This window comes from Ictalurus furcatus, chromosome 4 (genome assembly GCF_023375685.1).
Source record: "Ictalurus furcatus strain D&B chromosome 4, Billie_1.0, whole genome shotgun sequence".
NCBI classification, from domain to species: Eukaryota; Metazoa; Chordata; class Actinopteri; order Siluriformes; family Ictaluridae; genus Ictalurus; species Ictalurus furcatus.
The window spans coordinates 27,146,680-27,290,858 of NC_071258.1; the positions used below are offsets into that span (position 1 = coordinate 27,146,680).

General features: G+C 39.8%; 8 protein-coding genes across 15 annotated transcripts in view; 6 read left to right on the forward strand and 2 right to left on the reverse strand.

Moving 5' to 3' along the window:
* Nucleotides 1–8,781, forward strand: part of LOC128606920 (uncharacterized) — a 10,734-nt gene extending 1,953 nt beyond the window's left edge. For 2 of the 6 annotated variants that reach the window (XM_053623478.1, XM_053623481.1), the window contains 5 exons: nucleotides 1,355–1,578; nucleotides 1,722–1,820; nucleotides 4,968–5,069; nucleotides 5,417–5,530; nucleotides 5,951–8,781. In XM_053623478.1, coding sequence (XP_053479453.1) covers nucleotides 1,355–1,578; nucleotides 1,722–1,820; nucleotides 4,968–5,069; nucleotides 5,417–5,530; nucleotides 5,951–7,429 — 2,018 coding nt within the window. In that variant the 3' untranslated portion in view covers nucleotides 7,430–8,781. Of the gene's footprint in view, nucleotides 1–368; nucleotides 547–1,354; nucleotides 1,579–1,721; nucleotides 1,821–4,967; nucleotides 5,070–5,416; nucleotides 5,531–5,950 lie in introns of all 6 variants that reach the window. The other 4 variants (XR_008385774.1, XM_053623479.1, XM_053623480.1 and 1 more) reach the window with 4 other exon arrangements.
* A 5,454-nt stretch (nucleotides 8,782–14,235) lies between these two features.
* tat (tyrosine aminotransferase) lies at nucleotides 14,236–24,548 on the forward strand. The gene is made up of 12 exons (XM_053623484.1): nucleotides 14,236–14,316; nucleotides 15,175–15,449; nucleotides 16,291–16,395; nucleotides 16,741–16,808; nucleotides 18,390–18,548; nucleotides 19,085–19,223; nucleotides 19,384–19,436; nucleotides 21,925–22,077; nucleotides 22,171–22,299; nucleotides 22,480–22,563; nucleotides 22,676–22,774; nucleotides 22,991–24,548. The coding sequence occupies exons 2-12, from the start codon at nucleotides 15,179–15,181 to the stop codon at nucleotides 23,129–23,131; spliced, it is 1,401 nt and encodes a 466-aa protein (XP_053479459.1). The 5' UTR covers nucleotides 14,236–14,316; nucleotides 15,175–15,178; the 3' UTR covers nucleotides 23,132–24,548.
* Nucleotides 24,549–26,939: 2,391 nt separating this feature from the next.
* On the forward strand, nucleotides 26,940–33,998 carry zgc:56622 (uncharacterized protein LOC326033 homolog). Of its 2 annotated transcripts, none has more exons than XM_053623485.1 (10): nucleotides 26,940–27,197; nucleotides 30,123–30,323; nucleotides 30,575–30,691; nucleotides 31,458–31,535; nucleotides 31,627–31,743; nucleotides 32,025–32,137; nucleotides 32,270–32,357; nucleotides 32,443–32,526; nucleotides 33,567–33,649; nucleotides 33,757–33,998. In XM_053623485.1, the coding sequence occupies exons 1-10, from the start codon at nucleotides 27,108–27,110 to the stop codon at nucleotides 33,788–33,790; spliced, it is 1,005 nt and encodes a 334-aa protein (XP_053479460.1). In that variant the 5' UTR covers nucleotides 26,940–27,107; the 3' UTR covers nucleotides 33,791–33,998. The 2 variants fall into 2 exon arrangements, with proteins under 2 accessions (XP_053479460.1, XP_053479461.1); XM_053623486.1 differs by having other exon boundaries at nucleotides 30,153–30,323.
* On the reverse strand, nucleotides 33,980–38,558 carry klhl36 (kelch-like family member 36). The gene is made up of 5 exons (XM_053623483.1): nucleotides 37,357–38,558; nucleotides 36,886–36,971; nucleotides 35,724–36,797; nucleotides 35,064–35,221; nucleotides 33,980–34,947 (listed from the first exon to the last, which is right to left on the reverse strand). Exons 1-5 carry the CDS (start codon nucleotides 37,376–37,378, stop codon nucleotides 34,365–34,367), a joined length of 1,923 nt encoding a protein of 640 aa, XP_053479458.1. The 5' UTR covers nucleotides 37,379–38,558; the 3' UTR covers nucleotides 33,980–34,364.
* Nucleotides 38,559–40,911: 2,353 nt separating this feature from the next.
* On the forward strand, nucleotides 40,912–46,386 carry cotl1 (coactosin-like F-actin binding protein 1). The gene is made up of 4 exons (XM_053623487.1): nucleotides 40,912–41,307; nucleotides 41,982–42,064; nucleotides 45,157–45,314; nucleotides 45,441–46,386. The coding sequence occupies exons 1-4, from the start codon at nucleotides 41,231–41,233 to the stop codon at nucleotides 45,549–45,551; spliced, it is 429 nt and encodes a 142-aa protein (XP_053479462.1). The 5' UTR covers nucleotides 40,912–41,230; the 3' UTR covers nucleotides 45,552–46,386.
* Nucleotides 46,387–53,727: 7,341 nt separating this feature from the next.
* Nucleotides 53,728–58,413, forward strand: meak7 (MTOR associated protein, eak-7 homolog). 2 transcript variants are annotated; one of them, XM_053623493.1, is made up of 8 exons: nucleotides 53,728–53,943; nucleotides 54,036–54,198; nucleotides 54,421–54,648; nucleotides 55,452–55,596; nucleotides 55,882–56,280; nucleotides 56,396–56,514; nucleotides 56,845–57,027; nucleotides 58,224–58,413. In XM_053623493.1, exons 2-8 carry the CDS (start codon nucleotides 54,040–54,042, stop codon nucleotides 58,338–58,340), a joined length of 1,350 nt encoding a protein of 449 aa, XP_053479468.1. In that variant the 5' UTR covers nucleotides 53,728–53,943; nucleotides 54,036–54,039; the 3' UTR covers nucleotides 58,341–58,413. The 2 variants fall into 2 exon arrangements, with proteins under 2 accessions (XP_053479468.1, XP_053479469.1); XM_053623494.1 differs by lacking the exon at nucleotides 53,728–53,943 and having other exon boundaries at nucleotides 54,068–54,297.
* Nucleotides 58,414–60,420: 2,007 nt separating this feature from the next.
* On the forward strand, nucleotides 60,421–94,652 carry plcg2 (phospholipase C, gamma 2). Its single transcript, XM_053623488.1, has 33 exons — nucleotides 60,421–61,134; nucleotides 64,230–64,427; nucleotides 65,128–65,277; nucleotides 65,520–65,613; nucleotides 67,549–67,596; nucleotides 67,682–67,766; nucleotides 67,893–67,976; nucleotides 68,072–68,115; nucleotides 68,238–68,310; nucleotides 72,298–72,399; nucleotides 72,486–72,604; nucleotides 72,730–72,815; nucleotides 75,038–75,155; nucleotides 75,725–75,893; nucleotides 76,990–77,085; nucleotides 77,892–77,975; nucleotides 78,115–78,293; nucleotides 78,771–78,971; nucleotides 79,467–79,586; nucleotides 79,755–79,935; nucleotides 80,635–80,703; nucleotides 81,064–81,173; nucleotides 86,551–86,647; nucleotides 86,757–86,823; nucleotides 87,264–87,430; nucleotides 87,556–87,658; nucleotides 87,771–87,974; nucleotides 88,426–88,565; nucleotides 89,651–89,765; nucleotides 89,955–90,134; nucleotides 92,041–92,129; nucleotides 92,331–92,527; nucleotides 94,227–94,652. The coding sequence occupies exons 2-33, from the start codon at nucleotides 64,250–64,252 to the stop codon at nucleotides 94,267–94,269; spliced, it is 3,792 nt and encodes a 1,263-aa protein (XP_053479463.1). The 5' UTR covers nucleotides 60,421–61,134; nucleotides 64,230–64,249; the 3' UTR covers nucleotides 94,270–94,652.
* A 2,762-nt stretch (nucleotides 94,653–97,414) lies between these two features.
* On the reverse strand, nucleotides 97,415–142,272 carry cmip (c-Maf inducing protein). The gene is made up of 21 exons (XM_053623491.1): nucleotides 141,359–142,272; nucleotides 119,622–119,747; nucleotides 119,234–119,284; nucleotides 118,503–118,664; nucleotides 115,875–115,916; nucleotides 115,605–115,667; nucleotides 115,290–115,370; nucleotides 115,098–115,201; nucleotides 114,643–114,747; nucleotides 113,656–113,997; nucleotides 113,151–113,216; nucleotides 112,587–112,613; nucleotides 110,102–110,150; nucleotides 109,883–109,990; nucleotides 109,672–109,788; nucleotides 109,434–109,574; nucleotides 109,042–109,089; nucleotides 107,481–107,627; nucleotides 104,814–104,919; nucleotides 100,184–100,254; nucleotides 97,415–100,098 (listed from the first exon to the last, which is right to left on the reverse strand). Exons 1-21 carry the CDS (start codon nucleotides 141,698–141,700, stop codon nucleotides 100,045–100,047), a joined length of 2,352 nt encoding a protein of 783 aa, XP_053479466.1. The 5' UTR covers nucleotides 141,701–142,272; the 3' UTR covers nucleotides 97,415–100,044.
* Nucleotides 142,273–144,179: the final 1,907 nt, after the last annotated feature.

A 144,179-nucleotide genomic window follows, 5' to 3' on the forward strand; every position in this document is an offset into this window, starting at 1 on the left:
AGGGAGGACGAACTTTAAACGTCAATACCGCAGTCAATTGTGTTCATGTCATCATGGGCAGTCAAAATCGTAATCGAGATCGATATTCGATTAATTGTGCAGCCCTACTTTTTTACACACACATACACACACCCCGTATAGTGTGTTTACAGTGGTGCTTGAAAGTTTGTGAACACTTTAGAATTTTCTATCTGCATAAATGTGACCTAAACATCATTAGATTTTCACACAAGTCCTAAAAAGTAGACAAAGAGAACCCGATTAAACAAATGAGATAAAATATTTTACTTGGTCATTTATTTATTGAGGAAAATGATCTAATATTACATATATGTGAGTAGAAAACGTATGTGAATCTTTGCTTTCAGTATCTGGTGTGACCCCCTTGTGCAGTTTCCAATAACTGTTGATCAGTCCTGCACATCGGACTGGAGGAATTTTAGCCCGTCCCTCAGTACAGAACAGCTTCAACTCTGGGGTGTTGGTGGGTTTCCTCACATGAACTGCTTGCTTCAAGTCCTTCCACAACATTGCTACATGAGTAAGGTCAGGACTTTGACTTGGCCGTTCCAGAACATAAAATTTAATAATCTTTAACCATTCTTTGGTAGAACGATTTGTGAGTTTAGGGTCGTTGTCTTGCTGCATGACCCACTTTCTCTTGAGATTCAGTTCATGGTTAGATGTCTGGACATTTTCCTTTAGAAATCGGTGGTATAATTCAGAAGTCATTGTTCCATCAATGATGGCAAGTCACCCTGATGTAACAAAACAGGCCCTAACCATGATTCTACCACCACCATGTCTCACCGATGGGATAAGGCTCTTGGGCTAGAATGCAGTGTTTTCCTTTCTCCAAACATAACGCTTCTCATTTAAACCAAAAATTTTATTTTGGTTTCATCAATCCACAAAATATTGTTCCAATAACCTTCTGGCTTGTCCACGTGATCTTTAGCAAACTGCAGATGGGCAGCAATGTTCTTTTTTTTTGGAGGGCAGTGGCTTTCTCCATGCAACCCTGCCATGCACACCATTGTTGTTCAGTGTTCTCCTGATGGTGGACTCATTAGTTAACTGCTAATCCTAAATTTTAGGTCATTTATGCTGATATATAGAACATTTTAAAGGGTTCACAAACTTTCAAGCACCACTGTAATTAGAATACTATTTAATATCCTCATTAATTTTATGGCATTGTTATCAATGAGTATTATAATAATGTTAAAGTCACATTGTTATACAGTCATCAAGGTAAATGAGTCATAGCTTCAGAAGCATCCAGGATGACACAGACCTGTTTAGATGAGGTAATCCACTGAATGCTGAATCCTGATGTGGTCTTGTGTAAAAGTTTTAGGCCCTCCACTGTGGCTGGAAGGTGACCGGAGCAGCCTGACTCTTAAGGATCCATGCAGCATACGTGTGACGGCGGCCGAGTCCTGGATAGTCATCCGGGCCAGAGACATCAAACACTTTGAGCACGTCATGGAGTTCCTGGATGTTACTCACACTTTACTACCTCAGCTAGTGACCCCCATCAAGCACATGAAGATAATGTTTGGCCTGAAAACTTTGGTAAATGTGGTTTAACGATGTTACGGTGATGTGCAGAGCTTGCTTGGTATTTATAGTCTAGCACAATGAGGCAACGAATACCATGAGGTCAAGGTATTAACCAATGTGGTGCTGACATTTATATGGCTTTGTGTATGTTTCAGGTTATTATGTGGATGTTGTGGGATGACCAGAGCGCAGAAAGCATCACAGACAAGATTGTAAAGTTCTTTCCTGACAGCCTCCCACAGTATCATAGAAGTGTAAGTAGATGTTGGATTTTTCTCCTCTAGAGGACACTAAAACCACAAAGAATAGCACAAATAAGACACTATACTTCCTTCAAACCCTTCACATGCTGACGTTTTAAACTTTTCATCAGTAAGAAATTCTGAAAAATGAAGGTTTTTCTGGATTCAGATGATTTTAAAGATATCGGTCCACTTCCACAAACAATGAAAACATGCATTTAAATATGCCAATAATTTAATTTCATTTCATATCATCGTGGTATACTGTCACAGTCCATTTTTTTAGGAATACCCATGTCCCTGCACATTCATGCGATTATCCAAGCAGCCAATTGGTCTATTTCCAGTGTGTATTGAGATGCTCACCACAGCTGTAAAGTGTGTTTATTTGAGTTACTGCAGGCTTTCTGTTCGCTAGGCCCAGTCTGACCGTTCACCTCTGACCTCTCTCATCAACGAGGTGTTTCTGCCTGCAGAACTGCTGCTCACTGGATGCAGCACCAGACTGATTAGATTCTAGAGACTGCTGTGTGTGAAAATCCCAGTAATATGCAAATATAATATTCAAACAGTTTCAAGTAACATTCTGAAATATTCAAACCATCCCAGTGTTTCCCATGGGCTGAGAATTTACTTGTGGTGGTGATTGGCATGGCATGTGGCGGTGATAAACTAGGCAAACAAAGGTTTATGAATAAACTATTTTCCATTTTCAAAATATATAAAAGAAAAAAAACAAACTGATTTTTGACAAACATATCATAATAAATAACTATTTACATTAGGGCTGCATGATTATGGCCAAAATGATAATCCTGATTATTTTGATCAATATTGACATCACGATTATTTATCATGATTATTATTTGATTTTAGGGACAACATTTTTATTGCACTTTCACATTTAAATAAACAGACCACTGCTTTCACCTCTATGTTGTGCTACATTCCTGTTAATGTACAAATCTTTGCTTCAAATTAGACTGGTCCTTAAAGTGCATCATCTCGTAGAAACAAAATATAAATAAATTGTACCCAAAATATAGAATGAGTAAAAATAAAAATGCCATCAACCAAATGAAAATATGCATCAAATATAACAATATGCAACCAAATGAAAACAGTTCAGGCGTATGCAGAAAAGGCAATAACTGTGTTTACAGGAGGAGAGACGCAGCCAAATCACCCAATAGAGCGGTGACGCAGGGACGATGTCATTTTGTACCGAAACCCGGAAGTTAGCATCACACCAGTTCCCTCGACAAAAACCCAATAGGATTTTCACATAGACTTTTGGATTATTTCAAAAAGGGCATGAGAAAACTTGAGCTTGTCAATTATGACAGAATTTAGGAACATAGTGTGAGCCATGACACATTAATTTAACCTTCTGATAAACTAAATGTAATATTTTCAGTTAATTTTACAGGCTGTATGCAAAAAAACAACCGTTAACCTGTTCCACCTTGTAAACAAATACAATAAAGATCAATGTTCAGTGTTTGAAGTCTGTCTATGTGGTCTGCTCCTCTTAAATATATTTAAAGCTACACTATTATTTCCACTGTCATGGTTCTGGGCCGGAGCCAGTTCTCGAATTGCTCTGTATATATTGTGTATATATCTGAATAATCTCATATAGGATGTGATTGGGTGAGTTCATTTACCCGTCAGATGCATAGCGCTTTTGGGGGATTAAATCAAAACATAGAAACTGGAGTTTACTTTTCTAGTGATATCTGGCAACCGTGAGTTTAAATGATGTAAATGCACTGTGAGTTGGTGTAGAAGGAGAGCAGCAGTGTACTGTATGTTTACAGACTGAACAGGTCTTACTCTTGATTATGATTGGTGAGGAATTATTTAATAAAGAAGTTTGAATTAAACCCACCTTTTTGCATTATTATTAATTTACTCCGCCCGATGCCGCTGTGTCTACACGAGCAGGTCACAGTAGCAGGTTCAGTTCATTTTGCGGGATCAATAACAGATGCCGGTTTGTGAGATCGGAAACTTGAGAGAAGCAGATGATGTACAGAGTTACTCTTCATCATAATGGCTTCTCTGCAGTATTTCCACACTTGTTCGGTTGACTGAGGAGATGAAAAGCAATGTGAAAGTAACTGTTGCACGGTGTAGATGCATTTTGGACTTCCTGTAGTCTTTATTCCAATTGCATTGTACAACTCCGAACAGGTCACTTGCACCGGTGCAAATAAATATTTATTCACGGTCACACAAAATACTTTTCAGTCGCAAATGCGAGTGAAATGGTCGCACTGTAAAGCCCTGAGTTTATCTGCAAAGTGTTTTCCTGTTCGGCGTGATGACATTTAATGTAGTGCCATTTAGCAACATGTTAGTGTCATGATTTCCCCTCGCGCAAAGCACTGGAGCTCGCAGCGAAACTATCAGATCGAGCAGTAAAATGCTAACTTTGTTTCCTGGTTTTAACATACAAAATGATGTCATCCCTGCGCCGCTCTATGATGATTGGCTGTAAGTTTAGAAAGCACTATTCGCGGAGGACGAACTTTAAATGTCAGTATCGCAGTCAATCATTTTCATGTAATCATGGGCAGTCAAAATCATAATCGCGAGCGATATTCGATTAATTGTGCAGCACTAATTTACATTATGTAATACATTTTCAATTGTGCCTGTTTGCACAGTCGGCATTGCTTGCTGGAGGAACGTTTAACTTTTCCACTACCATAGGGGTATGCTTCAGGGGTAGGTACATTGATAGAGATTCTGAGGCATGCAGCCAGGTGTTCGGGCATCTCCCACGTTTATTAAATAAAAAAACCCTCTAATTTGTAAAATACTAAGCGTGTTCCCAAGACTTAGTTGGCCGATGGACGCTACAATTATAAACAAGTGTCTGGACATCTCTCTTCATTTGATAACGTTCCAAGCAGGGGTGTTAGCTGGACTGTTAATCATTATTAAATTAAAAGGCTTGCAAAAATGTATTCTCTTATGGTCATTTAATGTTGCTCAAGCGTAAATCTGAATGCATGTAATTTTTACTCTTTCTATCATTTTGGAGTATTTGTTCAAACGTAAGAAGAGCCGACCTACTACAGATGTAGTTTCTCAGACCACTACACATGTACTGCATTTAATGATGGTTGAATTTTTCTTTTGTAATTACAGAGTCACAGGCATATGAAGCTGATGCAGAAGACCCAGCGGGACTTTAGGAATTTTGTTCAGTTACTGGCAAGAAAACCAGAAATGCGCAAAAACTATATTAGAGTGAGTGAAAATGTGTTTTGATATCATTGCAGTGTTTAATTCTACCCAATCAGCTCCAGAATTATTGGCATCCTTCATGAAAATGGGCAAATATTATTTCAATCTTCTATCCCCCTTAAAAACAAGTGTAGTGAAAATTATGGCACCTACAAAGAGGATTTAAAATAAATACAGATTGAAACCAACTGCTTTTAGGGATGCTAATAATTTTGAAATCATGGTAATGCAGGAAAATTGCCCCAAAATAAGAATACATTTTTGTAAAAAAAAAAAATAAAAATAAGTAGAAAGGTTAAAGTTCTCAATTTCCTCAATATCTTTAGCATATTTATTATCATGCTTTGTAGAATCTGATGGAAGAGCAGTATGGAGAACGCTACATCATGAAGTTGGAAGAGAGGTTGTTACATTATTTAGAAGAGCTGAACAAAGCCCTTCCACAACCCACCTATATTGACCAGGTAAGGCCATGTGCATGTGTGTGTCACAGGTGTGAACATCTCATTTGTGTACTTGTCTATTTTCTTATGTAGAACATCCTACATGGATGCTGTAAAGATTTTCACTTCTCAGAAACTCTTAATGCCTGGGATTTGTATCTAAAAACTGTGATTATTATTATAAAGGCCATGATGCTCACATTGAACATCCTTTCAACGGTTTTGACACTTTAGTATGCAATTGTGAGTAATGATTTATCACCCAGAAGAGGATGGGTCGTCTCAGAGAGGTTTTCTTTACCATTATCGCATCTGGCTTGCTCATTAGGAATCTAAATATAAATCTGTCTCTGGATTTCTGTAAAGCTGCTTCATAACAATGTCTGTTAAAATTGCTATACGAATACAACTGAATTAAATTGAATATTTGAACACATTTAGGTTCTAAAACAATCAGGGCAGTTGAAGGGAAGAGAGGAGTTACTGCAGCAATTATTTACCTGTAATAGTGCGTGTACAGCCGCAGCTCTAAAGAAACTGCTGAGATGTGGTAAGTCTCACCCAAGTACGTCTCAGTGTAAATTTTTGACCTTGCATTCAAAACACTGCATTAGATATTCTTCCTTTCCTCCAGCTATAGCAAGCCATATAGATCATAAAAGTACAGAGATGTGTAAGCAACAAAAAGGAGCTCCGGTTGATGGACCAGTGTTTGGGCCTCTTTGTGTAGCTCTTACTCCATCTCTGGAAGAGGCAGAAGAAGATTGGCTGTCCCAGGCATCCGGTCAGAGTTCCTGGCTGAATAGAGATAAGAGTTTGGAAAAACAGAGGACAAGGTTGAAGAAGAAGCACGTTTTAGATCAGACTGACAACCATCCATGTGTGCTTGAAGAACAGTGTCCTCAGATGACTGAGACCGGATTTGTTGCTGCAGAGAAGAAAACTGGAGATGAATTAACAGCGCATCTGTGCTCCAGACATGGCAAGAGAATGGCGAGTATCCTCCAAGAATGCTCTGAGGAGCTGAGGAGTCAGGACGGCAAAACTTCACTGATGCAGGTGGAATGCACTCCTCTGTCACCTCACCCTCCACTTCTCCACTCCTCGCCTCACAGACCAACCTCAGGATCTCCTCTCCATGACTCTTCGTCTACAAATATTTCTCTTTCTTCACAGCCAGAGACTTTCTCCTATCTTTCAGCAGATGAAGAGCGACATGTCGTTCCTTCACAACCGATGGCTTCTTTGCCGATATCTCCAGGACAAGAAAATAATTCTGGTCACTTCTTGGGCCAGAAAAGCAACATCGCATTGTCAATACAAGTATCACCTTCTCCAGGATGTTCAGCACAGCTAGTCACTCCTTCACCATCATGTTCAGTTCAGCCATCCTTATCTCAAACATCTCCATCTTCAACCAATTTTTCACCATTTCCAGAAAACAATCTCACACAGAGATCATCCTTGACTGGGCAGGAATGCTCACTGATGCTGTCCTTTAAGGAAATGTGTCCAGAATCTTCATACCATCATCTTGGTTCATCATCATCATCATCCTTCGCAACCCCAGCGGTGATTCAAGCTCCAAGCCAAAATGATGCACAGGTCTCTTTGGATTCGTATGTAATTTTAGAGTCAAGCAGTGCCTTAGCAGGCAAACTGAGGCTGTCTTCAGAGACTCAGGCTTTCCTCTTGGCCTGTAAGTGGCTGCAGCCTCAAGTGAAGCTCTACAGACTGAGCCGTCATGAGTGCCACCAAGCCACACTGCCAAATCGTGCTCCAGAGCAGTCATCTGAAGAGGAAGACGTAGATGAAGATGTGCTGTTTGATGTCAATTCACTGTATTCGGACTCTGAATCAGACACCCAAGACTCTGATGATTCTGATTACGTTCCATCAAAGAAATGCAGGTACAGGTGAAATGCAAAACAAGTGAATGTTACTGATCCTGTGCAATTATGTAATCTACCTGATATCAGGTGGATTTTGATCATTAACCAGACTTTTATGGTGCTTTGTTTTTATAATGCTGCTCCTCAAACTGCAGATTTGGGTCACAAGTTACATTTGATTTTATTTTTAGCTGTAAAGATCTATTGTATATATTGTATACAAGCAATTGTGTACAATTTAATATGAAGACAACTTGATGTGTGTTTTTCAAATGCCTCAGCTCACAGAAATATTTATTTATTTAATTCTTAGACCATTTTAACATTTTATTGTGTGTTTTGACTGCAAGATAAACGGTGAAACACATTTGTAAGTCTTTGTGAATTCTACTTTTCACTTTCCACTTGCCCAGTCACATCTCCAGTGTGTGTCTGCCCTGAAGGCAGCCTGACATAACTTTGAAACAGCTGCACGTAGCCCGTGAGTGATCACATTTACTGCTGATTCATGAACGTTTGTACTTGTCTGTGGAGTCTAAGGGTTATCACTTGTATTAAACAAAGTTTGTTGACACACTGTTCTTGACAGGTAGTTACCATTATGCAGTGGTGAGTACCTTGAGTCACAGGAAAGTTTTGTATATCCTTGCAAAATGAAGAAAACAAAGACATTTAAAAAAAATTTTAAATTATTTATAACGACAAGACATTTATTGTGTTTGGTTTCACCAAGGTTCTTTTATCACAAATGAGAAATGATGATATTTGATATAAAAAGTCTACACACCCCTGTTAAAACAAAAAGTTTTATAGATAATAGATAGTTTTATTTGTGATAAATATCAATCATTTGTCCAATCTTTTTCCACCTTTAATGTGATATAGCAACCAACAAAATTCAAGTGAAAAACGAGGTGGAAAAAAAAGAAAGAATTTATAATAATAACCTGTTTGTGTAAGTGTGTTAGCAACTCTTAACTAATACTTTGTTAAAGCACCTACAGCTCCTTTAATGTTGCTGTAGGTCTCCCTGGTAAGTTTTTGTCTTGTCCTTTCATCACTTTTGACAGGGTGATCTGTTCTTGATAATGTCGCTGTGATGTCCCATTTTCTCCACTTTTTGCTGATGGTCTTCAGTGTTCCATGGTGCCTTTTTAATGTTTTGGAAATTCTTTTGTACTCCTTTCCTGTTCAGGCCAGAAAATCAGGCCTAGACACTGAAAGGGTAAATTTCTCACTCGTCAAACCTTTTCTGTTGATTTTTCTTTCTGCCTTGGATTGATTGCCTTGTTTTAGTCTAAACCTACATGTCATTTTAGCGCTGTGTAATTCTTTTCTTTTATTTTATTTTATACATTAATAATAAATACCGGGACAATTCCCAGTTTTCTTTTTCCTAGAAACCACAGGGAAGGGAATGCAAACTTTTGCACACAGCTCTATGTGAGGAAAAATAAACTATGGATCCGAACAAATGAGATTCTGTGACGCACTGAAACCTGGCATAAGTTAAATTTAGCATTTCTGACCGTCTTACAGCATAGACCATCTTACAATTTAAGCCAAAACCGATGTCCGATTTTCGCCCCACCTCTTTTTACATAATCATGACGTAAAAGGTGACGTGCTGATATGGTAAAAGCAAAACTGGTGGAGGATAGGTGTGTGTGTGTGTTGGCAGGCGTTCAAAGATGAAAGTTCAAGGATAGTTTGATGTTTGGGTTGGCTGTCTAAAGCAGTGCTCATTTTGATGTTTACTGATTTTTTTTAAATTTATTTTCAAGAACATTATGCTCCTTATTTTTCATTAAGCTAAACCGAACTTTTACACACAGTGACCTTGATGAGAAAATAGTTCTACGACCATTCACTGTTTCTCATTATCCTTCGTGGAACTAATCGTCCCTGGATATGCCATGCAAGATTCCACAACATGCTCTCAGACTAATGATAAGTCTAAAACTTGCTCTCAAGGTTTCTTCCTCATTTCATTTCAGGGAGTTTTTCCTTGCCACTGTCGCCACCGGCTTGCTCAATTGGGATTGATCCACACCCTTAAAATCTGTATCCTGTGTTTATATATTTCTGTATGTATTTCTGTTTTGAGACAATGACCGTTGTAAAAAGTGTTATACAAATAAAATTTAATTGAATAAGGAAGGTAAAAGAGAAGCCAGCAGTCAGTCCAAAAAAAAAAAAAGTTGCAGGAGGACCTGAAAGCAGCTGGAACAACAGTTACACAGAGAACTAGTAATGAACTGGACCACAATCATCTACAATAATCAACAGAAAATAGACCAATAAGAGCTCATTTGGAACAGTTGAAATAAAAACAGAACTCTTTGGAAATAATTCGGCTTGTTTGGAGAAAAAAAGACTCTCAATAACACCATATCCATAGTCAAGTATCATCATGGGATCATCACAATATAGCGCTGCTTCTCTGGAAACGGTACTGGGGCATTAAACAGGGCAGTGGCAGCTCAGTGGTTAAAACATTAGATGGAAAGGTAATGAGTTCAACTCCCAATGCTGCCAAGCTGCCACTGCTGGGTCCTTGAGCAAGGTCCTTAACTGCTCAGTTATGTAAAAAAACAAAAAGAGAGATCAATGTAAGTCGATCTGAATAAGAGTGTCTGCCAAATACTGTAAATGTAAACCCAAAAGAAAACATGAATGGAGCGAAGTGAAGGATATAATCTCATTGGCCAAGAAACTGAATCTGGGGAGAATCTAGGCATTTCAACAAGACAATGACCCCAAACATACAGCCAAAATAACTCAAGAATGCCTTGCATGGTCTAGCTAATCTTCTGATTTGAATCCTATTGATGGAGGGTTTTTTGAATTTGCGAGTGGACTCTTTCAGTCCATCCTTGGGGATTTGAAGACAGTTTGCCAAGTAGAATGCGCCAAAATTGAAGCACAATGCTGCAAAAAGCTGATTACTTTACAACAAAGTATTAAAATTGTGAATTTGGTTTTCAAGTACTTTTCCACTAACAATTTTATTTAAACATGTCGTTGTTTATGTTTAGACATACATACTTTTTTTGTTCACATTTATGAAAATAAACCAAAGATACTGTACTCACAAGCAAAGTCAAAATACACCCCCAATTCCAAAAAAGTTGGGACACTGTAAAATGTAAATACAGAATTCAATGATTTACAAATCTCATAAACCCATATGTTCTTCACAATAGAACATAGAAAACGTATCAAATGTTTAAACTGAGGAAATGTACCAAGTTAAGGAAAAAATAAGGTCATTTTGAATTTGATGGCCGCAACACGTCTCAAAAAAATTGGGACAGGGCAACAAAAGGCTGGAAAAGTAAGTGTTACTAAAAAGAATACTCCAGTTTCTCTGAATCTTTTGATGATTTTTGTAAAGTAGATGATGAGATTTATGTTGAGGAACATTATTCTGAAATTGTTCCACAAATTTTAGACGCAGTTTTTTGCAGAATGGTGAAACTCTGCCCATCTTTACTTCTGAAAGACTCTGCCTCTCTAAGATACTCTTTTTATACCCAATCATGTTTCTGACCTGTTGCCAATTAACCTCCAGCTGTTTCTTTTTAGTAACACTTAGTTTTCCAGCCATTGGTTGCCCCGTCCCAACTTTTTTGAAACGTGTTGTGGCCATTAAATTCAAAATTTTTTCCTTAAAATGGTACATTTCCTCAGCTTAAACATTTGATATGTTTTCTATGTTCTATTGTGTATAACATATGGGTTTGAGATTTGCAAATCATTGCATTTTGTATTTATTTACATTTTACAGTGTCCCAACTTTTTTGGAATTGGGCTTGTACATTGTGAATAAATTTGAGGTGTATATATTCACTGGAAGTATATTAAATAATAAAAGTTGAAGTGGGTGTGATAGAGCAGGGGCAAGGGACCAGGGCTGGGTGATTTTAATATCCATCTTGCAACCATGGTTCCCCTTTAAAAGAGGTGTTCCTCTCAGTCATTATTAATATGCTGCAGCTCTACTTCATTTGGTGCTTCTGTTATTTTGTCCAGCCACTCTAACTGTAGACATGGTCATAATGTCTGGTGTGTTTGACCTTATGTGTTTTGGCTTAGGCCATTGTTATTGCATTTCCTAAAAGTACTGTACGTCTGTTTACATAGGTTGTGCAACTTGCTACCTCTATATGTTTGCCAAACAGCACTGACTGACGTAACCATAGCATGTGCAGGACAGATGTTCCACTGTGTCTTGTTATGTAAAAGCAATGAAGAACTAAAATTTAGCTGAAATAAGTATCAAGTAATGGTTAAGGCATTTGCTAAATCCTCCACAGAGGGGCAAGACTCTGAGATCCCCATTTTGATCCTGTGTGGATCCTGTGTGTTGAATTTTCCATGTTCTCCTGTGTCCATTTCAGTTTCCTCCAGGTTCTCGTTTTCTCCACCTGCCAAAAATATAGCACCTGTAGGTGAATTGTCTAATCTAAATGTGTAACTCTAGGTGTGAATATGTTTGTGAATGTGTGTGTGTATATGTGACGATGTCCATCCAGGGTGTATTCTCGCCTCGTTCCCAGTAATCCTGGGATAGGCTCTGGATCCATCTCGACCTCGACCAGGATAAAATGGTTACTGAAGATGAATGTATAATCCCTCCATGATTACATGCGTATCCATATCTGCATACGCAACGACAAAGATTAGTGTAGAAAAAATCACGAAGAAAGCACAAAAAAACAAGGGAAATATACTAAACAGCTGAAAAAGATCATAGCTGATGCAACAGGCTGGCACTCGCGTGGCGCCTACGCGTATAATGCACCCTCGGTGCAAGAAAGAGCACGTCCGCACGTCCTTCATCCCTACAGCAGTCAGACTCTTTAATGCAAATGACAACATAATGTAGCACTGCTAGCTGACATTCACAATAACTCTTCAATATGAACATTTATTCATTTATTATTATATGTTGCTCACCCTCTATTGTTAACTGTGCAATAATCCATTTATCACTTTACATATATAAACGAGGTTTTACTCATCTGTATATATTCATATTTGTATTCATCTGTATATACAGTATCTCACAAAAGTGAGTACACCCCTCACATTTTTGTAAATATTTGATTATAACGTTTCAAAGTGATGGACTGGCCAAGCATGTCTCCAGACCTAAACCCTATTGAGCATCTGTGGGGCATCCTCAAACGGAAGGTGGAGGAGCACAAGGTCTCTAACATCCACCAGCTCCATGATGTCGTCATGGAGGAGTGGAAGAGGACTCCAGTGGCAGCCTGTGAAGCTCTGGTGAACTCCATGCCCAAGAGGGTTAAGGCAGTGTTGGAAAATAATGGTGGCCACACAAAATATTGACACTTTGGGCCCAATTTGGACATTTTCACTTAGGGGTGTATTCACATTTGTTGCCAGTGGTTTAGACATTAATGGCTGTGTGTTGAGTTATTTTGAGGGGACAGCAATTTTATACTGTTACACAAGCTGTACACTCACAACTTTACATTGTTGCAAAGTGTCATTTCTTCAGTGTTGTCACATTAAAAGTTATAATCAAATATTTACAAAAATGTGAGGGGTGTACTCACTTTTGTGAGATACTATACATTGAGGTGTTCATAGTGTACATATTATTATTATTTTTTAGACATTTTTTTCAATTCTATTCCTATTTAATGTGTACTCTTTCCTATCTGTTTTTTTGTGTAATTGAGCTGCTGTTACGAAGGAATTTACCCAGTATGGAATCAATAAAGTTTCTTATCTTATGAATGTATAATCAGTTCTTTCTCGGTGTTCATTTCAGTCAACAGCATATCATTTGCGACGAATAAAAGCATCCTGCAGCATCTCTTGATTTTTCCACGTTTAAGCACCACATTTGGGACTGACTTTTAATGCACAAGATCTATTCAGCTTATAAACTATGCAGTAGCATATGAATATTGGGAATTAATAATCAGGATTTGGTTCAGACCAGGTATCAAATTCCAGTTCCTGGAAAGAGGTTATGGTCCTGAAAAAAAGAAGGAGAAAAACCATCTGTTTTACATTGTTGGTTTTGATTAATTTTATATAACAGCAGCTCTGACAATAGTTTGGGCTGTAATTCAGACACCTATCGTATTTATATTAATGCACTCATTCCAATAGTTATTGTTTCTATAGTAACAACATACACAGTAACTTCTTTGGAGGACAGTCTACATAATAATAATAAATGGGTTATCATGTGTTGCTATTTAACAAAGAAAAGGGTGTGATCATTAACGGGGACTTTCTGTAAGAAGCTTATTTAACATTAATGGAAGGAGTCTCCAGTGTCAGTGTTTTGCAACAGTCGTTACGTTTTAGTAACATGACAAGCTGCATCATTTATAGGCTACGGTTCATCAAAAGGCTACTAATGCTGTTCATGAATAAATTAGAAAGAGTAATCACTGAGAAATAAATCATTTCGAGATGATCTGTTATAGGAAAATAATCAACTTTGGGAGGTAAGGTAAGGTCACATTTTCCTGGTTTTTCGCCACATTTGGGGCCGACGTTTGCACAAAATCCACTCAGCCTACAAACTATGCAGTAGCATACTGTCTAAGAGGCATATAAATATTGGGAATTAATAATCAGGATTTGGTTCAGACCAGGTATCAAATTCCAGTTCCTGGAAAGAGGTCAACTTACCTAATTCTTACAGTCCTGTAAAAAAGAAAAAGCATCTGTTTTACATTGTTGGCTAAGTGGGGTGTGTGGGACAGCCCTCAGTTTCCACCAATGAAAAAATGGGTAGTATAGTCAGGCACTGATTTCTGTGGCGGCTATAAAACCGGCCACAACACTCCACTACAGTGCATAATTGAATCATATTCCTGTAGGGAAATTTTTAAAAGGATTCTTTTGAGACGCTTCTGAAAGGTATTTATCTCATTATTATTAACCACTTACAAGCACTTTTAATACACTTCGAATAAACATATTACTGAAATTTAATACAATAATGTTGTGAATTATGCCATGCAGAAAGATGCAAAATATGCCACATTGTTTGGTAATGCAGCAGATTAGATGCTTTCTACAGTTATAGAAAATTGTGCATTTTGTTTTGTTTAATAGTTTTAAATGCTTGTTTTGCATTAATGGCATCTATTAATTCTTAATTCATCATATCTTTTGAATCAGAGTTACCAGTTGTATTACTAACCTACCCCCGTAGCCTAAAATGTATATAGCTATTTCAAAACCTGATTCTGAATGATGAATTCAGTATTGTTTGTTTATCTGGAGCTTCGTCTCTTTTTTTTTATGCTTGTCTTTGTATTTCAACCCGATCAAAAATCAGTCTTTAATCAGTCTTCTTTAATAATGGCCCGTGAATGCTGGAAATGATCAGTCCAACGCTGTGTATGTTTCTGTAATATGTTTGTATGGGGATACTTAAGGAGAATGTTCTCCTAACGTTAAGGAAAGGTTCCTGAGAATAATGAAAAGGTTATGGGGATGTTAGAGGAAACATAATGCACAACAAAACACGAACTTTATATTTTCATAAAGAAAACTTTCCTGAAGAAAAAACAACAACAACTAATATGCATTTCTGGAAAGCAATAATTGTTAGCTGGGTGTGTAGGCTACACAACGTGCTTAATCAAGCATCTTTATTATTATTGTTATTATTATTATTATTATTATTATTATTATTATTATTATTATTATTATTACCAATGTATTTATTTATTCGTTGTTGGGGTTTTTTTTTGTTTGTTCTTTTTTAGAAAAAATGTCACGTGTCGGGAAAATGAACGGAGTCTCAATGAACGGTTTTCACGGAGGAGATGGAAAGTTCAAAGGTCAGGGAACAAACGGAACGAATGGAGTCACTGTGCTGAACGGGAGCGCGCCGGCGCGCGTTAAACAGAGAGCGCGCGGGCAGCGCTGGAGCGTGCGAGCGTCCGAGATGGCGAAGAACACACTCAATCCTATCCGCGCTATAGTCGACGGCATGAAGCTCACCCCGGACCCTGACAAGCCCATGATCGCCTTGTCCATCGGTAATATCACAGAATAGGCTACACCTAACCGGTAATCCAGCTGACTTCTAACCGGCTGTTACAAAGTGAAGTTTTATTTATTCATTAAAACGAAATGTTTTTTCAGACGCATGGTGAGAAAAATCATAGACAGTGGCACAATACACAGCACTACATTAGAATAAAACGGTCCATAGTATGTACATGACGGTGTCCTTACCTCTCCAACGTTGATTATTTTCCTGTAACAGATCACCGCGAAGTGTCGCATTCCTCTTACATTTATTTGGCAATGATTAACATTTTTAATTTATATTAATGAACAGCATTGGTAGCCTATTAATGAACAGTTCGTAGCCTGTACTATCACTTACGCAGCTTGCGCCTATTATTGAAGAAACTGGAAAAAAAAAAACCAAAAAACTTAATGACTGTTGCAAAACACTGACACAGGAGACTCCTTCCATTAACGTTAAAGCTTCTTATTCTTTACTAGAAGCAATAACTATTGGAGTGAGTGCATTGATATAAATATTAATGCATAGGTGTTGAATTACAGCCCACACTACTGTCAGAGCTGCTGTTATATACTGTAAAATGAATCAAAACCTTCTAATCAAGCAGAATAATACATAATACATACTGAATAATACATAAAAATACCTTAGAACAATATTCAAAGAATAAAATGTGCATCTCATCTTAAAAGCATCAAAATGTTTTGCCACTGATTTCCACTTAACATGAGAGTCTGCTGTAAAATATTTGTTTAGCCATTTCTGTTGCCGTGTTGTGGTGTTCACTCCCATGTTCGGCTCCAGTGTCTGATCGCTTTGCTTCTGTCTTTCTTTGTTTTCCTCAGGTGATCCTACAGTATTCGGAAACTTGCCTACAGATAAAAGTGTGCTACAGGCTGTCAAGAAAGCTGTAGACTCACACAAATTCAATGGCTATGCCCCCTCAGTAGGTGAGGAAAAAGGAAAAAGAATGGCAGGATAACTCAGGAATCCCAAATAGCACTTATGCTGGCCGTAATTTTAAGCTTAACCTTGCTAGTTTTTCATGTGAATCATGGAAAATGTTAATGATAGTAATGTTTAACTTCCATTAGTAATCAAATAATCTTTAAAGATTTACCATTGTGTATTTAATGTAGTTTTGGCTTATTTACATAGATATAAAATACAAATGTACATTTTTTCCCTATTCCTGTTGTATTTTTTTAAATTGTTTTTTCACATTTTGTTTCATATATGTGCACAATGTGTAATACTAAAATGTTTGTAATTTCTTCAATCTTTATCATTATCAGGTTATAATAAGAGCAGAGAGGCTGTGGCAAACTTCTACAGCCAATCTAGTGCACCACTGGAAGCTAACGTGAGTGAGCCATTTTCCCAATTTATATATATAAATATATATATAAATATAAATATATATATATATATATATATATATATATATATATATATATATATATATATATATATATATATATACAGTTGCAAGCAAAATGATTCAACCCCCATTGCAAATCAGGTTTATTGTCAAAATTTACAGACTTTCAGCTGTTTGCAATGAACAAATTAAACTTGAAATGCAATTTATAATGATTTCTCCAGTTTCAAAATTATTCAACCCCCTGAACAGAATCCCTCACAACAACACAAATATGCAAAACAGATGTTGTCTCAAGTACACCTGATGCAGGTAATCAAGGGCTTCATTAGTTCACCAGGTGTGCTTGAGTTGGAACACATGAAATACCTGAGCTGGCTAGGGGTAGAAAATTTTGAAATACCTGGACAGGGCAGAAAACGGAAGCTATCAGCGGTAACAAGCAGATTTCTGAGAAGTCAGGTTGTGAAAAACCCTCGAGTGACTGCAAAAGACCTGCAGCAAGACTTGGTGGCAACAGGCACTGAGGTTTCAATGAACACAGTAAGGCGCATACTAAACGCAGAAGATTTCCATGCCAGAACTCTAAGACATACACCACTACTGACCCAAAAGCACAAGTAAAGTCGGCTCAAAATCGTATAAATAATCCACAGAAGATTTGGGATTCTGTTCTGTGGAGCGATGAAACAAAACTGGAACTTTTCAGCACAATGGATCAGTGGTATGTTTGGAGAAAGAAGAATGAAGAAAGAACACTCTGTCCACAGTCAAGCATGGTGGTGGCTCGGTGATGCTCTGGGGCTGCTTCGCATCCTCTGGCACTGGAAACCTGCAGTGTGTGGAAGCCAAGATGGATTTATTGAAGTATCAGGAAATCCTAGGAGAAAACTTCATGCCGTCTGTGAGGAAGCTGAAGCTGGGGCATCATTGGACCTTTGATCAACAGGACAATGATCCCAAGCACACCTCAAATTCCACCAAGGCTTGGTTTCAGAAGAAATCCTGGAAGATTCTACAGGGCCATCACAGTCACCTGACTTGAACCCCATAGAAAATCTCTGGTGGGATTTGAAGAAGGCGGTTGCAGGACGCAAACCCAAGAATATTACTGAACTGGAGGCCATTGCTCATGAGGAATGGGCTAAGATTCCTCAGGAACGCTGCCAGAAGCTATGCATTTCATTTGCAGCAGGTCATAACAGCAAAAGGGTGCTCTACTAAGTACTAAAGACGCTTGCCATGAAGGGGTTGAATAATTTTGAGACTGGAGAAGTCATCATATGTTGCATTGAAGCATTTGTTGTGTTGAGCTATTTCAGTTGCTTTTGCTTGATTTGTTCATTGCAAACAGCTGAAAGTCTGTACATTTTGACAATAAACCTGATTTGCAATGGGGGTTGAATCATTTTGAGTGCAGCTGTGTATATATATATATATATATATATATATATATATATATATATATATATATATATATATATATATATATCTCATAACAGATTACTATCATCAAAACAGTGTGAAATGTAAAACTATTTCCTAAATCTGTCTTGTCCTTAGGATGTGATCCTGACCAGTGGATGTAGCCAGGCTATAGAGTTGGCCATCAGTGTGCTGTGTAATCCAGGAGACAACATCCTGATTCCTTGCCCTGGATTCTCTCTCTACAAAACCTTGGCTGTGTCGATGGGCATCCAGGTCAAACTGTACAACCTACTGGTACGTAACTGTAACAAAAGTTGTAGTAGTTTTTTTTTGGAGGAATCAGGAAAGTGGGTGATATCTGTGGTGTTCATATATTCATACAGGCGTCACATATGGCACTGATACATCATGGGGAATGATTTCTGCTGTAATCCTGCATGTACATTCACATGATTACTGCCACTAATACTATGACACATAATCAGTGTGCAACCATTCCAGCTAGAGTCAGTTTTAGACTTTTTGTTATCTCTGTTTGAATAAAGTGACGACAACACAGCCCGCCAGGAAACAAGTAAGAAGTCACGTGTGCAATTCATTTTTAGTACACTTGACCTCAAACATCACAGATCTCAAAGTTTCTCTCTTCCAGTACAATCCAAATCTGATCAGAGTACATAAATGTACTGCATGTAAGAGAAAATCAGCTCAACTCAAGTAAAAGATTTCTGGCAGCCATTAACTAAGATGATAAATACCATTCACTGATTAATTTACTTAGATAAAGCATTTATCCTTGTGTGTAAATTAATATGGTTCTTTGTCTTTAGCCAGAGAAATCCTGGGAGATTGATCTCAACCACTTGGAGAGTCTGATTGATGAGAGGACAACCTGTCTGATCGTCAACAACCCATCCAACCCCTGTGGCTCTGTATTTCCCAAAGAGCACCTGCAGAACATCCTCTCAGGTGTGTACAGAATGATTCGGTTCAATGCAATGCACGGTTATTTCAGCTCAAGATTGCTTCAACTTAGTCTTTTTGATTATGTTGTGTTTTTACAGTACTTCACTTTAGATGGATCTGTTTATCCTTGAATATTAACCTATTCATTTGTGCTGTGCTGTAGTTGCCTCAAGACACTGTGTCCCTGTCCTAGCAGATGAGATCTATGGAGACATGGTGAGTGACAGTAACACAGAAATCACACTATGCAATCTGTTCTTTTTTCATAGTACTGTCACCATATGATGGCATATGGGGCATGTTAAGGTGGTGGTGTGGTTATTTGTTACTTCCCCAACGATGAGTATATTTCTATAAAAACACACCCCATTGTCATGGTTAGTCCCCTTATACCACAGCGATTTGGTAATCTGTTTATCGACTTTTATGTGGAGGATAACTTACAGTTTTATCTCTGACTGTTTCAAAGCACTGGAGACGTCTTCCAAGAATGTTACCGAAAGCTGGACCATATAAATGATTATACAGTATGCATACTGTATATATTAGAGCAAATGCATTAATATAAACCTGCGATTTGATTTACAGCCAGCACTAAAATAAGAACTGCTGTTATAGAAAATGAATCAACATCTTCTGACCAATCAGATAATAGAATTTAACAATAATGTGGCATAGTTAGGTTTACTTGTGTTGCCGTTGACTCAGAGCCATCAGAACCCTCCCAGAATAGAATTTTACAGTAAGATTCCTCTCTTTAACATCTGCAGTTAAAGGTACAATATGCCAGACTCAAGAGATGAGTTTTACCGTAGCTACATATTGTTTTTAGTTTGGAAGAGGATTCTGGCATTACACGTATTGTAACACAGAGAGTGACAGGGAATGCTTTTCCATGGCTCAGCTCCGCAGAGGAAACCACATCAGCACAAAAGGGATTACAGAAGCATGTGTATCAAATGAAGGTTGGCAACATATCAGGCTGCAGCAATCCACAGTTCATCAAGGGCAAGTGTGCAGAGTGCAAAGAGTACAGATCAATATATCCCATATGGGTGGCTGTGGCTCAGGGGGTAGTGTGTGCTGTCCAATAATCATAGGGTTGGTGGTTCGATTCCTGGCACATGAGACTCCACATGGCGAAGTGTCCTTGGGCAAGACATTGAACCCCAAGTTGCTCCCAATGGCAAGCTAGCGCCTTACATGGCAGCTGTGTTACAATTGGTGTGTGAATGGGTAAATGAGAAACAGCATGAGTAAAGTGCTTTGTAGAACTGCTACGGTTAAAAAAGTGCTATATAAGTGCAGACCAGATGAGATGCAATTCCATTAATTTGTCAAATAATAATAAAACACACATTCAGGATAGGGACACGTCCTTTCACCATAATTTTTCTGTTTCAGAAAAGTAAAAGAAGTGTATTGGTAAAGGGTTAAAAAGAGCAGATGTCTTTTTCAAGTGATATAGCAAGGATATAGCTGAGAAAGATTAAACCATATCATGTATTAGCCTTAAATCACATTTAGATTTATCAGCATAAATCATATGAGAGCATATAACATGGACTGAAGGCTTGGAAAAACGATAGCAAATTATTATAAATGAGACCATATTATTTCATATTATTACAGCAGGATGCCATTTATTATGTCTGTAAAACCTGTAGTTTCCGCCCACAATGACTGTGCACTTTTCACATCTGTTTGTCATAAATAGGCGTATAGGACTGAGTTCAGAGCGAAGGCAGAGAGAGAGCGAGAGAGAGAGAAAGAGAGAGAGACTGAGAGAGAGAGAGAGAGAGAGAGAAATTGAGAGAGAGCGACAGAGACCAGTTCAGTGTAGTACTTCAGGTATAAGCTATAATTGCAGGAAGGTATACATTCTTGCAGTTCGGACCTTGGGGATGAAATCATGGGTGTTCTGCTGGTGTGTGCAAATGTTTCCCCAAAAATGCCAGTTTTACAGTCTCAGTCAACAGCCAATGGGAAGCGGGGTGGATCCATCCGCCCTACTTTAAGGCTCCATGCTAATGAGAGCCAGACAGCCAAACTCATGTATATGAGTAGACCTCTCTCTCCCTCCTTTCTTTATTGTTTTGGTCTGCCTTCATTTTCTAACTACATATAAGATTTTAGAGTACAGAGTACCAGATACTGTTATCAAGATACTGTTCTCTAACACTGTCACGTCAGTTTAAAAAGTGATTTAAAAAAACAAACAAACATTTTATTAGATTTGATATTTCTGATATTTTATACTGTTAAGTTATACTAAAATGAAACATTTATTCAATTCAAAATAGCTCTATTGGCATGACTTATCAGATACAATATTACAAAAATCAGTTCAACAACGACATCAACGATAATAACAATGAAAGAATAAAAATATTAATGAGAGTAATAATAATGATGAAAGTAGTACCCATAGGTGTGGGGGGTTTTTATTTATTTGTACACTTTCAGATATTTTATAATTATTTCAGATTTCAGAAAGTGCTAAGTTGTACGGCCCAATAATACTCTAGTCTACAATTTCTTTAGGTTTCACAAGAGGAAAGGTGTTTAATCATTATTGGATGAGTTGCTGATATTTATATTTTGCCACTATTTTTTAAAAATAACTTAAAATGTAACATTAACTTGTGCATTATGCATTATGCATTGCATCACACATCTCTGATGTAGTTCTAAACTTTCTTAGGTCTTTCCCAACTGTGAGTTTCATTCCCTGGCTCCTCTTAGCAGTGATGTACCCATTCTGTCCTGTGGTGGTCTGGCTAAACGCTGGCTTGTTCCTGGATGGAGACTGGGCTGGATCCTCATCCATGATCGTAATAACATCTTTGGAAAAGAGGTGTGCTAAACTGTAATAATTGGCATCTCGTAGCAAGTAAATCAACAACATTTTACTTTCACCTTACATATTTCTCACTGATTTTGTTTCAAGATTCGAGAAGGTCTCGTGAAGCTCAGTCAGCGCATTTTAGGAGCCTGTACAGTTATCCAGGGGGCGCTAGAAAGCATCTTTAAAAACACCCCCTCAGAGTTCTACCAAAGTACAATCAACTTCATAAAGGTAAGAAAACAAGCGTGAATGATTCTGAAAAATTGAAAACATGAAAAACTGAGTTGCGAACATAACTTTCTAAAAGTCGACCTCTAACATTTAACAGATTTATTCTGTAGGGAGGCATAAATTTTTTGATTGCTTTGACCTCCTTTATATTTGATTGTATCTTTTCATCATCTCTTACAGTCAAATGCAGATATATGCTTCTCAGAGCTGTCCACTATTCCTGGGCTCAACCCAGTAATGCCATCTGGAGCCATGTACATCATGGTAATATTTTACTGGGGACCAAACCAAGTTATAGTCATACTGGTGTCAGTTTTACAGCAGCTTCTAATTGCCATCGTATAGGAAGCTAACATGTATCTGTTTTTAATGTCAGGTTGGAATTGAAATGGAGCACTTTCCAGATTTCCAGGATGATGTGGAGTTCACAGAGCGACTGGTTACCGAACAGTCCGTGTTCTGCTTACCTGCCACGGTACATCACTCAGCTCTCCTCAATCTATTATCTGTTCTACATCTGTACATCTGTTGGAATATATATATATATATATATATATATATATATATATATATATATATATAAAAGAGTAGTATTTCACAAAATTATTTTTGAAAGTGTCCTTTTCAACCATATGTTGAAGCTGTAGAAAATGATCACCACACTATTTAACAGTCATACTTCCATCTTCAGGCATTCGAATACCCAAACTTCTTCCGGATTGTGGTGACGGTTCCGGAGGAAATGATGGTAGAGGCATGCGAACGGATCAGGGAATTCTGTGCACGCCACTACAGACCTCGCAGCCAAGACAGCAACGACCTGGACCAGTAAAGCGATGTTTAGTGAATAAACTAGAGAGAAAGAGCAAACAATAATGGGACACGCCAAAAAAAAAAAAAGTGTACATGTAGTAGACAGTGAGATGCATGTCTAATGGTTTGAATGAGGATGAATGTTTCTTCTTCAAAGGAAGCTAAATATTCTACACTATAGTGATGACAGGTCATAATATATGATATGGTTATGATAGGGAAGGCTAAAATCTAATATCTATCAATAGCTCAATAACTATTAGGGCTGAGAAATGCATTATTTCACAAGGTCTTACATAATGTATTACACACACACACACACACACACACACACACACACACTTAAAGGCATTCCTATCATTCCTGATTACTCATTTTGAACTGTCCATAACACCCTACTTTGAATACCAAACATAATGGTAAACAGACAGTATTGTTTTGTCATGTATTCCTTGGTGTAATTTGTACTTTTGTTTGGACAACATGCTTAGTCTATTTGCTTCTCCTGTGAACGGCATATCATCAGAACAGTCAGACAAAATAATCCACCTCATCACTGCTCAGGACATGTCAGTAGTGCAGGCTGGAAAATATCAGGCCACAGTCGCACAAATTTACACTACAGTGACACTTTACTGTTACTGATAGGCTGCAGTACATGAATCTACAGTCTGGGCTGGAAATAAATCAGCCCCAGAGTCACATTTTTATGTCGTTCTGTACTAATCGTTGGTACTGTTGAGCTTGGTTTCAAAATAATGTATGATGATGATGATGATGATGATGATGATGATGATGATGATGATGATAATTATTATTATTATTATTATTATTATGTCCAAAATAATCTGCCTTAAAACATTCTTTAGCAGAAAACAATCTGATGAGGATGCCAAAACAAAATCATTTTATTAATGTCTTTTTATTGACAAAAAAACAAACAGGGATGAGCTTAGCCCTGCTATATCCCATTTATATTCTATAAGCTAATCCCCGTTTCTTTGCTTTTTTATATGGACCAGTAAACTGTCTTATGTAAATCTTGCACTTATCATTTGTAAACTGTAGCATTTCCTTTTGAGTATGTATATGATTGTTCTATCCATCTTGGTTTGGTTTGGAAGCCAAAGAGAGGCCACATGTCTCACCACCGCTTTACAAACTGACTGGCAGCTATGAGTGCTGCTGTTGGATGTTGACTTCCATACCATGTGCTCTGTATCCTGCATAACATGCAATACATGAACAGACTGTTGAGTATTATTGCTTGTTTTTTAACTCAATTATCTCACAGACACTCAGGTATTCGTAACCCCACCATTTTATAAACCAGGTTTTTTGTTGTTTTGCTTTTTTTTCAATCTTCATTGTATTTCCTATATATGATTTTTCAGTATTATATATAAACAGTTATTTAAATAAAATCTTACAATAAATGTTGGAGCACTGTGGTGTGAAAACACATACATCCACATTTACACATAAAACTACTAGACACTACTTAATGCTAGCTGAATCGAGTCTAAATAACTATGGACACAAAATTATAAATTGCTTTTTTATTATTTATGTTCTTTCATTTTTGTTCTTTCATTGTTATTTCACTCCAAATCCAGCCTCATGAGCTTCTCTCAGTACAGTAAATATACACCTGTCTATGTGGTTAGTGATTTAGGGATAGTAAAAAAAGGCCATTACTCCAACAGGCATTATGGAACAGAAGGCTGTGGATATAAATATATAAAGAAGTCTCGCATTTACGTAAAGCAGTACAGTAAACTACAGAAGATTTGGCAACCCTTATGAAAAAGAGCAAAATAAATATAAAAATGAAGAAAACTGATAATGTTTTAAGTGAATGAGAATATTGCATAGCATTAACACAATATTTCTCAAACAGAATGTGTATTTATTCCTATTTAGAACTAGTTTCTAAATGATTAGCACCCCTCATAGTTAATAAGTGATTGTTCCTTGTATGTAGTCCCAAAGAGAGACAAATATTTATTTACTAGAATAACTTTTGCCCTCACTGGGCAGCACAGTGACTCAGCAGGCACAGTAGTGTGAGCACCTCTCACTGCTTCAGGGTCTAGGGTTCAATCCTGAGCTCTGGTTATTGTCCGTATGGGGTTTTACTGTATATGTTCTCGCTGTTTCCTCCTGCTACTCTAGTTTCCTCCCACTGCCCAAAAATATGTCGACAAGTGGACTGGCTCTGGTCAATTGCCCCTAGATGTAAATATGTGTGATGCTCTGCTATGAACTGGCATAAACTCCACATACACTTGACCAGGATCAAGTGGTTTTGAATGAATGGCATCTTGCCTGTTCTCCTTAAGGGTGCCAGTATTTATGAGAAAACAGAATAGTAAAATAGTAAAGTGGGCCTGAATCAGAATCTACATAAGCTGGAAGCATTTGGCTTCTAGACTTGGGTTCTTGGTAACGTTTGCATCTTGGACTTGGATTGTTAGATTTGCTACACACATGTCTTAGGAAAAATATTATTTAGCAGTCATGTATTTGTTTTTGGCACTAGTTACTGCAGGAGGGTTCGACTTTATTCCTTAAGGCATTGGAATTAGGAAAACTTTATAACATTATATAACTATGATGCTCCCTGCTGTCTGGTCTATGAATTACACAAAGAAAGAAGGGTTCTGTATAAAGAGGGATAGATTGTTATTGTCTTTTAATAAATTAATGTACATAAATGTTCATTTAATATAATTATAAGTACTATATATATATATATATATATATATATATATATATATATATATATATATATATATATATATATATTTCACATGATTTTATATGGAGACCCCACTTTGCACCTTACAGGACTTAAAGGATCTGCTGCTAATGTCTTGGTGCAGGATACCACAGCACACCTTCAGAGGTCTTGTGGAGTCCAGGCTTCGACAGGTCAGAGCTGATTTGGGAGCACAATGGGGACCTACACAATATTAGGCAGGTGGTTTTAATTTTATGGCTCATCAGTGTATATATACATTGTACATTATATAATATTCTATATTCCTGCATGATTATTGTATATAACACTTATCTAAATTTCTTTATAATATAATTGTATTATATATTATAGAATATAAAGGTGCATGTTGGCTTAGTGGTTAGCCCGTTCGCCTCACATCGCCGGGGTTTGATTCCCGCCGCTGCCCTGTGTGTGTGTGCGGAGTTTGCATGTTCTCCCCATGCTGTGGGGGTTTCCTCCCGGTACTGTTTCCTCCCCCAGTCCAAAAACATGCATGGTAGGCTGACTGGCATGTCCAACGTGTCCATAGTGTATGAATGGGTGTGTGAACGTGTGTGTGTTTGTGCCCTGCGATGGATTGGCACCCTGTCCAGGGTGTACCCCGCCTTGTGCCCCATGCTCCCTGGGATAGGCTCCAGGTTCCCCGTGACTCTGAAGGTTAAGCGGTATATGTGGTATACATGGATGGATGGATGGATTATAGAATATAAAACAAGGTTTAACATTTCCATATAATTCATTTTATTTAGAATAATATTATTTTATATAATTATATGCTATGTAGTTATATAACTATGTAGAATTATGTCCTCAGAGAGAGACAGAAAGAGAGAGATCAAGACAGCAAGATTACTTCCTGATTTTCACACTGTTCCTGAGGAAATGGGAGAGTGTCACATGGGCACAGCTGTTAAGGTCACTTTCCTCAATTTTGCCAACAGACTCTGGACTATACATGCACAATAGTGGTAAAGAGCACGCGCGCACACATACACACACACACACACACAGAGTGAGAGAGAGAGAGAGAGAGAGAGAGAGAGTAAAGTTGAATGATTAACTGTCTAGATAAAGTAAGCGACTAACAGCAGTGGAGAAGGAAGTGTGAAAGTGCAGTAAAGCAAGGAAGAGTGGAAGACAGAAAATAAAAGGACTCTAAGGAACAGCAGGATAAACCAGCTTATTCATTCGTTATTAAAATTGTTCCCATATGGAAGAGCCTGGTGAACAACCCAGGAAGGCTGAGCTAAATGATGGCAACTTGATGCCACTACTGGGCCTGGGGACATGGAAAGCAAAGGTAACATTACACATTACACATTACATTATCTAATGTACATGCTTAAAGGAGGCCTTATACATAGTCATAGTTATTACATCAAACTATATAGATAATCCTATCAACAGTTATACAGGTTTTTATTCAAATCCTGATTCATGCTCTGTTTCCCAAAAATAGTGGACCACAATAAATGTGGTTTAAACAAGTGTATACAGAATTCATACAGCAATACACAGATGGACCAAATGAGGCAGGTAACTTGTAAATGGGATTGCTTGGTTAAAACTCTGCAAAAGATTCAGAAATCAGTTATTATACTCATACTCGTAACATGGTTTCGAAAGTGAATTTTTTTCATATATTCATACTCGTAACGTGGTTTAGAAAGTGATTTTTTTTTATATACTCATACTCGTAACATGGTTTCGAAAGTGAATTTTCTTTCATTTAGATTATTGGCAGTGTTTTTTTTCCCACTCACTCTCTCAACTCAACACTACTTTTCCAGGTGGTCTTTTTAATTCCAAATCTGAGATATACAGTAACCTATGTGTTGCATAGCAAACTACACCTTCTGCAAATAAATAACCACCCTCCAGCCTGGTTAATGAAAGTGTATGAACAAGCTTTGCTAAATAAAAACCATGTATATGTCTTCTCTCATTGTACAACAACAGAACTAAGTTTGTTTCAATTAGACAGCTAGCTATATCGTCTTTATATTAGGTGTTACACAGCTTACATACTGGATGAGATGAAGATGTCTGACCTTAATCTGTATGTTTAAGGTATTTGAGAACTGTGAGACTATGTAAACATAATTGAATTATTGATAAGTCAGAATTTCAGCAGTTAGCAGTGCACAAATAAACACAGTCAATTGACCATAATAATATTAGAAATTATTGATTTCCAGTGGGTGATGATACTTTAATGGAATGTGTTGTCCCTAATGGATTTGTTTTTCTAAGGGTCTGTGATGGTAGTTTAATGAAATATATTGGCCCTAATGGGATTTAGTGTTTCTGAAAGTCTGCGATGGTAGTGTAATGGAACGTTTTGGTCCTAATGAGTTTTAACATGTTTCTGGCAGTCTGTAATGGATAGTTCTTAATAGTTGTTAACACGTTTCTGCAGTTCTGTGATGGTAGTTTAATGGAACATGTTGCCTGTGTTCTGTGACAGTAGTTTAAGGGAACATGTTGTCTGTGGTCTGTGACGGTAGTGTAATGGAACATGTTGCCTGTGGATGGTAACAGTAGTTTAATGGAACATGTTGCCTGTGGTTGGTGACGGTAGTTTAATGGAACATGTTGCCTGTGGTTGGTGACGGTAGTTTAATGGAACATGTTGCCTGTGGTCTGTGATGGTAGTGTAATGGAACATATTGCCTGTGGTTGGTGACAGTAGTTTAATGGAACATGTTGCCTGTGGTCTGTGACGGTAATGTAATGGAACATGTTGCCTGTGGTTGGTGATGGTAGTTTAATGGAACATGTTGCCTGTGGTCTGTGACGGTAGTGTAATGGAACATGTTGTCTGTGGTCTGTGATGGTAATTTAATGGAACATGTTGCCTGTGGTCGGTGATGGTAGTTTAATGGAACATGTTGCCTGTGGTCGGTGATGGTAGTTTAATGGAACATGTTGCCTGTGGTCGGTGATGGTAGTTTAATGGAGCATGTTGTCCGTGGTCTGTGACGGTAGTTTAATGGACCATGTTGCTTGTGGTCTGTGACAATAGTTTAATGGAACATGTTGTCTGTGGTCTGTGATGGTAGTTTAATGGAACATGTTGTCTGTGGTCTGTGACAATAGTTTAATGGAACATGTTGTCTGTGGTCTGTGACGGTAGTTTAATGGAACATATGCCTGTGGTCTGTGATGGTAGTTTAATATAATATATTGTTCTTAATGTTTTTTTTAGGTTTAATAGAACATGTTGCCTGTGGTCTGTGACGGTAGTTTAATGGAACATGTTGCCTGTGGTCTGAGATGGTAGTTCAGAAATATGCTCTGGTCTGTGATGGTTTAAAGGAATGTGTTGCTCCTGATCAGCGTTAATGTTTTCCTGAGGCTCTGTGATGGTACGTTAATTGAATATGTTGTTCCTAATGGTTTATGATGACTTATCAAATTGTATTTAAATAGCATCTGCATAGCAACTGATTTTTACACTGTCTATTTTATAGCATACTCTAGTTTAATATTGATTCTCAATTACCATTTTCAGGTGTTTACAAAAAACAGTTGTGTACTTATAGTACAAAAGAATTAGGATCTCGTAAGTAAGTAGCTCATAATAAATAATTCATTGTTTATTACAAGAAATCATTCAAAGGATATTAAAATGCAATTCTTCAAGTGTAATCTTTAAAAAAAAATCAGAGCAGAAGGTTGGACTGTAGCTTGGTGGAAACACTCTACGTCTCTAGCCTAACTGTAAATGAGAACAGGGGAAAGGAAAGTGAGAAGGGAAGGGATTTTTTAAACCCCTAAAACCCTAAAGTTATTTTATCCCTCTGAAGGAACCCATAAAGGTTCTATATAGAACCATATAACTGAGATTTTCCCTGTCAGAGAGAGTTTCAAGTAGAATTTTTAAAAATAAGATTAAAAGCCCTAAACATCTACAGAACCTTTGATGAACTCTGTTTTCTAATAGTGTGCTACTGTTATACATGAATTTGTCTAATGTGTTTGTCTAATACCATGTTAGATAAAAAAAAGTCAGCATTCACAAGGCATCCTGTAAAAAACAAACAAACAAACAAACAAAAAACATACACCATATTTAGATTTATGAGCAGTAAGAATACAATGGGACTCCTGTGAAATCAACCTTTGGCCCTAAATTAAAATTTTAAGAAAACTCTTGATAGAAGCATGGAATATAAGATGTATTTAGTCATGTCCTTATCAGTGTGTATAGTGAAACTGGCAGTATATTATTGTTTTATCACATGGCTGTCAGGACACAAGCTCAGAATTGTGTCAAGGTGCAGCTGAGACAGCTATAGCTGCTGGTTACCGTCACTTGGACACGGCCTACAGTTATCAGAATGAGGTGGAGCTGGGGAAGGCGATCCAATCCAAAATGCAGCAGGGCATCATTAGGCGCCAGGACATGTTCATCGTGAGTAAGGTGAGTTTGTGTAACATAAATCATATGTAGCTGCTGTAAACGAATAATCCAGAGTGAATAAAACAGCCTAATGTTTGAGGAATCAACACATAGCACAAACACCCTTTGTACAGGTCCTTGCATGCTGCTGTGTCCATAAAGAGTTGCTTATACTTGGTGTCTTCTTAAGCCATTCTTGTGTTATAAATTGCACATAATTGCCTAGTCTCAGGAGACAAACTAATGAAGTATCTCCGTTTTGATTTGTGCAGTTGTGGTGCACTCATCATGCCCCCAAGGACATCCCTCTGTGTCTGAATAAATCTCTCAGTGACCTGCAACTCGAGTACCTGGACCTGTATCTGGTGCACTTTCCCGTGGGACTACAGGTTGCACAATAAAAGTATATTCAGTCACCTTAGGTCAGAAATGAGGGCATTTTAAATGCATTTTTACATTACTGTGGAGAATAACCTGCAGAGCACAATTGAATCTATTATTAAGCAATGGAAAGAATATGGCACAAGAGGGACTATGCCTAATAATCCCCATCTCTAAACTGGCTACATCACTCTCCTCTCATCTCCACTAACAGCTGGTGTGTGGTGGGCGTTCTTGGCCACTATGGCTGCCATCGCATCTTCCAGGTGGATGCTACACAGTAATGGTGGTTAACCCCATACTATGTAACGCTCTTTGAGTGTATATAATATAATATACACGCTATATAAATGTAACGAACTAACTAGAGGAGGCCATCCAACAAAACATCAGTGACAGGGCAAGTGTCATATCACAGCAAACCAGTGAATCTGTAGTCCATGGCAGCCAAGTTTGTAGGCTGCAGTGCAGGATGGAAAATGTAGTCACTGGTTTGCTGTGATATGACAGCAAGGGCATAGACAGAGATTCCAAGGGTAACTGAAGCCTGGTGGAGGTAGCACCAAGTTGTCAATGTGGGAAGTGTGTTATTAGGGTGAGGAGCACTGATAAATAGTAGCCACACAGTTTACTTATCAAGTTTTAAAATGATCATCTTCTTGTGTATGCATTATATTCATTAACTTATTAGAAAAGAAATAAGAAATAAATCTGATTTGTTTGCCATCATGTTTATTTCAGTACTAGCCACTAATGGTATCTTTTTTCCTACAGAAAGTTGATAATGAGCTCTTTCCTATGAAGGATGGAAAGATAGTCACATCAGATATTGATTATGTGGATGTGTGGCAGGTAAGGAAAGAACTCTCTGATCTAAAAAACACATACCACAAAAGTAATATTGAGAATTACTGTAGATATGATGTGTATATGTACATGGCAGGGGATGGAAGCCCTGAAGGCCTCTGGAAAAGTAAAGAGTATTGGTGTGTCCAACTTCTCAATCCAACAATTGGAAAGGCTGCTGTCTGTGGCTAAAATCCCACCAGCTGTCAATCAGGTAGTGAACAATTTAGTGCGTTATGTATTTTTTTGCACTCATACCAGTCAATATTAGGCTTTATTGAAACCTACTGATGTAAAAGTTTCAGTTTCACAGTTGATCAGAGCTTTGAATTTAAAGACGTCCAAGTTGACATGTATAGGCCTACATGTTTTTGATTTATTGAATAAATGTTGGGTTAAACCCATTCAGTCAAACAGGTTAATAACTGTAATAACTTAATAAGATGGGTTAGCCAGCTCGAGTGATATCTGTAAGTAGAATCTTTTCATCGGCAGGTAGAGCTTCATCCTTACTTTGTGCAGTCTGATCTGATCGAATATTGTAAATCGAAGAACATCACTCTCACAGCCTACAGTCCCTTTGGCTCACCAGGAAGGTCCAAAGAGCAGTGAGTTCATATTTCACATTTATCATTAACCCGAGTTTGGCATTGGATCTGAATTGGTAAAAGTCATATGGTCATTTTTATATGAACGTTCATCTGGTTCTGATGTCATCTGAATTTCTCTAAATTCTGCAGTCATAGAGGAGACAAAGATCCTGAAAAGCTGTTGGAGGACCCTGTGGTTGGGGGAATTGCTGCAAAACACAGACGGACTCCTGCACAGGTCATACATCCTCTCTCACACAGCTAGAACAGACATATGGTTTCTTTTTATTTTTTATATACCGTGAAACTTGGAAATTTTGCAGATTTTGCTGAGATATCATATTGAGCAGAATATTGCAGTGATTCCAAAGAGCGTTAAACCCCACCATATTCTGGAGAACACAAAGGTAATCAATCTCTCTTGATGTCAGTATGATATTTATGCAGTTTGAATATTCTCCCTATCATTTGTTCATACCAAATGGATTGTCATTTGTGTATGGCAAACAGCAAAAACTGGAATCTGGTAATGAAGTTAAAGAAGCAGTGCACATGATGTATTTTCATGTCATTTATCATATTCCTTAAACTGTATGGATTGAAAAGTTAATTTAAAACAGTCAGGGGGTAATACAAAATATGTAGTTATAGGCCACAGGGTATATACACTCAATAATAGACCTGCTTGATCACCCTTATCATTTAGGCCTTTAGCTTAATGTGTGAGATTTATCATTTAAAAATGTTTACATTTTACTTATGCTACTTTATTACATTTACATTTATGGGATTTGGCAGACGCCCTTATCAAGAGCAACTTATATTTATCTCATTTATACAACTGAGCAGTTGAGGGTTAAGGGCCTTGCACAAGAGCCCAACAGTGACAGCTCAGCAGTCCTGGGATTTGAACTCATGATTTTTGATCAGTTTGGTTATACATGTTTATACTCACATCATTTTTCATCTATTCATTTATGTTATATTGTTATTCCTTATCTTTTTGCACCGCCTGTTATATCGGACAATTGTTATATCGGACACCGCCCAGCGCTACACTGTCACTTACTCTGCCTATTGTCCTGTTTTAGTAGTTAATGTACTGTCCTGTGTTGTTTGCATGAGCACTTTATGTAGAATCTGCAAGTCTTTTTTTAGTTCCTTGTCATCTCATGTGGTTAGTGTGTTGTTTTATGTGGCACCGTGGTCCTGAAGGAACGTTGTTTCGTTTCAGCTTGTACTGTACCAGCTTTGTATGGTTGAAATGATAATAAAAAGCCACTTGACTTGACAACAACTAGTATTCAACATCAGAACCTGATTTTTGTCTTAACCTTCAGTTTTATTTTTTACACAAATGACCAGCAGGCTGGTTTAGATGAAGAGGATTTTAAAATAAAGTCATTTACGGTAAGGTCTACAACAGTGTCCTGATGTATAATTGCAGATCTTTGATTTCTCTCTGGACTCGGAGGATATGAGTGCACTCAGGTCTCTGGATCGTGGCTGGAAGGCCTGCGTCATTGAACAGTAAGAGTCAAAACACGCATCTCACTGCAGTACTAATCAAACAACAAAACAGACCAAAAACAAACACGTATTAACTTGTTAACAATGGTATGTTTTTTGTCCCACAGGTTGGAAACTCATCCTTACTACCCTTTTAAGTGAAATGCTGTTAATACTGGATATGCGAGTGCTGCTGCTCAGATGACAGAACAAGATTTTAAACAAAGGCATTTAAATTGCTCAACAAATTGTCTAAATCAAAATACTCACAAGTGTGTTAGTGCCAAACTGTGATTGTAACATACACTGTGCTAAACTGAACCTCGGAGAGAAAGAATAAACATGCTTGTTTTTTAATGTTTTCCTCTAATACTGAAAATGATTGCTCATGTTAGTCCATGTAATTATTGAGAAATGCAAATGCATACATTTCACACAACCCAAGCGATGGAACACACCTCTTCAGCACAAGATTGAGTGACAATGCAGATTATTCCTAGACATGGAATAAACCAGAATACTAAATGACTGAAGAAGCACCTCTAACATCACACCTTTGCAACCAACAAGTTCCAAAACTGAATCAGCTGAATCAATTCGGTCCATGTCCTCCATAAGCAGCCTAGATATACGGGTATCTGTTAAGGCCCTGTACCCTTGGTGCTGTAACCTGCATGTTGGGAGAATAACTGCCCGGTCAGGGCACATTATCGAACCGTTGTGTTTGCTCTTCCGGTCATCTGTCTTGTCCTTGACTGGTGTTTTGCAAGCTTTTCACCATCACACCTGTCCTGTTCTGCTCAGTGCTGCAGGACTGCCGAGCTCGGACAGTGCATACACACGCCGAGGCTCCGGCAATGTACCTGGGCAGGTTGGGACCCATCACCCACTGGCCCTTCTCTGGAACGAACACCTGAGTGTTTTCTGAGAAGTCCATGTGCTCCCAGGTGTAGCCTCCCATCACGTAGATCTTGCTGTCCCACACGGCAACAGCTGCTTCGCTGTTCGGGTAGCGCAGCGGGGCGACCCTGCTCCACTGCTCAGTGTGTGGGTCAAACGCCTCTACTTCTAGCACATCGAAGCGCTCCATGCTGTCCTCGTGGTCATCGCTTCCACCGATTACATAGATTCGGTCGTGCAGTGATGCCATGCAGTGCCAGCCTCGAGCCAGAGTCATGGCCTGGCGCTCCATCCATGTGTCGCCAGCGCTCGGGTCATAACTGAGCATATCACGTCGGTAAGGTCCGATCTGATAGTCATGGCCCCCTGAGATGTACACTACACCTTTGTGTGTTGTGCCTGCATGGCCATACGTTAATCTAAAACAAGAGTCATCAAAACGGAACCAGTTAAGACTCTCACATGACAAGCAAACCATGTCCTTAATTCTGTTCTATTTAATAAGCCTAAATCTGTAATCGAAAAGACACAAGACCTTGGCAGCCCTGCTACGTAGGTCCAGTAATCCTCCACAGGATGGTACACCTCAACAGATGATAGTGCACCGCTTTCATTTCGTCCCCCAACAGCAATCACACAGTCCCCCATGGTTCCGAGATAGAAATCCACTCGGCGCTGGTTCATACTCGCACCCTGTAGCAAGAGAAAGGAAGGAAGGGAAAGATTTAGAAATGACATCATCGTCGTGCTATCGCTAGACATTACGAACAAGTTACAGCTTGCATTTTCCCAACAAATCTTAATGTCCCATCTTTAATTATCTGTCATCGTCAGCAGTTTCGGAGGAACTTAGCTGACGCTAGCTTCTTTGAAGGTCAAAATCAAAGCCAGACCCCCAGAACACATGGACACACACTGCCTAGGCTAGAACCCCATGAACGCACCTGTCAAAGGGGGAGCTTTCTGAATTGACAGGCAAATAGAGATGCTTCCTTGTCCTGAGTGTGTGCATGTTGGTGAAGAACATCGTTACCTTTTTTTTTTTTTTTTTTAAATCTTCCTTACAGAGCATGGGCTGTTGCAGAGACCCAAGTTTTTATTTTAGCAGATATTTTACGGCAAGCCTCATTAATTATGTTTTGCCTATCCTGTTACCAAATCTCAACGTTCCATAAAACAGTTCTGAACTATTTACCTTGGACCATGTGTTGTTACGTGGGTCGTATCGGTAGAGTATGTTACTTGCTGCGTCTCCACCGTTATCCCGTGACGAGCTTCCCCCAGCGATAAAAATGAATCCCCCCAGCACTGCCACGCAATGGTGGCTCCTCTGAGCCGGCAACTGCGTCTCTACCACCCACACTCCTGCTTCTTCATCTAGCCAGCTCACGTCAGTGCTCAGCTCTTCACCACGCTCATACACCTCTCCTCCAACCAGCAGCAGGCGCTCCACTCCTCCTCTCAGGGCTGACTGTGCTGTCTGTAGTACAGGCTGGGCACTGACGTGAGCATGGTAGCTTAGTGCTTCCTCCACCAGCGCTTGGCAGCCTGAATCTGGGGGCAATAAAGAGCGTACAGCAGGCAGGACATGCTCTGCCAGCTCCACAGGTGAGATCAGGGCCAAGCGGACGTGGCGCAGGAGCTGGTGGGCAAATGGCAAGCGCTCTGGCTTCTGTTTGAGCCACTGGAGGGCTGCCTGGAGGAGGGTCTGCTCACTCTCGTGCTGCACCTCTTCGCTGGCTAAGTAGGAACAGAGTTTGGATAATCCCACGTCTTTCAAGAACTTGGGCGTGCAGGAGAGAGTGGAGAATCGCTCCAGGACAAAGCGGTCTATGAAGGCGTCCAGACGCTCCAAGCTGTAAAGCATCGCCAGTTCCTGCAGGTACAGATAGTTGTCTTCGTTGACCTCTTTCTCCAGGTACTGGCAACAGAAATCGACAGCCTGCCAGACTTGCAGCAAGTGAGCCGTCTCCAGTACGTAGTCAATGTTTCCACCATCAAGGGGTAACTCGCCACTATAGAGGAAGTCCACGACCGCCTTAACCCCCACAAACGAGGCACCTACAAGCTCCACCTCAGCTTGGCGCTCCTCTCTCATGCCAAGCGTGAACATGGCCTGGAAGTACGGGCTGGAAACGGCCAGCAGGGCGCGGTGGGCACGAACCCGCTGGCCATTCGCCACCAAGACCACGTCACACAACTGACCACATTCTCGCTGCTCGTTTAAACCTTGCAGGAGGTACATGGCTTGGTCAGCCCATCGATACACCTGCCGTGAGAGGAAAAATGGCATTGGTGATACACTATTTTACAGCACGTCAAACCATTAAAGGGTGTAGCAAAGATTTCAACTGTACCTTTGAATTCTCGCTGATTCTATGTGGTCGAGACAGTCGACCCTGCTTCTCCTTAACACCTTCCATTTCATCACCTTCCTCTAATACTACGTCCAGAAATACACCAACAATTACAAAACACCAACACTTTCAAACTTCACGCCTATACATCCTGCATATACAGGATATAAGTGATCATGTCTACAAAGAAAAGTGCCTTTACTACTGTATCTACACTACTCACTGACAAACCTAAACACAACCAAGAATAGCTATTGAACTGGTTAATAAACAAGCTAGGAGACCAACTGTCTGATCTCCAAATAGCTCCCTACTCCCTACACTAGTGCACTACATAAGGTAATAAACAATGCCTTTTGCACACTGTGTAGTGAACTATACTTCGGACAGGCAGCCATTTTAAGTTGAACCCCAGTCAGAGCAGTATAACAGAAGAGCTAGCATGCTAACGTTAGTCATGTGAATAGAGACCTGGCGATGAGCACTGCTGCATGTTTCTCTCGGCAGAAATGATGACAGTTAGCCTGTGAGATAAAGGAATCACTTCGTCACTGTGTCATCCTGTTCCTGTAAAAATTAACGTTTTAGTCATGCCAAAAACGGCTCTGTCTAAACCATTTCTATGGCGTTCAGCTCGAAGAACAGTGAAGCTCACAGCAACGACTGAGAAACAGCGTCGTCGAGTGTGTTAACACTTACTTTCCAAAATAAAAGACAAGAAGAAACTGGCTGGTCGGGATTAAATCAGATTTTTAGCCATTCATCCAGTTTTACCAAAGCTTTAAAGCATGATTTAATCCTGGTTTTAGTTTTAACAGGAACTTTAGGTTAATGAGTGCATCATGATGGACTGTCAGAGGTCAGGATTTTACTCAAAGGTCAAGATGTAATCAGAAGATTAGGGTTTAATCTCTGATTTATTAATCCATGTTTGGAATTAAAAGGTTCAACACAACTCAAGATTAAACTAGAAAAAAAAAAAAATTTCATAGCCTATAATTGTAGTAATCATCATAGAATTTTAGTTAATCCATTAAAGATTGTAGATTGTTGTTATTTACAATAAATACTTTCTTTAGACCTTTCCCCCCATTTTTTTGTACATGTACAGCACATTGAGAATTTAAACTCACATGAAAGTGTTATGTAGTAAAGATTCTTCCTTTCTTCTTCTTCTTCTTCTTCTTCTTCTTCTTATTATTATTATTATTACTGCTACTACTATGGAAATTAATATCTTTATTGTCATTGTACAAGTACAATGACGTTTAGTGTGCAGTTCCCCATTAAGCTATGTTACAAAAAAGAAAAAAATAATAAATGCACATTATATAAATATATAGGAAACTATATAAACATACAATACAAACTATATATACATACAATACAATTATAACAATAATATTTAAGTGTATTTCGTGAAATATCTGGTAATGTAGAAAAATGTAGTGTAATATGTGCAATATATAGCTTGGCAAAGTGATCGATTATGGAGTATGTAAAGACTGTAACCTATTCACTGACTATGAGAATAGGTGTGTGAGTGTGTATTATCCATCCATCCATCCATCCATCTTCTACCGCTTACTCCTTCTTCAGGGTCGCGGGGGAACCTGGAACCAATCCCAGGGAGCAAGGCGGGGTACAACCTGGACAGGGTGCCAGTCCATCACAGGGCACAATCACATAAGTGTGTATTATTATTATTATTATTATTATTATTATTATTATCTGTGTTCATCCTTTTCAGTTCTGCCCACTCACAGCATCCAGCTGATTTAATAACAGAGTTAAATGTAGTTTATCACAAAAGGCCTTTTTGTTACAAGTGATTAACAAAAATCGTTCATCTTGAGCAAGGTACCAAAGGTCTAAGAAAAAACCCTGCCTTTATGATTAAACTCTCTGTTGACGGATATTAATCATTACGGATCATAGTTGCTTTGTTTGACGTGATCAAAAGTCACACTAAGTCATCTATCTATCAGTGCTGAATACAGATTATGTGTAAGCTAAAGGTCATCAGAGGCCAGTGGAGGTAAAGTGTTCAAACTTACACATAGATTGTTTGCATAGATGACCTGCAACAAATCTTTAGGCATGTGTTGACAAGCTGTTGTCACTGGCTTACTCCTTAGAGATCTAAACCTACATTCTGTAAAGCTGCTTTTTGACAACGTCCTATATAAAAGCGCTATATAAATGAAATAGAACTGAAATGGAATGAAATTGAATTTTAAACATGGCTTTTTTTAAAAAAAAAATAATAATAATAATAATAATAATAAAAATCACAGGTTAATAAGTTAGTGTCTGATTTCATTTTAACCTTAAAATAAAATGTTGACCCAGAATTATGTCTGACTGTTCACAATGACATTCGCCAGCCTAAAAACATTGTTACTCTTGAGATCAATTACTAGTAATACATATTTTCTTTACTGTCCATAGGAACTTTATAGCCATAGGTTTAAATTTACCCTCCAAATGTGTGTGCCTTTAACAAAGCACTCATTTAGAGTCGCATTAGAATCTAAGAGTGAGCACTTAAAAAGTAAGACAAATATTTAACTTTCATTATTTAACTGTTATTGTATAATTTAGTTTGGAGTGTGGTGTGTAATGATTAGACTCTCATAAGACATAAGAAACACCATGTGTTCAACAATCTTTGACTGGCAGTGTATGTTATGCAATGAGCATGTTACATTGCTTGACAAAGACACAGATCCTGTAGAACATAGGACACAATTTGTCTTAAACCATGCTGCCATTGTGCATCTGATGTGTCACAAAACTCAGCAAAAGAAGCCTACAGACAGTCAAGAGGATGTCAGTATAGGATCATTATCAGGTATTGGCCAATAACCAGAATTCTGATATTGGTATAGTACTGAAAGGAAAAAAGAAAAAGATTTGCTGATTTGGTGGTGGATGTGCAAAGGCATTGGTGCATTATGACAAGATTCCAGTATTTGCAGTCAAGGCACTACTTCTCTCTGCAGCTTCAAGACAGTTGTTTGTGTGTGTGTGTGTGTGTGTGTGTACATTTTTATAAGACATATCACACCAGGGTTCACCTCCAGGTAGTTAATGAGGATGAATGAATGAATGAATATCACCCTTTATGTCCCTGCTGAAAAAAACCCACAGAAACCAAATAGAATTTGTAATGTTTTTAATATCATTATAATAGTAATTGTATTGTAAGATGATTTTAATATAATGATTATAATAGTAATTGTATTGATTTTAATGGAAACTGTAATGGGTAAAGACCTGTGGGTCTCTACTGGTCATTTGTTGCCTTCTAATGGTGATGTCTATATTATGTCTAGTGGATACCATTAAGGACCAATAGAACACCTTTGACATTTGGTAATGTACTTAATTGTTAACTGATGGTTTATACTGGCACTTGTAGTGGAAACTATTAAAAGGGTTGTGATGGTTTCTATTGTTTTTTTTTGTTTGTTTTTGTTTTTTCAGAAGGGGTGTGATGTTGAATGAATGAATTTGCATTGGTTTTAATGGAAACTGTAATGTGTAGAGACCTGTGGGTCTCTGATGGTCATTTGTTGCCTTCTATTAGTGATGTCTATGTTATGTCTAGTGGATACCATTAAGGACCAATAGAACACCTTCGACATTTGGTAATGGGCATAATTGTTAACTGATGGTTTGTACTGGAATTTCTATTAGTTTAACCTATTAGAATTGCTGTGATGGTTTCTATTGGGTTTTCTTTCTTTCTTTTTTTCCCAGAAGGGCTGTGATGTTGAATGAATGAATTCTACAGTACCTACCAATCATTCTTTTGCCTCCTTCACCTTTTCCTTTGTGTTTAAAAGATCCAATGTTATTAATCCAGACACTGTATCACAGCCTGGAAGTCTGCATTGTTCTCGGATGAATGCATTAACCGAGCAAGGTGATCCACAAGATGGCACAATAGCACTGAGAAAAACGACACAGTGGCCATGGGTGGATTTAATTCTGCTGAATCCCTTAGTTGGCCATTAGGAGGAGGTGAACCTTGCTGCACACGGAGAAATCAACTGCATCCATTTCGACACCAACATGACTGACAAAGATCACCAACGCCCATGAAGAGCCAGTAGGAAATGAGTGGTGTAGAGAGAGGAGCCTGCTGCTGAGAGAGAGAGAGAGAGAGAGAGGGAGAGAGAGAGAGAGAGAATATCCCCATAGCGCCACACTGCCAGCATCGTCCTGTTTGTCCGCCTGTCGCATCGCCCTTTCCTGGATTTTACCCAGCCTTTTCTACGAGTCTTTCCTTCTCTCCTACGTTTTCTTTTTATTCCATCCTTTCTTTAAAACCTCAAAAATGGCAACGAGGATCGACAAAGAGGCTTGTAGAGACGCTTATAACCTGGTCCGAGATGATAACACAGATATAAGCTGGTGAGACTGATCATTCATTCATTCATTCATTCATTCATTCATTACAATAACCTGATGTGGTGCCTTAAGGGGACATGTTTTGTACCTTCAGTGTATGTTTGTTTGTTTTGTTTTGTTTGTTTTGTTTTGTTTTGTTTTGTTTTTTACCTGGAAACCTTAAAAAATATTTGGACCCATAATTTAAGCACCACTACTCTCACTATTTTAAAGATACAGTACAACACATGCACTTTCCTAGCTAAAAGATAAGACATTTAGGTACAAGCCATGTACCCTTAATGGTACCACCCTTGTGACAAGGACAAGTGCATGTTACAAGAGTGCAAGAGTAAGCGAAGACATTTGACAAACTATTGCTTCTGATATTTTTGCCACGAGGTACCATGCATCACCTCACATAGTTTGATCATCAGAATCTGTGAAAGCATGATTGTGTTTGTGTTCACATGTAAACCCAGGGTTGGTTTAACACCCACTGGGTTCTACATAATTCTCTCTAAGTGCCCAAACTCATATAAACACTGAGAGTGTTCACTGAGCAACGGTTTTGCTGTAGGGTACATTGCTTTAAGATGACTTCCTAGTTATAGCTCAACAGAGATCTGATTTATTGTCGCACATTTTTGCTTCTGGGGTTTGTGTTCACGTGTGCTGTTTCCGTTTCTTGCACTAAGGGCATCCTTTAAGTATGACGGGCCAACAATTGTGCCAGCAGGACATGGGACCGATTATGAAGAATTTAAAAGCCAATGTACAGGTAAGAAATGCTTCATTTATGTTCAGTTTGAGTATTTATTCTACAGTTTGTATAGCTATTGTGTTTTTGACTCTTTGCTTGTGTTTGTTTTTCTTCCTCCAGTGCTCATTTGTTTGTTTTCTTATCATGAAGCAAATTGGCACTAAAATTCTCTGACCTGACTTAAATTCTCTCATTTGAGATTGCTTTATTTCATTTTATTTTATTTTATTTTTATTACAGTGCTTTCCTGACTGGTTTTCACATCAGTTTGACGCTTGATAGAGTGCTGACTACACGGAAGTGAATCAGTACGCTACAGCTTACCTTATATGGATATGTAGCTTAATAATTACTAGAAAGCTAACTGTTACTGTAAACCAATAACTCTGAAGGAAATAAAAACAAAGTGCATCTGAGCACACTTAGCCAAAGCTATTTTTTTCTCATTTATCTCAAATTTCTCATGATCAACTCTCTGGCACCTCATTTCCCCCCTGAGAATAAGTTGATTACTATCTATATAAATGCACTACAAGGTATGAAATAATGGATCAGGGACCCTGTGTGTATCAGGGCACTGAATATTTGAAATTGAGCCATTTGGGATTTGGGTAATGATGTCACCCCCCATTGCCATGCTGATGTGGATTAGGGTGTGGTGCCTCTCTAAAAGGAGAGTTGCAGTAGTGTACAGGTGCTGCATATAACCCAGATCCCTTTATATATTCTTAATCTCTATAGTATACAGACCATTCTGGTATTATCACTGGTCATTTAAATCCATATAACATATTAATGTGGTGTTTCCCACCCCTGTCACAGGGTACTTCCAGGCATAGCACTTTTTTTTGTTTTGTCTCAGATTCAGGCATACCTGAATAATCAGGAACACATGGTTCAGGTGTATCATGAGCTGGAACAAAACAAATAATGTGGACCATCTGGAGGTCCAATGACTTGATTTTGAAACTACGAAACTGGATTTCGAAACTTCTGATTAGTTTTTGATGAACTTTCACGTCACACGAACTGGTGAAAGACAATCAGCCTGAGGGAAGTCACATGGTCTTATTGATTGGTGTTGATTAGTTGCTGAGCTGGATGTTTAGGTTTTAGACCTTTGATCTGAAACATTTAGAAATTTGATAAGTTAAATCTGCAGTGCCATGAGACGATCTCGCACCTTTAATATCTGTATACCATGTTGATATTTCTGTAAAGCTGCTTTGAGACAATGTCTATTGTAAAAAGCGCTATACAAATAAAATTGAATTGAATTGAATTGAATAGATCTAGACTACATGTGCTGATTTTGTTTCTGGTTCAACCATAGTTATTTTAATTGCCATTTTGTGCTTTACTGCATTAGCGGTTTATAAATCATGTGACTTGATCATTCCCACCTCTAGAAACTGAGCGTTATGGGGAACTAGGAAGGTTTAAACCACTGTATTTCTCTTTTTCGCTGCATCATCGTAGTTGCAGTGTTGGTTTAAGGATAGCCTTCTGCAGTGTCAGCATATAAGCTAACTAGACCTGTGGCATTTCAAAAGGAAGTAGAAGTTGGAAATCCCTAAATATGGACAAAGCTAATGTAACCGGTATCTTCATTCTAGGAAAGATTTCCATCCCTTTCCTTTTATTATAGTTATTAATATTAATGGTTCTTCAGATTAGTTAGAGATTCATATCAGTCACGTCCTGGACTTGATTCCAGTTTGCAGCATGACTACAGAGCAAATTATCCTCTAATTTTCACACTAAATTCTGTTGTCCTTGTCTAACATTTGGTTTAATAGCTTGGCTACATGATATAGTGAAGTTATATCAAGGACATGACACAAGTGATTCTCTTTTTTTCAATAATTATGCTTGTAAACATTAAACCCAGTTAATGAACAACAATGCTTAACATCTGATATACCGCAGTGGGCCGTGGTGCCAGTGTAATTCTCTTAAGGGCAAAATGCTTTCTGGCACGAACAGCCATTAGTGGCAGGCACAGGTCGGTGCTGAACAAGAGGTTGACACAAACTGATAAGACCTGAACATGCATTTTCTTCACTTCAGCTTCAGCTGTTTTGAGGCTATTTAACCTGAAGTAGTAACACTAGCTATTTTAGGCCCTGTGTCAGTACATTATATAACATTTTCTTTGCCGTCTTAAAGATCTGACATGGTATCACTGTTGTAGGGTTCTAGATCAAACTTTTAGTAGTTCCCCTAGAGGGACAGACAAAAGTGGCATTTGTATTTCTAAGAGAAAATTAATTTCCAATTCAAAAAATGAACAAAAGCTCATTTTCACACACACTATACATTCATTTGTATATAATTCACAGAGGGCTCTAACGGATATTGGATGATTTCAGTAAAACAGAGTGTGGTATGAGTATGGGTTGTAATGGTCATATAATGACAACCGCTGACGTAGATTTTCGTTGTAGCACATACAAATTTGAATTTTCTTTTCCAAATTTGAATTTTTTCTTTTCCAAAAGTCCTTTGTTTTGCAAAGTCACGCAATGTGATTGAGTGGGGGTGGGGAGACAACTTACCCTGGGTCTTCTGTGTTGTTCAGGCAAGGTGATCCTGAAAATGATTATTTTCAGGAATGAGGAAAAAGTGTGTATTATAAGGAAATAGGCTAGTTAGTCATGTATTGATGAGATAAGATTTAGGATAAAAGCTGTTCTGACTAAAATGTTGGTCCTCAGTGCCAGAAAATCCTTAAAAAGCAGGAAATCTTCCTCCAGGACTTCCTAAGAAAGTATAAAAACCGTTAGCCTTAAGTGGGCTGAGTATTTAAGGGGTTCACTCCTAATTCTCCTCTTCATTTCAATCTCTTGCCGTGAATACTACTCACACCCTTGTTTGAGTTCGATGCATGTCTATGCATGAGTGTTCATGCTTGTTACACTTTTAAGTGATATGCCATTCTTGGCCTCTTCCTCTGTTTAGACAAGATTTCTTATCAGTTTCACCCTTCGACTCCTCCTCCAGGATATTCCTCTGCTCGTTATTTTTCATGGTCATGAATAATAAAACACTCTCCCTACTCAAATATGGCAAGTAAATGAATAGTCGTGTTTCTTAATGTCTGCTTCCAGACGATGCCCGTCTGTTTGGTTTCGTGAGGATCACAACAGGAGATGCCATGAGCAAACGGGCCAAGTTCACCCTCATCACCTGGATTGGGGAGAACGTGAGTGGACTGCAGAGGGCTAAGATCAGCACAGACAAAACACTGGTGAAAGACGTCTGCCAGGTGGGTCTCAGATCAGCATTTTAATGCGTTCTTTATTTGGATGGTAATCCCTGGCGTGTTTACAACTTTCGCTTATATGTGGACGTCATACACAGGTCCTTACATGACACTCTTTTCTCTATGCAGAACTTCGCTAAAGAGTTCATGGTGAGCGATATTCGGGAGCTGGAAGAAGACTACATCCGAAACGAGCTGAAGAAGGCTGGTGGTGCAAACTACGACGCTCAGGCAGAATAGATTCTAGCAGGGTGTGCACAGAGGAATGGGGTTGGGGGGGTCATCAAAACTGGGAGAAAGAGTAGGGGAAACTTTTCATCTTGCGCTCTCCTCAAATACCTATACACAAACACACACACATACATGCACACACACACACACACACGCACGCACATACGCTCTTCTGTCCTTCTTCTACTGTGGTCATGATTGGTTTATCTGCTGTTTATATCCTGTGCATCATCTCACACTCATCTCGAGTGCAGACCTTGTTTTTGTGTTTAGTATAACAACTATAACTGGAGTTTGAGTCAAAGAAGCTCCTTTTGTTCTCGATTGGACCTGACAATGTTACATCCTCGAACAATTTCGAAGTTTCTTTCAACTCATGGTTCAAGTTCCTTCCACTTTATTTCTGTCATTGTTCTTCCTTATCTAAATACAGACCACTGTGTTTACGGCCTTAATCTCCCATGGAGAGAGGTGCATCATGGATGTATGCGTTTGTGTGTATGTGTACGAGTCTGTATGTTTGCAGACGCTGCACTGTGACTCACTCGGCTCCAGGTAGTTTTTGGGATTTCAGACACTTTATAGCTCTGGAAAACAGTTTGACTGTGCAGGCTATGGTGTTGTCGTTCAACCTGACTGTGGAGCAGCCATTTCTCTGGTGTAGCCTTTCTTTTAGTCATTTAAATTGAAATTAAGTCAATTTTTCATTAAAAAAAAAGAAAATTATGCAGAATTTTTTTGTTTGAAAACGGAAGATGTCAATAAAGAAAGAAAACATGTCATGTGCACAAACATTATGAATCATTTCAGAATAAAAGATGTTGTTGTTTTTTTTAATCAAAAATGTGTTGTATCATCATTATTTGCACAGAACTATGTTGAGTGATGTCTCTGGTGGCTTTGGCAAAGCTGTATTTGAGCCTGTGCGGTCGAAAATCTGGCTTATGTAATGCAAGCTGCTCATCACAGTGCCACTCCACTCACGCTAACTGCCCTGGGGACTTTGTGGGAGTCCCAAGGGTCATCATGGTCAACAGTGCTGCCAGATTGAGACCCTGAGAGCCAATCACAGGCTAGAGCCAAGCTGCTCTGCTCCAACGCCTGTCAATATCCACCCCTCCTTTCCTCTACCCCTCTGTCCACTAACCCCCTTTTTCTATGACTGTCTCCTCTCCCTGATTTTTTTTTTCTCTCACTCCTCCCCCCACCTCCCTCTTTGCTCTTTGCATGGCTCATCAACCGTTTGGTCTAACAGATGTGAACTTGACTGCATAATTACTTAATTTACAATCTATAAGCCTCTTGAAGGCTGCGTTTAAGACACTCAGTATACAGACACGAGTGAGAACAAAAGAACGAAGTAGGCGATGGCATGCAGGGAAACATCTTCCCCTTTGTACTGTGCAATGTTCTAGTATGTATTTGTTCGATGTTTACAGTTGTTTGGATTGTGTTAACTGACTGGAAAACAACGAGACAGACAATGCAGCCAGGAAAGGCTTTAGCAAAGTTATAGTTCTAGCTCTCTGAGGGGAAAAACCCCCAAGTCTGTGAGGATGACTTTTCTCTACATTGATCAGGAAGGCAAATATGTGTGAGTAATTGTGTAGTGTGCACGAGACACACTTGTGTATAGGGGTGGGACAGGTGTCCCTCTGTGTCTGCTAGGACTACATTAATGAGATTAATGACTGCTGGGGATTGATTAGTCTCTTGTCACAGTGTCTCAAGCTGTGTACTGACTACAATGTTCCACACACACATTCAAGGCAACCTTGGTGTAGTCTCACTGCCTCACAGCAGAGATTCCAGACTGGTGCATGTCCAAACAGCTCCACAGCTCCTTTCTTGGGGGTTGCTGTTTGGTTTTGTTGGTGAATATGTGTGTGAGTGAGCATATTTCAAAAGATTGCTTAGCATCGTGTTTACAACAAGAGTTACAAGGAAGTCCCTGCTAGCTATTCTCCTCAGATCCTTCCTGCATTCCTTGGGCCTCTCAAATATTTCATAGCCCACACACATTCTGGAATCATGTGCTGTGTGTGTGTGTGTGTGTGTGTGAATACACTGTTATTCTAGTAATCTGTTATCCTAGTAATTGTGTAGCTGCAGATTTATAGCTTAGCCTGAGTAGCTCCTGATAGGGTCTCTGACTCATTTCAGTGTTTGTGAATTGAAAGATGTTGTTGTGTTTTTTTTGTTGTTTTTTTTTTGGTTTTTTAAAAATCTGACAACATGTAGAGATGAGTTAGTGGGAGGAGATTCAAATGACCACTGACATCCCACACAAGGCTACTGTTGCCATATACTTGTTACTGAAACTTGCAATTATCCATTCATAGAGTCAGTGGGGGATTTGCATGCATCCAAACACATGCATTTACATGCTCTATAGCTTGGCCAGCAGCGAGCTTTTTTAAAACACGTCCTTACGTGCTCAGGACACAGAATTAGAGGTGAGGAAGACCTTTCTGCCTTGCTGGACTGAGCGACAGCCTGGTCTCAGAGACAGAGTTAGTTGGGCCTTTTGGTTGAGGTTTTAGAGTAGGACGAAAGGGGGAGGATTCTGGGGTGAGCAAGGGGAGCCCTATGAGGCTGAGTGAATGGGGAGAGAATGCTAGAGTGAATGGATCATTTCTCAATGCTCCTGTGTGACACTCAAGCCATGGCACAGTGCTTCTTTTGTCAGCAGCTAATGAGCTGAGCCACAAATCTCCAAATCGGTGCCGAGGCTTCGTCATCACCAAGGAACTGCTGCCAAAGCACAATCCAACGACCTGCTTTAACCACCATGTCCTAGAATTTCCCTGTAGCAAATACTGTTCAAATGGTGCCACTGACAGGTTTTGGTATTGCAACAACCAACATCACATTCTAAGAAAATATTAGTCAATTCTAGTCATGTCCATTAGTCAACTTGCTTGTTTGGCAATCCCTATGGAGGATTTCATCTTAACCTTGTTTAAGTAATAACTTGACCTGAAACATGGCCTTAAAGCTTGTTTTTGTAGTTGGTGATCGGGCTCAGCTCGTCAGTAGTCAGAACAACGTCAGGAATTACAAACTAACCACTGACCTGATATAAATCCACTTTGACCTATAGAGATGTATATACGATTTCCCGTAGTTCTCGTTTAAATGTCACTACACCCACGTTCACACAGTTGTCTCACTGCTCCTTTAATTAAGCCATAACTCTTGTGTGTATGGATCAATGAGCTTTATAAAATAGCTACTCATTTATTGATTCTACCTCCAATTTTAGCATGTTAATAAGACATGAAACGTGTGTCCACGTGAAAGGTCGCGAATATCATTTAATAAGGTCATTTTTTTAAGGATCTAGAGGGATTCAATCAAATTGATGGACACTGTGGAATGCCATGATAAGTATTTTTGCATCAGCCTCTGGAACAATCTTATATATTATTTATACTGTGTTTGTGTCTTAAAGTTCTGTCATTCAGTCTTTTACGGCTTGACTAGCGAGCCATGGTATTGTTATATGAAACAACAAGGGCATTTATCAGCAAATGAAAGCACATGTACACAAAAAAATGCGCCCTGCATTTACAAAGAACAGGTATGAATGTGTAAGAGATACTACACAGAGTTACTGCATACTACGATTTGTTCATGGTTCATCTAATGATGCTAATTGTAATGCAAGTACCCATGACGTGCTATAGCTTTGTCTTGTTTCAGCATTTCATCAAGCCATTCTTTGGGCGATGTAGTGAGAATGACTCATGTAGCCATGGATATACAATCTTGGGCAACATATAACCTCAAGCAATGTAATTTCCAGAATTATCTAATAGACTGGCTTTGAGTGTTCTGTATTTTTATTTTTTTGCTAATATGCAAGCAGATTAAATTACCTCAGAAAGGTTTGCAAGGCAAATGCTTTAACTATGACCTCTAAAGTTCAGCAATGAGACACGGACTTTGACACCTCAGTCATGCTTTAGTCACAGTACACATAACTACTTTTGAGACTAAACATATACACTCACACATAGAGTGCCTGTCAGGGAACTGAATAAATAATAAATTCATACAGGCAAAGAATGTGTGGCCATGTGTGTTAAGAGTGTTTGGAAAAGTTCAACATGTAGAATGTTATTTGAGTTCCCCTGTTTAGAGTTGCAGTAAATTGTGGCATTTGCTGATTGGTCAGTAGTGTTATATCCGCTGATGAAACAACAGACAGAAGATGAAGACAGCTGCGGGTATACAGTGTGTGTGGTTTGTGCGTGTCAGCACCTGTGCATGAATCTGCATATGTAATTCGTTTGGTGGTATATTGTGTTCTGCATGTTCCACATGAATGAATATGTGTGCGCAGGTTCTTTGTCATTTCCTGAACATTTGCTATGATAAAGACCTTTTACCATATACGGCAGTGAAGTGAAGGTGGCAGAGCGAGAGGAAAAGAAGAAGTGAAGAAAAAGAGACTACGCTCGTGTCTCAACTTGCACCTTGGTGCTGGTGTGGGTAGTTACTGTAAGGCTCCTGCCAGACTCATTTATCCTGTAAGGAGTGTTTTATGCGTCTGTGTGCATGAACACAGCTGAAATGTTGCTACATTCTGTTAGGCCTGTGCTTGCATGACACATGCCTGAAAACAGATATGAAAAGTCAGTGTAGAAAAACCTAACCACTCAGGCAAGACAGGCAGCAACCTACTCACCTCAACATGTTAAAGGTTAATGCCCTGTTAACAGCATAAGGTGGTAATGTTAGTGCACTAGAGTTTCAGGATGTATTGAAAGAACGTTTAAGGAAATAGGAATGGGATAATAACTATGTAGAGAAACATAAAAGCTAATATATATATATATATATATATATATATATATATATATATATATATATATATATATATATATATATATGTGTGTGTGTGTGTGTGTGTGTGTGTGTGTGTGTGTGTGTGAAAGTGATGAAAGGTAGGGCATTATCATGGGTGTACGTCGATACCTACAGGATAATATGGTCTAAGTTTCATAATATGCTGTGGGCTGTGCTTTGGAATCAGTAGCACTAAGCACTAAGAATATATTACTATAGCTGACTTATCTCTAGTTGTATATTTTGGTGTTTTGCCTAATGCAACATTTTCTGTTTCACTGCACTGTAACCACTGCATAAGTCTCAGATTGATATGTGGGCATGGTTAAAACCAGAGGCATTAGCTGGACTGATAATCATCCGGGGCTGAGCTCAGATTCTTGTCCATGAAAAAACTCTGAAGAACATGCTTCTAAATAGATTGCTTGCATGCATTTTTATCTCGCATGTGAGGGCTAATTGGTTTAAAAATGTGAAAATTGGACAAAAATGTGTATTTATCAGAAAACTTGCCTCATTGCAGGACTATCAGATGGATAAAATATAACATTTTTGGCTATCTAACATGACACTATGCTAGTTTGGTGTTGCTAGCCAAGCGGAGGAACAGCTAACCTGTCATTGTATGGGTTTAGCTGCTACAGAGCCATGAAAAGTACATTATCTTTCCTTATGCTCTGCTCATATCATGTTCACGTAACTTGGACCTCTTATAGACATTTACACACCTTGTTTTCCTGTTCAGCATCAGATGATGTTAGTGTTTCAATTTTAACCCCTTTACAGGTAAAAAAACAACAACAACAACAACAATAAAAACATTTTTTTTAATCAGTGTGTATCCAGTTTCCCCCTTACTGACTGTGTGAGCTAGCATTTGGCAGAATTGAGAGCTGACAGCCAATAAGATACGAATGTTTCTAACTATTGTCCTGTAAATCCTGTCTGATTGGTCTTGCCTCCTTTCAATGAAGATATAAAATTACACACACAACACTCCGTACACTGAAGATACAAAATCCTGAAGACACAACCCTGCCGTCTTCTTTGACTGACGTTCAGTTACATAGTGACAAACCGCTCCAAGTGGAGAATTATCGGGGCTAAAGCCAGGTTACGCCTCTGGCTGAAATCCACAGATTGTATTTCCCTTTCCCAAAGAACTCTGCTCTGTGTGGTATAGCTGTTTCACTACGAGGTGATCAAGTTCATGCATTCTCATAGATTGTAGGTAGGATGTACACTAGAGCAGTTCACCCAAAATGAAACAGAAAGACTTGCACCTCTTTGTGGTGGGCATGCTTTGCATGCAACATTGCACTTACCACTGGTTTATATATCTGCTAGGGCTTTTATGTATAATATCTACAGTTAGGTGTAAAGAAACTTCAACACTATAATGGCACATAGGATGTGACTCTGTTTAATGCTTAAAACAGAAAAAAAAAACCTCAACATCAAATAATAAAACCCTCAAAGAAGGTAATAATAAAACATAAAGGTACATTTATTATCCTGATTATTTTCCTATCACAACACATCCTATGTTGACGTGTTTTATTCTCATTATAGCTCAGCATTTATAACAATTTGCCAACTAAAATAATTTCAATTTATTAATGAACGTCATACTTTTTTTTTTATCCATTTATAGTCACATTTAATCTTGCAGAACGCCCACGAAACAAGTTAGTTCCTTTTATCACTTATGTTATAGCAGCTAATCCCTCACCATTATCTCTTTTTTTCCTCTCTTTAAGTTACTAATACAAAAAAAACCCCTGCTTGTCCTGTTATTAATAAAAATGAAAGCGCAAACTCCTCTGTTCTGAAGACCCGTTGTAGAACAGCTTTACCTCCAACTGTTACAAAGTGCTAACACTGGAGACTTCTTTCATAAATGTGAAATAAAATCTTCTCACAAGAAAGCTCACAAGAATTCAACAGCATAGTGGTATAATTATAATTACAAGTATGGTTATTTCCCAGAAACATGGACCACCAACTACTTCCTTATGAGGTGAGTGTAAAGATTGGAGCAGTATATACTGTGAACAGCGCTAAATCAGATGCTTTGTGGCAGGTGTAGACCTGCTGAGGCCTGGTCAACCCTCCTCAGCCAGCCTGCAGTTATATTACAGGTCAGCAGGGAAGAGGGAATCAAGACATATATAAACAGATGTCCAGTTTAAGTCTTCAAAAGTGCTTCAGTGAGTATCAGTCAGTATTGGTTAGTATGAGTATGGATATTAGGTTGTGGCACTACCGCTTCTAATCAATATTAATACCATGTCTGTAATTAATGCCACTTTTCACTTTATTCAATTGAATTAATTTCGCTCTAATTAAAGTTTGTACTGGAACCTACTGAGATCTTATAGCCCACGTCTACTGCCTGTAGGCTCTCACAATACTAAGCTCAGCCCATCATCACGCCCAGTTCTCAACCATATCTCATGCCCTTAAAAGGCGCTTTTTCATCGCCTGCTGGTTTGAGGAAGAGCGCTGCAAACTCGAACAGGGTGCTCTGGGGACCGCTTGCACACGACCGCCCTCTTTCGGTGGATCTGAAGAATTGCACATGAACAGGAGACACATGCAAGCTTGTGTGAGCTGTTAATTGCCCATTTTCATCTTCATAAACATTGAGGTAGAGAAGCGACATATATTATATCTCTATTCATAATTGATTGAATATAATTGTACATTATATAATTTGAAGTATCTATAAGTATTATTTCGTACAAATATTATAGAATTTATATTATCTAAATATTACCCATAAAAATCAGCTATTATTTATTTAAGTATAAATCTATTGCAAAGCCTATACATTATTGTAATATATTCTATACAATGACTACATTTTGTTAGTGATATCACTTACATGTTTTCCCTTTCTTTTACTATAATTCAAGAATAAACACAACAAGGCAGTCCACGTTTAACAAAGGTCTTAAGAAAACATAGGACAGTATAACATAAAACAACAACAACAACAACAACAAAACATGAGGCGGGGTCTTCTAGTACATTAAGATCCTGGGTAAAATTAGATTTTTGTTTTAACATGTTTCCGGGTTTTATTTAAAATATAAATAAATAAAACTTCTTTAACTTTTTGCATTAAATGTGTGTAAATATTTAAATTGATACTGCGGTGGGACACTTCATTTCTTTACTCTAAAAAATCAGGACAGATACTATAATTATAACAAACATAAATTCCGATAATTCATTTGGCTTTTAATATGCATTAGTACACTCACAGACACTAAAAACTCAAGATCTCACTTCCGCGACGAGAAATCAGACTGGACCAATCATAATATGGACGCAGGGCAAGATGGTAAATGATTGGACGCTGTCTAGCCAATCACAGTTTGGCTTAGATATGCAGCAGTTTCATTGGTCTTCCTAGAATGACGCGTCACGCGATTCAGGAAGTGAATCGTTCTATTTACATCTAGCGCTGAAATGTGATCACGTGCTGCAGTTCCTGCTTTCAATATACTATTCATTTATAAGTATTTGGCACTGTCTTCAGGTATAAGCCTCAACACTTGTCAGTTTGATCTCCACGAATCATAAATATTGTCATGTGTTGTAGCTGTGCATCTTCTTCGCTTTGCCCTTCAGGTCGATGGGAAACACAGAAAGCGCTGTAGTGCAGAAACGGCTGGTCCGGTTCCGTCCTGATGAGCGACCCGTCATTGAGGGGGTTTTTGACAGACTTCAGAGCACCAGCTGCTCGTCTGTGCCTCCCGAAAAAGCGACAGTTTTACACATAGACGCGCTCAAGGTTGGAATAAAACACCTGCAGCTGTTTCCAGTCCTGTATAGAAATACAGATACACAGCATCTTGCATGCGTGATGAGCATTCATGAACCAGTGTGATATGTAATGAAGCAGCACTTACAAAATAGGAATTTTGCATTAGGAATTTGTCCCAAGTGGTTTACATAACATTCTGTAAAAAATGATTTTTTTCTTTCTTTTTTTACTTGTTCTTTTTTTATGAAGATAACTATGGGTAAAATGGCTTCAGACTCGATGATTATGCGGGTCTTTGAGGGAATCTGCAGTATTGACCCAGAAGTGCCATTGCCACCTGGTGGTGGGGTAAGTCGAGAGCAGCTGGTGATCTTCCTGGCAGATGCTCTTCGGGGCACAGCAGAGGAGAGAGCACCGCTCGTCATGGCGATGGCACATGGGACCAAAGCAACAGTTACAGCTGATCAGATAAGAGAAGTGAGTACGAGTATGGGCTGGTGCTTCAAAAACATTGTCCAAATATTGTCCTCCATCCCCTGTGTAGTTTTTCACATGGCTCTTCGAAGGCACATATATTCTTTGGGGTTTCTTGAGAATTTTCGGAGGCATTGGGGAAGAGCTGTGTGCTTTGTTTTGTTGTCCCACACCGATGATGCCATTGTATGATCTAGAAACAGCTCAGTGCTTTAAACTGTTTAAACTCTGAGAAATTCAATAATAAGAAGTAAAAAAGATTTTTCTGTGATTTTGTTGAAAAGCCCAAATAAATTCAAATAGATAGATAAGCAATAGTGAGTAAATATAGTTTATTAATAGGGGAGCACGGTGGCGTAGTGCTTACCACGTTTGCCCCACACCTCCAGGGTTGGGGGTTTGAATCCTGCATCCGCCCTGTGTGCATGGAGTTTGCCTGATCTCCCCATGCGTTGGGGGTTTCCTCTGGGTACTCTGGTTTCCTCCCTCAGTCGAAAGACATACGCTGTAGGCTGATTGGCATTTCCAAATTGTCCATTGTGTGTGTGTGTGTGATTGTGCCCTTTGATGGGTTGGCACCCCATCCAGGGTGTCCCCCACCCTGTTCCCCAAGTTCCCTGGGATAGACTCCAGACTCCCCCATGACCCTGTGCAGGATAAGTGGTTTGGAAAATGGATTGTTTATTAATAATGATTTTGATATAATTTGTTATATATATAAAATCAATAAAAAGCATAGTAATTTCTTTTGATAGAAAATCATTTGTGGCGATGTTTGTGTTTTCTATTTCACATCTTATTTACAGTTTTTAGAGGACTTGGTTTCAGCTGTAGTTCAGACTCTCACACACAGAGGATGCCTGCGAGGCTGGAGACCAGATCGCATGGACCACAGTGCTCAGGGGGTGACGCTTTTGGCTGAGCAGTTGTGCTCTGAGTTAAAAACCTCAGGTTAGTAATAACACTTGAAATTGTTTGACTTGTATTTAAATATTGCATTAAATTATGTGTAAATATTTACACTAAAGAGTAGAAAGAGTCAATGAAAAAGTTTATAGCTGGCACCTGAATTTAAATAATGAGATTTCTGTATGCTGTATTTTAGTATTTTAGACATACAGGGTTTACCAGGATAATGTCTTTTAAAATAGACACGAATATCTGATAAATGTGACTTATTGATTAAACACGCGTTGATACATTTGATCTGACTGATTCCCCTGTTCTTTCCTGTAGATCAGAACATGTGTGATGTTGCTTGTCTCGAGGACTGGCTATTTCGAGTCTCAGGTGTGTCCACATTCCTGGAGCTCCTGATTGGTGAAGGTCTTAATGTTGGATTGACCTCACGCCCACCCCCTACTCTGCTGCCCCAGTGCCGAGCAGCTCCCTGGACCGAGCTGCGCTGTGTACTGGATATACCACTACTCATGTTCCTGACCTCACAGCTGCCTGCAGGACACACTGCCCCCTGGAGGCTCTTGTTTTCCACCGATGTACACGGTGAAAGCTTTACCCGCCTGGTTGGAAATTGTAAAAACCGGGGCTCCACTGTGTTACTGGTGAAAGACACCAAGGGCCACATATTTGGGGGCTTTGCTTCTCACAGCTGGGAGATCAAACCTCAGTTTCAGGGTGAGTGACAGGAAGAGAGCCGCCAAACTCATACTGACTGTGTCTTCTGAAGAACTGTGTTCCAGGTTATGCTTTTTCATAATTATCGATGCATTCTCGTTTCCTTTATTTCTAGGTGATTCCAGGTGCTTCCTGTTTTCTGTGTCACCGTCTATGCGAGTGTACACATGCACCGGCTATAACCAGCACTACATGTACCTGAACCAGGGCCAGCATACCATGCCCAATGGTCTGGTGAGACTATACATCACTTTGTGTATTCCAGCTCCATATTGGCTCAGCAACATTTTAAGATCTCCTTCAGCAACATGAAACAAAATATTTACTTGGAGGAAAATTAGTCTTTGTAGCACCCCATGCTCTTTCAATAAAAAAAAAAAGATGTAGAACATGCAACCAATCAGGACATAGAGACGTTTCTCTTCACCTGTCAATCATGTTGCCTGTTGCTTGCTCTCCCATTCAGGGGTTTTAGCGTAGGCATATGTTTTAAGGGCTTTGTATTCTTGAAAATCAATGACTATACCTGTAACAGCAATATTATTTATTGCTGTCTGATTCTAGGGTATGGGTGGACAGCACGGATACTTCGGTTTGTGGTTGGACAGCGATTTTGGCCGTGGTCACAGTAGGGCTCGTCCACGCTGTACCACGTATGGTAGTCCTCAACTCTCAGGGGATGAAGACTTCACAGTGGACACAGTAGAGGTGTGGGGAGTTGGCGTTCCCCCTGAGGAACAGGAACAGGTCAGTGACATGCCTGCAGTATTATCATTAACAACTGATTTATTTCTCATTTCTGTTCACTGTTAATTAGGGATGCACAATGAATCATATTTGAATTATGATCCCAAATTTTGTCTGCCAACATTATTTGTCCTTATACTATAGCACTGTTGAATTCTCTAATCTGATTGGTCAGATGGTATTGATTAATTTTCAATAACAGCAGCTCTGACAGTAGTGCCGGCTACAAGGTTTATATTAATGCGCTCTAATACTTTGTCATTTTTATCATAAGAACTTACTCGTGGACTTGTGTGGTGGACGCACCACAGAAACCGACTTAAGAACGTGTGCAGTTGTTGTTATGGAGAAGTTTTCTAAGAGGAGATGTTTAGTATTTTTGGAAGGAGTCTCCAGCATCAGTGTTTTGTCAGTGGTGAAGCTCTAACTTTAGGCTTTACGACACGGCAAAGTCTTCAGGACTATTATTAACTTCACGAGAGGGAAAAAAAGGAGAGACTGGTGCTGCTCAAACATAAATAATAACAGGAACTCATTTCGCAGACTCTCATTAAATGCATTTATACTGTATATGGATAAAAAAGTCTGAAGTGTCCTTCTTGGAACACTTTATCCAAGAGGAATAAAATACTTCAGAAACTGCTGTTGTAGGAAAATAATCAACTTCATGGGTGGTAACAGGGTAGTAGCATCAGACCACTCTGTCAATGATTATTTTCCTATAACAACACGTCTCACAGTAGCTTATTCCTTTTGTAATCAAATATGATATTGGTGAGCGTAACTATAGCTAGCTAATTAGTTAACATATGCATACTGTGCTGGCTTATCCATCCAGCCATTCATTGTTAGTCACTTAATATGACTAACAACCATACTTATTTTTATCCATAAAATTTATATTTCTATAAATATTGGTAATTAATATTTTAGCTATTATTTTACAGCCCTACAGACCTTATCATGCCAATTAATTTTTTTTTTCTTATTTGTACGATATCTTTGTTAATTCATTCATATTCAGTGATCAGTTTGTCTTTTCTTTAATTGTTTTGTTTATTCTTGTTTAGTTATTGAATGATCAATGTTTCATCTTTCAGATGTAATAGTTTTCTAAGTTTGTGTGAATTTGGAAATCTTGGCAAATCTGTTCACGTGGAAGCTTACAACCTCGGCGTTCCCTGTTCTGTTTACAGGATGAGAACAAGAAGAGTGTTCTGGACACGGATCTTGAGGTGCAGGCTATAATGGAGATGACCGGGAAAACCCTGCACAGCCAAGGTCTCAGAGAGCCACAAGAAGATGATGAATGAGGAAGAGAGAATGAACAAAGACGAGACAATTGATGGATTTTGCAACAAAAAACAAAACACTGGTGCTGCTTTTCGATGGACAGGTGGGGTGGGGGTGGGGTGGGGTGGGGGGATATGTATGCTGCGTCCCAATTCGAATACTTATACTATGCACTAAAAGTTTGTACTCCTTTTTGTGAAGAAAAAGTACATAGTTTTGAGTATGCATCTACTGGGACATACTAACACGTCATGTTATGGAAGTGAACATTATTGCCTAGTTACGCACACTGTCACTGTAAACAATCTCCTCGTTGCATTTCAGCTTTTCTTCATTCATTCATTATTCCTTATATAATTTCTACTATAGAATTTAATTTACCATTCCCTTGACTTATTTTCTATTTATATTTAGTGCTTAACATTTAAGTTTTTACACTAAAATACTAAAGATGCATCACTGAAGTTCGAAGTTGAAGGACGAGCATCACTCGTCCGCCATTTTTGCAGGTTGAATTCGGCAAAGCAAACAGTTACAAAAATCCTAGTCCATCATGCAAAGAGTTGTGAACAATATTAGCTGATCCACGGATCCACACTTTGAGCCACAGATCCACACTTTGGAAAATGTACCATAAATAGTAGACGTCCAGGTACCTTTGGGATACTCATTTCAACACGCCACAATTTAGGACACACCAATTCTAATCTCGGATACTATGTAGGACAGATAATAGACGAATTGGGACACAGCCGTAGTCTTTATACTTTTCCTATAATTTATGTGACATGGACGGTGCTGTGTTACGAATTATGAAAGAAACTGGACAGCAACTGAGTCAAGATGTACAATATGTAGAAAGATATATAGATATTGTTGATGCTGTCTTGTTGATTCATAAATGAATGGAGCTGGTTTCCATCTACATGAGGAAAATGCAGAGAACATTACAGTATGAAGCCCTGATCCATTATTGATTAATGATTAACGTAGTAATAAATACGTTTGGTTACACTATTCTGAGGAAAAATCCACCTTGAATGACTTGTACATTCATCTTTATCATTCACATGCGATCTTCAATGGCGTCCAAGATTGACTTTATAATGAAATTCTAAGCTGAGTTAAAAAAAAAAAAAAGGTTTTAAAACTTCTTTCAAGTCTGTCTGTTTTCACTTTGGTTAATGGTTTCATCCATTACCCAGGATGCCACAATTTGAGTTTGCTGTCTCCACAACTTCTAAGATGAATTTCTTATTAATATGACAAGCAGTGTCTCCTTGTGACGTCAGTGATTCATACAACCACAAACTTCTTGTGGGGAAAAATTTATATACAGCACCAACCCACCAATTACAACCAGAATCACTAAATACATCACAAAACATTTCAGTATAAACATAATGTGTCTCAGTGTGGACGTTTCCTCTAAAGTAACCTATGCTTATGCGTTTCAATGTGTTGCAGAGTAAAAGTGTTTTATTACCAAAAAAGAAAAATAACGGTTTCATCATTCTTGAAGGAATTCACAGGTACATGTACTAGACAAAGCTTACACAATGAAATGTCTTTTTTCTTTTTTTGTAGAGGTTAGATGTGATTCCTATCTAACTGCTGTGAAATGTCACCACCCACATCTGACTGTCACAGTTTCCAGCCTCACACACAGGGGGAAATGTTCAAGCTTTCATTCTTTTTGTTTACTTAAATATTTGACAGTGGATTAATCTTTAATTATTCGACACACTACAGACAGTTCTCCAGAAACCAGTGCAGTTTCCTTATGCGCATACACACATATATATCCATACAGTGCTCTTTCACGTTCCTATGTTAAAAACACACACAAAGATGAGTTGTTGGTTTATTTTTTAAAAAAAGATTTATATCATAATTCCAAAGCCTAATGTGCATCATTTACACTTATTCAAGTGTTTATTTTCTGTATAATTATTTAGCTTCACTAGCTCCATCTTTGCTCCAATGCAAATCAGGGGAAAGTGACGTTAGATAGGCAAATCTTGGGTTTCCGCACTGAGCTCACATTTACATTCGTGTTTTCGGTGATCTTCCTGCGACCACATTTACATTATTTTCTACAGAGTATTTTCTACACAAGTGTGTGAGCTGTCTTGTCCAACTTGTAAACTAATTCCCTTTTGCCTTAACCCTACATGTGTGTTTCTTTCCCTGCAGCCCGAGGGGCTGACAGCAGGTGCTTTCTGTTTCACCTCAGAGACTGAGAGACGCTTCACAGTGTGCTTTGACTTGTTTCAACATATCACAGGACACATTGTTTTAAACTTCATGAGAGATTTATCATCATCATCATCATCATCATCATTACTATTATGTTTTCTTAAGAAAAAAAAAAGCCCTGAAACTAAACCGTACGCGCAGCTTTCACCCTCCTCAGAGGTTTATTTGCATCGATAGCATCTTCACTTCCGTGTCTTTTTTATTAAGGTTATTGGCCACGTCCCAAACCGCACACTACCGTACTTAATAGTATGTCACAACTCAATGTCAGTTCACTTTGTTTTGACACACTATTTAGTACAGTAGTATAGGCTCAGGGACGGAGCTTATAAGGCTTACTTCCTTGTGTTTGGAGAATAGAGGAACTGAGCATTTTGCTCAACTAAGCTGGTAGAAAAAAAAAAAAAAAAAAAAAAAACCTTTATGTGTGTGTGTGTGTGTGTGTCTGTGTGTGTGTTTAAACCAACTTTTGCAGCTTCTTCCTGAATTTAAAATGTGAATTGTGTGTTGAAGAGGACTCGACTTCGACGTGAGCGGTTTTTTCCTTGGACGTGGGTAAGTTTTTAATTGATTAATTGCGGTATAGGGGAGTGAGGTTACTGTAAAAGGGGAAGAAAATTTTTTTTTTTTCCCCTTCTTCCGTACATTAGATTTAGGTCGCTGAGTATAAAGTGTACTGAACATGGAGAGGGCGAGGACACTTTTTTAAAAAAAATTAAATTTATTTATTTATTTTTTTTTTTGTGGGGGTACAATGATATTAGGAAGTATATAGGAAGTAGATAGAGGTGTATAAGATGTTATGGAAAGCGGTTCAGAGAACATTCATGACCTTAAAGCCGGTTCTGGTTTCCTTTTACTTAACACTTTCATCGGAGACACTAAATATCATGGAAGAAATTGAGTTAAAAATCTTTTTCAAAAATAAATTAAAAAATCGCATAAAACAAAGTGGGTACTGTACACAGTAAGCTCCAAGACAATGTGATGTCTTGGAGGAAAATCATCTAAGGTGTTCATTTGCATGGGATATGAAATATATCTGGAGTTATTTCTATTGGTCCTTTTTATACACATTCAAATGCATCATCTTTTAAGATGCATGCACACACAGCCTGGAAAAGATGACCGACATGAGGGATTCGGACAGGACCACAATCCTAGAGATCCCATGTACAACTAATCCCGTCCGAATAAGGCTTAAGTCTAAACTCTGAACATGGCCACAGCTCAAATCTGATGGCACCTGATCTCAGGTATAATAGGGAGCTATTCACAATTCAAATGCTGCACAAGCATCCCAAAAGAAATGACAATTGGGCTCATAATACACAAGTCATTGCCATCACTGATCATTATGCACCTAAACTCACCCACATTTGTCCTGTGTGATTAGTTTTCGCTGTGTTTTATTGTTATATGGACACCAGAATGAACAGTTCTTTTTTGCACAGATGTACTGTATGTAGGCCTTTTTTTTTTTTTTTTTTTTTTTTAAGCACAGTGTGGTGTGTTTAACTGGAAGTATCCCGCATATCTCCTCTGTTAACTATATAGGGCTGTGGTTTTCAAAGTGAAGTCAGTGAAGCACAACCCCCCCCCCCCCTCCCCCTTCCTTAATACAGTAGCGGAAATCATAACTACAATTATAAGCTAAATTTCTTGACTGGTTTGACTCGGAACTTGAATCAAACAGGCTTAAAGCTGAACCTCTGTAACTGAGAACCGATTCCACATCGGTTACGTCAACTTGAATCCAATGTAGTGTATCATTGGAAAGTTCAGAAATCAAAACCTCGATGGCTCAAATCAGTCAGTCACTCACTTTTCAATTAGCGAAATATCCAGGTCAGGGTCGTGGTGCATCCAGGATTTACCCCAGGAACACTAGGCCTGAGGCAGATACACACACTCAGACATTCGTTCAAACCTAGGGTTTAGTGTAGCCGATCCATCTACCGGCATGTGGAGAACATGCTTAGAACCCGCACACAGACAGTAACCTGACAGTAACCTGTAGCTGTGTGTCAGCAACACGACTTGCTGTGCCTACGGCTCCAATGAGTAGCCCAAATACAGTATTATTGTTCATTTTGAAGATTTAGTTGTATTACTATTCATTTATTAGATGTGCTGCATTGGTTTGTGCAATTTATGTTGCAGTTTAAAAAGTTATTGGCTGCAAAAAAATGGCATATATGTATATATTTTGCAGAAAATAGTGGCATCGATAGCATAGGGGAGTTGCTTGGGTTTTAGCAAAAAGCCCCTAAACTCCTGGTTTATTAAACAGTGTTTTATCTTAAAGCGTATTATTCAGTAACTACTACAAATTATCCAGTAACTATAGTGAAATTCATTAAAAAAAAAAAATTAGTTTGCCATACATAGAGAATACAACAGAGAATAATGAAAGTGTGGCTCTGCCGATGAGTCACTGGAGTTTAAGGGACACACATAGGCCCAGGTCAGGTCCATTCTTTCTGTCTCACTCTATTTCCTCCTTCACTGATGACACTGGTTTGTGTGTATTAATCGTATTAATGTACAACTGAGTGCACTTATTTTTATAAGTTCTTGCACGCTTGGAACAAAATGATGTCAAACAATGATTATGTAGCATTTAGTGTGTAAGGTTTCCCAGATGTTCGTTCATTATCACAAGTAACAAAACAAAACGCAAATCGAATTATGTATGTTACTAGTGATATTAATAGGAAAAAAAAAAATTATTTTTCCCACACATTATAAAACACTTTTTCCTGATATCTGTTATAAGAGTTTATGCACTGCTTTTTTTTCATTGCTTTTGCCTTGTGTTTTGGATTGTAGTCTTGTTGCTGAATACACCCACATTTCATCTGTAACTTCTCGTAAAACTGAATTTTTTCAATAGATATATAACTGGCGAGGGGTGTTGGAAACCTTTGCACTCAAACGCATGTGAAGATATTTCTTAACAGGTTTTTTTCTCTCTGACTTTATCGCTCTCTCTCTCTCTCTCTCTCACTTTCTCTCGCTCTGACAAGGAGAGTTTTTTCTAGAGGCACAGTGTTGAATTCACTGGGTTAATGCTTTACTAAAGCTGAAGGACTCTAATCCCCCAACTGTATGGGACTTCACAGTTTGATATTCTCTTTCATTTGCAATGCAAACGTGTGTTGTTGTATGGAACAGCGCCCCTGCCTGCTTTGCCTGTCGTGGTTAAGTATTAGGAAAAACAGACATTTATAACTTTCACAGTAAAGAAAATTATACTGTTTAATTATACCCGACAAAGAGCTAGCTGTCTACTGCTGATATTCTTCCTTTCAGTTTGTCTTTGTGTATGGTATACATTACCTTTACCGTCAGTCTCACAAGCCACAAAGGCCAAAATGTCACAAGTGGACGTGTTAAAACAATACATGCAGAGCATATGCAATATTAGGGTTTTTTTTTCCCCTCAGTAACATACCCTAAGTGTTGCTTTGTCAGATATTTCAGAACTGTCCATTGCCCAGAATTGTCTGAGAAACTGCCCTTTTTTTGCATCATCAGTCTTTAAACTGCAAAGCAAGCAATGCATGGTAAGTATATGTCTTAAATGTTTATTTACAGAGCTCATGCATCTGTGTGTGTGTGTGTGTGTATGTGTGTGTGTGTAACAGGGAGTGTGCCAGAAGCCAAAATGGCAGGGCGACATGTAGAACTGACTGAGTATCAGAAAAGTCTGATAAAGCGCTACCTCGAGAGTGGCATCATAATGACGGTGTACAGGCAGAAAATGGAGAGGCTGAGTGTACAGGTCATTATGGAGACCAGGCAGGTGGCGTGGACGCGTGTTGCTGGCAAAACAGATGGAGTGTGTGAGTAACTCATCCTGGACTTAACTAGAACTGGACCCGAGTCTTGATTTAGCTGCAGTGTGGATCAGAGTAAAGAAGAATAGTTCATTTTCAGGCAAGGACAGCATAAGACAATTTCATTCAGTTTAGTTTCATATTATTTCTTCTGTAGCTAAATAGAAAAGAGACCCCATAAACACAGCTTAGTATTTTGTCTCATCATTGTACGCTGTTTTTGACAGTGTGTTTAGTTTAATGGCTGTCATTATAGTATTAGTTGGTGTACACACATTAGTTGGTTATAGCACCTCTAAAATTTCACACCTTTACCACCATCACCCTCTCTCATTGTCTGTTCTCAGCCATCTATTTACTTTGACATTTTTATTTCCTTTCCTCACTAAATGTGTCTTAAACCTTAAACCCCTGTTTTCTGTCCCTAGTGTGTAATTATACACTGAGTCCTCTTATAACTGTCTCATGTTTAGTCTGTAGTACAAGCCTTTTTTTGAGTATTTATCTGTTAAATGTTTCCAATTAGTTGATATTAGGACTTCCTAACTAAGAGTAGATATTAGGACATTTTTAATTTGGATAGATTGGCTGTTTTTATTTGATTTCATTGGGAAGGTTATAAATGATGGCATGTTAAATTTATTGTTTGTATGCGGTTTGCTCTGTGATTATGATCCTCACTCAAATCCGTCTCGGTGTTTTGTAGTGGACCTGTCAGAGATCCGTGAGATACGTCGAGGAAAAAACTCCAAGGACTTTGAAAGATTTAAGGATAGCAAGGACAAGCATGCGGACAACACGTGTTTCACGATTTTCTACGGCTCCCAGTTTGTCCTTAATACCCTGAGCCTGGGGGGTGAGTGTGTCTTCATGGCCTCAATGCAGTGCTAAACGCAGGGCTGTGCGAATCATCTCCAGACATGACTGACGTCTTTTTCTGAATGCTATTGTTTTATTATATTCAGTGCACTGGAATGACATTTTAACATCACAACAATGGCATGCAATGAAATGTATGCACATCTATATGCCATTTCAAATCAGTAAGTGGAACGAGTTGTAATGAATCTGAATGTGATTGTATGTGTTGTTTTATAGTGGACACAGTAGAAGATGCTGAGAAATGGCTAAAAGGACTGGAGCTGCTTAGAGAAGAGACAGTGCATGCTTATACACCTGAGATTATAGAAAGGTATGTTTATATGTGTACATTTATACTGAATTGCCAGTTCATTAAGGAACATCTTCCTTGTAGCTACATTTTATCAGGTGATTACTAATGAGCATTATTGAAAAGAGACCACCGTAGGATCACCACTAAGCGGACAATGTTCAAGATTTTCAGCACAGCATTGCTACTGACTATGCTAGTTAGTGGCATCTTAGTGGTTCTGGTGCTAGTACGTGTATCAAATACATCAGCAACTTATTTTGGGTAACTTACTGACACGCTTACCATGCTCTACTATCAGATGTTGTTATCAGAAACTGTAGCTCTTTTTGCTATTTATCTTCATCCTTGCAAAATGCGTGGTGTTATCCTTGAACTTTTTTTTTCCCTCAGCTGAACCCCTTCAACTTGTATTATTATATAAGTTCTCTTTGAGATTTTAAGTATGTTTATTTTAAAATGCCACCATCCAGGAGTATTCAGCTAAGTATTCAGCTATTTTTAATGCTTTACCATTAATGATTAGTTCATGGCTATAAATATAAATGGTGCACTTATATAGCGCTTTTATCCAAAGTGATGTACACTGTGTATCATTCACCCATTCACACACACACTCACACACCGATGGTAGCAGAGCTGCCATGCAAGGCGCTAACTTGCCATCGGGAGCAACTCAGGGTTCAGTGTCTTGCCCAAGGACACTTTGGCATGTGGAGTCGTGCGGGCCGGGAATCGAACCACCAACCCTACGATTAGTGGACAACCCGCTCTACCAACTGAGTCACAGCCGCCCCTAAGACAATTTGAAGCTTTTATTTATATACACTTATTATTTTATATGTGATCTTTTTTTTTTAACAAACTTAGTTGGCACTTTTTCCCAAAATATATCAATAAAAACATAGTTTTTTAAACCACTGTGACTCTGGGCAGTATAAAGCAGTTATAAATAAATGGATGCTGTAAATGCGTTGCGCAAAGCCTCTTGAGCAACCTGTACACTCCCTCGATAATGAATTGTCAAGACGCATACTATATCTGACAAGCCTGTATTAAAGTAAAATCTGCAACGACTTTCTTGTCCCGATGAGTAGAAGTGCAGATATCTGTTTTGCATACTTCTCTGTCCATTTAACAAGTCATGTCATCATTTCACTAATGATACCAGAAAGGGTAAATAAATAAAAAAAATAAATATCCCTTTTTGACTTCTCTTGCTCTTCCTGTAGTTACTCTCTGGTCCGTTGAGCTTCCTGCACATAAACAATTTACCGAAATGCGTGCGATTGGATAGGCTGCAACAGACTAGGAAACTGAAATCATTGAACTACAGACAGGTTTTTGTTTTGACACATTGATTGTTTCTTCAACGGTATGTTTATTTGTTTGTTTTTTTTTTTTTGTTTTTTTTTACAGCTGGGTTTGGTCAAGTGAAATACTTTGTTGGGTCACGTTCAGGACCACGGTCCACCATTTGACGGCCCCTGCACTAGTGATTTGCAAACCCCTTGTTTGGGTAACTCTGCTGTAGGGGCTTAATTAGTATCAGTTTCAGACCACAGCATCGGTGTTGGGCTTGTATGTTTCATTGCCAGTCAATTCTTAACTTATCAGCCATGCTGTTTAAAACCTCAGAATCCAAGACCAGTCACACCTCCATTTCACTAAAGTTTCAGTATTATTATTGTGCAGAAAATAGTCCACAAGTCAGATAATATCTGGTCAGCCATTGCCATGTGGTCTTCTAATGGTTGTGGGAGAATGAGAATGAAAAGTTGTACACAGCAGCAGATATGCTACAGGTAGTAAGTGTATGCATGCAAAACGACCTACTGTATATTGTAGATTTAGCTGATTCAAAGCCAGGGAGTATAGCACATATAGACTGAGTATAAATACTCACTCACACTGCCTCTGTTCATGCACTGACGGTGAGCTTTTTCTCCCATGTAGTTGGCTACGGAAGCAGATGTACTCTATTGATCAGACCAAGAAAAACAGGTATTATTCTCCCACTTAATTGCCCTCTTGTCTTATGATTTCTATGTTAAAATTTGCACTGAGGAAATGCTGCCTTATTCTACAGCATCACTCAGAAGGAAGTCAAGTCTCTGCTGAATCAGAGCAACTTTAAAGTGCCCGGAGGACGATTTCTGAAGGACAGATTCATGGTATTAATACACCATACATTCAAAGCATGGAGCCACCCTTAACATCTCAGAATCTACTGATGCCGACTTGCAAAAATATCTTAAACTCCTGAACAAACTGAGTGTATATTTGCGTCCTGTTTCCAGGCCGTTGGAGGGAAGAAAGACGTCCTTGACTTTGAGCAGTTTCACAAGTTCTACAATGAGTTAATGTTTGAAAACCAGAAGACGGTGAGTGTGACACTTGATTAAAGTCATTCACTTTAAACCATACACTTTTATGTGTCGATCTAAAGCATGTGTACTGCATTGCATATGTTTATTAGATATTGGATGAGTTTAAAAGGGAGTCCTGTGCCTTCATCATGGGGTGAGATGCTGTCCCTCATTTTATTTTCCTCACCAGACATCATAATAAAGTGTGTGTTGGTTGTATATTAGCCTGCAGTTCTTGTGTTGTCTGTGGTTTTAATGGGAATGTTGTGTTTGTAGTAACACAGAAAGGCCAGATTCCTCTGCAGTTCTCCTATATGACTTCCAACGATTTCTTCTCTATCAGCAAAAAGTAAGAATAATGTCTTTGTGTAGATGCCATTCAACAAATGTTTATAAATCTTCATATACGTGATGATATAAATGATCTTTATTTAAATCTTCATAAAGTTCTCATTCGCAACTCCATATGTTTTAAATTCCACTGAAATATTAATTGCCTCTTTTGAGTGACCAGTGATTTAAAAATAAATTGTTATTTGACAGATATAAGCTGTTCCATTGATTTGGTCACCTTTATAGACCTTAATAGACTTTATAGTGATTATGGGGCAGAATACTCACCACCTCATTTAGCTCCATAGAATTATTATTGCACTTAGTGGTCAAAAATAGGAACTGCAGCAAGCACTAATAGAGGCCCATTGGAGCAGGGATCACTTTTCCCCATGCTTGCTCTATGAATGTTTTTTTTTGCATAGGGAAGGGACAGAAGACAGGATAGTTAATGATAATACCTGACCTGTTTTCATCTTGCACCCTGTGAAACCACACCTGATATTGAATTTCTTTAAAAAAAATTCATTTGAACTTTCTGGTCTCTGCTTTCATTGAAAACTGGTGTACATAATTAGTTTGTTCAAATCCATCTTGTTGGCTCTCAACTAGAGCTGCAACAGCTAATCGATAATAATTGATTATGAAAATCGTTGTCAATGAATCGCATTATCGTTTAGTTGGTCTGCGCTTGGTACATTTACTCATTATGTTACTTCTGTTGCGAAAACACGCATCGGAGAGTAAATACTAAAGTTGTGTCCTAAATGACGTACTATACACTTACAGTATGCATTGTGACTCACTGTGTACTCCACCGTCTAGAGCAGTGTTTCTAACGTGGGGGTCAATGGTCAGTGGTGTAATTGCAGGGGGTCCGTAGGAAAGTTTTTAAAATGTTTAAATAATATTAAATATATGTTTTTTGTTAAATGGATCAAAACATATGCAAATGAGATGTTTTAAAATTAACCAATTTGGTTATTCACGTGCATTCACAGATATCACGATCATTGATTATTTATTTTAAATTTACTTACACACGAAATCATAATTTACAAAAACCTATGAGTGCTTGAGGAGTTCAACTGTCAAGTGTAATAAAATTAAGTAACATATATAGAAATGACTGTTTAATATATAGCCTATAATTGTTGTGGAGTGAGGGGGTCCTTGTGGATTGTTCGAAATATGCTAGGGGTCCAGAGCTCACAAAAGGTTGAGAACCACTGGTCTAGTGTATGATGTTTTAGAAATGTAATATCGTCTCAAATGGAACACATTAGTTTTTTACTAACCGGAAGTATACAGTATCTCACAAAAGTGAGTATACCCCTCACATTTTTGTAAATATTTGATTATGTCTTTTCATGTGACAACACTGAATAAATGACACTTTGCTACAATGTAAAGTAGTGAGTGTACAGCTTGTGTAACAGTATAAATTTGCTGTCCCCTCAAAATAACTCGACACACAGCCATTAATGTATAAACTGCTGCCAACAAAAATGAGTACACCCCTAAGTGAAAATGTCCAAATTGGGCCCAAAGTGTCAATATTTTGTGTGGCCATCATTATTTTCCAGCACTGCCTTAACCCTCTTGGGCATGGAGTTCACTGGAGTCCTCTTCCACTCCTCAATGATGACATCACGGAGCTGGTGGATGTTAGAGACCTTGTGCTCCTCCACCTTCCGTTTGAGGATGACCCACGGATGCTCAATAGGGTTTAGTTCTAGAGACATTCTTGGCCAGTCCATCACCTTCACCCTCAGCTTCTTTAGCAAGGCAGTGATCATCTTGGAGGTGTGTTTGGGGTTGTTATAATGCTGGAATACTGCATACTGATCATGCTCTGCTTCAGTATGTCACAGTACATGTTGGCATTCATGGTTCCCTCAATGAACTGTAGCTCCCCAGTGCCAGCAGCACTCATGCAGCCCCAGACCATGACACTCCCACCACCATGCTTGACTGTAGGCAAGACATACTTGTCTTTGTACTCCTCACCTGGTTGCCACCACACACTCTTGACACCATCTGAACAAATAAGTTTATCTTGGTCTCATCAGACCACAGGACATGGTTCCAGTAATCCATGTCCTTAGTCTGCTTGTCTTCAGCAAACTGTTTGCGGGCTTTCTTGTGCATCATCTTTAGAAGAGGCTTCCTTCTGGGACGACAGCCATGAAGACCAATTTGGTGCAGTGTGCGGCGTATGGTCTGAGCACTGACAGGCTGACCCCCCACCCCTTCAACCTCTGAAGCAATGCTGGCAGCACTCATACGTCTATTTCCCAAACACAACCTCTGGATATGACGCTGAGCACGGGCACTCAACTTCTTTGGTCGACTATGGCAAGGCCTGTTCTGAGTGGAACCTGTCCTGTTAAACCGCTGTATGGTCTTGGCCACCGTGCTGCAGCTCAGTGTCAGGGTCTTGGCAATCTTCTTATAGCCTAGGCCATCTTTATGTAGAGCAACAATTCTTTTTTTCAGATCCTCAGAGAGTTCTTTGCCCTGAGGTGCCATGTTGAACTTCCAGTGACCAGTATGAGGGAGTGTGAGAGCGATGACACCAAATTGAACACACCTGCTCCCCATTCACACCTGAGACCTTTTAACACTAACAAGTCACATGACACCAGGGAGGGAAAATGGCTAATTGGGCCCAATTTGGACATTTTCACTTAGGGGTGTACTCACTTTTGTTGCCAGCGGTTTAGACATTAATGGATGTGTGTTGAGTTATTTTGAGGGAACAGCAAATTTACACTGTTACACAAGCTGTACACTCACTACTTTACATTGTAGCAAAGTGTCATTTCTTCAGTGTTGTCACATGAAAAGATATAATCAAATATTTACAAAAATGTGAGGGGTGTACTCACTTGTGTGAGATACTGTATGCCGCTTCCCAGTCAGTGGCACATGACATCATACGCACGTAATGTGACGCCGCTAGCTTCAGCAGATGCCCAGAGTCACCGACAATGACTTTCTTCAGGTTACTGTTTATCAACGTTACCTTTTATTCCCAACATGACCCCAGTCACTAATAGACATCAGATGGAGGCGTAATCAATAAGTAACTGAGGAAGAAAGTGTGCAACCTCCAAGTCCCCTAAGGCAGGGATGCATTTTATGTTAAACACCGCGAAGATGATAAAACTTTACAAAGCGGAGATTGTGAAGCAGGGATGCATCACAGTGATGCACGAGCACAAACTTATGTTTATATCCAAAATGGTCCACTGTGTGCAAGGGGCTGGGGGAAACAGGTGCAAGTTGCTTAAGAGGTTTAGTTTAATTTAAGTTTATTGTCATTATATGCTGCATTTGTGCGCTTTCAGTGTAACTTCTGTCATTTATTATAAGGGAAGTGATCTGTTAGTAACGAGGCTGCGTTGCTCCTTACTCATGGTGTAGACATGCTGATACACAGTGGGAGTGTGAGTAAGATCTGTAAGGTCTAATTAAAAATAACAATATATTTATTTTTAAAATTATATATAAGTATTTATGCTTTGCTTTTTATGGATATAAAAAAAAGGCACAGAATTAAACCACAGTCCTAAATTAATAATATATATTCTGGCGTATGTGTGTGTGTGTGTGTGTGTGTGTGTGTGTGTGTGTGTGTATTGTGTTCTTTCTGTTTTATATAATTGGACAAACTTTTAGTATGAAGTTTATATTTGTAACACTCAGTTTGTGGGTTTTATTTTAAATAAACAAAAAAATGATACTGAAACTATGAAAATAATCGTTAGTTGCAGCCCTACTCTCAACTGCCTATTACAGGGTTACTCACCGGATAGTAAGCTATAGCATAAATCAAGTGCGATAGCCTCTTGACTTCATATTTTTTGAGGCTATGTAATTATTTAATGTTGTCCTTCCCTATCAAAACCTATGGCCATGAAGCGCTTCAGATTAATTGTGATTTTAATGTGAATGTGATTTTTAAAATAAGAATTTATTTTTAATGCTTGTTCTGCAGGAGACTTGGGCTAACAACACAAACCAGGTGCGAGAGCTGATGACCACTTTCATCGATGACACCATGAGAAAGACCAACGATCCAGAGTTCACAGTCGGGGAGGTACAAAATCTTCAAGTTTATTTATACCACTATAGTACCTTTTACACGAATTTGTAAGTCTTAACTTCTAATTTTTTTTCCCCTAGTTCCTTAGCTTTCTGTTCTCCAAAGAGAACTCCATTTGGGACGAGAAGTTCTCTGAATTGTCTAACTTGGACATGAACAACCCTCTGTCTCACTACTGGATCAACTCATCTCACAACACGTGAGTGGGGACCTCAGAGAAGCGTTCACAAAACCACATTTATACACAGTGCCTTGCTTTTTATGAGGTCCTTCCTGTGGCAGAGTGTGATGTGTGTCACTTGTTTTTTGTTTTGTTTTTTACAGCTATCTGACTGGTGACCAGTTACGCAGCGAGTCTTCTACAGAAGCCTATGTGCGCTGCTTGAGATTGGGCTGCCGGTGCATTGAGTGTTAGTGACATTAGTACACCTTTATTATATGCCAGCTTTCATAATATAACTTTTCTTATAGTTAAAATTAAAGGGGCAGGGGAGAATATTCTTTGACAGTCTGTTCATGCAAATAAGGAAATAAGAACAAGCCTAAGGTATAGTCTGACACCTTTATAGATTTCATTTTACTTGATTTACTTGACCCTTTTGCACATTAAAGACACAATGCAGTGCCCCTAACTGAATTTATTTAAAAAAAAAAAACATTTAACAAAACTTTAACCAAACCAGTTATTTCTTTAACGATTTGTCTGAATAATCAATAATGTTGATTATGAAAAATTATCAACATGGATTTTGATATTTGACTATTCAAACAATAACCAAAATGTAAGCACACATAGGCCTCTATTTCTGTGTAGAATCTAATGACGTCAATGGGGGCAACAGCAGCACTGAACCTTCTGCACTACACAGCATGGAGTGCAAAGCTGTTTTCAGGCACAGCACTGTTGAGGCAGTTTTAAAGTATCTAAAATTGGATTCACAGATTTCAATTGCAACGCATAGGCTTTTTCCTTAGATAACTGGAATGGAAACAGAGCCAGATTAAATGTGGAAAAAAAGCTTTAATGTCATTTTGTGCCAAGTTCATGTCTCATGAACACGAGAGCCACAGGTGAGGGTGCAAGTGCAGGTGGACAGGGTTTTAATAATTGTTGTGATCAAAACAAAGACAAGATCCAAAAATAAGTGGAGTCAAGGTGCAGGCAAAGGACAGGCGACCAACAAACAGCATGAATTAGGTCAGGCAAGAGCAAGTCGCGGAGACCAGAAACAACATCAAGAACAAGGGTAACGATCAGTATTCAAAATGCTTGGGAACGACTGGTGAAAATCAACAAAAGAGCGTATACTTATCAAGGTGAGAGTAGAGTCACGGTGTTCGTATACAGTGTATACAGTGCACGTGTGTAATAGAGTGAGTGCAATCAGTAATCAGGTGAACATGGACATTAGAGTGTCTGTGATGGCTATGAGTTGCCAACTAGTCCTTGGCAGCCATGTTTGTAGGCTGTATTCTGGGAGCTGTAGTTCGGCACTGATTCTGGCTTAAAAATGACAAGCAACAACGAGAAAGAAATAAAAAAAAGAAACACTGGTAGTTAGTATGGTACGATGCAGTCTGCAAAAAACAGGCATGTGTTTCATAGCAGAAGAAGCATTAAGAATGAAAGCAGCTGAAAGCTCGTGGTTGGTGAGTGAAATGACCATTTTACGTTATAGCCATTTTACGTTATAGCCTCATATTATGTTTCATTCAAGGTGCTTTGTTTTTTTTTTTTTTAAATGTTTTTTTATTTAGTCCTAACATACGTGCAGCAATTTCACAGTTTACTGAGGCAGGTTAAGTTTAATTGTTAATTTTTAGCCTGTTGAATTTTGGTTAAGTTTAATGATGAGAAACATCTGTGTGATTAAGTAAACAGCTAAAAAACAAATACATTGAAGCGCTGATCTCATTTGTCATTTGAAGGTGATAAAAAAATGTCAAACTCTCTTAGCTCAATGCTTTTTGGTCTTTTGCATTTGCACAACTCCTTTCCATGTATTTTGTCCTTGAGCTACTTCAGAATGGATTAAAACGAGCTAGTATTAATGTTTAATCAATTTTTCTTCTCACTCCTGGTCCACAAACACACCATCTATTAACATGCATGGACGTTTGAAATTTGGAACAGTTTTCATGACTTGTGTCATATCAAACGGTGAAGTGGTTAGGGTCAAGGACAGGGTTAATATTCAGACCGTTTCTTACGACTTGATTTGTACAAAAACCTAGAGTGAGCAGAATCCAATCACTTTACCCTAGTTTTCATTTTATTGTTCTTTACCTTCCAAAAACCAGACTCCTCATGTCTTTCACACTTACCCCATACCCAGAAATGTTGTTTTGGCCAACCTAATAATCCTCTGAAAATATGCGCAAGCAGGAGGAAGTAAACTAGAATAATCCTATTCATTTAGGAATATAACTGATCAAGTAAAATGGGAGTTGAAACACAAATACAATAAATAAAACTGCAAAGTGTCATTCCCGGGAAGTGAATACATTTTAGAGAGGTTTTTGTACTATGGCTTGTCAAAAGTAACTGCTTTGTCACCGCCTACTATAGTTCGGAAAAATATATGCCCATTTAGCTGTCTGCTTTCCTAACTATATTTTTGCTGTAATACAGTGGACTGCTGGAATGGGCCAGAGGAGCCCATCATTTACCACGGATGGACAAGAACCACCAAGATTAAGTTTAAAGATGTGGTGAAGGCTATCAACGAGCATGCCTTTGTAACATCTGAGTAAGTTAAACTTCCTCCCCTAAATATAAGCCGATGTTACATTGATTTGGTTCCTTTATAGATGTCTAGCTTTATTATTGCACCTAGTGTCAAAAATGGGAACTACAGCAAGCTTGAACAGACGCCTACTGGGGACGGAATCACTCTGCCCCATGCTTGCTCTATGAATGTTTTGTTTATGAGTGGGGGAGGGACCGCAGACAGGGTTGTTCATATGTTGAAATGATGCTATCGTCTCACACACTGTGACAATGGCAACAATATGACGTATCTTTCTGTTCGCTTGTTGACAGTTGGTGTACTGCTTATTACAGGAATACTCGAAAAATTCACAGGATACTAGTCTGTAGCAATTTTCTGTTCGCTACATAGTAATGGGTGTCATATTTACACCCAGGCCATTTCCTCTGAATCTCTTCACGTCTTCACAGCACTATGAGTTATTTCACAGCACCCAGTTTATCTTAATCTAAATAATTATATGAAAATGGTCCAATCAAATGCTCGGGAGTCACGTTGATGGCTGATGTGCGTACAGATTTGTGAATGCAGCTTGTGACTGTGGTTAGGTATCCCTTGGTGCTGTCCATAGAAGAGCACTGTGATGTGAAGCAGCAGAAACTGATGGCACAGTACTTCAGAGATGTGTTCCAGGACAAGCTGCTCACTGACCCAGTGGAGCTGGAAGCGGAGCAGCTGCCCTCACCCACCCAGCTCAAGGGCAAGATCATCATCAAGGTACTCCCTATATAACTATATAAGGATTTTAGCAGGAAAGCAGAAGACGTCAGCTTTAATTAGGTTCCAGGTCAATTGTATCAACATAGTTTTCGTGTCAGTTTCACTGTCGTTTCACTGAATAATGTATATTAGGATAAATAACTGAATAGGAGAGGTTAAATGAAATCCTGATTCAGCAGACATTATATATTTATTAACGGTTTAAGTGATGAGGTGAATTTAATAGTTAATCTAGATTTGCATTTACTTACAAGGAGCTGAAAGAGATGGAGGAATGACAAAGAAATGACAGAAGTACAGATGAAAGAAGGGAAATGGCAAAAGAGGAAGGAAGAAGAGAAATAAGGACAGAGAAAATACAAAATGCTGATAAGCAGATAGAGAGAAAACGAGAAGGAGATGTGAGTGAGAGAAAGGGCAGTCCTGCAGTGTACATCTGCTGTGTGTGTGTGTGTGTGTGTGTGTGTGTGTGTGTGTGTGAGAGAGAGAGAGAGAGAGTTTAAATCAGAGCTGCAGATCAGTCATTTGTAAAGTCCATTGTAAAATGGTTGTAGTTTCAAAAACTATTGAAAAAATAAAACTATATGATTGATAAGAATCTCTGTGTGTTTGCATGTGCAGTATGTTTTATATATATATATTTTGTCACTGACTGACCAGTGGTTTAGATTTCTGTTTTGCTATTTCATGTTGCCTTTTCCCCCCCTTTTCTTTCTTCCTTTCTTTCTTTCTTTTTGTTTTCGATCTCCACAATGGCCAGAGTGCACAGTAGCCATGTTTTGAAGCTCCAAACAAATAAAACTCCTCATGACTCCATTTAAACATTTTAAGCACTAGCATTCAAAGAAAGCAGGAAGTTAGTCAGACACTGTAACAAATCATTGTTTCCATTGTTTAAGCAGCTATACAGTAAAATCAACATTGGAAACTATATTTGCTGCAGTAAGCATTCAGCTGCTGTCGTATATAAACTGACACAGGAAATACAGGGTAGTTATAGGCTGGGGGATTAAGAAGCTGTTTTTGTAGTCTGCTAGGTTGTGATGGTTTGTCTAGGGCTAACATGCGCTCGTCTGCTTCTTCTTTAAAACAGCATAAAAAGCTGAATATCGGTGAGACCTTTGGAACCAAAGACCTGTCCAGAGGAGAAAAGCAGGGAGAACTTTTCATCTGGGACCCCATAGATGAGGTGCTCCAAAATCTCCTTCATACCACCTTAATGGCTTCGCCTTAAATTAACAGACGATGTTTAATTTACTCCGATTGAGCAAAAGTGTGTCGAACTGGATTATATATTCAACTCCAGAATGATTGGTACCCTTCATAAAAAAATGTATATATAAAATGAATGATAGATGCAACAAGAGATTTTCCACAACTGAATTTTATTATCTTGTTGAAATCCCTATCTACATCCTAGTGTTGCCTTCCTGGCAGATGCATCTAGGTGTATGGCTGAAATATCCTGGCGCTTAACAGAAGTAATGATAACATACATTTTCAGCAACTTGACCACCAGCTGCAAAATAGCCCCTGAGCATGACAAACCTGTTGCTGATGTGCACAAGCTTATCTGACCACACGACACATTTGGGTCCTTATACAGAGTGGAACGTTATATACGTGTAACCACATATTCCTACCTTAGGGAAACAGGAAAAATCTAAACGAACAAGAGAAGTGACATTAAATTAGGGAACAATAAAAATCAAAGAAAGCAATTAGTTTTTATCCGTATAAAATTCTCTTCACAATAATTTTCTCACGTTTTTGAGAAAAATACATTTATATTTAAATGTTTTATATCAGAGGGAAGTTCCTCCGGTTGTTTGAATGGAAATATGGAGCATTGTGCATAATGATTTATGTTATACAATCATTTTTGCATTTTCTCTTGAAAGGTGCCAATAATTCTGGAGTTGACTGTATACTGTATTTACATTCATTCCTACATCGTTTCAGTGTGTATGACAAATGTGTATACTTGTTTTTTAGAGATGGTATAAGCACTACTGTGTGATCTCCAAAAACAGACTGTACTATGCAGAGGAGAATGAGTCAGATGAGGACTTTGGGAAGGTAATTCAGGATGTAATGATCTTTGTTCTCGAGATCGGTACAATACAAAGGCAAAAATGTAGCCTATGAATTCAGTGAATTTTGCGTCAGGGCTAAGCGTGTGCTGATTGGCTACTGTGTCCTCTGCTCTCATGGTCAGAGTTTAGGCAGCATGGATATGCACCAGTCGGAGCCCTGGTTCCACGGGCGTCTGGCTGAGGGCAGGCAGAGCGCTGAGAGACTGCTGCAGGAATACTGTAGTGAGTCTGGGGGCAGAGATGGAACTTTTCTGGTGCGAGAAAGCGACACCTTCGTTACTGACTGCACATTGTCCTTCTGGTATGTCCAGCAAGCTCAGTATTAAAAGAATCAGATTCAAGTGGTAAACAGTCAATTCAACTGCTTTAGTCCTTTCACTATAACATAGTCCAAACTGTATGGAATCCAAAAACGTATATGAATAATCATATTTTGAATATTCCTAACTAACCTCTCTTACATAACTGGTCCACACACAGAGCAATATTTCATAGACACGGTCATCCATTTTGGCTCTTCTGTGTAGTTCTGTACATTTTTAATGTAAATAGTTAGCAATTGGGTATTTCCAAATTGTCTGTAGTTAGGTATGAGAATGTGTGTGCGATTGCGCCCTGAAATTGGTTGGCACTCCATTCATGGTGTTCCCTGCCATGTGCTCCAAGTTCCCTGGGATAGGCTCCAGGCTCCCCCGCGACCCTGTGTAGGATAAGCGATACAGAAAATGGATGGACGGATGTTTGGCAATTGTACCATTTGTGTTTGTGTGTTGCGTAGGCGTAGTGGGAGAGTACAGCACTGCCGGATCCGCTCATACTCAGACGGAGGCCACGCCGCATTCTTTCTGACGGAGAACCTGCATTTCCCCAGTGTGTATTCTCTGATCCAGCACTACAGAGAGAACCCACTCCGTTGCCATGACTTCAATTTGCGCCTCACTGACTTTGTGCCGCGTCCCAACATGCACCTTCATGAGGGGTCAGTGATTACTGTGGACACTGATAAGAAAAAAGCCTATGAAAATTGTGCCCTGCCTAAACTAATAATTTGTCCAAAAATGAAATATACAATGTTCCTCAAATCTAGTAGATCAACCAAGGACATGTTTAACGTCTGATATATTTCTTTCGATTAACACTGGAGCGAGGCTAAAATCGCTAACCAATAATGGAAGTCTCACTTATACTGTTTTTTTTGTAAATATCTGCTTCAAACCACATCTGGGTCATAAGTAACGTGACACGTTTGTACAGCTTTCCAGCACTCTTCTGTATTGTGAAACAACAGTTTGCTGTTTCAGATTTACCGGAATTGTATAATAGTTCCCTACAGTACATACACATCTGTGTCTAAAATACTGTTCCAAGGATGACTACTCACATATCCCCACATAAGCGCTTATTTATATATGGTTCCAGATGTGTTCAACGTTAAAGCAGCGGTTTGATAATACTGTACTTTTCTCCTATGCAGGTGGTTTTACAGTAACATGAGTCGAGGTGAGGCAGAAGACAACCTACTGAGGATCCCTCGAGATGGAGCCTTCCTCATAAGACAGAGGGAAGACTCAGACTCTTACGCCATCACCTTCAGGTGCTCTTCTAGCTTCTGTCTACTTTTTACTCTCACACGCTTGTACTCCTTTATCATAGGAGGCTTTAGTGCGCTCTTATTTTTGCACCTGTAAGTCAGTGTCAGCTGAATTTGTTTGCATGGCTGAGTTTAATGAGGGGGAATGAAACTGCTGGATTTCTGTGGCAGAGGTGAAGGCATGGTCAAGCACTGTCGTATCCACAAAGAAGGATCCCTGTACGTGTTGGGCTCCTCTAGCGAGTTCGAGAGTCTGGTGGAGCTGGTCAACTACTTCCGCAAGAAACCTCTTTACCGCAAGACCAAACTGCGCTACCCAGTCACACCAGAGCTAGTGGAACGTTTCAGCATGGTCAGTCCTTCTGTCATGTTTCAAAACCAAATTTACAAAATAAAATAACAAGATATCTGCAGCCTGCAGTAGATATGTAGTTAGTAATAATTAGGGCTGCATAAATACAGATAGTAGTATCAGATATTGGACCGATACTGTGATTATTTACTCATACTCATACTTTTAAAAATGCTTCCATACCAACATCTAATACCATGTGGTACTATGTGACTTAATGAAGAGCAGAGCTGTATCACTGATCCTGGTGATTAAAACTGAGCACGGTTGTGCTCACACAAAGGTATTCACAAGCATGGAGCAGTGACGTGACTGTACAGAAAAACTGTCACACCTGAGAGCACTTCACTTCTTTGAGCACTGTGGTGTGCACGCTTCCTGTCCTTTTTGCTCCTGCATTAAGGTGCAGTTCTCTATACTAGTAATACATATCAAATGTGATTACATCTTAAACATGAAACTCAGCACGGGAAGTTCATTTCTAGCAGCACATGGCAGCAAGAGCTAAATAAACAGAGCTAGATTAATATTTCATGACACCCCTGATTGATTAATACTAAGTGGGTTACTCATTTCATTATCAATAACGGTATCAATGAGCATCCGAAAATGTCTGTGTGAAAAATATGGTATCGATGCAGCCCTAGAAATAATAAGATGGAGCTTTCTGCAAACGGTTTTTCATTTATTTTGTTTCAGACGGACAAATCTGCTTCGATTTATGACAGCAAGCAATATGTGGAGGCCAATGAAATTGAACCATCTCCGGTATGTACAGTCATGCAGCGCACACATTTTGAAATCCGGTGAAGCCCTATGTTACATTATTAGCAGTAGTCTAAGATGGAAGAGTACTTGTTTGCTATCATTGCCTCTCAGATAGGAAATGGATCGTTAGTAAAGAGGAAACGCAGTGTCATGTCTGAGCGTATTTAGATTACTGTGCGTTCTCTCCTCCAGCTGTTTTGCGTTGCAGTGTGTGATCTTGCACATTCATATTTGACATGCCAAAGGGTGATTCAACAGTTTTTGAAAGTGTCTCAAATTAAAACAATGAAAGTACACATAAATATCTAGCTTACTCTGTGACAGCTCCTGATCTTGTAATGATATGTTCCTCCTCTGCAGCCTCAGAGCACAGTGAAAGCTCTTTATGATTACCGGGCCATGCGGCCAGACGAGCTCAGCTTCTGCAAGGGCGCTCTGATCTACAATGTTACCAAAGAGAGCAGTGGATGGTGAGACACTCCAGGTTTTTTTTTTGTAATGAGAGATAATTCAGTTTATTTCTATTTGTTTATAACCTTTAACAATAAAAAAAAACTAAAAGAAAAACAAGGCATGCGCGGAGTGTCACAAAGTAGATTTAAAGAAGCCCAACTATAGACACAGACCATTAATGAGAAAGCCAGAAGCAATACTAGTAAGGAACAACCTGCTGAGATAGAATCAGGAAGAAACAGACTGAAAAGGGGAACTCATACTCTTCTGCATGAAACCAGATAGTGAGGTTGATAAATGTTGTACAACCCCAATTCCAAAAAAGTTGGGACGCTGTGTAAAATGTAAATAAAAACAGAATGCAATTATTTGCAAATCTCATAAACCCATATGTTCTTCACAATCGAACATAGAAAACATATCAAATGTTTAAACTGAGGAAATGTACCATTTTAAGATGTGTTGCTGCCATCAAATGCCATCAAAATGACCTTATTTTCCCCTTAAAATGGTACATCTGGTATCTGAAGTCTGTGTGAAATCACGCCTATTTATAGGCCTGCAGTGGTCAGGTGACATGGCATTTCGCGTGTCGTGTGACTATAAAACGGCACCTGTAAACCACGTCATCTGCCACTATTATCTGAAGTGAAGATGCGATTCACAGGCAAAGCTATGCAACTTCTCTTTCCCTTCTCAGGGAGCAGGGTTACATATGTAACCCAGATGTTCTCTTTCAAAGGGAACTCAACGTTGCGTGAGCTTCACGCTGTGGGAAAGACAATACCCACTCTGTCATACTGAGGGTATGGCCTGTTAAAAAAGGTCCGAGTCCGAGGGTTACTGCAAGACCCTCGAACCCATGGTGGAATACATGTCCAAACTGTAATATCGAATAATATGTGCGGCACATCCTGTAAGAGTAATCCCTTGGATAAAGCCTTCGAACAGGTAACGTCCCCAAGTGGAATGAACCCTTATGCCAAGAGGTGTAACAAGACCACATGCTTCATAAGTGATAGAGATTGCTTCCACTATCCAATTAGAAATGCTCTGCTTTGACATAATGTCACCTCTACTGTCACCGCCAAAGCAGACCAGAAACTGTTCTGACTTATGCCACTGTTCGGAGTGGTGGACATAAGTACAGAGCCTTTATTGAATACAGTACAGTATCTCTTGTTCTGGTGTGAGGAATGAAGGAGGGCAGAAAGCCTGCAACACTACTGGCTGGGCAGCAGACGTAGGCACTTTAGCAATATAATCTGGCCTAGGACAGAGGAAGGCCTTGCCTAATCAAGGGGCAAAATCAAGACAGGAAGGGGCAACAGAGAGAGCTTGTAGATCTCCTACTCGCTTGAGAGATGTCAGGGCCAGCAGAAGAGCTACATTTAGAGTCAGAAGCTTCTCTGAGGCTGACTCTAAGGGCTCAAATGGGGCTCCTGACAGACCTTCCAGGACCACAGAAAGGTTCCAGTAAGGTATGCGTGGTTTGCAGAGGGGTCTCAGCTGCCTGACACCACTCATAAACCTCGATGTTACAGGATGTTACCCCACAGAGGCTCCATCAATAGAGGCGTGGCTAATGTCGAAATGTCGGCCACGTAGCCCATAATTGTAGAAGGAGCCAACCCTGCTCGGTTGAGAGACCAGAATCTATGAGCTGGTGCCTGGCCAGACCCACAGTTTCCATAGTTCCGGCCAAGGGTGATAAAACATCCCTTTGGTTTGAGACAGTAGATCCCTGCGAATGGGAATCTCCCAGGGATTGCCGTCTAGCAGGGATATTATCTCAGAGAACCATATTTGAGCTGGCCAATTAGGTGCTACTAGCAGCAGACGTAGACGGTATTGGCGAATTCTCGCTAGAACTCGTGGGAGCAGAGCGATCGGGGGAAAGGCGTACAGACATGACCTCGGCCATGTGTGTACCATGGCGTCTGGCCCTAATGGTGCGGGAGGAGTGAGGGCAAACCACATCCACTTCCACTTGGCCGTACCTCCTCCATACGGACTTCACCACCTGTGGATGGAGTCTCCAATCCTCAGGCCTCAGCCCCTGCCTCAACAGGATGTCTGCCCCACAATCCGATTGCCCAGAATGTACATTGCACTCACTGACAAAAACTTTCCCTCTGCCCAGAGAATAATTAATTGCACCTGCCTGAACAGGGGGCGCAAACATAACCCACCCTGGTAGTTGATATGAGACCACCGCTGTATTATCTGTCACAACTAACACATGGTGACCTCTCAACTGAAGAAGAAAGAATTTCAATGCTAGGAATACGGCCCACATTTTTAAGCGATTTATATGCCACTCTAGATGAAGGCCGGTCCAGAGACCGTGAGCTAGACAACGTCTAAGACTGAGCCCCAGCCCATGAAGAAGGGATGTGTCATTAACGTCTTGTAATAAGGAGACGCCCCTAGAGTGTGACCTGAGGCTAGAAACCGGAGACACCTCCAGATTCTCAGAGCACGTAGGCATCGCCACATGACACTGATTACTCTCAGGGGTTTCGTTCTGCCGAAGAAACCCCCAACTTTTCAGCCACGGTCTCATGTGCAATAGGCCCAACAGTATGACGTTGGCTGCTGCTGCTGTAAGCTCCAACAGTCTCTCATAGAGACTGAAGGGGATGCCCAGACCCAGATTTATCTTGTTCAATGTTGATAGGATTGACCCAATGTGTGTTGGGGATAGATACGCCCTCATCATAGTAGAATTCCATATGACTTCTAGAAAAGCCATCCTCTGCACTGAAGAAAGCATACTTTTCCTGGGGTTCAACTTGAGCCCTAAGTTCCTCATGTGGGCGAGAACAACTTCTTGATGTTCTGGATCGTGCTAGAATTATCCATTTGTCCAGGTAGTTTAGTACACGGATGCTCTGGAGTCGCAAGGGAGCCAGAACGGCATCCATGCACTTTGTAAAGGTGCAAGGGGATAAAGCTAGCCCGAAAGGAAGAACCCGTTATTGGTATGCGTTGCCTCCAAACATGAACCTCAGGAACTTCCTGTGACTGGGCAATATTTCTATGTGGAAATATGCGTCTTTTAGATCGCTCGTCACAAACCAGTCCTTGAACTGAATCTGTGGAACAATAAGTTTGAGTGTCAACATCTTGAACCTGTATGCCCGATGAGTAGGGTTCAAATGACGTAAATCTAAAATTGGCCGAATACTCCCATCTTCTTTTGTGGACCAGGAAATAATAGCTGTAAAGATTTCCCTCCCTCAGAGAAATGGGTACATGTTCTATGGCCCCTTTGTCCAAGTGAGATCTTAATTCCTGCACTAACGGGCTCTGCTCTGTGCTGGCTGCTGTGGTGAGCACACCTTTGGACCAGGGGGTCGAGCTCTGAACTGGACACTGTGACCCTTTTCTATGGTGGACAGAACCCATGGAGTCAAATTTGGCAGTAGTTTCCATGCTGCCAGGTGGTCTTTTAGTGACATTAACTTTTTCCCATTCTGTTGGAGGGAAAGCATCAGATTTTTGTTGCCCTGTGACAGCTTACTGACCAGAGAAGACTGAAAGTTTGGGACGACATTGGCTGGGGGGGTCTACAGTAATTCTGGGGGCTAACTGCCCTAACAACCTCACGTCCCCTGATACCTCCCTCTGTGGCCCATCAGGACCGCTCCTTCTTTGCCTGCTTGGCATTGATGCTCATTCTTAGATCAGGCCTACTAGCGGGCTGCGAATATGGCCGTCTGGTCCCCCTGGCTTTCCGTGGGGGGAGTTGCATGCAGAATGCATACAGTTGCATTCTGTGCCTCCCTCACACTAGTGCGGACGAATTCGACACAACAGGGAAGGAACTGGCTGAATGCCACTGTTTGCTCTTTAGCCTCGCGAAACCTGTCCGCAATGACGCTAACCACACTGCCAAACAGACTGGATGGTTCAACAGGGTGTCCAGCAGGGAGACCTTATCCTTGTTCCCCATGCTTGAGAGATTGAGCCATAGGCACCTCTCGGATCCAATACCCTCCCCACTGTCGAGCTCATTCAGCAGGTCTGCCAGGTAGGCCTGCAACACTGCCATTGCATTTGGTGACCCACAAGCGAGAACCGCTGCTGCATAGGCTTTGTCAACCATTGCTGAGATGGTCTTACACTGCTTGGATGGCAAAGCCGGCACCCCCAAAATTCCCTGCTGTCGATGGAGAGAAGTAGCTCGCAACCGCCTCCCCCACGTTCGGCATAGCCAAATACCCGTACTGTTCATTCCCCACGATGGCCGAATAATCTGACGTTGCAGGGTTATAAACACGGCTGGTGTACGGTTTTCCCTAGAAGCGCGATATTTCATCATGCACTTCTGGAAAATTTTTCTGGAGATTTATTTTTACTGGGGAAAAAGCGCTCATCCAGCCTGCTACGAGCCACTTCCTCTTCCCCAGGCCAGTCTGAACTCAGTTTTTCTTGAGCCCTAATGATTACTTCGAGCAGCTCTTTATATGATTTGAGAGCTGCTCTCCATTTGTGGTGAACTGGCTCACCTCTCTGCCTCCTTGGAGTCAGAGAGGGTGGGTTGATCCTCCGTACCAGAAGGAGGAGTCGCTACACGAGCTCCAAAACCCGGAAGCAGAGAGTCGGACAGAGCAAGAGATAGAGCAGTGCTCGTCTCCGGTTCCTCCTCCAGATCCATACGGAATCCTCTGAGCCCCAAGGCTCCAAAACCCAACTCCCTGTGGCTGAAGAGAGCGAGCTGAAAGCGGAGCTGCCTAATTGTGAAGCGTTCACAATGTGCACAGTCAGCTGCTGCCGCATGCTCCACTCCCAAATACTTCACACAGAAAGTGTGTCCGTCCTCCCCAGTAATGAAACGGGAGCAGGGAGTAACACACTTCCTGAACTCTCTGTGACTCATACTTTCAAAGAGGCGAGGGACAGAAAACTAAAGATATAATTTTTTTTGAGTCACACATAACGTGCATTTTACAGCAGGTTTTACAATATTTCACCTGAAAAAAACTGTTGCCAGCTAAATGGAGGTCTTTCTGCAGTTTTCAGCCAAAATATAAGCCACAAAGTTTAACAAATAAAAGTGAATTAAGTCAGAAATATATTACTGTTATATTACTATTTGTACCCCGAAATAAAAATTATTATTATTTTGTTAAGTATTATATATTATTCAGTGCAGAAGTAATTATATATATATATATATTTGCGATTGTCTCCTATATACCTCTATAGAAGTTTACCCTGCTATAGTTTACTTAAACCCAAAAATGGATGTATATGCATGAACACAACTTTTGTTTTAGGTGTGGATGCTCATTAATTAAAAGCTATGATAATGTAAAATAATGTCAAATTAGTAGTTCCTAATAGACTCTGAGACTCTCTCTCTGTCTCTCTCTCTCTCTCATGCAGGTGGAAAGGTGATTATGGTGGGAAAGTGCAGCTCTATTTCCCATCAAACTACGTGGAAGAGGTTGTAAACTCTGCCGCTGAAGAGCAGAAAGACCTGGTAAGAAAGACCTGTCTCATTTTCATGCAAGAGCTTTATTCCACTGTATATGTGATGATGTAAAATCATTTAAATTAATATTTAATTAACAAATGTGCTTCTCTTTCAGTCTGATGAAGATAATCCATTGGGTGACTTGTGTAAAGGTGTACTGGATATTTCCAAGTGTAACGTTGGTAAGAGTTTCTTTAATGTTTAAAGAAATGAAAAGAGAAAAGAAAAGAGGCGAGAATAAAATGAAATTCTATTTTGTGCTTTACAGTTGAGTGCCAAAGTTTGCATAGGTTTTTCTAGTTTTTACAGCTGTTTCTGTAACAAAAAATGCTATAAATGTAGCTGATTAAAATTCCTGAATAATGTAAATGTGCACTTTTCTTGGGTCTAATACCTGGATTTTTCCATTCCCCCTCCCTTGTAGTTATTCACCTTGATTATAAAGATAACTGTTGCTTAATTTCTGTAATATTTGGGTGATTTTGTTTTCACTCAGTAACCAGAAACCAGGGGGATGTAAACTTTTGCGCTCAATTATAAATACTTATATTCTTAAGTACATTCACACTGCGCTGGTGTGTTTCATACAAATTTAATACCACCTTTCTGTCGGTGTCCTCAGTGCGTTCAGCCAAACACGGGAAGCCTGTGGTGGTGACGCTGCAGAGTAAGGACGGTAAAGAGAACACAATGCCGTTCCACTTGGCCACAGAGACCACAGAGGAGCTGTATGAATGGTACCAGGTGGCCTGGGACATCACTCAGAGAGAAGGAACCCGTGAGTTTGAGGTAATAATAATAATGTTATACAAAAAAATAATAATAAAATAATAATTGTACAAAAAAATATGCGTAAGAATAAAGCCAGAAGATCATTCGATCAATAGTATTCAGCCAGTATTTTCTTCATACAGCAAAAGCAGCAGGAAAAGGTGGAGATCAGAGACGAGGTGGCGAAAGAAATGTCTGATCTGGTGGTGTACTGTCAGCCACGCAGCAAAGACAAGGATCGATTTGGTAGGTTTAAATTTCTCATTCATTTTATTGAAATTGGCTTGCATGCCAGTAAACTTCATGCAGCCAGGAAATAACGAACTAACTGACTTTGTGACTCTGTGCTACCTATAAGACAATTACAGCTATAAAGAGGTCCGCTCTTTTGTGGAGAATAAGGTTCCCAGCAAGAGCAGGTCAAGAGAATTCCTGAAGTATAACCGCAGAGCCCTGAGCCGCATCTACCCCAAAGGCCAGCGGGTGGATTCCTCCAACTATGACCCCTATTTTCTATGGATGTGCGGCTGCCAAATGGTAGCACTCAACTTCCAAACTGCTGGTGGGTGAAATTGGAAAAGCATGGCATGCATTTCTGAAATTTGACATGGTTATATATATATATATATATTAGTCTGCTGTGAGTTTAAAACATTCCCCAGGTTGATTGTTGTTTATCATGTCTGAGAACCTATATTTGAAACCTGGGGTTAGGTGTTAAAAATTAAATTAAATTTTTATTTGCAGAGCACTTTTAACAATGGACAATGTCCCAAAGCAGCTTTACAGAAAATATAATAAATTCAGGATATAGATTTTAAATGTATGAATTTGTCCCTAATGAGCAAGCCAGAGGCGACGGTAGTAAGGAAAAACTCCCTGAGATGCTATGAGGAAGAAACCTTGAGAGGAACTAGAGTCAAAAGGGAACCCGTCCTCATCTGGATGACACCGGATTATAGATTATAGATATAGATAATATAAATTCTAAAACTTGTCTCCTTTCTGTTCAGATAAGTTTACTCAGCTGAACAGTGCCCTCTTTAGCCTGAATGGAGGCACAGGATATGTACTACAGCCTGAGCTCATGCGTGCAGACTCCTATGACCCTCAGGAGGAGAACACCACCGTTAAATTCACCCTCTCTGTCAGGGTAGGACTATGATCTATTATTATGTTATAATTTTTTTTACACACTTGCCTTCCTACACCGTTCTTTCTATATATTTCAGTTTTTCTATTTTCCTGATGCTGTGGTAGACAGAAAGTCATATGCACAGTAGTTATAAACTAGTTAAAACATATAAAAGCATTATTAGTGCTACTTTAGATGCTTGTGGTTAAGTTGCATGACCCCTTATGTGGAATCATTATTCCAAGCACATGCTTACATAGAATCGAAACTTTAAATATATGCAAATATTAACCATGGTAGTGAAAAATTTCCCGTCATATTTATTTCCTGGTAAGCTACTAAGAGCTTTTTTATTCTTTTCACTCACAGACCCGAGACGATTTACAAATTGATTCAATTTTCTTTGAATATTAACAGAATTGCAACAGTAATCATATTACGTTTAATCATTTTTAGGACATGAATAACTTCTTGAATGATTTTTAAACCCATTCGGTTCCAGTGACCTGCTGACCAGATGTTTAAGAAAAATCATGACAGGCATGACTAAAACATGACAGGGGCATGCTGTTCTAGGAAAATAATCAACCATGGGGTGGTGTGAGGTGGCCTGATGCGAATTTGCATGTTACCACCTGAAGTTGGTTATTTTCCAATAACAGCAAGTGTTTTCTTCCTTTTATACCAATACACCAATGTGCCAATGTTAACAGATTTTTTAAAATTTAATATAAAGAACACCACGTTATACTTTTTACCCATGTAGAGTTACATTTAATGTTGAGAAATTTAGTTCCTATACGTTATTCTTTACGTTATAACCGCTATAACAGTTGCTCCCTCGCCAACCTTTCTTTTTTTTTCTCTCATGCGAAAGAAATGTAGTTTGTTAGCGAGAAACTGCAAAGTCCTCTGTCCTGAAGACTTTCTGAGACTCCTTGCAGAAATGCAAAATCTCCTCACTATATTATATTATAGAACTATAATTAAGTCATTATTATAACAACTATAAAATATTAGTAATGATACCCACCATTGTTTTGTGATTAAAACTGTAAAAAAAAAAAAAAAATCACAGACCCCTATGTGTACATTTGCTGTAGGTGTTAGCAGCCAGACATCTGCCCAAGACAGGCCGCAGTATCTCCAACCCCTTTGTGGAGATCGAGCTGTGTGGCCAGACTGACGACACCTCCAAGTTCAAGACCACAGTCTGCCGTAAGAAATGGGGGACAGATGATAGTTTAGCGGACCGGTTTCTTAAAGACTGTAATCGTGAATGTTAATAAACCTTTTGAAGTAAATGTTGATTGGTGTTGATGATTCAGCCGAGCCTGTAACAGTGTGTGCAGCATTTCCGTGTGTGTGTGTGTGTGTGTGTGTGTGTGTGTGTGTGTGTGTATGTAGATGATAACGGATTGAACCCCGTGTGGCTCGGACCTCACCGGCAGGATTCAGAGACCGTCACGTTCACTGTGTATGAACCAGAGCTGAGCTTCCTGCGCTTTGTGTTGTTTGAGGAGGACATGTTCTCAGACCCCAATTTTCTCGCTCAGGCTACCTTCCCGGTGAAGGGAATACGCACAGGTAAGACACAGGAAATATCCATGAAATATCAGTGGTAAAAATAAAAATAACAACTAAAATAAAACAGTTTAAACTGTAGTGGAAGACGGGAGCTCTAGCTGCAAATGGAAATTCATGTGAAATGGAGAACAATATTCCGATCACATTTTCTTTTAATGGTTTTGGAATATTCTGGAAATTCTTGACTTTATACAGGCTGTAATGATTGTCTGGGTTCTGTCAAATCTATCTAGGAAACAAAATGCATTTTGATTAAATGATAGAAAACAAACTAGAAAACAACCCCCATCTTATCAGTATGTGGAATGATTATTCCAAGCACGTGCTTACACGGAAGTAACAGTATCTCCTTTTGCTCCATTAAATAAAAGTTTTCAAAGAGATCTAATATGTTGTGTTCTCCCCACGTATGTAAAGTCCCCATAAAATCAAAATGGAAGTTTTGTGGCTTTTTGTACGAACATGTCGGCCTTAAGGTTATCTAGAAGCTAGTGTGCTCCAAAACAATGATAAAATCCGCATTTAGAAGATATATGTATTGACAATGTACAGTCTCTCTCTACCACCAATATGTAGTACAGTTTTGATGACATCATTGTGCACTTCAGCTTCTTATCAGAGTCTCTCTCTAGAATCTGAAGTGTTCCGTCCCTAACGTTATAAAAAATCACCTTGCTGTTGAGCGAGAGAATCATATCGGCAACCACGGGTTGTGAATGTGTTTTTGTCTGGTCGAACGCACGCGTTTTATTCAGTTTTACACCGACTGTAAGTTGGTTAAGAAGGAAATGGCTTGAATTCCTTCACTTTGCTTTGAAGAAGGAGGTATTTGCGCCAGCTCACAGCTTTGTGACAGACATTTTTTCCAATGATACTAACTGCCAAGTACGGTTCAGCCCAGGCTAAGCTATGTAAGGTAAGCTAAACGCTACTGGCTATGTCCTACTCCGCTCTGACTTCCTGTTTAAGTGGAAATAACATGAACACCTCAAATAACTCTGCGTGTTTCAAAGAAATTCATGGTGACTTTAATGTCCTCACATTTGAATTTATTAGAAGTGAACATGCAGAACGTTTTTTCATTCAACATCATTTATAAAACAATTCCATCATTTATATGGCCACTGCTGACATGGTGCCTGACCTTATAAATAGTTTTGATGAAAAAAAAAAAGTATATATCAATTTATATGTAATTTATGACCGTCAAGTGTAATTTATTATTCTATTGTTTTATTAGTGGGAAAAGGTCAAGTGTACGGAGTTTATGTGGAATGTGGAATAGCATAGATCAGCACTTCAGACTTTCACTGGATAGCACTAGTTATCACACCTGTCTTTTTCATTTGTAACCAATGTGTACATCTTTGGGTTTTTCCCAAGAGGTGCTGCACCATTAAACATCCCACAAGCGTGAATTTCTGATAGGGTGGCCAGATTGTGCTGCACAAACTGGGATAGTCATAATCCCATTGGTCTGGAACAAACACCTTCCTACTTTTATTTATAATTTTGTTTGATGTAAATTGGCGGCAGCTTGAGATGGATTAGGTTTTAAAGATGTGAGCGAATAAAGCAGCCAATCCAGTCGGGCGACCCATATTTCTACGTAACCTGTGTGCATGCTCTACCCTAATCCTAATTTCATTCGTATTGGTTTGACATCCCAACAATGGCAACATGGAGGTATATATCTCATGATTTGAATAAATACATGGGTAATAGTATTACCACACAGTGACATGACTGGACATCGCGGACAGCAGTTTTACAAAAGGGATCATTTTGGGAAGGAGACATCCCTTTGGACATCCTCAAATCAAGCCGTCCGTGTCGCACGTGCTAATTTCATACATGTCATAACATGTGATCAGGAGTGGTGTGTGTTTGTGTCTCTCCCTGTCAGGATATCGCTCAGTTCCTCTGAAGAACGGCTACAGTGAGAACCTGGAGCTCGCTTCTCTTTTGGTGTATGTGGACATTCAGCAGGTCGAGGTAAGTGAAAAACACAATCCATCAGCGTTCCTACACAGATGTTAGGAAGACGTTACCTAGGATGAAACTAGCACAGCTACGCTACCCGATTGACCAGAACACGAATATCCCGTAATTAGTCGTACGAATATAATCGCTTGTCATGATTTGTAATTTCGTTTCATTTTCAATAAAATGTTCTGCTGAATGTTTGTTTATCAGAAAGCAGAAGAGGAGCTGTACTCTTCCTCCAGCCAGCTGCGAAAAAGACAGGCTGAACTGTGCAGCGAGCTCTTCTTATACGACACGCACTCCGGCCTCCAGCGTGCCGCACCCTCGAATCGCCACGACGTCCTGCTGCAGGAGTTCAAATCAAACGAAAATCAGCTCCAGAAGATCAATGAAGCATGCAAGCAGAAGTGAGTGCCAGTAAACTGTGTGAGCTCACACTAGAATCATGTCCTAGCTTGTTTGATTAACCTTCATAAATGACAGAACTGGTGCAGTGTGGTTTAGTGGTTAGCACATTTGCCTCATACCTGCAGGGTCAGGGGTTTGAATCCTGCCTCCACCCTGTGTGTGCGGAGTTTGTATGTTCTCCCTGTGCTTCGGCGGTTTCCTCCGGGTACTTCGGTTTCCTCCCCCAGTCCAAAGACACGTGTCGTCAGCTGATTGGCATTTCCAAACTGTCCATAGTGTGTGTGTGTGTGTGTGTGTGTGTGTACGATTGTGCCCTGTCCAGGGTGTCCCCTGCTTTGTGTGCCGAGTTCCCTGAGGTAGGCTCCAGGCTCCCCTGTGTAGGATAAGCCGTATGGAAGATGGATGGAAATGAAAGAACACCAGGAATACACACTTAAATATCATGCTTAACTTGCTGTAGTGGTCTGATGATCAGACTTTAAGCGTTTGTGTTTGGCGGCACATCAAATGGCATTGAAATGATTTGATTCCACATGTCGATGCGTTTCCTTCTGAAACGAGAGACTTGTACGTACTCTTACTGACGGATGGAGAAGCCCAACGCTCTATATCTCAGGAAGTGACACGTTCCAGCATTGAACTGCTCCAAAGTTGGTAAAATATCTCTGAAAAGTGCCTGGAACATAACCCTAACCAAACTGTACCAAATTCCTCCCTCTGTAACACAAATAAATTCCAATCAGTTTTTTTATTCTCAACCAAGGGAAGGCTAGAAGAGTGAACAGTGTGTGGGAAGACACAGCTAAAAACACACAGACGAACCACGTTTACTGTTAAGCTAACGCGCCACTACCATAAAGCAAGACCCGCCTCCGTGGGTGGAGCATATACTGTTCTGGAGAGCATTTAATTGGACGATCATGAAGGTTTAAAAAATTTCTCATAATTTTCCTGGATGTGATTGAATTAGGAAATTAAAATAAGTTACAATATGTCCAAAAATATTTTTCCCCAGATATAGTGTATATTGGTGTCCATAATAGAATACTCTGAAACACCAATTTTAAATTCAGTGGCATTTAAGTTTAAAGTTAATGATAATGAGTCTTGTAATGAAATTGTTTTCTTCGCATACCCCAGCATGTCAGGAGGTTGGGGTCAGAGCGCAGGGTCAGCCATGATACAGCGCCCCTGGAGCAGAGAGGGTTAAGGGCCTTGCTCAAGCGCCCAACAGTGGCAGCTTGACAGCGCTGGGGCTTGAACCCCCGACCTTCCGATCAGTAACCCAGAGCCTTAACTGTCAAGCCACCACTGCCCCAAATTTGCTACTGTATTGTTACTTTTAAGCATACGCTTTCATTCATGCTGCGTTTGACTTCACTCGGATCTGGGAACTTTACAAAACTTTACAGAGTGATGTGTTTACCTCCCAGCAAATTGGGGTGAGTGACGTATAACAAGCTAATAAGTCTGTACATTGATTGATCTGAAGCACATACTCATGTATACAGCATAACTCATTTAAAGGTAAGAAGCGCTACTTTGTTTATTGTTGACGCTCTGAACAGCCATGTTGTTTTGACGTCACATGCTGAACTTGGGGTTGAGGAGACCTTTCGTTTTCTTTTCTAGTCAGAGGTCAGAAAGGTATGAATTTGAATTTGCTCATCTACTGACGCGTGCCCTCTTTCTTTGCAGGATGACAGAGAAGAAGATCAACAACAGCAAGTTCTACTCATGAGGAAGTGCTCAACACATCCCCTACCCACTACCCCTACACATGTCTTCTATTTATAAGGCTTCCTCTCCCTGGCTCAGCTGCTCTACTGCTGAAACTCACAGACCTAGCAGATAAACGCAGGCTAGATGGGAGATGTGATAGTTTTGCTTTCCGGAGTGGAAAGTTCAGGGGTGAGACCGCTGTCAGAAGCTCCACGACACTGATTGTTGACTTTATTGTGAAGACCTGGGATTGCGGAGGCACTTTTACGTGAAGAAAATCAGTTTGGCTGAACCGTGTTACTCAAACTACATTTCATATTTGTTTGCAGTGCGATAAACATTTGTGGTTCATTTACTGCCAGTTGTTTAATGAAAAAATAAAGAATTAAGCTTAAAAATTGACTTTTGATAAACCTTGAGGAGTGGTGTTACCCGGAAAAGACTTTGGACAGAAAGGTTTGAATATACACGGTGTCCTAAAAATCTCCATACATAGGGGAACAGTTTTTAGCAAAATAACTTGCTTTACAAAACATCCACTACATCAGTTTCTCAACCGGGGGTCTTGCAGGGGATCCGTGGGATAGTGTTTACATTTAAAAAAAAAAAAATTATTCTATCTATCTATATTTGTTAAATGTATCAAAATGTATCATATGCCCATCAAATGTAAGAATAATTTAAGATACATTTAAAAACGAACCGATTTGGTTATTCGCATTCATTCACAAATATCACGTTAGCCGAGCTGATGATCGTTCATAGATGGATTTTATTTGGAATTTATTTAGAAATGAAACAATAATTTGCCCAAAAAAACCCCAGCGAGTGGTAGAGAAGTTCAAGAGTCATCTTGATGGATAAAATAAACCAAAGATAATTCAGAGAGTCAAATTGAACGTCGCACCAACAATAAAGTGAAAAATTAATATAACTAAATAAAATCTTTAAATCTTTTGATATTCAATTTTAAATGTCCAATGTTAATATTATTAATGTTAAATATTAATAAAATAAAGCAACTTATAGAAATGACTTAAATATGTAGCCTATAATTGTTGTGGAGTGAGGGGGTCCTTGTGGATTGTTTGAATGCTAGGGGTCCAGAGCTCATAAAAGGTTGAGAACCACATGATTGGCATTTGTTTGTAAACACACACACGCAGTCGATGAACTCGTGTTCACACATCTGGTGTTACGCATATACGCATGTGTATATATAAGCATGAAACATTTGCTAAAAAGACATTCTGTTAAAAAGTGGTAATATCCCCTATGTTTGGAGATCCATAATATCCCCGATGTACGGCTTTTACAGGACATGCTGCAAAAACAAAGATAAAGATTTGAATCAAAAGCAATGAAACTTAATACTGAAATTATTAGTAGTGTTGCTGCCTCTAAGCTCCAAGGTCCTTGGTTCGATCCTGAGCTTGTGTCACTGACTACGTTTACATGGACAGCAATAATCTAATTATTGACCTTATTCTGAATAAGACAATATTGTGATTAAGGTGTTTACATGAGTCACTTTTAGAATATTCCTTTCATGTTCCCGTTTTACACGTTATAGATCATACATCGATTAACGTCTCGCATCATTACGTCCCCACGCCACGCCGTCCGACGTTCCCTGCAGAATTTCACACATCAGCATACAGTTCGTCTTTGTTATGGTACCGTATACAGTTTTGGGTGTTTCTATTTTAAATTTAATGAAAGCTTCAAGTGCGGTTAATTATTTGTCATGCTATACGTGCTAATACACGACTGCTTGAAGCTGTGGACTGCGTCCCAAACCGCATACTTACCTACTATATAGTGTACAGAAGTACATGTATTTCATCTACTACATAGTAGGTAAGTACGTGGTTTGGGACGCAGCCGTGCTCTCTTGTTTGCCGTAAAACAGTTGCGCACTGCCGTGTGTGTGCGTGTCCTGTCGCAAAATGCGGTGAAAACTCTCACACGACGTTAATAGTGTGATTAAGGTGTGTACATGTCTGTAACGCACTTCCATAATGCGACTAAAACAGGAATACTCACAAGTCTTAATTCCATTTGTGTTTACTTCGAGTATGACTTTAGTCGGATTAGGGTCATCAATAATCGTTGTTTACATGCTAGTTTCTTAATCAGAGTATCGTCTTAATCGGGTTAATAGTGGATTATTGTTGTCCATGTAAACGTACTGACTGTCTTTGTGGAGTTTCTCCATGTGGGGTTCCTCTCACATCCCAAAAAACACAAAACAAAAGATGCCAGTAGGTGGACTGTCATCTCTAAATTGCCCGTGTGTGTGAAGAACACTGATCAGGATAAACAGATCTGAATTCACTGACCTGGCCAAACTCAGTTTGCACAATCGCTTAACTTTTGATTTTTTCCCCGTTGTGAATGTTGCAGACTGAATCTGACTGGTTAAATATCTGAAAACCCGATTATTGAATCTAAAAACAAAACAAACCCATTCTATTCAAAAGCTTTAACATTTGAATCGTTGTCTCTTCTTCGCTCCGATATGAATCGGTCTTATTATGCTATGAAATGAAATGTAGTGCGGTAACGAACACAGCTTTGCGTTTGAAACATATTCACAGACAGTTTATTCTGATTGAAATTATTTCACATCGTAGCTGACTTATTTTTTCCTGTTCAAGGTCTTGAATTGTCATTACAACAGCCACAGAGCAGCAGCAGCGACCCAGCTGTAGAAGCAGTTAAACACAGACAGGAGGAAATAAGGGCAGCAGTTCTATCTGCCAAACCCCCCAAAAAACAACAAAAAAAACTCCAGGAATCATGGGAAATGTAGTTAATTTATGTACATGACTGCACCCAGGAGGGGACTGCAGTGGTAGACGTCCCATTCATCACCACATTAAGACTCAGTCACAATTCAAAATGATAGAAAGCTTCTTCTTCTTTTTTCTTTAGAAATTGCAGAAAAATTGTAATATCGTGGGAGAAGGGTGGGAGAGGGTGTGAGAGGAGACAAACCAATGCAAAAGCGGTGAGCAACACAGAACAGAGATGACTAATAGTTGACAAGCTCCGTAAAAGCAGTTATCTCCTACTTTTTATACAAAAAAAAAAAATTGATTCCCAATTTATTCCAACCCCATTGCCCTTTTTTTTTTTTTTTTTTTTTTTTTTTTTTGAGAGACGCTTCCAACAACAACAACAAAAAAACCCAGTTGGGAAACTCTTCACGATATGTAGATCTCCATCACTCACAGATATAGTCCACTTTACACAGTAGAAACCATTCCAGACATCTTCTCTGAGGACTTCGGGGGCAGAGACAGCAGATTTCCTCCACTGAGCCGACTTGTTAGTTTACAACCGTCACGCCGTTCAGTTCGCTCTCGTACAGAGCGCATTGGCTTCTCGTTTATAATGGCAACTAATTACATTTCTGCTGCATACGGCACTCTGTTGAAGTTCTTGGTCTGTAATTACACGCTCGCTTCTTCCTCGCATTGATGCTTATCTGATTCAAGCATTCGAAATGAAATTACAAAATGAAAACATCTGCTTATCCGACATGTACATGCGGCAAAAGGGGGAAAAAATAAACATTTCCAAACAAGCAACAAAACAAAGACTAAAGTGACAAAAAACAATTAAAAGATGACATTTCGAAGGTTATTACAGTGCACTTGGTCTGGGGAAGAGAAATAAAAAAGAAAAGAAAAGAAAAGCTGACCGCACACGCAGACGTATCCTGAAAATGAAGGCAACAGCAGTCTCTCAAAAAAGACGAGAGAAAGAAACGAATAAAGAATTATACGGCAGACAGAGTGGGTGAGGGAAATTATATACACTTGTATGTACATTATACAGGATGCAACCACGCAGCGTCTTTATCTGGACCTGAGATGGTAGAACACGATACCATCTGCGATACACACACAGTATTACACTCTCAGTGCACGGCGTCCGTCTCCACGCTCCGTTTAAAGCTACCGCGCAGTTCAAGTTCCTCCACTGGACCGATCAGAATAATGGCAAATCGAAACCGTCCAATCAGGGACCGGTCAAGCAGACTGGGGTAGCAAACCAGAGCGTGGTCTGTCTGTGCTTGGAAGTGCAGGGAGAGGGACAGAAGAGAAAAGAAGAGGCGAGGCGAGCACTCTGGTACAGTTGCCGACGGTGGCTGCAATCCACGTCTAGTATCACGTCTAAACAAAGCGTTCGTTTAAGCCGTCAGCTATAACCAACTGGCCCGCCACCTACGGGAAAGTTTGCATATTATACACAGATGTTTACAGAAGACGTTTTGTTGCACAAATCAAACAGCATGCTCGGGGGGTCTCTTCCTTCTAATGTTTACCTGACTCGGTGACCAGTAACAGTAAAAACCTTTGGAAACGATAAGCGGGAAAATAAACGACGCGAAATCGCTTTCGATGATTTATGGAGTACGGCCGGACGTTCCGTTTCTTCTAAACGCGCGTGACGTCTCCAAGCGGGATGTAACGTTGATGGTCATCCTGCGTTGTAAAACGAGCGCTATAGGAAATCAAAACATTTCACCAAGGCTGATGAAACGTGCCGAGATATTTACACAGATTGCATCCAGCGATCGTGACACCGCTTCTTAAGAGGTGCACTCTTCGTAGAAAATGTCCTGTAGGCACCATCTTGGCTGATTTGATTTAACAAACATGACAACAAAAAATAAAAAAATAAAACAATTTAGTCGTCAAGGAGAGATGGATGGTGAGGAAACACTAGGGTTCGAACTGAGAAGAAAGAGGCTTCATAAATATTGAGTAGTCCCAGACTACCTTCCGAACGACCGCTGACTTAAATCAAACGAGACCACAGAAATGTGGACAAAACAAAACAGCGAGAAAGATCAAAATTCGTCTGTCTAGTAGGTTGTACAACCAAGCTCCTGAAATTGTTCAAATGTCAAAAGGGAATATAGATATCGATATATATATATATATATATATATATTTATACTTTATACTGTATAAACACGCCATTTATGAAAGCAGAGATGTGTGGAAAAATATGCTCATTCAAGTTGATAAAAATTTTCGAGAGAGAGACAGAGAGAGAGAGAGGTTAAAATGAGTGTATACAGTAGTGGACACTCAGGCTACCACCTTTCTACATCAGTGGCAACAGCATCAAGTTGTGATGGATAGAAAAAAAAAGGGCAAATTAGGGAACTGAGAGGACCGAGCACGAATGCACAGCTTTTCCGCAAGGGAGGCGGCATCCAAACTGTACTGGAATGTGGCTCTCGCCAGTCAGGGTGCACCTCTGGGGAAACAGGATGAGAAAAAAGGGATGAAGGCAGGAGAGTCGGCTTCTGAGCTGTTAAGTCTCTGATCTTGGGAAAAGAAGAAAAGAAAAAAAAGAGTGGTGTTGTTTTGGTCAGACACACTTGCATGGAGAACCGCTCGCAGCTGATCGGGTTGAATCGGGAAAGACGGTCGAAAAAGACAGAAAGAGTTAAAGTCTCCTTAAGAGATTATAAATAGGATGGGCCTCCTTTTCGTTTGATGATGTCACTATAAATATGCTCGCGCTTTTTAATGTGGCTACAAAGAAAGTCAGTTCCGTGTTTTGATGATGACACTACGCAAACGCTGGGCTCATGTCACCAGAAGGTCCTTGGTGTTGAATAATGTTCCTATAAAGACAGTCCTTGTCTGCAAATGACTGATTGTGATGATGTTAAAGGCTCGGTGTCTTGATGGTGTCAGCAAATCCTTATGCGTATATGAAGTCAGGGATTCCTTGAGAATCGGGGGGAGGGGGATGCTGACTACGTTTACCAGGCCTCTGTGTAACGAACATCCACCTCCTTCAGGTTGGGGAGTTTGGCCTGGCGGGTGGAGGAGAGACAAGTATGACGATAATATTTTTCTGAAATGTTTCTAGAAGAATCAGAACAGGGGTTAATACGGTACCTTTAGGTCCTCGTAGGTGTCTGCGGTGAGTTTAGTGCTGTTCATATTCAAGCTGCACAGGCTCTTCATCGCTGTAAAGCAAAACACAGTAAGAAACCTATTCGTTTTATTGGACTTCTACATCATGGGTACATCAGGGAACTCGTTCCACAGACCAACCGCCCTGCCGCCCAGAACCCGGAGACAGATTTATTTCATGAACATTATTTAAATGTGCACAATAAACATTTTTTGTCTTAAAGCCATAAAGCTTTCTATTCCAGAACTTTCCACTGACAGAACACATTACGTGTGCAAGTTGACGTTATTTAGAATCCGACTTATTTTTACGACTTTATGTCTGGATTAATCTAGAGCTGCAACAATAATCGATAAAATCGATAATAATTGATTATGAAAATAGCTGTCAACGAATGTCATTATCGATTAGTTGGTCTGCGCGTGATACGTTTACTCATTACGTTACTTCTGTTCTGAAAATACGCTCCAGAGAGTAAATACTAAAGTTGTGTCCCAAATGAAGTACTGTGCACTTACACTATGCACTGTGTACTCACTGTGTACTCTCCCGTCTAGTGCAGGGGTGGGCAATCTTATCCGGAAAGGGCCAGTGTGGGTGCAGGTTTTCATTCCAACCAAGCAAGAGCCACACCTGATTTCACCTGTTTAATCAGTTGATCTTGGCTTTCAATAGATTCAGGTGTGGCTTCTGCTTGGTTGGAATGAAAACCTGCATCCACACCGACCCTTTCCGGATAAGATTACCCACCCCTGGTATAGTGTGTGGATTTTAGAACAGTAATATCATCTCAAATATATCACTAGCGGTTTTTTTACTAACCGGAAGTATAAGCCGCTTCCTAGTCGACGACACATGACGTCACACGCACGTAATGCGACACTGCTAGCTTTAGCAGACACCCAGAGTCACCGACAATGACTTTCTTCAGGTTACTGTTTATGCCAATGTTCCTTTTATAAAAAGTAATGCATAAATACTATTATATAATACAAAATTATATATTAGTTTATATTATATACACAAGCATTTATGCATTATTTTTATGGATGCACTTAAAGCACTGAATTAAACTACAGTCCTAAATGAATAATATATATTCTGGTGTGTGTGTCTGTGTGTATTGGGTTCTTTTCAGTCTTATGTAACTGTACAAACAGTTGTGTGAAGTTTTAGTCTGAAGTTTATATTTTGTAACACTGGATTTTATTTTAAATAAACAAAAAAAGGGTACTGAAAGTTTTCCCTGCCCTCCGATTAATCTGAAAAAATAATCGGCCAACTAATCGACTATGAAAATTATCGTTAGTGGCAGCCCTAGATTAGTTAGTTAGTTAGTTCCGTCCGCGCAGCGGGGCGCATCGGGCAACAAGCATTCGCCAGCGGGCTCGGTTGGCACCGTCGATTTCCTACATCTTCCCACTTGATGTCGAGCGTTCGTAGATCTTCCATGAATGTTCGTCGCCATATATTATGCGGCCGCCCTACTCTTCTCTTCCCCCGTGGCGGCGTCCAGCGCAGCGCGATCTTTGCGTGGCGGTGGTCAGACATCCGTAGAATGTTTCCTGCAAAGCGCATTCTTCGCTCTACGACCATTTCTGCCAGGCTGCGGGAGTTTGTTCTTCTTAGAATTTCTTCATTTGAAATACGATCACGGTATGATACACTGAGTATTCTTCTCAGGCATCGTTGCTGAAACACATTCAGCTTGTGGATGACTGCCCTCGAGCTCGTCCAAGTTTCAGATGCATAGATGGCGGTTGGGATGATGATGCTATTAAACAGGCGAAGTTTGTTGTTGGTGTGGATAGTTCGCCTAGCCCAAATCGGCTGTAGCTGTTGGAAGACTGCAAATGCTCTGCCGATTCTGCGATTGACATCCGCGTTAGTCCCAACATCCGCAGCCACAATGCTGCCAAGGTAGGTAAACTGTTTGACTTCTTCGATCAGCTGATTGCTCACCGTGATCCGCACCGGCGTCATCCGGCAGACCGCCATGACGTTGGTCTTGTCAGTGCTGATCCGTAACCCAACTTTGGCTGCTTCGTGCTCCAGGCTAGTGGTCATCTCCTGTAAAACTTTCCCATTCTGCGCCAATAGCACAATATCGTCGGCGAATTCCAGGTCGGTCAGGCGTCCCTGGCCTGTCCACGGAATTCCAGACGCTGGCTGTGTTAGTGCTCGTCGCATGACGAAGTCCATCATCATGAGGAAGAAGAATGGTGAAAGAATGCAGCCCTGTCTAACTCCGGTCTCGATGGTGAAAAAGGCAGTATGACCTGTGTCCGTCCGGATGCAACAGCTAGAATCCTGATATAAGTTCTGGAAAATGGCGATAAACCGCTGTGGAATGCCATATAGCCGTGCGATGTTCCAAAGCGATTTCCGGTGGACACTGTCGAACGCCTTCTTAAAATCTATAAAGTTGACCAAGAGCGGTTTCTGATATTCGGAGCTTTGTTCAATGATGTTTCGAAGAGCAAAGATTTGTTCAGTGCACGACCGACCGCTTCTAAACCCAGCCTGTTCGTCCCGTAGAGCCTGATCGACTGCTCGCAGTATCCGTTTGAGGAGGACGAGACAAAAAACCTTGCCTGGGACAGACAGAAGGGTAATGCCTCTCCAATTGTTACAGTCTGCGAGATTACCTTTCTTAGGTAATTTGACGATGACACCCTGTCTCCAGTCATTTGGGACACGTTCCATGTGCCAGCAGTCATTGAGCAGCGTAGTGAGCACCCGTACAACTTCATCACCACCCGCTTTCAGCATTTCTGCCGAGATTTGGTCAAGACCAGGTGCTTTGTTGTTTTTCAGATGACGAATCGCTGTAGCGACCTCAGCATCCATGATGTCGCTCATGTCCACTTCCAGCTCATAGGGAGGAGGAAAGACTGTAAAGTCGTGCGTGGCTACGGGAACCGGCTGGTTTAGGGTGTTTTTGAAATGTTCCACCCAACGCGCGTCCTGCTCTTCTTTGCTAACTAGCATCCTGCCGGTTGTATCCCTTATCGGCCCAGTGGAACCGCTTCGGGCCCGAGTGAGGTCTTTAACCACACGAAACAGAGTCCTGCTGTCACCCTGGTCCGCAGCCACTTGTGCTTCAGTGCCCTTCCGGTCCAGCCAGTCCTTCTTGTCTGCTCGGCAACTCGTCTTGACCCTGCGGTCGAGTTCTCAGTACGCCTGCGATGCTTCATTTCGCTCCTCTTCGGTCTTTCCTTGATCGCGCTGACGTTTCTTGACCCGTCTTTCATCGAGCAACGACCATGTCCGACCATGTCCGCCGTCGACCAATCGTTCTCTCTGCCGTCTCAATGGCAGCATCCTTGATCTGTGCCCATTGTTCTTCGATGCTGGCCGAGTTGTCAAGAATCTGGAATCGGTTAGCGAGTTCAATGTGGAAGTGCTCTGCGTTCACGCGGTCCTTCAATTTCTCGGAGGCAAATGACCGAACGGTGTTGTGTCCGGCCACTCTTTTCAATTTTAGTCGGATTGAGGTCACAAGCAAGTGGTGATCAGATCCGACGTCGGCGCCGCGAAAAACCCGTACGTCACGTAAAGCCGAGCGCCACCGTCGATGGATGCATACATAGTCGATTTCATTGTGAGTGGCCCCATCTGGTCACCGCCACGTCTTTTTATGAATCCGTTTGTGAATGAAATATGTATTCCCGATGCAAAGGTTGTTAAGATTGCATAGGGATAGGAGACGCTCTCCATTATCATTCGTTACTGCTGCCGATCCATGAGGTCCAATCACGTTTTCCCAGCCCTGACGGTCACTGCTGAGTTGCGCATTCATGTCGCCAAGGAGGATCTTTATGTCATGGTTGGGGACAACCGCGATTGTGTCTTGCAGCTGGTCGTAGAAGGCAGCCCTAGATTAATCCCATTCAATCAAATAGGCCATCCTTCTATTTTCCACACCGCTTATCCTACACAAGGTTGCAGGGGAGCCTGGAGTCTATCCCAGGGGACTCAGGACACGAGGTGGGGGGCACTGGACCCAAGACTGAGTGCCAACCAATCACAGGGCACAATCACACACACATTCATACACTATGGACAATTTGGAAATGCCAATCAGTCTAGAATGCATGTCTTTGGACTGCAGGAGGAAACTAGAGTACCCAGAGGAAACCCCCGCAGCACAGGGAGAACATGCAGACTCCACACACACAGGGCAGAGGGGGGATTCAAACCCCCCCCAACCTCGGACGTGGTTGGGCTAACCACTAAGCCACCATGCCTCACTTAAATAGGCCAATAACTACAGGTGCACCTCAAAAAAATTACAATATCGTGCAAAAGTTCATTTTTTCCTGTAATTTAATTCAAAACGTTGAAACTTTCATATATTCTAGATTCATTACACATAAAATGCCTTTTTTTGTTTTAATCTTGATGATTACAGCTGGTGGGGGAATTTGGCTGGTCCCCGTCAGGAAAAGTGCAGTTTCATTTTGGTTACTATGGTTAAGGTTAGGGTTTGATTTAAGTATATGCGTACCATTAATTATCTGCATTAATAATTCTGTCAGTGGAAGGTCCATACAAGGACAATGAGAGAAACGTGTGTGTGTGTGTGTGTGTGTGTGTGTGTGTACTCACAGCTGAGGGCTAGCAGACCAGCATCAGTGACTGGTGTCTCACACAGGTTGAGAACCTGCAGGCAAGCCAGGTGCTCTGAAAGCAGTCTCAGTCCTGCGTCTCCAAACTGACAAAGAAAATTCATTCCTTGGTCAATTATTAGAGTGCAGGTAAAAATCAATGTCAGACAAATAACGGTATAATATTAACTTGAGCCCATTTGAATCGTGTTCATTTCTCAGAGTTCATCTGTAATGAAATGTTTGTATATCTACTCATGTACAGTGTCCTCCACTAATATTGGCACCTTTAATAAATATGAGCAAAGAAGGCTGTGAAAAATTGTCTTTATTGTTTAACCTTTTGATCTTTTGTTAAAAAAAAAAATCACAAAAATATTCTGCTCTCATGGATATCAAACAACTGCAAACACAACACAGGTTTATAAAAAAAATGATTAAATATAGGTATGCAACAATTATTGGCACTCCTATGAATTCATAGGAGAAAAATATATTTGATATTTGACATTTTTGTTAGTACACCTGGGTGACTTGGAACAGGAAATTGTTCAACATGACTTCCTGTTTCACAGGGGTATAAATATGAGGTAAAACATAGGCCAAATTCCCTTAGTCAATCATAACAATGGGTAAGACCAAGGTATATAGCTGTGATGTGCGGCAAAAGGTTGTTGAGCTTCACAAAATGGGAAGTGGCTATAAGAAAATAGCACAAGCATTGAAAATGCCCATTTCCACCATCAGGGCAATAAATAAGAAGTTCCAGTCAACTGGAAATGTTATGAATCAACCTGGATTTGGACGTGTGTCTATATTGTCTCAGCGCACTGTGAATAGGATGGTTCGAGTGGGCAAAAAACCTCCAAAGATCACAGCTGGAGAATTGCAGAAGTTAGTTGTGTCCTGGGGTCTGAAAGTCTCCAAAACTACAATCCGAAGACACCTTCATCACCACAAATTGTTTGGAAGGGTTTCAAGAAAAAAAGCCTCTACTCTCATCCAAAAACAAATTCAAGCATCTTCAGTTTGTCAGACACTACTGGAACTTCAAATGGGATCGGGTTCTATGGTCAGATGAAACCAAAATAGAGCTTTTTGGCAATAAACACCAGGGGTGGTTCTGGCACACAGAGAGGTAGCCATATGAAAAAAAGGTACCTCATGCCCACGGTTAAATATGGTGGTGGCTCTTTAATGTTTTGGGTCTGTTTTTCTGCCAGAGGACCTGGACATTTTGTTCGGATACATGACATCGTGTACTCTATCAAATATCAACAGATATTGAATGAAAACCTGACTGCCTCTGCCAGAAAGCTTAAAATGGGCCGTGGTTGGATCTTCCAGCAGGACAATGATCCAAAACATACATCAAAATCAACACAAAAATGGTTTACTGACCACAAAATCAAGGTCCTGCCATGACCATCCCAGTCCCCTGACTTGAAACCCACAGAAAACCTGTGGGGTGAACTGAAGAGAAGAGTCCACCATTGTGGACCTCAAAATGTGAAGGATCTGGAGACATTCTGTATGGAGGAACGATCTCAGATCCCTTGCCATGGATTCTCCAACCTCATCAGGCATTATAGGAGAAGACTCAGAGCTGCTATCTTGGCAGAGGTAGGTAGCACAATGTATTGACTAAAAGGGTGCTAATAATTCTTGCACATCTACATTTAACAAAGATATATATATATATATATATATATATATATATATATATATATATATATATATATATATATATAGGATAAACCTGTGTTGTGTTTGCAACTGTTTGATATCCATGATTGATAGCGGAGTATTTTTTGAACAAAAGATCAAAAGGTTGGTATTTACCAACAGTGTCAATATTAGTGGAGGGCACTGTTACTAGAGCTGGCTATGAATGAATCTCAGGACAAATGAGCTTACAAAAAAACTTTGTTTATGTATCACATTATTTACAGAGCACTAAGCGAACATGATATTACAAAGTGTACAAAGTGATGCTTTATACTTTGTAAGCTGTTATTACAATCACCCATTTATTCTGCTTGCAGGATCCATTTACATTCAGTTGTATTTGCACAGTGCTTTTAACAATGGACACTGACACAAAGCAGCTTTACAGGAATCTGGATGTAGACTTAAATCCTTAATGAGTAAGCCAGATATGACAGTGGCAAGAATAATGCCCTGAGACAACATGAGGAAGAAACGGAAGGAGACAGACTCGTATGGGAACCTATCGTCTTCTGGGTTACACCCAAAATTATGATTAATAAATCATAACAGTATGCAGTAGAACAATACTAAGGCTCACACTCTAATGATTGAACTTTCTGCTCGTTATTGTTTTAATGGGCTCCTTAAAGAGACAAAGTGCTACAACCCATCCGAAGTGAATTTTGAGTCATTTGAAGAATGCATCATATAACTGTTGGAAATAAACTAGATATGTGTTCAAAGACTAAACACAGTGGGTATTAGTAGTCAAAAATAGTTGAAACATTGAGGTGTTTTGGCCTAATATATTCTCAAGAATGAAAGCATAAAAACAAGAACGTTAAATAAGATCTCTGAGTAGTACAAGTAAAGGCTTTAGACTGGTTTATATTCATGATGTGAAGTGATAAACAGGGTTTCGGGTGGTTTATCTGAACGCATGGTTCTCCAGGATTACCTGAGTGGACCACAGGTTGAGCTGTTTGAGGGATGGCAACTTGATGAGCTGCTCAGCGCAGGCACTGGTGACGTTGGTGAAGGCCAGACTCAGGTTTTCCAGGTTCCCGAAGGAGCCAGAGCTCAACAGGCGGGCAAGATCGGCATCCTGTGCGAGAAACACGGCACGATCAGACGCAACATGAGCGAGAGCACAGCCTGGCTACTGATTGCCATTCAATATTCATACACGTGCTTGGAAGAAACCATGTAATTAACTGAAATCTCATTAGAAATTTGAATTTAAATGCAAAAAAAAAGTTATTACTTTGAATTTACCATGGCATCTAAAACAGAATGTTGTGGTTTGCAAAAGCGCAGTCTAAAATCTGTAGCTGAGTTTCAAGCTTAGGGGTTGGCGACTGAATGCTTGAAATTGGAAAGTGTATGTAGAATTGCTGTTAAAGAAAGCATCCAGTCAACATTCTTATATTTATTTCCAAAATAACATCCACGTCACTTGCAAAACTTGTAACGCTAGTCTCTAGTCGCCTTGTGTAAATGAATCATTAAAATGTTTATTTTCCTATCCTCCATATTAACAGAGAGGAGACAGAGTTCTGTGTTCAACTGCTTTTGCCTGCAAGTTACCCTGATGTTATGTTTTAAGTGTGAAATTCAGTTTCAGATTTTAGACGACTCTTTTGCAAAACACAAAATTCTATTTCAGGTTCGGATGGTATGATACCATTTCAAAATAACATTCAATTGGAGATCTTTGCATTTAAATTCAGTAGATTCAACACTATAGAAACATTCAGACAGAAACATATAGGAGCTAGGGCTGCAACTAACGATTATTTTTTGATAATCGCTTAAGCTATGAAAAAGATATGAAATCTATGTGGGCGATGCTATACAACGGGGGAAATAAGTATCGGCCGAGTCAACATTTTTTTCAGTAAATATATTTCCAATGAGGCTATTCACATGAACTTTTTACCAGACTTCGGTAGTAACTCAAGAAATCTGGAAATATAAAGAAATCCAAATGTTAAAGTCCATAAATGAATACTGCGGCCGATTCACTTCTTCATACAGGAAGCGTCTTGAAGCTGTCATTACAAGCAAAGGCTTCACCACTAAGTATTAAATAAATTTCAGTTAGTGTGTTCAATACTTTTTTCCTGTTTCATTCCGCTTTATTACACACAACTTTATATATGGACGTTAATGTTGTGAGTTCTTTATATTTCCGGATTTCTTGAGTTAATACTGATGTCTGGTGAAAATTTCATGTGAATAACCCGACTAATCCATAATGAAATTCGTTGTCGATTATTTTAATTATCGATTAGTTATTGCAGCCCTAATATGAACCTAACTAAACTACGACATGCGAGTTATAATACTTCACCAGTGTTAAGTTCCCCTTTGCGCAGTTGTTACTGTTTTGCATAATTACAGGGGATTATATAAACTCTCGCATTACAAGAGACGAAAGAATGTCCAGAATAAATAAACACACATAGATTAAGGGAAGGAGAAGTGATACACACTAAAGTAATAATTAAAACACTTACCGTGGATTTGGAAGGCAGAGTGAGTCGGGTAGGCCCTCCTTTTCTTTGCTATAAAAGTAAAGGAGAAAGAGAAGGAGAGATTACAGACTTGCTGAATTTCTGCATCTCACCAGCAGGTGGTGTGTGTGTGAGAGAGATCAGAATGTGGGACATTTTTAAATGTGACCCATTTAAATGTCCCACATTCTGATCTCTCTCACACACCAACGCACACATACACCACCTGAATCGAGAATTGGGAAACGAGAGCACTGCATTAAATCAACCACAGCAATATGTGACTTTGCATACTCTCAGGAAACACAGCTTTGACTGTTCTGCGGCGTGGTGTGATAATATCGGTTTTCCCGTAAGATGGCCATTCAAATGTGTGTCTGCGTATGTATACGCACCAGTTCTTTGAGTTCTCTCTGTCTGTCACACAGCTGCTCGTACATACGCAGGCCAACCTGCGTGCTCTCCAGGGTAGAGATGATCTGTAGCTGAGTGTCCTTATTCTCTATAATGTTATACTCCAACATCAGGCACAAGATCTGTTTCACACATATAAACATAAGACATGTGACCTCGCTATACATTTTTAACACGGTTCGACGTCTTTGCTCTAAACGTGCACACATGTACACACACCTCCACCATGGTCTGGTTCCCTCGCAGTGCCAGCAACATGCAGGGCCCCAGTTTGTTTTCTGCCAGAGACAGAAGGAATTTCTTCGTCTTGTAGCAAGAACCCATGAGGATGTGAACCTGCGGTGGCATCGAGGTGTCAGCTATTAACATAGATCTACTGCAGACGAGAGTAGCTCTCTCTCACACACACACACACTGTACATATACACACCATGCTAGCAAACAGCTCTCCATCATCATCGCAGGCCACGCCTCCTGGACTGTAGAGCTGAAACCAGCCATCTTTTCCAGAACGCACACTGAGTAAACAGGAGTGCACCTGTAAAACACACAAGCACAGACCTTAGTGTCGTAGATTCTAGTCTACTAGATTAATATCTCTATATTATATCTCTACATGTTCGATCTTTTAGTAGGCCACTAAACTCACCTCCTGTCTGGGGTCCTCGGCAAACCTCTGAATAACATACTTCAGCTCTCTGCAAAGACATGTTACAATTAAACCAGACGTTAGGCTTACGTGATATAAAGATTTAATCATCTCTACGTGTTTTTACGTTGCCATGAGGTCCAGTGACGTTTACTCCCATTACAGTATATTACCAGACCTTCCAACCTTTACGTATTTTGTTTAGGCGCACCGGGACACAACACTGGAGCAAAATAGTCACTCGAAAAAAAAAAAAGCCAAAACAGCAGTCTTTTTTGAGCTCTCAGAAATTAACTGACACTCCCTGGAAGACCCGCTCCCTTCTCCCTGTCTCACACGCTCTCAAGACTCAAGGGACGTCCGATAATATTATACTACCCTCCCCTACTCTCCTTAAACCTGAAACAGTGAAAATCATTTCCCTGGCTTTTTTTTTATTTTTATTTTTTTAAAGCTCTGGACTATTACAGTGAAGGAAAAAAGTATTTGATCCCCTGCTGATTTTGTACGTTTGCCCACTGACAAAGAAATGATCAGTCTATAATTTTAATGGTAGATTTATTTGAACAGTGAGAGACAGAATAACAACAAAAAAATCCAGAAAAACACATGTCAAAAATGTTATAAATTGATTTGCATTTTAATGAGGGAAATATGTATTTGACCCCTCTGCAAAACATGACTTAGTACTTGGTGGCATAACCCTTGTTGGCAATCACAGAGGTCAGACGTTTCTTGTAGTTGGCCACCAGGTTTGCACACATCTCAGAAGGGATTTTGTCCTACTCCTCTTTGCAGATCTTCTCCAAGTCATTAAGGTTTCGAGGCTGACGTTTGGCAACTCGAACCTTCAGCTCCCTCCACAGATTTTCTATGGAATTAAGTCCTGGAGACTGGCTAGGCCACTCCAGGACCTTAATGTGCTTCTTCTTGAGCCACTCCTTTGTTGCCTTGGCCGTGTGTTTTGGGTCATTGTCATGGTGGAATACCCATCCATGACCCATTTTCAATGCTCTGGCTGAGGGAAGGAGGTTCTCACCCAAGATTTGACGGTACATGGCCCCGTCCATCGTCCCTTTGATGTGGTGAAGTTGTCCTGTCCCCTTAGCAGAAAAACACCCCCAAAGCATAATGTTTCCACCTCCATGTTGGACGGTGGGGATGGTGTTCTTGGGGTCATAGGCAGCATTCCTCCTCCTCCAAACACGGCGAGTTGAGTTGATGGCAAAGAGCTCCATTTTGGTCTCATCTGACCACAACACTTTCACCCAGTTGTCCTCTGAATCATTCAGATGTTCATTGGCAAAGTTCAGACGGGCATGTATATGTGCTTTCTTGAGCAGGGGGACCTTGCGGGCGCTGCAGGATTTCAGTCCTTCATGGCGTAGTGTGTTACCAATTGTTTTCTTGGTGACTATGGTCCCAACTGCCTTGAGATCATTGACAAGATCCTCCTGTGTAGTTCTGGGCTGATTCCTCACTGTTCTCATGATCATTGCAACTCCACGAGGTGAGATCTTGCATGGTGCCCCAGGCCGAGGGAGATTGACAGTTCTTTTGTGTTTCTTCCATTTGCGAATAATCGCACCAACTGTTGTCGCCTTCTCACCAAGCTGCTTGGCAATGGTCTTGTAGCCCATTCCATACTTGTGTAGGTCTACAATCTTGTCCCTAACATCCTTGGAGAGCTCTTTGGTCTTGGCCATGGTGGAGAGTTTGGAATCTGATTGATTGATTGCTTCTGTGGACAGGTGTCTTTTATACAGGTAACAAGCTGAGATTAGGAGCACTCCCTTTAAGAGTGTGCTCCTAATCTCAGCTCGTTACCTGTATAAAAGACACCTGGGAGCCAGAAATCTTTCTGATTGTGAGGGGGTCAAATACTTATTTCCCTCATTAAAATGCAAATCAATTTATAACATTTTTGACATGCGTTTTTCTGGATTTTTTTGTTGTTATTCTGTCTCTCACTGTTCAAATAAACCTACCATTAAAATTATAGACTGATCATTTCTTTGTCAGTGGGAAAACGTACAAAATCAGCAGGGGATCAAATACTTTTTTCCCTCACTGTAAATAGTTTCGCGATTTTTTTTAAATGGGGGAAGAAAAAAAAATCAATATTGCACAAGCCTACTGGACATAACTTGGCACACTAGTCTTAAAACACTTATAACTAACTCATCGTTCTATTTTCCCTTTATATCACTACCGTCTTTATACTCTTGCAAAAATCTGAATGTGTATGAGAAGCTTGTATTGACTCTGGTGCATTAAATAACATGCTCCGTATTAATATTCCTAAACCCCAGTGCAGAGGTGGCATATATACATGTGTATGCCTATTACTTTGATAAAAAAATAAATGTGTGTGCAAATTAACAGTGACTATTATTTCACTTCTATTCTTCCCGTCCACACCTCAAACTATAAGTTGAGACAACAGACGTAAACGATGCATAGAGATATTACTGATGTCACTTACTTTGTAAATTTGGCATGAGCAAGTGCCCTGAGAGAGAGAGAGAGAGAGAGAGAGAGAGAGAGAGAAACACATAACAGTGAGTCTGTGTGCATATCCGTGCATGTGTTAACATATTTCATGTTTTTGCCATGAGCTCTGGGATATCTGCCTGTTGTTGCCTTTTTCTTAATGAGGTCTGAAGGCTCAGATTAACATGTGAGCGCAGGTGAGTTCCCCACTTGTGGCAACCGGAGGGCTCTGTATGAGACACATAATGAGTCCCTGGCCCGGCAGGGCCAATTACACCGAGCTCTCAGGTGCTGCGGCCTCCTTAGACCCAACACAAACCGTCCCTCCACAGAGCCCAGCTACGGCTCAGCCACGTCAGCAGACTCCCTGTCTCCTTGAGCCCAGTGAGACCCACCCCACCCTCCCATACACACACACCTCTGCAGCACAGGAGGCCGGCGTTGAAAATAAATGAAAGAAACCCTAGCAACAAAATGAATCTAAAGTAGAGGGATTCTTTCCTGAGTGTATCCTTCAAATGTGAAAAGGGCTAGAGGGTTAGAGAGGAACACTCACTCTTTGGGGAACGGGATGGGCTGCAGCAGGCTAGCCAGCGCTGGTCTCCAGTCGTCATAGTCCGAGCTGCAGGGAGCAGGCCAGGGGAAACACCAGATTAGTGATATACACAGGAAGAACAACGGAGGAGGAAATCAGAGCCTTATGTTTGTCAGGGGAGCGGGAAACACAAGATTAAGAGACGAAACCTGAGCAGTGGTGCTGTGATTCAAACACTGCCAGGCTGCAGGATCAGGTGTTAAACTGTACCAGAGTTTAGCGCACTTATTTAACCAAGTTGCTGTTACCAGCAGGTTTCAGGCCCCTCATTTGCTCTCGTGTGGAAAAACTCATACTTACAGCATGCTTACATGACTACATAACTAATGCTGAGGCATCAGCACTACACACATATGTACATGGTCAGCCACACACACACACGCGCACACACACATACATTGTCTCGCTTTTTTGGACACACAGGATTTATTACTGAATAATCAGATACCAGAGCTCAGACACTCACAGCATCTTGAGGATGAGCGCAAAGCAGGCCAGCACTCGGTCAGCCTGGGCAGGGAGCTGAATGGACAGAGCGCTGAGAGCTGGGCTCACCAGCAAGCACTCGATTAGGCTGGGCTCACTGTCGCCCCCTGCGGGCGCCTTACGCAGCGCGGTGTTGGCAGTGTTGTTGTTGTTGCGCTCCAGCTCCACCAGGATCTCACTGGAGTTGACGATGGACGGAGGAGGGGGCGACAGGGCAGTTGGAGGATCGGGACGCATCAACCGTGGGGGCATCGGGGGCTTCCGCTCGCTCTGTTGCTGACAACCGTTCCTTATCTCCTTTAGACTAGGAGAGTTATCGCGACTGAGAGGGACAAAGAGAAAGAGAGAGAGAGAGAGAACAAGGAAGAAAACGAGAGAGATGACACTACAGTCTCATTTTACATTCAAATACACAAAATCCGTTGTTTTTAGGAAGCCGCACTTCGCGCCAATACCTGCAGGCTCACATTTAGCTGACAAAACTACAGCCTGGCTTTCAAAACACTTTGGCGCAAACAAAAACACCTAACACTTCAATCAGCCTGATCGGAAGAGTAATGCATCAGGCATCGTAAAAACATCACACAAAGACCGAAATGGAAACTATTCAAACTAGTCGAATTAAGAAATGGAGGTAAGGGAACAACAAAGACACGTGGCGGTTTGGGACATCTCATTCCCATGGGACAGAAAGGTGACTAATCGCTCATGGAAAATCTGAGCCTAGTTCCTAAAAGGTGTGCCTAAGAGGGCCCGAGAGATGATGTCATTATTAAAGGCAAGCCTGAAAATAACACAAACAAAGTCAGGTTGTTAACGCGTAAACGTAGACGTGACTAAAACACGAAAGGCAGCTGTACGTTTTAAACTTCACCGGATTTCGATGGAGGTTAAAACGCACAGATGTGTGTGGGAGAGTTGAGTCGAGTGAAACGTTCAGAGCTCGGCTCACGTGCCTGGGACTCACCTGTTAATAAACTCCTCATAGCAGGAGTAAATAGCAGCCAGGCACACTGCCACCAGGTTTGGGAGAACCCGAGGGTGAGGACACTGTCCAGTGGGGCCATGCATGCTGAAATAACACACACACACACCAAAAAAGACATACAATATTAATAAAAATTACAATTACAACTCGCACACTCAATCTCGCAGTCTAAAACCAAGGTCCAGGACATGAATTAGCCACACCCAGCACTAAACAGGCCATTAATATGACAGCCCTAACAGGGTGTGCAGGAGTGTGTAAACATATATGTGATAGCAAAGTTTGCATGTGTACAGTTTAGAATTACTTGCACCCTTTAGGAACATAAAGACTAGAACATGGATAGAGATGTAAGGAGTGATTATTTGGATAATTTGGGGGATTAGTTCATCAGTATAGGATGTGTGCACACATTCACAGCTAGCGATACTGACCTGTGGATGAACTTCTTGACTACCTCCATGCCTGCGTTGAGTTCATTCAGAGCCAGTATATACTCCTGAGTAAAGAGACGCAGTCTGGGACACTTCCCAAAATCCTGGAGAGACAAAAAACAGTTACTAAATCAAACAACAGTGCTCTGTGCTGGCTATCACACACACACACTCACACACGCAAACACTCACCATGTTGTGTTTGAGAATTCTCTGGACCACTGGAGTGAACACTTCAATGACCACCATGGAGCGTGGACGCTCGCGACAGTGCTGCGGGAAGAAACAGAACTTCTGAATGCTGAGTGCCACTTAGCCAACACTATAACCATTCACTGCACAGACTCATGCTGTACTCGTGATTCACAGTCTAGTCACCAACGAGTGAAAAGTTCACACGTTATGTAGCCAAATAACTTCCTAATAACCGAGTACGTGTGCAATCGATCAGCTGTTTCAGAGTTTCCTGCCCTGGATATATAGCGGTTGTAGTGGTGAACCCGTTACCTTGCAGAAGAATTCACACAGGTCAGGGGGAGGGTGGTTATTTTCCAGCAGGGGAGCAATCGCCTACAGACAGATAACAGTACCATTATTCAGCGTACACACACACACACACCCATACAGTATGTAAATTATTTTTTTCTCCCATTATATAGTATGCAATACAGTATGTATGCCCTTTATGCCATTACACCTCATTTCACATGGGGTTAAGAACAGTTCAAAAACATCGAGGTTCTCAGAGAGTAAATATAACTCAGCAAACGCGCTCACCACAATGATGCTCTCATGGTCCTGGGCACTGAGGTTGGTGTTCTGAGAAGGAAGTGACATGAACAGTTTACTCAGAATCCACTGGCCTGTTACTTCCATCTTAAAGCCATAGAGCAATGAGACATACACACACACACACACACACACACACACACACACACACACACACAAGACTAATCACAGAAATGCCAACATGACTAATAAGAAAATCTTAGGAGGCAGAAAAAAAGGAAAAGCACCATGTTTGGTGGAAGTTACAGCTTCTTACTAACAGCATAAATCATCAAACCTGTTGGTTTATCTGATATTTAACTGCAGTCTGTGGAAATGTTTGGATTTATAAGCAACCAGCTGAGCGTATTACCAGCCAAGTGTATCAACCTGCTGAGCTTACTTTATACAGATTTTCCATTACAAAAGTGCTTCATTTACATAAGTGCATTCCAGTCCATTTCCACATGTTGCACGTACTAAAAAACCTGTGGGGAAAATATTTACTGATACAGTTGCAGGTATTCGTAGATCTGAACACTGGCGTGTATAAGTAACGGTCTTTATACTTTTATATTTCTGATGGAACACTTGGGATATGACAACAACAACAGCAAAACAAAAACAATAACAATTAAAAAATGAAGAAGAAGCTGTAGAAAAAAAAAATGGCATGGCAACATACAGCACAATCTGTTGTGTTTAGTGTATTTAAAAATGTTCTCCCAAACAACAATAAGAAAACACAAGTCAAAAGTTCAGTGTGACTGCTGCTTAATAATTAGGGGCTTCTCCATATTGTTACTGGCCAGACAGACCACAGTCCTGAACTCTTGTTGTCTATTTGGGTCACATACAGTGCCTTCCTGTATTATTGGCATCCTTGGTAAATATGCTTTAAAAAAATGTCTTTATTGTTTAATCTTTTGTTAAACAAAATTCACAAAAATACAAGAAATAATATATATCTTCGTTAAATATAGGTGTGCAATAATTATTGGCAACCTTTTAGTCAATACTTTGTGCTACCTCACTTTGCCAAGATAACAGCTCTGAGTCTTCTTCTATAATGCCTGATGAGGTTGGAGAATACATGGCAAGGGATCTGAGACCATTCCTCCATACAGAATCTCTCCAGATCCTCATGGATGTTTTGGATCATTGTCCTGCTGGAAGATCCAACCACGGCCCATTTTAAGCTTTCTGGCAGAGGCAGTCAGGTTTTCATTTAATATCTGTTGATATTTGATAGAGTCCACGATGCCATGTATCCGAACAAAATGTCCAGGTCCTCTGGCAGAAAAACAGACCCAAAACATTAAAGAGCCACCACCATATTTAACCGTGGGCATGAGGTACTTTTCCATATGGATACCTCTGTGTGTGTGCCAAAACCACCAGCTCTATTTTGGTTTCATCTGACCATAGAACCCGATCCCATTTGAAGTTCCAGTAGTGTTTGGAAAACTGAAGATGCTTGAGTTTGTTTTTGGATGAGAGTAGAGACTTTTTCCTTGAAACCCTTCCAAACAACTTGTGGTGATGTTGGTGACTTCGGATTGTTGTTTTGGAGACTTTCTGACCTTAACATGCTAACTTCTGCAATTCTCCAGCTGTGATCCTTGGAGATTTTTTGGCCACTCAAACCATCACATTCACAGTGCGTTGATACAATATAGACACACGTCCAATTACAGGTTGATTCATAACATTTCCAGTTAACTGGAACTCCTTAATTATTGCCCTGACGTGGAAATTGGCATTTTCAATGCTTGTGCTATTTTCTTATAGCCACTTCCCATTTTGTGAAGCTCAACAACCTTTTGCCGCAGATCACAGCTATATACCTTGGTCTTACCCATTGTTATGAATGACTAAGGGAATTTTCCTATGTGGTAACTCAAATCTATACCCCGTGAAACAGGAAGTCATGGTTGAACAATTTCCTGTTCCTAGTTACCGAAGTGTTCTAACAAAAATGTAAAATATCAATGGGAATATACTTCAAATATATTTTTCTCATATGAATTCATAGGGGTGACAATAATTGTTGCACACTTATATTTATCAGAGATGTTTTGGATAAACCTATGTTGTGTTTGCAATTGTTTGATATCCATGAGAGCAGAGTATTTTTGTGAATTTTTTAAACAAAAAAATAAAATGGTTAAACAATAAAGACAATTTTTCACAGCCTTCTTTGCTCATATTTACCAAGGGTGCCAATATTAATGGAGGGCAGTGTACATGTACAAATCAAAGATAAATCTAGATCGTAATCGTGATCGTTGACGCAAAGTGAAAGTAACTGCTACCAGACACAAGTGTGTCTTTCACATCCTGCGTCCATTCCCTTTTAGTGAACTGACATGTCCTTTAGCTGGAAAAGCAGAAAAGTGGTTTTCAGGCATCTCCTGCGTTGCTATAGCAAAGGGTCAAAAATTATAAATGCTACAGCCAACCCTTACGTTTTGGCATCCCGATATCATGGAAAATGTAGGCACTGGAATCCTAATTATATATATATATATATATATATATATATATATATATATATATATATAAAATCCTAATTATAGCACAAATTCTTTCTCGTGTGTGTGTGTGTGTCTGTGTGTGCGTGCGCGAGTGTATTACCTCAGCGAGTAGGGTGGAGATAATGTGAAGTGGGGCTTGGTGGATAGATTCGTCCTGCAGCGGAGAGGTAAGTGCCATGTCCACCAGAGCTCGGATCTCCTTCAGCACCACGTCCCAGCGGCTGGGATTATTCAGCACCTTGCGGTACTTGTAAATCTTTTTCTTTTGAGAGGATGAAAAAGGGTTAAAAAAAAAAAAAGTGATGCAATTTACACACACTAACATTAAGCTTCATGTTAATTTGCAAGCTTATAAATACAGTCAACTCCAGAAGTATTAGTACCCCGCATGAGCAAAAAAAAATAAAATCATACATCGAGATGCTGCATAGTTTTACATGAACCCAGTATTTTTTAAACTGGAAATGTTATCTCAAGTCGGGCTCCCCCCCCCCAAACAACTGGTTTCACTGATGTATGCCAAAAATGGATATTTATTGAAGTGTCCCTGGAGACAACGGCCGTGTTGAGCCTGGATGACTCTCCGTGCAGAACATTTCGAGTTACTTATGCTTGCCAAGGATAACGATGTGTTTGTATTAATTGTAAATTTCCTCTAGGGGTGCTAACAATTTAGCTAAACATGGTTTTTAACCGAACGATCACGAAAACAACCCGCGCTAAACTTTTCACATCCAAACAACAACGTGTGGTTTATGGAATATTAAGCAAAGTGTAAATACATGATGTTTCCTTCAAGCCTACATAAATACTTAATGTCAGTAACCTTACCTTCCACTGTAGAGAGTGAAACCACTGGTCCCGCAGATAGCTATTGGCAGCCTGAACAGACACGCACACGCACACACACACACACAAACACACAAGCACACACACGCACGCACACACACACACACGCACACACACGCATTTGTATACGAGTGCAAGTGTCATGGCATTGTTTCGACGTGTGTCAGTGAGTCAGAGGAATGTGACCATAAACAGGTTTCTTTTCTACAACTGAAAATACTGTCGAAGAAATGAAACAGCTGGAAAGGACAGCTGTGTCTCAAACACAACTTTTAATCGGATTACATTTCTACACGATGCTAGAATTCAGACCGTCGCATGCATGTGCTATGAAACACAAAATGCGGTCATTAGTTGGTGAGAGTGATACCTGTAGAAGGACAGTCCCTCCAGGGACGCTGAGCTGGACACAGTATTTGGGTGCGTTGTCCCAAGACAACAGCTGCAGGTCCTCTATAGTACTGTAGGACAGAGCTGCCTCCATGTAACCTGTAGGCTAGAGAGACACGAGCGGGAACAGACATTTCATTTCACGTGCAAAAACACACAACGCAGTCGACCAGATGCACCATGCAAACACTACGTGCTCTGTTTTTTACTAAAACTGACATTCAGAGCAAATTCATATCCATCATACTCCTTTACATTGACAAATCTCAGAATATAAGCCCTTACCAACCCAGAGAAATATTCTAAATGGTAAGTATAATCAAATATGATATAAGTCATGCTATATTATAATGTTGTACTGCAAATAATATAAAACATCCATACAGCGGTTTTGGACCTCTTCTGTTTATGCATGCTTTATTCTGTTTATTATAGGTTTGATTAAAAAAAAAGAAAAACAGAAAAAAGATTAAAGTGACTTTTTTTGGCCATCAATCTACACACAATAGTAACTAATGACGAAACAAACAGGTTTTTAGAGACCTTTGCAAAATGTATTGGGGAAAACAAACAAGCAAACAAACAAATAAATAAAAAACTTAAATAAAGTGTGCAAAAAGGTCTGAACTAGAAAAGCAGAAGTTCCAGTCACCCATTCTGAACAGCTCCTTTGTGGTTATTTCATTTTCACATTAACTGATCTTAGAATGACTTTTAAAAAAAGTTTGCGTTCTCGTTATGCGTCACCCAAAGCCGCTGCATCTCTACTTCTTCGGCTTCACCAGATCCTGACTGTAGTGCTTGTGGTCACATGGCTTCAAAATGTCAACAGGCTGTTCCCGGTCTCCATCTCTCTACAATAGAACACAGGCGCTGTTCCTTTATTAGCCTCCCTCCCGCCTCTATAGCTCGGCTGCAAGCTCTTCCGTTATTAGACACGGCCTCCCCCTGATGTCGAACAAACAAGGCTATTACTTGATTTGCACTGCCCTCCCTCTAGACTCGAACCAAACCGCAGTTCCTGTATTTGTGTCAGCCACCCAGTTCAACATAGCAAACAAGCTGTTCCTTTCTTTGACTCATTCTGCATGTCTCTCTTCTGCTCTCTCTCTCTCATACACAAATATGCGATTCCTCCCTCTCTCGCTCTCTCCTTCCTTTCGCAAGAGAATCGAAGGGGCTATTCTTTTATTTTCAACTCCTCTTCTAGATGATAGAGCAACTGGCTGTTGTTCCTGCCTGCCCTCCTCCCTCTGCTGTGGGGGTTAAATGTGCACCGCCAACACGTGCTGCATGTGAGAAGAGACCCATGACAACACAAGAAGGAGGAAAAAATAAAATTATTGCAGAAGTAGAAGCATTCTAAAAAAAAAAAAAAGAAGTGGAGGGGAATAAAAAGTCAATACGTGAACACGGGAGTGAGCGTACAGCACGGCTCTGAACCTCTTGGCCAGGTTGTCATAGTGACAGTATCCTGAGCGGCAGCTTGCCGTGTTAACTCTGCTTTAGCTCTCACTTCGATCTGCGGCCATCTCCCTCACTTACTGCACTCTCCTCCTCCTCCCCAAGCTCCTTGTATCCCTCTGGTTCATCACATTCAGCCTCTTTTTCATGCTGCAATTCTTCCTTAAAGAGGAGCTGAACAGCTCTAGTCGCCACATTGCCATGTTGCCATGGAAACAAAGATGAAAAAGAGACATATGTTTTTTTTTTTGTTACCAGGGAGATCCAGATGGGAAAAAAAAAAAAGATGTTGGGGGTGGGGGTTGAACATCGGTATATTCACAGCCTTTCTCAGGAAATGATGGACAAGTGTAGATTTGTTGAAAATTCCTATTTTGGATTCGAACACAGTCATGAGCTCGAAATACGTAAGCAAAAGCGCCAGAGCGGACATCACGGGAGAGTTGCTATGTCGGTTTCCAAAGAACCTCTCGTCTGAAATGCTAGAAACAACATCCAGCACCTTGATGAATGATAAAGCAAACAAGCGGACACTCTAAACAGTATGACTCAACGCCGTGGCACACCGTTACATTCGGATGATGTAAATGCAAACAAAATGCAAATCTGATGATGTGGAAGTACTGCTGTACAAAAACGCTCGACAAAACAGTGTCTCACCACTGAATTGGGATCTGAATCAACTGCTGAGCTCGGCTGCCTTTTGTCTTGCGTCTCATGCGCACCTAAAGTAAACTGCAGAACCCAGCGGAGGCAAAGTACACACCATAACGAGCAGGAATCTAAATCAACTTGGCCCTGGTGCGAGGGAACAAGCTCAATAAAACCTGATGTTGCAGGCAAACCTTTGAAGGCAATAAAAAAAAAACTAAAAAAAAACGCTTGGTACACATAAAGAGAAGGAGAAACATAGGGCAGACGAGTCATTATGTGCCTAGATGTGGTACTGTTACCACCAGCATCGGTTTCAGTTTTGCATAAATATGATGCTGATGATGATCTGAAGCTGAATGTTCGTGGCTATTAAAAGGACTTCATGTTTTTGTAAAGATCTCATTACGGGCAAATCAGCAAAGAGCATACTAGGTCACCACTTCAGAAAGGAAGCACCTGTGTATCTCATTAGATGTATATATGCATGTACTTCACAATATTGTAAACATTTATTGACCTGAGTTTCCTTTGAGTAACCTTTAAAACCCCTAGCAACACTTTCAAATGTTTAAAAATACCTAAAAAAAAAAAAAAAAAAAAAAAAAGATACAAAAGTCATTTAGTTATAATTTTCTGTCTGATCAGAAGTGTGTGGGCGTTGTGGATTGCGTAATGACGGTCACACAGGCGATGCAAGCGACTCTGAAAAGTGCTAGTACTCAGCGCTTTGTTTGTAGTTTGGTTGTACACACAAATCATGAGCGTTGCTTGGTGTGCTGGTGTATGTATGTTTGTAAATACATCTAGCAGTAAAATCAGCTACGGGTGTGGTCTGCGTGCATTTCCACTTTCCATCAGATTTAAAAAGCTACAGTAATCAGTGGTGTGCATGGAAACTTTTGCATGTGAACGTGAAGCAGGAGCAGTGCGCATATCATGACTGGATTAATAACATTAAAACGACTCTATTCAATTCATATTATTGTCCTATTGATCGGTGTAAATTATTATTTTGCCTTCTGGGAAACATGGAAATGTCTTATGTGTCTTCTGATCATCCTGTTCAAAAGTTTACATCCCCCCGACTCTTAAAGCGCACCTATTATGGTTTTGAAACGTGCTAATTTTGTTTTAAAGGTCTCATACCAATAGATTTACATGCATCCAAGGTCAAAAAACACTTTAATGTGCTCATAATTTAAACTGCAGCATTACCTTTTTTCCCCCTCAGTGTCACAAACGACTCGTTACATGATTCGTTCTAAAGGGTTCGTTCTGAACTCCTCCTTCCAGAGAGCATACTCTGCTCTGATTGGTCAAATGCCCCAGTCTATTGTGATTGGTCTACCACTGTCAGTGTGTTTCAAAAAGGAAACGCCCACTACCATAACGAGTCTGAAATTACTAACGACTCATTTCAGCTGTTCAGAATCAGTTCCTTCTTTTGGGAGGCAATAACTCCATTTGTTGCGTGCTTTCATTTTTGAAACTTTGCAGACTTTTTACATTCACAAACAGCTCTATAACACACTCCATGAAAGGTGATATTTGAAAAACCATAATAGGTGCACTTTAATGTAGTGTGTAGCCTTCTTGAGCATCAGTGAATGTTTGCACCTTTTGTAATAGTCGTGTACGAGTCCCACAGTTGTCTTCAGTGTAAAAAGATGGATCTCAGCATCATATAGTTGCTGTTGGAAAATGCTCAAATATGCAGACGATGCTGGAAAAACAAAGCATGTACAGGACCTGGAGGATTTTTCTGAAGAACAGTGGGCAGTTTAACTGGTAGTTTAAACTGGTAGTAACAACACACAGAACCAAGCGTATGTAAATTTCTGAACTGGTTCATTTGTGTAAATTCAGTTATTACTGTGTCTTGTGGACTATACAGTATGTAAACATCTGTCATGTGAAATTTTGATTATTAACATTTTGTAGATTCTGTAGGCCATTATTTAAACTTGTGACCTCAACTTTATGTGAGTTCCTTTTTTGGCCCAACCACAGAAACTAAAGTGACTTCTTTCCTCTGAGAGAGAGCTTCTTGCCTCTGCTCGTTAGGTTTTTTTTAAAATAGCATTTTATATACACCATTTTAGAGTAGTAGTTTATATGTTAGAAGCTGTTCTACGATTGAAAGAAGGCAGAAAGGTAGAATCTGGGCACATCAAAAAGCCAAGACATAAGCAGATGCCGAATTCTGATTGGGACTTTGGGAACACTTACATCATTCCTACCAATACAAACCCCCCCCCCCCCCCCCCAAAAAACGATTTGCAGTTGGTACTAAATTCATATTAGAAGTTATAGATACCAATAAGAAGCTAAATATAGAAAAACGTAAATGAAAGAATTGTTTGAAATAATTTTATTACAAATACTGAATTCACTGCAATTCAATGTTGACAGATTATAGAGTTTGAACCATACATGAGACATTCATGATACCTAATAATCAGCTTTCCTGTGCAGGTGATAAACACTTTAATAGAACGCGGGGAAAATAAATCCATATAAATCCATCTGTGTGTTATCTCAAACACTACCTGTTTGCTTAACACCGGTGCTAGAAAGCTTGCCATGTCGACCTAACACTCACAATGCACACTGTATAGAGCCCTTTTTGAATGCTAGTAATACTCGCAATGTACTATACATGATAGATAATAAAAACTTTTTAAAATCTGAGAGAACACAGGAATTTGAGCGAGAAGTGTTTTCCACCAAATTTATAACGAAATCTCTAAGAGTACTGTAGTGTGTACTGTTATGGACTCTTTTTCTATCGTCATCAACTGGGCAAAATAGGGCTGGGTGATATGACAAAAATACCATATCACGATACTTGAGGACATTTCTACAATACAATATGTGTATCACGATATATAATTTAGCTAACAAAATGTCTGCAAAACAGTAGTAAAATAAACAAAAAAATAAATAAAAATTCAAACTGAGTTTGACAATACTTTTCTTTGATGTCTACAAAGACAAAGATTAGGGTTTTTTTTTTCTTTTTAAATGATGTCAAATCAACGGTATCTATTCAGTACCATTTCATTTGTAATTATTAAAAGAGTAAAAAATACATCACCATACCAATGATATCTCAGAAAAGTGTATCGCGTAAACATTTATCACGATATCGATATTATAATTGATATATCGCCCAGCCCTAGGGCAAAATAGTCTGAATCAGTTTGTACTTAATCAATTTATATTTATTTTTGGACACACTCTGGTTATGGAAATGCAATCTAAACATACTAAAATAGTGATTACTTTTAAATTAAACAAGAAGTACATGTTTGTCAGACATAAGGTACCAAGCAAGATTACCTATTAAATTTTTTTTGATAAATCAGTTTAATTTGTTGTGAACAATTTAGAGGTGCTGTGCCACAAACTTGTATGCTGGCAGTGTAACAATCCCTCAATGTACTATTACAAAAACAAAGCAGCAAAACCCTAACACTATTCCACATGCCTGAGGACAAATCATTCTTCCCAAACAGCTCTTTGTCTTCATTTTGTTTGTCATATGGATTTGAGAGAGCTGCAGTCACTGAACAAAATGCTTGATTTATGCTTGATGGATGCACCGAGGCTCGAGGGCAGTGCGGTTAAAACTACAGCTGATGTGGCCAGGAGATTTGGCATCACACAGATATTGATCACTGCATCATGTTACAAAATTTGTGCAACTACTGTAGTTTTTGATTGTGAGGTCCATGTGACCCTTTTGCTGTCATTACATGAAAAGGTGAGAAGCAAAGCAGACAAAATATACCCCGTGGCCATTAATGTGTGTACAGCATTTTGGGGACAAATATATAATTTTAAATTCCCATGATGTGCCTTGAAATGCACGGCGCTATTCGTCGTGTTGACGTAATTTCCACTGAACCAGAAAGTCAGGGCCGAACATATCTAGTGGCTCCTCCCCTTTTAAATAGACAATAGTGTTTAGCTTACCTCACAGCCTGGGCTAAGCTGCTGATTCGTCAAGGTGATTTTTATAACGTTGGGGGTGGGACACTTCAGATTCTACAGAGCATTTTGATTGGACAGAAAATCTGATGAGAAGCTGAACTGCAGAATGAGGTCATCAAAACTGTTGATCCGTATCGGTGGTAGAGAAGAGACTGTAAATTTTGAATGCATACATCTTTGAAATGTGAATTTTGTCATTGTTTTGGGGCACACTAGCTTATAGATAAACTTAAGGCTGACATATTCATACTAAAAGCTGCAAAACAGCGATTTTGATTTCATGGGCTCCAAGACAAAACACATTAAGTGTCCTTATAGTTTTGTTCAGCTGTATTAGAAACAGTCACTGCTGAGCACTAGCCTCTCCTTTATCTCTCTCAATTTATGGTATTCCCTTTTTTTTTTTGCAGTGAAGTAAAAACTGGTCTTTTGCTACCTTCAGCCACTGTTGACAAAAATGTAACATAAAAAGACTTTTAGTATAGCTGTACGCTATAATGTTACAGTTGCAAACAAAATGATTCAACCCCCATTGCAAATCAGGTTTATTGTCAAAATGTACAGACTTTCAGCTGTTTGCAATGAACTAATCAAACAAAAGCAATTGAAATAGTTCAGCACAACGAATGCTTCAAGTGGTTTCCCCAAATTCAACTGAAAATGTGACGTATAATGATTTCTCCAGTTTCAAAATTATTCAACCCCTTCATGGCAAGCATCTTTAGTACTTAGTAGAGCACCTAGCAGCACTTCTGGCAGTGTTCCTGAGGAATCTTAGCCCATTTCTCATGAGCAATGGCCTCCAGTTCAGTAATATTCTTGAGTTTGTGTTCTGCAACCGCCTTCTTCAAATCCCACCAGAGATGTTCCATGGGGTTCAAGGTAGGTCACTGTGATGGCCCTGTAGAATCTTCCAGGACTTCTTCTGCAACCAAGCCTTGGTGGAATTTGAGGTGTGTTTGGGATCACTGTCCTGTTGGAAGGTCCAATGACACCCAAACTTCAGCTTCCTCACGGACGGCATAACGTTTTCTCCTAGGATTTTCTGATACGTCAATGAATCCATCTTGGCTTCCACACACTGCAGGTTTCCAGTGCCAGAGGATGCAAAATAGCTCCAGAGCATCACAGAGCCACCACCATGCTTGACTGTGTACAGAGTTTTCTTTCTTCATTCTTCTTCCTCCAGACATTCCGCTGATCCATCGTGCAGAAAAGTTCCATTTTTATTTCAACGCTCCACAGAACAGAATCCCAAATCTTCTGTGGATTATTTATATGATTTTGAGCTGACTTTTCTTGTGCTTTTGGGTCAGTAGTGGTGTACGTCTTGGAGTTCTGGCATGGAAATCTTCTGTGTTTAGTACATGCCTTACTGTGCTCACTGAAACCTCAATGCCTGTTGCCAACAAGTCTTGCTGCAGGTCTTTTGCAGTCACAACCTAACTTCTCAGAAATCTGCTTGCAGCCACTGATAGCTTCCTTTTTCTGTGCTTCAGCTCAATCACACCTGGTGCAACTAATGATGCCCTTGATTACCTGCATCAGGTGTGCTTGAGACAACACCTGTTTTGCATATTTGTGATGTTGTGAGGGATTCTATTCAGGGGGTAGATTCATTTTGAAACTGGAGAAGTCATTATAAGTTGCATTTTCAGTTGAATTTGGGGAAAACACTTGAAGTGTTCGTTGTGTTGAACTATTTCAATTGCTTTTGTTTGATTTGTTCATTGCAAACAGCTGAAAGTGTGTACATTTTGACAATAAACCTGATTTGCAATGGGGGTTGAATCATTTTGATTGCAGCTGTATAATCAGTGTTGAACAGGTCAAGATCCATAAGCTAAAACATCTTAATTTACTTGTGAGACAAAAATCCCCAGAAATGTTCTGTATACAATCATTAAGACACTTGAGTAATGACGCACGCATAATGCAAATCTCACATTTTCTCCTGTTGGACAACTGTTTCAAATTGGAAGCACATTTCCAGGTCGGAAACTCACTCGACAAAGATGGTCTCACTCCAAACCGGTCATGGCCCTCCTAATATTTCCAAACATGTTTGATTTTTACGACTGAAAGTTTACACAAGATTTGTCGAGTTAGATGAAATTGAATGAAGAAAAGTAAAACAGAAGAGACATGGAGGAGCACTACATGAGGGAAATATGCTGCAGAGATTGAAGACTAAGAATGATGACCATGAATGCTTTCAACTGTTATACTTCTGGTATGTGCACTTGTGTCCCAATGTTAACGAGGATCTTTTACGGATTTTTAAAAATAACTAACTCACCAATGAACTGGATTGAGAGGTAACAATGTTTTGCACCCGCTGAAATGACAAAAATGTGACTTTCACATCTGACACACTCCCTGTTCGTCCTCATCCGGACACCTTCCTTTGATATTTCATAGAAGCTCAAATGTTACATTTTTCCTGTTCTGATTTTATTGATTTGGTCTTCATTTCAGCATCAAGTCAAAATCTTACATGAAGCGACTTAAATTTATGCGCACCACCCCAACGGTCATCCTGAACATGAACAAGCCTCCAAAATAGTCCGAAATGTGTGTTTTCTGGTTAGTAAAAAACCGCTAGTGTTCCGCTTGAGTCGATACTACCCTTCAAAAATTTGTACACTATAGACAGTAGAGTACATAGTGCATAGTGTAAGTGCTGAGTGTATAGTACGTCGTTTGGGACACGACTCATGATTTAAATGGGAGTTCAGAATTCGAGGGAAAGAGTCATTGATTGAGTCAGGACTATTTTAAGATGATTGGCAGTCCCTCCAGGATTTAGCGATTTTGCAATCACAGAAATTAATGCAGAATCAAGCAAACTCGGAGGAGCTCGCAATTCTTAAGAATTAAAGCTGATTTTCCACAGATTTGTGCCGAGATGCATCATGTGACGTCATCAAGACAGCCAAAGCCCTCTTCGACTGGACAAAAAGCACAAAAAAAAACTCTGCAAGTGGCATCGCAAATGTATTTTTTGGGTGGCTACAATCAGAAAAAGAAAAAAAAAAAAAAAAACCTCCATGAAATCCTGTACAGACCGGACTGTCCTGCATGACCATGGTATTAAACTGAACAGACTCCAAAAGTGACTTCCTTTTTTAGTTCCTCAAATATTAGTTCCATTTTTTGAATATAGGGCTCTTTGTGTGCTTGTAATGTGTTGGAAATTTCTGAAACAGAACCCCATCAGGACACATCCAGATCCCGACGAAAGATCTGTTAAAATGATTCAAATATATATCAGGCTTAAAAAAACACAATTGCCAACCACTACAACAGTAAAACTGCAACTATTGATCGATTTTCTGTTTTTAATATTGTATTTAATATATAAAGAGAAGAAAACCTCAACTGAATAAAACAAAAATATCAGTAGAATACAAAGCACATATTAAGAGCAATTCTGTGAGATATAGCCCCATTAACTCACAAACTCACAATAGAAACTTGTCCTGTAATGCACGACCAAAACAGGAATACTCCACGTCTTAATTCGATTTGTGTTTACTTCGAGTATGACTTTAGCTGGATTAAGGTCATCAATAATCACTGTTTACATGCTAGTTTCTTAATCAGAGTATCGTCTTAATCGGGTTAATATCGGATTATTGTTGTCCATGTAAACGTACTGAATGATCTTGGTTTACAGCAGCTTTAGTTTCTGCTCTCATCCTTCTTTAAGAACTAAAGATCCACCCACTAACGCTCACGCCCCATACCAAACTCTCAACAGGCTCAAAATGCTTGCATCTGTTTAGGATTATTAATAAAAGAAAAGCGTGATATCTTTTTATATACATATATAAAAGTGTATAGTGACTTCATTTATCATGATATCGATATTACACTGTCATATCGCCCAGCTTTACACCACAGCAGTCATTTCTAGGTTCTGCTCTTCAAGTGCATGACTCTGTGTGTTGTTCCTATTGAGTCATGTGAGTCATGTGAATGTTATGTTGTGATTGAGTTTTTTGTCATATGATACTCATACGATATGATACGATACATACGATAACATGTCTGACTGACATTTTCACGGTCGTTAGAGTGGAAATTGTTGTTAAGAGTCTAGCTGAGAGGTCGGACCGTCTGCCTCAACGCTTTTCTTTCAGCCAGTGCTCCGCTTAAGGATATAAAGATCTTAACTAATCTATCTGATTTTGCATAATAAAGTAAAATAGTCAGTCAGTGTCATATTTGTCCAATTCATGTATAAAAACACGCCAGTTAATTGAAAAGTATCTGAAAACATAAGTAGTTTCAGGCTAATATCAGTTTGATTTCGATACTTTTTTCTTTTTGTTGTGTTTGATGGCTTTTTGGGTTTTACTTGGTCTATACCATTTCTAGATTGCTATCTCGATCAGATTTTGTTTAGATCAGATAAGAACGTTTAACCATACAATGTAAGAGACAAAACTTCCGTAAAAAAGCCTCCGTAATTTTACTATGCGTCACTCTTTTCAGGCCCTGTTTTATGGCGTATTCAATTCATGTTGGAAAGATTGTATTCACGAGTTGAACGCATAATTACGAGTGGGAAGCCCAGAGTTTCTGAGTTGGGGGTGTGTCAGTACGAAAGCACGGCGGAATCAATGGATGCAGCGTCTGTAGTCGACGGCAATTTTGTTGAAATTGAATGTTCACTTGCCTCAGAAGCTGATTTCAGTTATTATTTTTTATATATATTGCAGCAAGTTATTGAAACACAAGCAAACTGGTTAACATTTATGCACCTATAGGAGAGAAATGGTTTGAGTTGTGACGTTGCACGAGCATCTTGTTTATAAAAAGAGAGAGAATAAAATATAAACCACACTTCTTATGGGTATTTAGTAGTCACATGTCTTTGTCAGGATTTTTATTTATAGTAAAACATGCTAATTTCCTGCACAAAATATGATCGCATCGTACAATTACGATATAATATGTAAGTTGACAGTGGCTTCATAAACTGATTAAAAACATAAAAAAGCACAACACACCTGATGTGCATTCATTGTTCTTCATTTTCTGGAAGTAGAGTTAAAAAACCCTGCTGTATTTCTTGTAGTTAATAATGAGAAGGTACACCGCCATGTCGCGCCGACCCACGTGACTTAAACGTCGTAATTACAACTTCCCAACTCGTAAATACGAACTTCCCAGGAGGACCTGAACACACAGTTAGATATTTGAGGGGACGATACCTTTTTTAACACCAGATGTAATCTGAATAAGTTTCCTAAACTGTTCCAGTCTGAAGTAAATGAATGTGTGTCTCTCCTCGACACCCCTGGAAGCCCCGCCCCTCCTTCATATCTCACATTAGTATATTTTCTTTTTTAGAAACGCTGTTTCTTATTATATATTATTAAATATATTAAATATTATATTATTTATTAGGGTTTTTTCCCTTTTTCTAGGCCTGTTTAATCTTTTTCAAAGATCCTTTGCCTTATTTCTCTTTTGACCAAGACAGTGCTTTTACTGTATTTGGCAAAAATTTTAATGGCAATGATAATTTGATTGAAATTGATTTAAAATGCTGTGACGGTCATCACAGACTACTTTAAATGGTGCAATGGCTTCGGGAAAGAATGGTGCATGTGTATACAGTATATGCGTGTGGTTTTGCATAAAGTTTATCTGCACACTTTCTTATAAATTGCTGTATGGGACACGTTTTTCCTCCACTCGTGATTTTGCGATCGTAGAAATGAACGCAAAATCAAGCAACCTCCGTAATATTCGGAGGCGCTGGCAAGTTTTCAAAATGACCTCAGATTTTCCGCAGATTTGAGCCAAGCCGCGTCATGTGACATCATCACTACACGCCTTCAGCCAAAGCACTCACTGACTCACGTGCATCCAGCATGAGTACAGATAAAAGAACTAATTTACCAACAAACATCACTGTGAAAAACCGTGCAATTTCACCAATTCGAGTGGTTTTCTGCAACAACAACAAAAAAACACGAAAAACCTCTGCATCATAAATTTTTTAACAAAAAAGCCACATCAAAATCAAGCACCTTTGTCCATAACAATCACAGAAAACTGCCATGAAATCCTGACTGGAATAGGAAGAAAGAAACTGTGCACGTGCATTTTCTCCTGTCTACATCTTAACTAAAACAGACAAGTAGCTGCAACCTGAAAAGTTTCTGATAAGGTGGTGAAATACGTGTGAATTAAATACACAGTTGGTCACTAGAATGTAATTTGATACCTATTCATCATTTACGCTTTTTATTACCGCTGTGCCATTTTATCATTTGAGTTAAAATATGTCCGGAATTGTTTCAAGCTGTAAGATTTTACAGAATTATTTCCTCTTCTCTGCGTTAAAGATCGTATGAAATAAAAGTGTCATTTTTTTAAGGCAGCACTACAGTTTTGCTGGTATTTTGTTAGCAAAGCTATAGATCGGTCCCACCAGGATGTTGCGATTTCCCAATCGCAGAAACGAACGCAAAGTCAAGCAAACCGCAGTGTTCGGAGAAGCTTGCATGTGAAGTCATCGCAACGTGCTAAAAAGCTAAAAGGTCTCATTTAGCAACAAACATCACTGTGAAGGACCGTGCAAAACAATTTCGCGCAATTGCAATTTCGCCAATTCAAGAAATTTTGAAGAAAAAAAAATAAAAAAGCCGAAGCATTTCTGGCCGCAACAACAACAACAGCAACTAAAAAAGACTCAGCGTAATCCTCTACAGACTGATATACAGAAATTTCACAGCGATGTTTATTGGTCAATGAGACCTTTTAGCATGTACTCATGTTCGACGCACTTGAATCGAAGAGGGCTTTGACGTGACGACATTACATAGTGTGTCTTGGCCCAAAACTACGGAAAATGCACAATAATTTTGACAGACTGCAAGCTGCTCCGAATATTGCAGACTTTTCTTGATTTTGAGTTTATTTCAGAAATCACAAAACTGCAAAATTCTGGAGGGACTGGACATATCATAATACATATGTTTAGAATGATACGTAACCCTACTACACGGCTCTGTAAGTACTGTTAGTGTTTACATTTATCTTAACTGAATTAACGTGCTGATGTTACCTGTAGATGGATAACCAGCCTTTCTCTGGTTGACTAGAACTAAACCTAAATGTAATGTTGGAACAGATCCATACAGATCACTTCTACATTTATGTTTCTCTCCAAATGTCGGGGGGGGGGGGGGGGGGGGGGGGGGGGGGGGGGGGTTCTGCAAAAGAAAATGCAAAGCATTCTGCTTCCAAGTCCTGTAATTATGTGAGCTTCTGAGGAGGCGCGATGAGCCAAACGCACAGTCATGAGATACTGGAACACACACGAACACACACACCGTATCATCAATTTTATTTTTAGGAAATTAACCAAACTTGCAAAAGCAGACTTGACAATAAATAGATTTTTGGAAAAGCTAGTTACAAAAGCTTTAAAAGTCCTTGTTGAGAAAAAAATTCGCTCTCATTTTCACTAAAAAAAGGTTTAGTCACGGCAGCCCATGAGAAAAGTCTGGCCTTTGACACAATTATACGCCATCGGGTTCATTATCAGTAATGGCTACTCTATAATCGCTACACCATATCTAATGACTTTCACATTTTGAGGATAACGGCTAAAACGTACGTCTTATGTAGAATTATGTATGGTATGCTTATTATGTACTTATGCACGGTGATGCACTAAAATGAAAGATCGAGTCCAAAGCTGGAATTTCAGGAAACACAGAGCTGAATATCGGACACTAAGGCTGTGTCAGAATATCTGTACTATGCAGCAGGCAAAAATCAGTACGCCAAAGCAGTAGTATGTCCGAATTCTCAGTATTCATAAAATGGTAGGCGAGAAATACCCGGATGACCTACTGCTTCCGCCTCAATTCTGCAGCATGGATCCACTGGACACTGTGGATACTGCGCTATCCCATAATGCAACGGGGCTGTCAGAATCCGCGCCGTGTAGTACGTCCGGATTCCGGAGTGTATTCATGCTTACCACTTATACCGATCAGTACATACTGACACAGTATGCGATTTCGGACACAGCCTAAGTCACAAGTATTGACCGAATGTGTTTCTATTCATTTTTGAACCACGACAAAAGTTTATTTGATTGATTGATTGATTGTTTTTTTTTTTTGGAGGGGCAAGACGAAACTAGAAACTGATAACATTGGTCCCAAAGCGCTGTGTGGTTTCAGCACTATAGCCACCCTTAAAGCCACATCTTACTGTAAGGTCACACACACAGTGCTGCAAGTTGCCAGTACAGGACTCGGTTTGACGAGCTGTTGCTGAAGGTGGGAACCCGAACTGCAAGGCAGGACACGAAGTGGCGCCATTTTGAAATGCATTCTTTTAGGATTTAATCAACCAAATCTGAAGAGTATATGATTTAAGGTTACTCGGCTAATCATGGCATGGTATGCTATTTGTCATGTTTTGTCATGGTTAATAATTAAACGATGTTAATTATTACGCCAACAATGTCGGATACATTTTTCCACCTGCCATTTTTTTTTTCTACTCGCGTCCAGAGACGTATGCGGCCAGAGATGTATCATCATAAAGAATTGGCCAATTGCTACCCGCTATAAGAAGGAACTTTTCCTCCATGTTTTCTGCTCTATAGTGTCTGACAGAAGACGGATCACATGCACTCTACAGTCTTCACTCTCATTGATAGGCACTCCACATTTGCATAAAGTTTTCTCAACTTCATTGCGTCACCGGACACGCCCACATCTAGTCGCCGGAAGTCGGCAGCTCTCGCTGAAAACGAATGCTCTCCGGTTACTTTGCCGCTGCGAGTTGCTGTATGTATGAACGCTGCTTTGCTGTTGCTCTAATATCCAATATTTCTACTGTCAATAACCTCTCTGTAAAAACAGTTCGAGTTTCATATGTAGATACAATTTGCTTTGCAATTTTTCACTGGCCTTAAATGTTCATTTCAGTGCTTCACCAGTTCTAACCTTTACCTCGGTTACTAATCTCTCTGACACTATCATTAGCTACAGACTACTGCTACAGAGATGACTGGCTTGTTGTGCTCGCAACATTGTGAAGAACTTCCTGCTGTCACTGTTTAACCCACTCTGAAGACCAAAAACAGTCAAAATATTGGACCCGTTACTCATTTAGTGTAATCATGAGTAATAATGAGTTAATTACTGAAATTTATGCCTGAACGTATTTGGTGGCCAAACATTTCGGAGACGTCACAATATAACTTTATAAAAGTAGTTTTCAGTAATTAAAAAACCAATTCGTCCTGCCGTGGAGGAATTTCCAGCTGCTCTCATATGATGCTGCGTGAGGAAGCTGATGTAGTCTGTGTGCCATATGATCAGCTGAGTTTGCATTCATCACTCTTTATTTATGATCTTACTTTCTGTTGAAAGAGGCTGAAAGAAGCTTTAAGCAGTCTACAGACATGTGGATATATGCTTTTAGATCAAACTGTAGGTCTAATTAAATAACGTCTTTCTGGGTTGTTTTTTTTTTTAACAGTTTTTGCCAGTCCACTGCAGAGAAATAAATTAAAACCAGAATTGAGTTTTACAATCTCTATAGCCCATCTTAAGCATAGCATTGTGTGAAAGAAAAAGATGGCGAGCTGTAACGTTTGCAAAAAATTTTCCCCCTTTCTAACAAAATTCCATATTGAGTGTTTATTCCGGACAAATCTGCGTAGGGCTTTGCAGTTTGTTCACTCACACCTGTCCCAGCGTTGTGTTTCTCTTTTTTCTTCTGTACACACAGTGCTTCAGGGGCGTGCTCGAGGTCATCTTGTACCATGGCTATGCTCACTCATGGCTGGGCGATATATCGATATAGTATCGATATCATCATAATTTAGTACGCGATACACTTTTCTGAGATATCGCAGATATGATGATGTTTTTGTTTTTTTTAAGCTTTTAATAATTACAAATTAAATGGTACTGAATGGATGCCGGTGATTTGATGTAATTTTGACGCAGTTTCTTTGTAAAAACTTCTTTGTCTTTGTAGGCATTAAAGAAAAGTATCGTCCGACTCAGTTTAACCGTTTTCTGTTCATTTTACTACTGTTTCGCAGACAGTTTGTCAGCAAAATCATATATCGCGATACATATTGTGCATTGTTAAAACGTACTCAGGTATCGTGATTAGGGCGGCAACTAACGATTATTATCATAATCGATTAGTTGGCCGAATATTTTCCGCTTAATCAATTAATCGGATGGGGCGAGGCAAACTTTCAGTACCATTTATTAATTTTATTTAAAATAAAATCCACAAACATTTAGGACTGTAGTTTAATTCCGTGCTTTTTTTGCATCCATAAAAAGTAATGCGTATATGTTTATATGTTTTAATTATAACATAAACATAAAAATGTATATATATATATATATATATATATATATATATATATATATATATATATATATATATATAAAAAATTGTATTTATGCATTGTTTTTAGGGATGCACAAAAAGTACTGAATTAAACTCCAGTCCTAAATGAATAATAAAAACTCACTTTCACTGCACCTTGTGGTTTCTGTTACTCATTGCCTTTATACATTATTTTACTTTTGATCATAGTTTTTTAATTAGATCTTACAGATCTTACTCGCGCTACACTCTGTATCAGCGCGTCTACACCACGAGTGAGGAGCAACGCGGCCTCGTTACTAACACATCCCTTCCCTTATAATAAACGACAGAAGTTAAACTAAACCTCTTAAGCAACTTACACCTGTTTCCCCCAGCCCCTTGCACACAGTGGACCATTTTGGATATAAACATAAGTTTGTGCTCGTGCATCACTGTCGTGCTTCCCTGCTCCACAATCTCCGCTTTGTAAAGTTTTATCATCTCCGCGGTGTTTAACGTAAAATGCACCTCTGCTTTAGGGGACTTGGAGGTTGCACACTTTCTTCCTCAGTCACTTATTGATTACACCTACATCTGATGTCTGATAGTGACTGGGGTCATGTTGGGAATAAAAGGTAATGTTGATAAACAGTAACCTGAAGAAAGTCATTGTCAGTGACTCTGGGCATCTGCTGAAGCTAGCGGCGTCACATTACGTGCGTATGATGTCATGTGCCACTGACTGGGAAGTAGCTTATACTTCCGGTTAGTAAAAAACTAATTCATACACTAGACCAGTGGTTCTCAACCTTTTGTGAGCTCTGGACCCCTAGCATATTTCGAACAATTCACAAGGACCCCCTCACTCCACAACAATTATAGGCTATATATTAAACAGTCATTTCTATAAATGTTGCTTTATTTTATTAATATTTAACAATAATAATATAAACATTGGACATTTAAAAATGAATCAAAACATTTCAAGATTTCAAGATTGCTGTTCACAGCAAAATCGCCAGTGTTGATTTAACACCCACAGTGTTTATATAAGTCCATTGGACTCAAATAAACACTCTGGGTGTTAATTCAACACTGGGGATTTTACTTTGTTGGTGTGACATTTAATTTGACTCTCTGAATTATCTTTTGTTTATTTTACCCATCAACGTGACACTTGAACTTCTCTACCACATAGATTTATGCAAATTATCATTTAATTTGTAAATAAATTTAAAATAAATAATCAATGAACGATCGTGATATTTGTGAATGCACGTGAATAACCACATTGGTTAATTTTAAAACATCTCATCTAAATATGTTTTGATCCATTTAATATATATATATATATATATATATATAATACCATTTAAACATTTTTAAAACTTTCCCATGGACCCCCTACAATTACACCACTGACCACTAGGGGTCCGCTCCATTATTAATTTTATCGATTAGTTGTTGCAGCTCAAATCCTGATATGACAAAAATATCACCCAGCCCTAGGAGATAATACAAATATTTCATCTAAGGGTTATCTGATTCATTCTGCAGATTTGAGGCTGTTAAACTGCACGCTGAAACGAATTAGGCCTACTGTCGCAATTTTAACATGATTTTTTTTTTTTTTTTACACAGCCATACCACAACTAATCCTAAACGTGCAACCGTTTTAACATTTCCAAAACCGGAATATCATGTATACAATTATACACTATGTTCAATAAGACAATCTGTTTCATGTATCGATCATGAGTATAAACCAGAGGAAGCTGACATCAATGTTATGTTAACCCACATAGAGTGCAAACGAATACAAGCCTTTATTAAAATATATTACAACTGAAACAGTTGTAAGCATACCGGGAGTGTCAGATAACCGTTGCAAAAATCCACTAACAAACGCTATCGCAGGCCGGAGTGGGAACACGAAAAACAGTCCACATGGATGTGTGCCAGAGTTTGAGAATGTCCTCCTAATGGCAGATCTGTGCGGAACAAAAGAGGTGCTTCAGCTCCTCTATCTCAACCATAACACGTATCTGGATAATTACCAAGACGCTGTATGAGAATGGGACAACAACATATTATATATATATATATATATATATATATATATATATATATATATATATATATATATATATATATATAAATTTTAAAGTGTACTGATTAAAGAACATGTTACGACTGTTGTGTTTTGCGGCTGTTGATTAGACATGTCTGTGGCAAACTAATTGGTAGATTTAATAGCAGTGCCTTAAGACCCTTCCTTTATTGTGGCCTTTTCTGTCTCCAGCATTCAGCTTCATACTGAACCCAGCTTTACCAGAAAATCCTGGAAAAGCCACGACTCTCATCTCGTTAATGCCTGGACAATGGCGGCTCCTTTAGCTCCTGCGCTTGGTGTTATATTTCATCACGGGTCTATTCTGACCTGATCGACTGAAAACTCTGATTACACCCTTCCCTTTTTGGATGGGGAAACCAAACTGTTTCTTCCATCCATGACAGAGCAACTCCGGGGCAAGGAGCTTGGGAGCTTTTTAATGCGTTTTTCATGAAAGATTGACAGGAAGCGTGTATGTTGGCATTACGCAAATATCGTGTAGGGCCTCGGTGCTCAAGGAAAACGGTGACTCACATCTTTCATATCTTTCGGTGAGATCATGTTTCAAAAGAAGGCATGGCGTTTACTTAGAAAAAGCTATAAAACGGCACAGGATTTTTTAACTTTTTTTTTTACTACCGGGTACTGGGTACTAGCGGCAAAGGAGATGGATGAGAAGCTATTTAAGCAAAATGCTACATTTTGTTAGATTAGCATCACACACACACACACGACTTCAGGCTGAAATGGAAAACCTTGAGCTATAGGAAAAAAATATAATTGCATCACTGGAAAGAGCACAAGTTCAGAGGTTTAATGCTTGAAACAAATGTGGGGAACGTTCTTAAAATTACAGACGCCAAGAAAAACATCTTAACCTTCGCCAAAAGAAAACATTAGCCACAGTCAACTACCCTTCTATTAGCTATGGTCAACTGAACACAGGTCACCTGCTAAACAGCTATTAGTCTAGAGAGCCAGAGACGAGAAAACAGGGCAATCAGCTGACTCTTACTGCCAAAACACCTCACTGATGTTGTATGTTTAATGAATTCAAGTCTGTTACACGCAGACCAGTCTACAGATCTGAGGCCGAAGTTAAATCGGACCGACTCGGAGCGATCTTTTTCGAGCTTGTGAATAAAAAAAAATATCCAGGAACTAAATATAGCCGCTCAACAAAAACCTGGACGAAGAAGCGTCCATGGGAAACGCGCTGATATTTTACGCCTACGTGGAAACATGGGTTATTCTGAACCGTTTCAGCCTGAACTCTGACAGCATGACTAGATCTAAAAAGACTTTATTCTGATAAAATACGATCCACGTTTCCACGAGCATGCCGAGTGCCTTTTGTACGCTGGCTGTGCTGCGTCTGTCTGACGTGTTTCAACAAGACCGTATCTCCAGCACATTTACTGTGAACCATGAGTCACTGATTTGACACGGGGACAATATGAAACAAGGGAGGGAGATAAAAAAGTGTGTGACATCAGTAAGAGACTGATGGTTAAAAGTAAATAAATAAATAATTGTCTCACTTTTAATGATTGCTGATGCTGGCTGACTAAACTTGGGCGCACCACATCACACCACACCGCACCACACGCGCCTCAAAACCGGCTTAAATTAAACTGAAATCCATTGTAAACATCTATTTTTGTAGTCGCTATAATGGTAGAAGAGGATCCACATGACGCATGGGGTTAAACTACCGGTGTGTAGGATCAGCTGCCTTGTCTGTTTACATGATTACATTTTATTCCGTCTCATAAAATGTGTAAACATGAACAAACCAGACTGGCTTTGCTTCCCCAGAATCTGGTTCATCTTTAACCTAACACGGTCCTAGCAGGCCAATATAATTCATAATCCAATATAATAAACACACAACATTTGGTGAAATTTTTTTTTTTTTAACTTGTTATGCATGGACATAAAATTGGCCTCAAAATCTTTTGGTTTCCATGAGATGCTATGATTTCTGTGCTGCTGGTAGCTTTTAAAGACATTTCTGCTTTCATTTTAGGCCTTGACTGAAAAAAAGAAGAAGAAGGACTGAAACAGTGGCTTTCATTGTGTGAAAATAAAGGGTTTATTAATGATCGAGGTGTTCAGGTGGATAGAAAAGATGAATAAATCTCATTATTAAGGGTTTATTAATGATCAGGGTGTTCAGGTGAATATAAAAGACGAATAAATCGCATTATTAAGGGTTTATTAACGATCAGGGTGTTCAGGTGAATATTAAAGAGGAATAAATCGCATTATTAAGGGTTTATTAACAATCAAAGGTGTTCAGGTGAATATAAAAGATGAATAAATCACATTATTAAGGGTTTATTAACGATCAGGGTGTTCAGGTGGATAGAAAAGAGGAATAAATCGCATTATTAAGGGTTTATTAACAATCAAAGGTGTTCAGGTGAATATAAAAGATGAATAAATCACATTATTAAGGGTTTATTAACGATCAGGGTGTTCAGGTGGATAGAAAAGAGGAATAAATCGTATTATTAAGGGTTTATTAATGATCAGGGTGTTCAGGTGGATAGAAAAGAGGAATAAATCGCATTATTAAGGGTTTATTAACAATCAAAGGTGTTCAGGTAGACAGACAAGCTCAGTGATGCCATTTAAAGATGTTCAGATAGACAGAAGGGCTGAATAATGTCCCTTTATTAATATCACTTTTTTGAATTCAGAACCAAGATGTTCAGATGATCTAATGGATGTCCTGCATGTAAATGGAGGATGAGAAAAGGCCTAGCGCGTTCCTGATAAAAACGCAAACCTGAAGACTGGAGACAAAGCCAGAGTGTGTGTAGCCATCATCATATCAGCTGATGATGTGAATGTGAGGAAATAAGGACACTGAGTCTGAATGACATGGCGGTGTGTTGTTATGATTAAAAGCTGAAGCGATGCTATGGCGCAGGAGGTGGAGTGGGAGCAAAGCCACAGTGCTCTTCGACATCTTGTTTCTGAAATAGCGTAGCTGCTGTAACAGTGGTTCAACATGGCTATCGCGAAGGGGGAGGAGGTGTGTGTGTGTGTGTGTGTGTGTGTATGTGTGTGTGAGAGAGAGAGAGATCACGGGACCTTACCGTGGCAGAGACGATGCTGCTGTCGGTCAGGGTGAGGTGGTGGGGTTCCCATCTCCGCAAGAACTTGGAGGTGAGTATTTTACTGAGGAAGGTGCGCGGGTGTTTCACAGCACACACCTGGATGTCTCCCTCGTGCAGGAGTTTATATCGCATACCTCCACCTCCTCCTCCTCCTCCTCCACCGCCGCTGCTGCAGTGAAGCGCGCTCCGACGGCACGGCCCCGCGCCCACCTTACTGTTATTATTATTGCCCTCCGGCTCCAGCAGTGGCTTGCTCTCCTCACACTGATACGTCTGGTTATTGTGCAGCTCGTTGCCCAAGCCGCTGCCGTTAAAATCCATGTTCACGCACAAATATTCCAAAGGCCAAAAAAAATCGCCTCGGTGATTAACTTTCAGTCTGAACCGAGAGGAGAGCCGAGCCGAGCAGAGTTACCTACCGCGAGTCACTCGAGGGCGTTAAACCGACAAGCCATTCAAACAACAACAAAAAAACAAATCCCTGTGAAAGCCGCGTAGGTGAAATGCGAGATGTTTCATTAATTACCAGTCCGAGTGTTTTTATTTTATTTTTTATTTTTTTTATATTGTGTCTCGCTGCCTTTATTCTCTCTGTAACGTGTTTCCTCGCGCTACAGCACTCCCTCCTCCTCCTCCTCTGACGAAGCGATTCAATATGTTCGGGCCATTATCCATATCCACTCTGTCACTCTGCACGACGGCATATTCCTCCGAGGTGTTCCCACACAACACGGCGTTTCACGTCAAACTCAAACACAATCCAGGACGCGACAGGTAATCTCCGCTGGTTTTGTTTTTTAAACGCTTGTAGACATGGTTCCTCTCTCTCTCTCTCTCTCTCTCTCTCTCTATTTCTTTCTCCCCCCCTCTCTGCCTATCTCGGCGAAGGAACCAAGCGCTTCGACAGCATCATTCTGATTGGTCCATGCTGGGTCACATGACTTCGAAGTGACGTCAATGGAGAGGCGAGCGGATGCGCTGTTGTGCGTCTTTACACCACTGTGTGTGTGTGTGTGTGTGTGTGTGTGTGTGAGAGAGAGAGAGAGAGCGAGAGAGAGAGAGAGAGATCATAAATTTCCCTTCACACAAAATGGAGAAAGAAGAGGACGCATGATTGTTGGTGGGTTTACTGTATAAAAAATACAAAAATAAAAGTCTCTCAAGATAGTTAGTGTAGTGGCCTGTTACAGTTCAACTTAATGAAGTTGAAATCCAAAACCACTGCTTAGTTTAATGCCTGGGATAGAGTATTTGTCTGGACCTACGAGCCATCGTGTCTATCATCTAACATTTCTGCTGTGAAGGTTGTCCAAAGACAGGGAGCCTCTAATAAAAGACCAGCGACATGCGTGGGCATGGAGCCTGTAGCCTACAGGGCCTCAATTAAAAAGGAATGTCCTTCAGGCTACCAATTACAGCTGAGTCTTGATTAAGGGGTTTGAAATTTTCATGGTATGATAAACTAGACTAAAAAAAAAAAAATAAGAATACAGTTTTAAGATATTAAATCCGTCCCGCCATGGGATTTTCTGTAGTATCGCTTATCCTACGTAGGCTCGCAGGGAGCCTGTTGCAGGGAACTCGGGGCGGGGGACAGCCTGGATGGAGTGCCAACCCATCACAGGGCACAATCACACACACACAAATTATGTGGACAAATTAGAGATGTCAATCAGCCTACAACGCATGTCTTTGGAATGGGTGAAACCGGCGTAAGACCCTCAAAGCGCGGAGAGAACATGCAAGCTCCACGCACACAGGGCAGACGTGAGATTCGAACCCCCAATCCTGGAGGTGAGAGGCAAGCATGCTAACCACTAAGCCCCCCAAACAAACAATATTAAATCTTCCATTTAAAACACACACACTGGTGGTGAGAGTGAAATGAAAAAAAAATTGATCCCTAATTGTCCTTATTTCTAGAAAAATATTTTTAAGAATGACTTTTCTATATAATCTCATATTGGCAGTATTTATAAACGGAAAGACAGCGTGCCTGTGAAAAAAAAGAAAACAAACATTAGGCCAAGCTGTTTAACCAGAAACAGACAGTTATTTCATTTAGTTGTGATCAGCAAAGTAGAGTTGCTGCTCATCTGCATTGAAAGGAGCCAATTGAGGAGGTTCGAGCATCTGGCTAGGATGCCTCCTGAACGCCTCCCTGCGGAGGTGTTTCGGGCATGTCCAACGTGTAGAAGACCCAGGGGCAGACCAAGGACTAGATGGAGAGATTATATCTCTTGTCTGGCCTGGGAGCAGCTTGGTATCCCTGTGGAGGAGCTGGAGGAGGTGGCTAAAGAGAGGGAGGTCTGGGCATCTCTGCTTAGACTGTTGCCCCATATGAACTGGACCCGGAGAAGCAGAAGAAAATGGATGGATTGCCAGCAAAGCCATGTTCGTCTGTGCGTTTGATAGCTGTCGTGTATGATAAAGTTACAAACATGCTAGGAGCACCAACAGAGCTAGCATCGTAACATGTTTACAACAGTAGCAGATTACACAGGGTTTTCAGTGCAGTCTGTGTCTCCTGCATGGAGAAATGGAAGTCGCTTTAATATGATTTAGTCCTGAAGGATGGAGCAAATTGGTAAGTTTTTTGATGAGTCGCACTCAAGACACAATAGGGATGCGGAGCAAAAGAGTAAGGAAACTGATCAGGTTTTAAAAAATAAAATAACATAAAATAAAACGAAACCAGACGGTATTAGACAGAAATGCATTTTAAGTGGTCAGCGGTGAGATAACCGTCTGATCATACACCATGACAGTGAAACCGTGACCCCATAACAACCCTAGTCCT

Coding starts and splice junctions, on each gene's coding strand:
- tat (XM_053623484.1), top strand. CDS start 15,179: ATGTCACGTGTCGGGAAAATGAACGGAGTCTCAATGAACGGTTTTCAC. Junction 16,396..16,740: donor TGGCTATGCCCCCTCAGTAG/GTGAGGAAAAAG, acceptor TATCATTATCAG/GTTATAATAAGAGCAGAGAG. Junction 22,564..22,675: donor CTGGAGCCATGTACATCATG/GTAATATTTTAC, acceptor TTTTAATGTCAG/GTTGGAATTGAAATGGAGCA.
- zgc:56622 (XM_053623485.1), top strand. CDS start 27,108: ATGGAAGAGCCTGGTGAACAACCCAGGAAGGCTGAGCTAAATGATGGC. Junction 30,324..30,574: donor ACATGTTCATCGTGAGTAAG/GTGAGTTTGTGT, acceptor TGATTTGTGCAG/TTGTGGTGCACTCATCATGC. Junction 31,536..31,626: donor ATTATGTGGATGTGTGGCAG/GTAAGGAAAGAA, acceptor TGTACATGGCAG/GGGATGGAAGCCCTGAAGGC.
- klhl36 (XM_053623483.1), bottom strand. CDS start 37,378: ATGCAGCAGTGCTCATCGCCAG. Junction 36,798..36,885: donor GAATCAGCGAGAATTCAAAG/GTACAGTTGAAA, acceptor CTCTCACGGCAG/GTGTATCGATGGGCTGACCA. Junction 34,948..35,063: donor TACGTAGCAGGGCTGCCAAG/GTCTTGTGTCTT, acceptor CTCTTGTTTTAG/ATTAACGTATGGCCATGCAG.
- cmip (XM_053623491.1), bottom strand. CDS start 141,700: ATGGATTTTAACGGCAGCGGCTTGGGCAACGAGCTGCACAATAACCAG. Junction 115,202..115,289: donor GAATTCTCAAACACAACATG/GTGAGTGTTTGC, acceptor TTGTCTCTCCAG/GATTTTGGGAAGTGTCCCAG. Junction 109,789..109,882: donor GAGAGCTGTTTGCTAGCATG/GTGTGTATATGT, acceptor ATGCCACCGCAG/GTTCACATCCTCATGGGTTC.
- meak7 (XM_053623493.1), top strand. CDS start 54,040: ATGGGAAACACAGAAAGCGCTGTAGTGCAGAAACGGCTGGTCCGGTTC. Junction 56,515..56,844: donor ATACCATGCCCAATGGTCTG/GTGAGACTATAC, acceptor GTCTGATTCTAG/GGTATGGGTGGACAGCACGG. Junction 57,028..58,223: donor CCCCTGAGGAACAGGAACAG/GTCAGTGACATG, acceptor TTCTGTTTACAG/GATGAGAACAAGAAGAGTGT.
- plcg2 (XM_053623488.1), top strand. CDS start 64,250: ATGGCAGGGCGACATGTAGAACTGACTGAGTATCAGAAAAGTCTGATA. Junction 77,086..77,891: donor TCTGGGACCCCATAGATGAG/GTGCTCCAAAAT, acceptor CTTGTTTTTTAG/AGATGGTATAAGCACTACTG. Junction 79,587..79,754: donor TCTTACGCCATCACCTTCAG/GTGCTCTTCTAG, acceptor TTTCTGTGGCAG/AGGTGAAGGCATGGTCAAGC.
- cotl1 (XM_053623487.1), top strand. CDS start 41,231: ATGGCAACGAGGATCGACAAAGAGGCTTGTAGAGACGCTTATAACCTG. Junction 41,308..41,981: donor GATAACACAGATATAAGCTG/GTGAGACTGATC, acceptor TCTTGCACTAAG/GGCATCCTTTAAGTATGACG. Junction 45,315..45,440: donor TGGTGAAAGACGTCTGCCAG/GTGGGTCTCAGA, acceptor TTCTCTATGCAG/AACTTCGCTAAAGAGTTCAT.